General features: G+C 38.8%; 3 protein-coding genes and 1 long non-coding RNA gene across 5 annotated transcripts; 1 reads left to right on the forward strand and 3 right to left on the reverse strand.

Annotated features, from left to right (window-relative positions):
- Positions 1–20,018: 20,018 nt before the first annotated feature.
- On the reverse strand, positions 20,019–37,392 carry RBM46 (RNA binding motif protein 46). 2 transcript variants are annotated; one of them, XM_032686645.1, is made up of 6 exons: positions 37,147–37,392; positions 34,776–34,937; positions 30,701–31,168; positions 28,376–29,158; positions 21,638–21,697; positions 20,019–20,267 (listed from the first exon to the last, which is right to left on the reverse strand). In XM_032686645.1, exons 1-6 carry the CDS (start codon positions 37,175–37,177, stop codon positions 20,242–20,244), a joined length of 1,530 nt encoding a protein of 509 aa, XP_032542536.1. In that variant the 5' UTR covers positions 37,178–37,392; the 3' UTR covers positions 20,019–20,241. The 2 variants fall into 2 exon arrangements, with proteins under 2 accessions (XP_032542536.1, XP_032542538.1); XM_032686647.1 differs by lacking the exon at positions 21,638–21,697.
- A 204-nt stretch (positions 37,393–37,596) lies between these two features.
- On the forward strand, positions 37,597–44,293 carry LOC116786449. The gene is made up of 2 exons (XR_004356939.1): positions 37,597–37,671; positions 44,012–44,293. It is a non-coding gene; the product is annotated as an uncharacterized LOC116786449 (long non-coding RNA).
- Positions 44,294–50,333: 6,040 nt separating this feature from the next.
- Positions 50,334–52,895, reverse strand: LRAT (lecithin retinol acyltransferase). Its single transcript, XM_032686955.1, has 2 exons — positions 52,289–52,895; positions 50,334–51,830 (listed from the first exon to the last, which is right to left on the reverse strand). The coding sequence occupies exons 1-2, from the start codon at positions 52,832–52,834 to the stop codon at positions 51,678–51,680; spliced, it is 699 nt and encodes a 232-aa protein (XP_032542846.1). The 5' UTR covers positions 52,835–52,895; the 3' UTR covers positions 50,334–51,677.
- Positions 52,896–56,984: 4,089 nt separating this feature from the next.
- Positions 56,985–120,431, reverse strand: LOC116786236. Its single transcript, XM_032686679.1, has 20 exons — positions 120,266–120,431; positions 119,973–120,073; positions 119,542–119,611; positions 118,204–118,334; positions 116,462–116,550; positions 113,921–114,020; positions 112,552–112,595; positions 111,401–111,478; positions 100,985–101,181; positions 98,695–98,759; positions 98,360–98,466; positions 94,721–94,832; positions 90,030–90,129; positions 79,405–79,444; positions 78,359–78,410; positions 71,578–71,689; positions 66,712–66,795; positions 65,050–65,173; positions 59,967–60,057; positions 56,985–58,877 (listed from the first exon to the last, which is right to left on the reverse strand). Exons 1-20 carry the CDS (start codon positions 120,429–120,431, stop codon positions 58,803–58,805), a joined length of 1,938 nt encoding a protein of 645 aa, XP_032542570.1. The 3' UTR covers positions 56,985–58,802.
- Between the last annotated feature and the right edge of the window lie 7,645 nt (positions 120,432–128,076).

The following is a 128,076-nucleotide window of genomic DNA, read 5'->3' on the forward strand; positions in this document are numbered from 1 at the left end:
CCTTCAACAGTTCTACAGTGTTTTGGCTCAGGCATGCTTAAAATGAAATTATGCCCCTGGTGTTCATGCAGCTCTGGCCCAGCAGCCCTCTTGCACAAAGCCCTTTCAGGAACTTTGTGATAATCTCAGGAGTGTGCTACTTTTCCAAGAAAAAAAGCACCATGCCAGGTCTTCAGCACCAAAGAAATTTTACTTCCCTGAGGGTCCTACAGGACGAGTTACCCATTGCTGTCAGCTGGGGCTTGGGTAAGGATGTGGTAGGTCTAACACCTTACAGCTGAGTAAAAGGGTAGGCAGGATCCTGCACTGAGCTGTTGTGTTCCTCAAGGAAAAGAAGCCATAGAAGTGTATTTTCTATGGAAGTATTTTTGATGGATGAGTGCCTTTGAAAGCTCTGTCAGGTAAGGGAATACCATTTTTATATGACTTTTTTTGAGGTAGCTTTGACGATCCTTGTAGTATGCTAATACATTGTAAACATCCTCGATTCTTGTAATGACTGGGTTTTACTGGTGCTCTAGTTCCTATCTGTATCTCATACCAGCAAGTCAGTTCTCACAGCCATTGCCAGTGAAGAGCATTTTAACCAATATTCTGGTTCCTGATATGGTCACGCTGGTGGTTAAATTCTGGTTGCAGAAATTTTGTTGAGGAAGGTGATGGGGAAGGGGAGAAAAACTAGCTTGTTTGTAGCTGAGTGGTTTGAGCCCAAAGTACTGGTAGTTTACTTGCTATGCAAACTGAGAAATATGAATGTAAGTGAGAGAGATAGAATGACTATGCTCTGGTTTTTTTGTTTCATGATTTTACTTTTCAAGCTGTTTTCCCAAGCTACTCTGCTTGCACCTGAAAGGTTGTGCTCTGGTGTGGGAAGCAGCTATGTGGAGAAATAAGTGTGAAATGTTGTCCCAGAATACCCCCTTCTGTCAAAATCTAGGGGTTTTTTCAGTAGATGCAGAGAACTCTACTGATGGGAAGGAGAGAAGACAAGAAAATGGTCCACTCTAATTTTTTTGTCAAACTGGGGGAAACACTGAGGGGAAAGAAAGTGCCTGTGCAAAGTGGGTATGGGGTGAGGGGGGAAACAGAGAGTGAAACAATTCACATATTTACATTCTGAGATGAGGAAATGAATGATGTTCCCCAACACCCTAGTTGATAGTAACACAGTGGTAGCTGATTAGAAGAGGAAGCACTTATGTTAATGATCTTATTTTGTGATTCAATTTTCTTTCAGCTTCTACCATCTGCTTTAAAATACACATTTCTGTTAGGATGCTAATAAGTACATGCTGCATGCTAGTCACCAGTAGCTCTTGCTGATTTAAATGCAAATTGTGTTTTGCCTGAATCTGGTCTGCTAGATCTGGTCCCTGTTTGAATTACAGTTTCTGGGAAATGCTGGAGAGGGAAATGTTTATAGCAAGGTATGTTCACATGTCTCTTCTGCTTTATTTGGAAATGGTCTGTCAAACTGAGGCTCAACTTTGTGATGGATTGTGTTTTGGACCAGGGGACTCATTTATAGTAGGCCAATGTCTGGCTTTCTTCATTAGCTGCTGTACAGCAGTTTTTATGATTAAAGGTGGCACTGTTTGGGCATTTCTTTCAGTTTATAAGTGAAATTTATCTGGCCATAACTAAACACAAGTCTTACAAAGTGGGAAGTTAATTTGTTGGTGAATGTGAAGTTTCTTTACAAGCAAGGAAGAAAGTCAGTGGGTTTGACCAGTTTCATAATGCTTTTATCAAAGGGGTGATGGTAAATGCTTTGCATTCAGGTTCTGTATGGAACTTTTAATAAAGAAGACCTGCTATGGCACAAAACTAGTCCGACAGTGGAAGTTTTCAGTAACATCACACCCCTTCCCTCAAACCTGAGTGTTTAGGTTTTCATTTAAGACTTTTCTGCTTCTCAATAAAAGAGCTTGTGTGAATGTGTGTGTAAAGCATTTATTTATGCAGCTGTTCAAACTGATGGCATGGAACAGGCAGAGAAAAGGACAAAATGTGGGGTCCTCAGCTCTGCAACTCTATGAAGACTTCTGTTTTATTATTTTTTTGGTCACCATCGCTTTCCTCCAGAGCCCAAGAGAAGCAAAGAACACAGTCAAATGCTGAATTTGGCTGGTTCCTGGAAGTCTGTATGACTCACCTCTGCAAACTAAGCTAAGCTTAATTTGTAACTCATTGCTCAGTAAACACAATTTTAAAACCCTAAAAGACCAATCAGACACCAAGAGAGTGTGTTGATTTTGTTTTCTTGAAGGAAAGCTTGAAAATTAATATCACTTACTGGTATTTCTGATAATGTCACAAGATGAACTGTGGATGAGCAAGCTACAGTATTTTGTGTCTCTCTATGGCCTCACCTCAGCCTTGCTGCTACTGAGCAATGTGTGAGAAAATACAAACCCTAAATAAGAGGTTTTGCTGCAGGTTGAACTCCCACTAGACAGTATCTTTCTGTTTTATAGCAGATGCTGGCCAGTGTTAAAATGGGAATTAATGTTAACCTTGCCATTTAAGCTCTGTCTTAGTGACAGATATATTATAATCACTATTAGTTTAACAGAATTTAACAAACTTCAATAAATATATATTTTTAAAGCTAAGGTCTTTTAGTTGTTTCCATGTGCAGCCTTTCTTTCCTTGAAGATGACTGTTGAGATGATAGTTTTTTTCATCTCAAATGACAGCTGCACTAGCCAGGACAGTTATAACAGTTTTTGTGCTACTGAAAAATAGACACATCTTTTTCCTAAAAGAGTGACCCTTAACTGAAGTTTAACTTATTTGAATTCATAGTTGGCCACTAATACTAAGCAGCTGAAGAATTCCCCTGGATTTGCATTTTTATATCTTTTTAGTACAAAACAATTCATTGTGACTAAGTTCATTTTGAGTGTATTAATAAAACTTCGTCAGAAATAACTATCTTTAATTCTGAATGTGAGAAATCATATACAAGTTTTACATCTTAAAAAAAGTTATTTGCAAAGAGGATTAGTTGGGATCTTCTAATTCTCATTCCATTTCATCTGTGTTAGTAATTAACTATAAATACTCACTCGAATTATGTCACGCTCACCATGCCCCTGATCCCAAGAGATGCTGAGTATCTGGATCCATGAGGACGGCCATCAATGTCCTGCTCCAGCATGACTCCTGCTTTCTCTGCCACCTGCTTTAGCCAGAGCTGTTCTGTCCTCTGTTGTCCCGGCTTTGCTTACATGCAAGCAGTGTTTCTTCCTAGCAGGGCTCCAGCATATTGCAATCCTTTTGATGTCTGCACTGCAAAAGGATGGTGCAGCTGCAGCAGATTTCACAGGACATCAAGCCTGTGGAGGCATCCCTGTACTTAGGTTTCTACTTTGTGTATTCCACCAGGCCTTACATAAGCACAAGTAACCGTGTGGCTCAGGAGGCATTATATAACATGAAGTAAGATAAAAATTGCAGGTGTTTGTGTCTTGCTGTGGTTTACGCTGGCAGTCAGGGGTGGGGAGGGGGGAACACTTGCACGCACAGGAGAAGAATCTGGGATTTTAATACCAGTGTTAAGTGAGTCACGCAGTGTAACTACAGCTAAAACTGGTCCACTTGAGGTATCGTCAGCCCCTCTCATTTGATAATATGGAATGTTGGTGAAATTGGTAAGGATTCTGCTTTTGCATTTGTCATAGGGTTTTGCAAATCATTACTAAAAATTCTGCTATGAGGCATGACTTGAGATAGATGCGGGTGGGGAAACAGAGGAAGGGGACACTATATTGAGGGCACCTAGTGCAAATGAGACAGTGATGGCATGAAATTGCTACTGCTGCCTCTGTGATCCATTTGCGCAGTGAACAGGAGTACAGCCTGAAAAACATATTTCAGGTAACTCCATCCAAGTAGTTTTCCTTTTATTGCTTTTTACAGCACTACAGTGCAGCGCTGCACCAATAAATGAGATTGATAGCAGGTCTCCAGAAACAAAGGTGCCTCCGCAATTATCCAGGATAGCTTGCCAGTTTTCCTGGGCCCACCACAGGTGACAGCTTTGGAGCAGCAGTATACTCCAGACCCTGAGGGATTTCTGACTGTACAAAGACAGGAGCACATCCAGTTGTAGAGCAGGGAAACTGAGGAAGTCATGAAGGAAGAGAATGACTGGAAGCTGTTTGCACTGAAGAACAGCTAACCTGATACACCATGACCCTCAGTCTCCTCTCGAGGTTTTCCCTAAGAAAGTGGGAGCCACTGCTTGAGATGAGATGGACAGCATTGCTTAAGCAGGCCTGGTGGTGGCCAACGGCTCCTCCTTGGGAACAGACTGAAGGTAGTCATGGGCTTGGTAAGTCTGAAGCAGTGCCCTTGTTGAGCAAGGCAGGTCAAGCCTGGGAACTTCTCTGTGTTCATGTGAACCTGCTGCTGCATTTGACAGATGGCTCTGATCAGACAACTTGTAAAGGCAAACAGAGATGGTCTTAGAAAGGTGGGTGGAAAACTAAATGAATGAAAAATACCCAGCGAGTCCTGTGTTCATCAAATTTATGCAATTTATAACTTTTTAATAACCACCTGAAAGAGAACATTGACGCTTGCACTAACCCTCAAATAATGCACTTACTGCAATATTACAAACTCCTGAGATGACACCTCAAATCGCACTAATATACAGCATGCTTGATAAAAATTTATTATTTGTCTTCTGATTTTTGAGATGCCAGAGTTCCTCTGAGCCATATTTACAAGTTTCCTTTGTAACTAGTGTCAGTAGGAAAACATTGCTTAATTGGTTAGAGAGGGGCTTTTTTTTAGCTCCAGCAGTCAGAGCTCAAAGTAAACCCCATGAAAAAAAGTTTCAACAAATTGATGAAAGCAGGTGGTGCTGGAGTTTGAATCAGTGATGAAGGTATTAGAAAACAGAATGGGTACTTCTTTCTTTTAGTAAAGAGGAAGGGGCAAGATTACTTCTTGTGAATTTGAGTGAATAAACAGCTATGTTACTTGGTGAGTGGTCTCAGGAAGAGCACAGGAGTAAAACTGGCCGGGAGTAAACCTTGGTTGCAAAATGTGAGAAAGTCCTGACTCAGAAGCGCTAAGCTTTGGGATAAATGCTTATCACAGTAACTGGAGCAGTGGTGGTTGTCTTCTAAGAGGAAGGTGACTTGGGTCATGGAGGGAACACACTTCCTCCGTGAGCATCTTTAGAGGTTTCCTGGTCTTCCTAAAAAGAGAAATCTACTGTGGCAGCTCCCTGACACTGCTAAATCAAGTCCAATATGTTTTAACTGTCTCATTTTATCTCCACAGTAAGAGACTGAAATTTTCTTTGAGGTGCAAACCAATAATGATCTATACAATACTTAACTATGTATCTAATAAAAGACACAATTACATATGTTAGATTGAGTCTTTTCTTAGCATCTCTCAGATCATGCTGGGATGCTGGCCAGGCATGGTTTCAGGAGATGTAAGAAGGACCAAAGAAAAGTTATTCTAACTTGTTTAATTCTAGCTTGTGGCTCTGCTGTTGTTCTGTGTTTAAATCTTTTTTTAAATCATTAAGCATTTCAAAGTTTTCCTTCTTTTTTTGGTCATCTCAGACAAATATTATTGATACACCTTATGAAAGAAGAAACTGGATTTGAGTCATGCCCTCTAAATGAAGACTTGTACAATACTTTGCCTCAAATTATAGTGTAATAAAATGCAATTAATAGTGATGTGACTCAAAAGTGACCTCACAGGCTTGCTCTCAAAAATGTACTGCTCTGAAAAGCTGATATATGTGCTGTGCATAGTAAAATGAAAAATATGAGCTGATTTCTCCTCACCCCAAGTTGTCACCAAGCTATAACAAGTTATTACAAAAAAATGGTGCAGGTCTCCAGACCTTCAGGGTTGATGTGCACTGCTTGCTGCCATGTCAGCCTACTGCAAGGACACCCTTGCAGCTTTCTACATCATGTCCTTCACTGGAAAATTCCACACAGTCTTCCACACAAACACCAGCACTACCATGTTACCAACTCCTCACCCTGTGGAGCAGTTGTACTTTTTTGGATACATTAGGAGGAGCACACAGTTGTGATTTTGTATGGTGTCTTGATTTTAAACATTGTGAGACTCATTTTAATTCAAGCCAGACTAAGGTTAAAGCAAACAAAAATATTCTATTTATGGAATTCATACAGAGTTTACAGAGGTTTTTGAAGATGGAGGACAGAAAGGAAACTGCACGCAGTTGAGATGTGACATGAGACAATCTTTAAAGGCTTCTCTTCCCACAGCCCAGTGAGAAGCAGACTTGCCCCACATACATTTCCAGGACTTCTGCTATGCTGAACATCCTTTGTCCTTTAGAAGCAACCTCAGGAGGTATGCCTAAACAGGGGAAAGGGGATGCCTGATAGTTTCTCATGCCTCTGGTTCATGGCTTCATGGGAGAGAAGGATGCAAGGATGTCCTTCAATCTCCAGTCTTCCTGTTCTCACAAATGTTTTCTTTCCCAACTCAGTTACCTTCTGGAAATGCTGATGATATTGGGCATGGCCAGCCTTTGTCATCTTCCATCCAGGCAGCCAATGCACTTCATTTGGCTTATCCTGCATGCTTTCTAGTTTCGTGTCCTCATTCAAGTCGGATGGGGAGATCTCTAGCCCAACCCTTGCTTCAACATCTAAGTCAAATCAGGCACTTGGGATCTTGTCCAGGGCAGTCTTGAGTATCTGCAAGGATGGATTAGACATACTCTTCAGGTATCTTTTTGCAGTGCTAAACCATCTTCATTTGGACAGAGGGGAAAGAAAAGTTAATTGGAATTTCCCTTGTTCCTACCGATGACCATTTATTCTTGTGTTTTTACAGTGCATCTTTGAGGAGGAATTGTCTGTCTTCTGTCCAGACCTCTCCACCCTAGTTCCTAGTTCCCATCCAGCTCCTCCTGCAGCTCTTCGTGCCTTGTGTGCTCCTGCACTCAGCTGTCACAGTAACTCTCCACTGAGCTCCCTCTCCCCTGTGCTGGGGGAAACACAGCCAGACACTGTTCCAGGTGCAGCTTCCAGTGATATGTAGCAGGGGAAAAACACTTCCCTTGACCTGTTGGCCAATTCTTACCTAAGCCCATACGTAGCTAGCGTTCATCACCACTGATCTGTCTGCCTGCCTGTGCTCTTCTGCAGAGCTGGTCCCCAGAAAATCCTGTGCTGTGTGTGCAGCCAGCATGCTGCAGCTACTCAGCAGGACAGTCTGTCTTCCAGTTTACACATAATCCTCTTCTCCATATGCTGAATCCCATTTTGCATGAACCACATTTTCCTCAGTCACACACTACTGTGCTGTGTATGTTAGTGCCTCTGTGTACCTAAGCATGACACTTGACATGTGTCATGTAAATAAGTAAATAAGTACTTTGGAGTGATACTGGGTGATTTGGAATGACTGAGCTCTGCCATCCTCTTGTTGGCATCCTAAGTGTAAATTTGACTAAGCATTCTTGTATACACTGGCTTGATGATGTTCCCTCAGTAGATCAAAAGGCTGTGACTTAATTATTTTCCTAACGTAGCCAACATCTGACAAATTGTAGCTGCTGAAGCTGAGTACTGTTTAAAGTTTTACTCATTGTTTTACTACTTAGTTCTGAACTCATGGTGACTAATGAAAAATATAATACTGTATTTTAAAATACTCTCCAGTAGGTCTCTCCTAAAACATTTTTTTTTCATGAAGTAAGGAGGGAAGAAGTTTAAAACAGTCTCTTTCCTTTTTTGGGGGGAAAAAAACCCTACCAAAGACCATATTTCTAATCCAATGCCAGTAATAAAATTTCAGCACTGAAATCCAGCTCACTGAAGTCAATGCTAGCAATTTTGTTGCTGTACTTCTTTTACACTCTCTTATTCCGCTGAAAGAAGGTTGAATCAGTCAGAAATGTGTGTTGCCTATGGGGAAAGCAATTTAATTCAATGAAATTCTTCCCTGAGACAGAACAAGTCTCTGTCTTGCCTCCTGTTTTGGACCCATTTTTTAGTCTATTTTAGTTGCATAAATGATCTGAGACTATGCAAGTGTGATACCAGAGAAATGCCTCCATATTAGGATGTAGGATGCTTCCACCAGTAAACATGCCTCTCACCACTGGGTGACAATCCATCAGGTTGGGAGGATCTTTTCTAATTCCCTTAATGAATTAGGGGGGACTTGGGAGGGAGTAGAGAAGTACCACAGAATGGACACTGCCACAGAAAGCAGCCTTACTCCTTTTCCCTTGACTCTTGCATCTTACGAGTTAACTGCTCTGTGCTATGGCAGTGGCTGTCTTCTTCCACAACTAGACATACTTCAAGCCTGAGAACACTGGACTGAGAATTGGGGAAAGAAAAAGAAGCGGGGATAGGCTTTGTCCCTCAGAGTACAACAGCTTGGATAGGTCTTTGGTAATCCATTTACAGCAGACTAAAAATGTAGGAAGGGAGGTAAATTATTAAGGGCACTGTGCTAGGGCTTCCCAAGATTATCTACATGCAAAGCATGAATTTGCAGTATCTGTGCTAAAATGTATCAATCAAATCCTTCTGGCTTGTGCAAGTATTCCTGATAAAATCTGAGAGGGAAGAGATGCAGGAGACAATGCTGATGCTGTAGGACTGCCCCTTGGGAGTTGCTTCCTTCTGACTGGCACAAGCTGGCACTCTGAACACAAAGGTGCCCTGCAGCACCTTCACATGCCTGGTTTTTCACATTCCAGGCTACTGCAAAATTATAGTTCATCTGTCTGGGCCAGTTAAGTCAGATAATTAGAATGGCTTTTTTTTTTTTCTCAGTCCGATGAATCTCTTAGCTATAGCGTTAGAATTATTACTTTTTATATTAATCTTTTAAAAACTCATTTTCTGTGCCCGTGTGTTGAGACCATGGTTCAAAATAACAGCAGTGTAACAAGTTGTTCCTGCTGGAGAGAAGCAAGGGAGTTATTCAAAATGTAGTGAGAACTGATAGGATCTAGCTGCCTTAGTGCCTTGAAAGGCAGTTTTAATTTCTTTTAAAACTGGAAGTTAGCCAAATCCCTACCCTTAAAGCATGCTGAAATTCACTGTGTGGCTGGGAATTTTTGCATATTTACAGTCCTTTTTTGCCCCTGAGGTTCCCACTAAGGCAGGTATTTCTGTGGAACTGCCCTTGGCTGCCTTGGAGACCTGGCAATGGCAGCACGCCCAGTCCCTGCTTGGGAGAGCAGCACCCTTCTCTATGCCCTGGCTTTCAACTGCATAGGTTAGGATATTGCTGGCACTGTCCTGTCCCTCAGCTTTCTCCACTGAATTTGTCTTCAACAGCAGAAAAAAAAAAATTCAGCCAAGCACCACTTCTTTCCCCTCTGCCTGGATATTTCAGAGTATGGAAATATAAGCACATGTCTGAGGTTTATTAGGTGTGCACATCTTTCAAAATCAGCTGTCATTTTAAACATTTGATACTGAGTTTTGGCTCTGGAGGTGTTCTACTGAATGCAGGCTCTGGTCCATCACATATGAACAAAGCCAAGGCAGACTTGAGACTGATCTTGTCGTCCTTCTGTGATAGACATTCAGTTGTAAAAACTGATGAATTAGTTGCAGAACAGAAGTTTTGTTCAGTGAAAATCTATTCTGAAAATTTATCACAGTGAGTGTCTTTGATTATGATAGTATGAATAAGTACTTTGTAAAAAAAAAAAACCAAATATTAAATAAGCTCATAGTCTCATGAGAATCTGTTTCTTGAAAGCCTCTAAAATTCTTCTCTTAGTATCAGGTATTGCAAAGTTGGAGATAAAAGTAAGCAGCATTAAAAAAATCAGACTATCTTTCATTTCATAAAGCTGCAAGTTAATTGAATAATCAGAGCCTTCATTGTTTCTGTCATTTAAATTACCATTTGCCATCTTGTCATCATTGGCTGGTATTCCTAATGATGTTACACGTGGCACTCGGTCTGGTACCTTGCACGTACAAAGATGAATTATGATACCACGTTTCATATCTCACATAACTGCTGCTTTTAATGCTATTATTGGGCTCACCTCCCTTCAAAGTCTAACTTGAGCTACTGACTTTTTTCTCTTGATTTCCATCAGGATTTAGTTTGATAGGGATAGTGGAGTCATATCAGAAATTCAGTTTAACGGTAATAAGGTTTTGAAAGCTGTGCTGGTTGAAAAAAGTAGAAGATGGGCTTTTCCCTTGTCAGGCTTGCACTCACATTTTTCCCAACTGAGGTGTAACGTGCCTTTCCAGCACAAGTCAGCATGTGGTGTGAAACTTCTAGTTCCAAAAAAACCTAACAGAAATTTCTAGAAGAACCTAACATAGAAGTCACAAGCAAGCCTCTGCTTTTCTTTTTGTCCATGTTATAGTTTAACTGCTCAAGACTTTAATATTTAGTTCAGACAGAACTTGGTTAAGAAATGGCTTCAATGTTTCAGTGGTATATGTAAGAAATCAGTGTCTTCATTTTGCTTTCCAAAATCGTGATGTTTATCTCCTGGAAAATAAACTTTTCAGTGCTTTTTTTTTAAGAAAAAAAAAAAGGTCTGCTTCACCAATAACATTAATATTCTGTGAATTAAATAGTTGTAGATTTACCTCTTTATCCCTTTATTAAATTATTGCTTAGCCAAATATTCATGTTTAGCTTTCACAGTCTTTTCTCCAACACTTGTCCCTCTAAAATCACAATCCCTTAGACATTTTTCTGAACTCTATGCGAACGTCTTTGTTCTAGGTCATTTCTCCTCAGAGGTAATACTTTCATATTTTCAACCAAAACATCATTTTACTGTCTGCCCTGGAACTGTAAATTTTTCTCATTGACAGCTGGAGCATTTCCAGGTTGAGGACACTTTTTAGCCCTAATAATGCATGTATTTTCTCATATAGGTCAGGACTTTAGAAATGTGTGTTGGCAAATACATGTACCAAATACTCGCTTCTGGTTTGGGTTGGTGTTTGCTTTAAATGTTATTTGTTTACAGCCCTTCTTCCTCTCCACTGCTAACTTAGCAGAATAATTAGAGAGGCTGATCTACCTTGAGGGCTGGCAAGGGCTTTTCAGGTCCTCTGTTAATCTTATTCAGCAGGGGATCTGGAATTATCCCAACCCCTCAACACCCTGCCTTTCCTGCAGTCAGATATTTGAAACCTCTCTCTTCCTTTCTCTGAACTCTGTGGTGCATCAAAGACTGTGTTTACCCAGGTCTGGGTAGCCTAACGTAATGCCTTTGAACATGGGGGAGCATCAGGCATACCCAAAAAGACTGGAAACTAGAAGTGAATGAAAAAATAGAGGCAAAAAACCGCATATGTATTGACTTCCCAATTTGTACACTAAAACCAAAAATCCAGCTCTGACTAATTGGACATCACACAGGAAAATATGTGAAATAGCAAGAAGAGAGCGCTGCTGCTCTCCCCCAGGCTCAGCAAGAGACTGGCAGAAGCATTGACAATGTGGTGGGGACAGCTCAGGCAGATGAAGCGCTGCAGGATGGAAGGGAAATCTGCAGTGAAGGGAGATCACTATTACACTTCCTCTCTTCCATATCCAAGAGATCTTGCCCTACTGTCATAACTCTGCATCTACTTTTGAAAAACTTTAATGATTACCACTTACAGAGTGATTATACATTAAAAGGAGTTTACAATACTAAAACTAAATAGCCATTTCTTGCCATTACAAATTCTGTTATGATTGACAGTCCTTCATAAAATTAGTTCTCTGGAGAAGGGATTCCTGTTGCGCAGAGAGTGCTTTTTGATGAGTAGTTAACATGGACATTGTGGAAATTTGGGAGCATCCTGGGTTAGAGAATGCAGCCTGGGAGTGTTAGCAGTGAACTGGCCATGCACAGTCTGCATCTTTCTGCTCAAAATCTCACTTTAGAAAACTGTTCTTCATTTTGGGGATTTTTATCCCATATACTTCTGCCACCTGGAGACCAAATGAACTGCGAACTTTCATATACTTCCTCTGTACTTTGCTTCTAACTTCTTGCAATACTCCATTTTCAGTAGAGATTTTGGCTGCCTCAGCCTGAGTTTATTTTATACATCCTCCACTCCCTACATCTCCCAGAACTGATAAGATAATGAATGCTGAAAGTTCATTTGGTACTTAGTCAATGCTGTTTGCACACTCAAAATAATTCTACGAAGACACTGTACTACTACAATACCTGTTTATAACATAAACATCTATAAAATAGATGCAATGATCACATGGGACCATTTTTCCACTGAGTAGGTATCTTCTTGTCAAAGAATTAGAGAAGTGGTAGATTCATCAAATTCCCCCTTTGTAAAACCACATCTGTAAAAGATTACTCACAATGAAAAGAACTGAGATTACATTTGATACTTACCAGAAGTTTGTAATGTAAGCTTCCAACAGCACTCTGTCGCAGGCTTTGCTAAGGATATGAGAAAACATAACCAGTGACAGATGCAGCTGAGCTGGCAGGAGCCCACATGCTAGTGATGCTGAATTTATATTCAAAGGGATATTCTGGCACCTTATCTCAAAAGCACCCTTAAAGATGGACATAGTCAATTTGGAAATAGTCTGGAAACACGAGAGAATATTTTGATACAAAACAGTGTAACTAAGAGAAGTCAGCACTGGTTTAAGTAAAAGAATCAGAATAGATTTGGTTGAGCACTGTGTTAGGTTTGGGATTTCTTTTTAAAGAAAAAACAATGTGAGCTGACAAAGAAAAAACATTAAATAGTTTTCACTTAAATACAATAGTAGATTGAAGCCTATTGTGGAAGAATAATTGATGACCAAGGTCAGGCTGGATGGGGCACTGAGCAATCTCATCCAGTTGAAGAAGTCTCTGCTCAGTGTGAGGCAGGGTGGACTACATGATGTTTGAAAGGTCCCTTCCAAACCAAAATATTCAATATATCTATGACACAGGAAAACATGTGATGAGGGAGAAATGCCAAGCAAGTCCCACAAAATAATGAAGCAGCAATGAAGTGAGAATTTAGAGAAAGCTGATGAGAAAGGCAGTACAGTGTGAGATACAGCCTGCTGAACCATCATGGAAATTAGGCCAAAAAGAGCAAACATGCAATACAGTGAAAAAGCTGATCATAGTTCAATTTCAGTAGTAATATATCTGAGTCTTATCTACACTGACTTAGATTGTTTGGGTCGGATATTCTCATTTATAGTCAAACATCTGCTTATCCAAGCATTATGAATCCTAATAATCCAACAAGTTTTCAACAGTTATGAAACAGTTATGAAACAGTTGTCCATGTAATGCAATTAAAAATGCCTACTGGTACTCAGATCTTTATCCCTACTTTTCTCATATTCTCTGCAACTCCCTCCCATGCAATTAAATTGCCTTTTTTTTTTCTTTTAATGAACTGCTGAACTGCCAAGACTATAAGTAAATTTCATTTAAAGTGGAATTTTAAAAATGTTTCCATCACAAAGTTTCTAACAAGATATGACATGAAGTTTCCCTGACTTATGTTGGTTCTCCTCTTCAGGCTGCTAGTATGTACATTTTCCCTTAGTCAGATGCCTCTCTTATCTCTGCTGACTCCTGTTTAACAAACAGTACACTAGGATGTGAATACATAGAATAGGAATCTTTCTACTCTGACAAAGAAAAAAAAAGGCTTTTAAATTATTGCTGTTGCTTGTATTAATTAATAAGGATTTTAAAACCCTGGGAGGTGTCTGATCAGGTTGTCCTCTGCACTGAAGGCTATTTTTTGGCATCTTGGAAGTTCAACATGTATTCACTTCTTCCTGAAGCAGACAAGCTGTAGAACTAGCACAGAGTGACGAAGTGATGTGGAAGGCTTAGCACCAAAGTAATGCTCAAAATATACAATTTTTTTTTTTCAGTCTTCTTCCAATAATACAATATTCTCCCTATCTCAGTGGATTGCTGAAAATTTAAGGAAGAATAGCTTGGAAAAAGTGAAATCATATCTATACAGGAGAGTGGCTTCTTTCCATTATGAAATACTGGTATAGCATGCAATTGAAATGGATTTAACAAGCACAAATACAGAAAGATTTACTTTTCTGGCAAAGAATTCTAGAGTAGGACACCGAAAGTTCAGCAGACTCTACTACAGCAGGAATCTTCTGCTAACCTTTTGACCAACCCTAAAAGCAGCTATGTCTACTTGATTTTATCAGGCTTGGAAATATGGGGGAAGGAAACTGGAAGCTGAGCTTCCTGAAGACTGTAGAGTTAATCCATTAGCTAGCTCTGTACAGAAAAGCTAGGTCTGAGAGTTCACTAAATGCCTGCCCTAACTGCTACAGTATGCATCATATGTCCCTTACTCCTAGCATTAGAAGAGCCCAACTGAGAATTGTTTACACAAATGACAACATCTGATCCTCTTAAAGAATTCCTGTTCTACATTGGGATGAAAATACTTCAAGTCTTAGATTTTATACTACACATATTTGTCCAGATGATCCTTGAAAGACTTTCTCAGGCAGAAAGACATACTGTACTGGGAATCCTTGTATCCACATTTATCCCGAACTTTCCAGTGAGAGCACCTGGCTCCACTCTTCCTAGAAACTCGAGACCAGCAGCTCAGCCCCTGGGGCCTCGTAAATTGGAGGCCATGCCCCTCCCTCAGATCAGATAAACCAAAATCAGTGGAGCTCTGCTAACACCCAGCTCTCTCCAGTTCAGGTGTGGAACAGGACCAGCTAGTGAGCTCTGTTGTGCAAGTTCACCAGAGCTAAATAGAGTTGAACTCCACCTGCTTCACAGCTTGCTGGTGTCTCCCTATAGTGTTATTCACAGTTATTCACTAGTTACTCAAATATTAAGAAAAGTGTCACAAGGTGGTGAAGGAAAAGCAGCAAAATAAAGCTGATAGCTATTACCAGTATGCAGAGCTGGTAGGTAATTTGGTATATTAAGCTCAAAGCAAGAGTGGATATTAAGAGCTTAGGAAATACCTCCTTTATGTGGGAGAAATCAAGTATTTTTGCAACGAAGTACTGTGTCTGATTAAAGCTAGGACACCCTGATCCAATTTATGTTGCAAGATTTGGCTCCTTGCGGACTTTGATGCCTTTCTGGAAGATGTGCTTTTATCAGCTGTTATTGGGCTTGCTCCAGGGGCATATATGAAATTGGGTGATGTGATTGGAGTGCTGGACAACCTGGGTGATTTGACTGTTTTTCTCTGGCCTTAATGTACCACTTTCATAGCTTACCTCCTTGACTAGGGTGAATGGATAAAATAAATATGATTTCATGGTAGCTGAGAACTGCATGGGTTTATTTTTAAGGACAAATACGTAGTGAAAGTTTCATCAAAATACATGCTGTAGTGTTAGAAGTTCAGGTAGCTTTCTCTCATGACTGTTGCTTTAGTTAGTGAAGGTGAGGTTTGGGGGCATGGGAGGTTGTCTTTTTTACATTTTTGTCTAGTTTGAAGAAAAAAACCCAAATCCTCTAATCTGTCTTCCTGTGATCAGCTTTCACCCTAAGACTTCATGGGTGAAAGCTGCTCACCACCCATCCTTAGAAAGCTAGCGCTACAAACCAGCTGTTGACCATTTTCTGACACACCCTCACCCCTGGTTCAAAAATAATACATTAAAACCCAAACACCTCCTTGGATTCCATGAAGAATTTGACCTTTGGTTTTCTACAAGAAGAGAGAACTTAGATTTGGCACTTAGACCTTGTTGTATGGTCTTCCAAATCTGTGTCATCTTGTAGGCATCCTGTTTTGTTGGTTTTTTGCATGCACCCAAGCTCTTCTTCGCTACTGAAGTTTCTGAGGCTGAAGTTTCTCCTCAGTCAGACACGCTTCATTCCTCAAAGACTGATCATAGTAGCTTCCTGCGCTGAAACCAGATACACCTTCCCAATGGATGTTATTCTGCCTTAATTATGCTAAAGGTGCCAATATTAAATTATGTACCTACAGACAACACAACACGTTGTCACAGAAAAAAAAAAGAGAGTAGGGGAGAGTTAAAGGTCTCTTCCCTCATCAGTCTGAATCCAGCCTACTACTTTTGCCTTCCCTAGGAACGTGTTGCAAATACTAAATTCTGCCTGTGAAAAGGTACTGGGAAATGGGAAAAATTGTTCTTCCCCTCCCTTGCTGTTTAATCTGTAGAGCAGAGCAAGAGAGACATCCGGATTTGGGACAGAAGGGCCCTACTGCTGCAGGGACCAAATGTATTTGCATGGATTTGGTTTTCATACACTAGCAAATACTTCCCTCTGCAGGAAAATCTAAGTCAATAGCAGCCACAGCTTCTGTCAGCGTAGAAAAAATGTTCAAGGCCTGAAGTGGGATCCTTTGGAAGATATTTAAGTGTTCTTATACTTCTTGAAATTTCACCTTCACGCAGGACCTAAGATTTTTTCAATTCCCATGCGCAGCTATTTTCATTGTAGAATCCTAAAAATTCCACCTGGTTTGACAGCGTTTGCATTGTTAAATGCTTCTCATGGTAGTTTTGCAGTGTCTGTATCTTTGGAAAAGGCCTGCCTCTAGCTGAATCCCACACGCCTGGTGCCATTCCTGATACCAGGTGCCATCCTGGTGGCTTCAGTTGTCCTTTCATGACAGCACTGGCTCTGTCTCCTGAGAAGGTTAAGGGTGTAATTTTATTACTGATGCAGCCTGTGATGTAGTGAGCAGGGTAAACCATTTTACTCCGTCTCTTAAACTGAACAGTTTTAGACACAGACAAGGTGGAATGATTTCTAGTCATGGTGGCTCCTTGTTAGCATGGTGAACAACTATGACAGGTAGAAAGAGGAGCTCTGAATGACTGCTTTAAACCTTCCCTTTTCCTGGCTGTTTTGAGGCCTATTAGGGCTCTTTCTAATGTCAGGAATGTTATATTTAAGACTGCTGGATCATTACTTGTTTTCCTTCCTCTGGTTGTCCAACACTAAATAATGTGAAGAGATGCGGAACTGGTTGTTCATTGTTACTGCAACTGTGTTAAGAAATTCACTGAAGACTTGGAACAATTGACTTCTCAGGGATTACTTTTACCTCAAGAGTGTGCGTTAACCCAGCATCTCCCAGGCGACTTGCTCTTTAATGCTGTTTCCTATTTAAAAGAAATTTCCATTAATTTAGTAACTCTTATTCATATTATTATCTAGGATGCTAATTCCGGGTGAAAAGCAGCCTCGGTTCCCCCAGCCCACCTACTGTTTTTCCCTATGAAAAAAGTGGGGTTGGAAGATGGAGGCTGTTGACTCTAATATGCTTTCTCCACAGCACAGGTTTTCTTATCTATCACCAATCACATGGCAGTAATATTAAACAAAAAAAAAGGCAAGATGAAAAAGATAACTAAGAATAAGGACCTCCTTTTCTTATTTAGGGCAACTTTTTAATGTGGTGGGTTTAGCACAAAGTAACAAAATTTTGCTTCACTGAAGTTAGCGACCTCTACTTTCAGAGGGACTTCTAGTTTCTACACCAATTACAGAACAGGATGGTACACCAATTTACTTTTTATCAATTATGCAACAGTAATGTAAAAACTCTGCAACACCATGTCCTCTCTGCTAAAACCTTTATACAGGAAATACATGGTGGTTTATTTTTCAAAGGTTAATAAGCTCCAGTGAGATTTTTATAAATATGAAAAATATGCTTGCAATTTTGCACACTGATTAGAGATTTCTAATGATGTGTTCTAAATAAACTTCAAAAACCCTGAATTACACCGAGTGCTACTGCTGCTTCAGCTGCTTATTCCTTACACCTTTGCTCTTATCTGCAAAACAAAGGCAAGTTCTGCCTAAGGGTTTTAACTGCCTGACATGAACCCAGTACTCATTATGCTCAAACACTTCATAATGGTTTTGTACAGTCATGTGTGTTGGGAATACTGAAAATAATCGCCAAGATCCAGGCTAGTTGTTACTAATCACAGGAGCTGACAGTTTGTAGAAAACTGGTGGGTTTTTTTGCACCAGGCTACTTCAAAGAAGGGAGCACAGTTAGAAATCTGATCAAGAAGGACATTACACACCTGAAAAATACAATCCCATGGCTTTCTACAGTACTGGTCGGTGAGCACTGGGGGAACTTTTATTCACAGCTCTTATACTGGCTTTCATTTTATCGTTACGCAACTTCTGTGCACCTTGTCCCACAGCTCCCTTATGTAGCTAACAATACCAATCCTACCCAGGTAGAATTGGCCCAGATTTCCATTAGAAATTAAACAAAAAACTGAGTCTTAATCAAGATACTTGAAAAATAAAAATTAAGCTTATTTCAGCACTCTGTAGACTAGAATTCTCATCCTAACAGGTACAAATACTTCTAAACTATCATACCCATATCTTATCAGCATGATACTGTATTATTCTATCTCAAACACTGATTTTTGTCTTGGCCTTAGAAACCACTTAGTTTAAACATGGACTAAACAAGTCCTCTCTTCTTTCCTCCCCCTTCTTTCTTAGGAAATCCTAACAGTTAAACAACTTTCAAATATGACAGAAGCTACTAAGCAACTTGCTTTTTAAGAATTACTTTTCTTTTTTCAAGGCTTCACGAAGCCACTTAAATATACTTCCTCTTGTTCAGCAAAGCACTGGAGCACTGGAGCCTCTGGCCAAAGCTTGCTGCTAGACAAAGCGAAGTGAACCCTGCAAAGTGAGTCTTGAAGGTACCACGTGTAAAATAATAATTTATTTTTCATTTACACACACTGAATATGAACAGCATAAATTTAATATAAATGTTAATTCAAGTACAGAAGTCAAACACATTATTTCAACATTAAAAATTGCAACATTTAAAACAATTATTATTTAGCTAATATCAAATGCAAATAAAATGAAACTGCTATAACTGCACCTAAATTAACAGCAAGAAGGACAATTTAATATGGTGATGAAATAAACTTAACCAAAATATGTAGTGGACCACAATAGTTGATTGCTTTTCAGAAAAATTATTCAACTTTGAATCTTTCCATTGCATTGTTTTCTGTCTACATAATACTCCTTTTGGACAAACAATTTTCAGACACAACAGCTTACAAATATTGCTTGCATAGGTGAGGCCCTCAGACGCTTTAACTATGCCACTTGGCCCACTCCTCGACAAGGAACTGAAATTATATACAAAATTCCAAAAATAAGGATGGTCTACAGTATTTGTTTCAGATTTTTAAAAAGGAAAAAAAAGGTCGTTATTTTTTTTGTCATTTAATAAATAAAGCACTTGACTGAGAAATGCTAAATAGTCACAATAAAAAAAAAAGATGGCTCAAAGTGAATTACATATATCTGATTTTAAAAATCGAAAACTATTTTCGGTTTAATGCTAAACAATGCTTTTTAAGAAGAACATGGCCTGATTAGAAAGTGAGCAAGCTGCTGTTCACATGGCTGCCACAGGCAAGCACAAGTGCTGGTTTCAAGGGATATCCTGGATAAAAGTAAGGCCTCTGTGAATATGAAAGCACACATGTCCCAACAGAGAGGTGCTAACAACAGGAAATGCAACCTAGTGAGCTGTACTTAAAAATACATGTAATTTGTATGTGTCAGGATATTTACCTTTGTCTCAAAGAATAACTAAGGTATTGAACCTCAATGTTATGACTACAGCAATCTCATGTAGCCTGATGGTACCTAAAGTCCTTCAAAATACCACTCCTCCATTGATGTACTGCTATACCAGAAGCAAAAGATTTTATTGGACATGTTCTTCCAATAAAATTTTGCATCAAATTATGGAAACAAATTTGAGTGTGGTATTCATTTCATATTATGTACATTCATGTACGAAAAGGCAAGGTTGCCAGGACGCTGTGGTTTTGTTTTGTTGTTTTTTTTAATGTTTGCTTAAGATTCATTACTTACAACAGAAGCTGTAAAAATTCTGCGTGACACTTAAAATACAAGGAATTGTGGCAAATCATTTCAACTCTAAATATAAGTTATAGTGTATGTTACAGGTAATGAAAATCTTTTAAACAAATTATCTTTTAAAACCCAAATTTAATCAAACTAACCAAAACAATTTAACGTTCAATTTCACTAATCTTCATATTGAAATGCTTAATACACACATGCACTTTGAAGAATTATTCATTGTTAAACATGGAACGTGAATTTCCGGTAATTATATATCCGCGTGGTATTCTTTTTTCTTTCATGACAAGATCCAAAGCAATAAATTCCAAACTTTTCTTCTTCAGGGAAATTCAAGCCAAGTAGGGTGTACAGTTGGCTGTGGAAAAAGGGGTGGACGGGAGATGAAAGAGACTTGATTTCAGCAAACATACTGCATTACCCATTTCAAGACGAACTTAATAGTTAAGGAACTTAAGATAATGGTATAATGAAGGCATTCACAGTCTTATGCCAGTGCTGTGTCCTTCCCTCTCCTCTGCAGCACTACTTCAAATGATTAAGAAACTGTTTAGTCAACAGTTCAAGGTTGTTTTTTTCTCCTAAGAGCCTTATACTTTTAAAAACCCCCATTCTTTGGTACTAAACATAAGTATTTCCTCATCCTATATATATATAATTTTAACCAAAGTTTGTAATGACCCTTTGTTTCACCTTCACTAAACACAGAATATTAACACAACACAACAGTTATAGATATCATACGTATCATAGCAGTAGTCTTTCACATTGCATATTTAATACTTTAGATCAGTGTACTATCAGCTAAGTGCCAAGTTCTGCCTGATGTACACTGCATAAACAAAACCCAACTTCATTGTGATCATCAGTGGAGTAGAAAAAAGGGCACTAAATTCCATCCTGTTTTGAAGTGACTGACTCTACTGAAGGTAGTCAAGTTATTTCACAGATAAATATAGTCCAACATTGTTGTATCTTTCTTACTTATTTTCTCCAAGCTCTCCTACAGAGGACAAAATTTACAAATTTATGTTCCCTGTCCATAAGCAGCAGCATTAGAAAAATAACTGAATCTGCAGGAAAAATTCAGTGTGCCTCAAGAATAGAAGCTTCCAGCAGTAAAGTTAACACCGAGCACAGATTTAATGCTGTTTTCTAACTGCCCTTTAAGCTTTTAAAAACCATTCTCATGACACTCAAAAATGGTAATCCTAATTTTAAAAAAAATGAAAGAGGCCTCATTAGTGACAGATATACACACTTAAATTCATCCACAGTAGCATATTCGGAAAAAAACAAAGTCAGAGAAGGAAACATGAGTCTCTCTCTTTGCCATGAAAGTGACTACCCAAAGAAATAGTCCGAGTATCCAGAGGAGTAACTTGCACTCCTGAACATAAATGTAAACCCAACCTGGAAGAGCAAATAACTGAGAAATGACTGAAAAATTACTCAGAATCATTTTAGGAGTAAAAACTATAACCTTCTTTTGTGCTGCACAATCGACAAGAATATCAGATTGGGTGATCCAACAGCAGATCCACAGCAGTAGAGCTATTGTCTTTTTTGAAAAAAGCAACCAGACAGAAAATCTCTACAAGCTGTCTTAGAGCTGTGTATGTGGGGAAAAGAACAACTTCTGTAACAAACAGTGCAAACAATACAGCTAAGACAACGCCTTCGAGGGGGCAAAAACCTGCAATAAACAATCCTGGGAGGTTTACTCACCTTTACTATCCCACCATGCTGCATTCAGGGACAGCAAAGTTATATATGCTTGCTCGGGGGCTGTGATAAAAACCATTATGTGTAAGTCATCTGATAAATATTTAAGACTTCTAAATTCTACTGTTAAGAAACTTCTCATACTACATTCTGAGCCTTTCTAAAAATCACTAAAAACACCCAAACCCACTAAATCACCACTTATCATCTGTATTTGCTAAAAAAAGCCAGCAACTTCTGGGGGTTTCTTTGAAACATCTTGTACCAGGCTGTTGACTGTTCCAACAGCAACATAATTAATTTTGATAAAGCAAACCAAGGCAATGTTTAAATAAAGAAAATCCCTACAACAAAACATTAAAGTAAAAACACTTCATTTGAACTTTAAGTATAATGTCCAAAATCTAGGGCAGCAGCCTACAGATACATTTGTTCTGAGACACAGATGCTGAGTACAGACTTTTGAACTAGTTTATACAAGTTTTATCCTTGACTTGCAAATTGCTACTGCATGCAATATTTAAGATGTGAATTCATAGTAGTAAGATACAATGTTTGCTCCACCTATTTCACTACCATTTACTATATAAATTCTATATGACTAACTGGAATAAAACTTATTTATGTGTTGTAGTTAGTTATTAAAATGCTTTTTCTTGAGATTTATTAGAGATTTAGAGGTTTATCAGTATATTTTTCTTTTAATTGCTTTGTATAAAACACTTTTAAATACTCTCTCCTACCTAAAAATTAACTCCATAAATTGTGTCAAAGTGAGACATCACACAAAATAGCATGTGTGAAAGAACAAACAATACCCTCTAGTGGAATACCCATTTAAAGCCTGGCAGATCCCTGAAACCAAGGAAGCTTTACCAAAACTTCCTCCATTCTCCCCCATCACCCTTAAGTAAAACTCAGGAGGTAAGAGAACTTCTCAGAACTCAGCCTTTGCTTCAGAGGGTGTTATCTTAACCTATTTATTTCTAGCAGAAATAGGTTCTGACATGTTCCGGTATTTTCTTCAATCAGTGGAATTCCACCAGCAGCAATTAAAACATGCAAACAAACAAAACATAATTTTCTAATGACTGTTCTGCTTTTCCAGGGTTCAGATGCTTACTCTTACTAAAGAAAGGGAGGTGGAAGTTCTATAATTCAGAGCACATCTCCGGAACTTCAAGTTCTTTTCTGCCTGTTCTTCAAAGTCATATGGATGAGCCAGATTGATTCCATAAGCTACAAATCTACATTACTGATGCAAAGGACCTGAATGATAATTAACACTTCGTGTTTTGGGATTGACTCTGCACTAACGCTGCTGCTGAACCAGAGGTGGAATATACAGTGTATGCTAATTACACACCTATACAGTCTCCAAACTTGAGCTGCCTCAAATTTAGTCAGCCTCCAGGACAGGTAAGAATAGGAAGTCTTCCATGTTTTTCTAACTGGATGCCACATTTAACAGCCAAGCACCATTTTGCAAATGACACTAAGGAGTTGTGTAACTTCTAAAGGCACAGACTTATTTGTGTAGAAATGAGAACTGAATTAATGGAAGATGAATTAACTACTTCTATGGGGCATTCAGGGTTTTCTTCTATTCTGCTCCCCTCTTGCCCTACCCCACCTACATTCACCTTCTGGTACTTCAACATGTAACTCTGCTCTCCTTCTCACAAATGGACATGCAGACATGTAATTTCTGTACGTTTAAGCAAACCTGACTGTTTTCACTCCCTTGATCTGCTAATGATTTTATCTAGCAACATTAAAATACAGCTTATTCATCTTTCAGTGAAACCATAGGTTCCTGTATTTTCTAAGAAGCATCCTTTTCAAAATATTCAGGTGACACCAAGTGGTTAATTGTTGTACTGCTGTCTGCTCAAGACTGCTGTATAACAGTACTGTATGCGCTGTGTAAAAATCAAGTATTCTATTATGTGATAGGAAATACAGAAAGACACACCACAAAAACCAGAATGCCTTGAGATCGTTAATCATAGCAGTCCAATCTTAAAGTTCCATCAAAGCAGCCCTTTCTCATTTACTTACCTTAGTCTGCCTATATGCTTTAAAAAATAAATAAAATAAATTAAAAAAAAAAAAAACAGGAAAAAAAAAACCCCACCAACAAAACTAACCTGTACACATTAGCAAAAATTAAGTGGCCAAAAAATTAGGTTCCTGTAAAAGAAGTTACTTACCAGAAAGAATTACTCCCTATGTCATTTTTGTACACGCATGAAGAAGCACAGTCAGACTTTCCTCAAATCACTGCTACTTATCAAAAAAAACCAAACCAACCAACCAAATCTGCCAAAACCCAAAGAAAAACCACAACACATGGATTGGTGCAGCTTCAATCAACACATCAAAGCATGCAACAGACACTTCAGTGAGGAGGGATCCTCCGTCACATCTAGTAACTCTTCTTGAGCTGCAGATGTTTCTTTCAACATAGTGTGTATATATATATATATAAAGTTGGAACAAAAACAATTTCTGCAGATTAGATAAACAAAATAAGTTGTATTTTTAGACTCCTTAGGGCTATGTTTCAGTGCCAATATCAAAGAGGCCTTTTACCAACATGAAAGATGTGAATCTTTCAAAAGTCAGCCTTGTATGTTTGTTTCAAAACAGGGCTCTGTATGCTCTTTGCGAGGCCAAATCCTCACAAACAAGAATGCACAGAGGCCATAAAAAGAAGGAAAAAAAAAGTATAAAGATAACAAGAAAGCATTACTAGCACTGGGCCATTATGCAGACAGCTGTCAAAAACCAATCCTGGGATTTGGGAATTCTGCTAAATAACAATTCACATTAATTGTGATCGTATGGCACACTGAAGTGCTAAAAAGCTTTAAAATACTGATAATTTAAATCCACCTTAAAATCTTTTCCCTACAGCACTTCTAATTATAACTGAAGAGAGAAGAATCTCAACACATACTTTCTTCATTTGTTTAAACTTGTGATAAATTCAGGATTTGCCCACAACTGTGAATAATCATTCTTAATCTAACATTTTTAATTGTTCTGGTGATTCTTCCCCAGAGAAGTATAGGAGAGAAAACATTATCTTTAAACAACACTATCTGTAAGACACAAAATAGGCAGGCATGTATGGTCAAGCATAAAACCTGAAACTGTCTTCATTCCTCTTTTAAGGAAAGCCTCACACAACTATTTTGAGTTTAGCACCCTTATTATCTTTTGTATTCAGGATTATCTGGGTTATAAAAGTGTGGCCCCTAATAGCTAGAAAAATAGGGAAACAGACACTCAACCAGCAAAGTGCTGCTCACATTGTGTACAAAACCAGGCAGAGATACTTACTTTTTTATTATTAAAAATAATTTCATCACTTTGACCATCTGAAAGCACCACCTTCTACTAATGCAAACCAAAGACACCACTGCTGAAGTGGAGACAATGTATAAACTTTTGCCCTTTGGAGGTTCTTCTTCCTCCAAGACCCTTTGGGCATGCCAAATAAAAAATGAGGAGAAGCAAGGACTCAAGCAAAAAGAAAAAGCTTATTTACATTTTAGTCATGCATTAGGAAAAAAAAAAAAAAGGCATCATAGTTAAGGCTGCAATAAGTCTGCTACAAACTCATCCAAGGGAGAAATCTCACCACAGCCTACATATCAAGAGACTTCCAGAACAAGTTTAAGTAGCAGTATGAGGATGAGAAGGACAGCAACACTACTTTTAACAGTTTGCTATCAATAACAGTTTTTCCAATTAACCAAAACTACAACAGGTGAGGGAAAAAAACCAAACCAAAAAAACCCAAACCCAAAGAAATGGGGGGAAAGAAGGGGGAACAGAAGGGAACAGAGAAGTCTTTCTTAAACTACCTCTCAGGAACAGCAGTGAATCAGTCATCAATAGAACTGGACTTCATGTAACTTTTTAGTTACTATTTCTGCTTCCATTTCCCTGAAAATTTTGTTTCACTGGGCCAAAATTATGAATTAAATGTATTCTAATATACACTTCTTTATCTGTTCTCCTTTCTCCTCCTTGCATTCCTAAAGCAGACTCAAACTAAACTTGTGGATGCAGTCCTGAGCCCTGTATGCACGCACAGCTAATCAGAAAACCATTATTTCCTGTATTGTATGATTTCATTATGTTTCTATCCAGAGCTGCACTATACAGGATCACTAAGTCTGATGCTTCAGACACTGCCTGGCATAACAATAAATGGAAATAACAGTAATTGAAGTCAAACCTGTTTGTATTCCCTTGATATTACAAGAAACTCAAAAAAAAGTTGTCTACCACCACTGAAAAACTAAAACGCTTAAAATCCAAAAACTTTGGCATTGCTCCAATTCTGAAGTAAAATAATAGTAATAATAAAAAGAATCCAGTCAACTTCTAACACACACTTAGACATGAAACTGGTTTGTATTACCTGAACAAGCCTATCTTCTTCAACATAATTCTTCACTAAAAGAATTCCAAAGAAGAGATGGGAAAGGGGGACAGAGAAGATAGAGATGGTCTAAGACAAGTGGAGATGTGCAGAGGAGAATGAAGGGCAGAAGGGCGTAGAAGGGCAAAGGAAAAGGACAGAGAAGGTCAAAGAAGAAGGCCAGAGCAGGGCAGACAAAAGAAGAGATTCACAAAGATGGGCAGAGATAGGCAAAAAAGAAGGGCAGAGCAGAAGGAAAAAGAAGGGTGGTGGAGAAATAAAGGCAGAGAAGGGCAGAGAAGATGGGTGAAGGAGAAGGGTGAAGACAGATGGGCAATAGAGTGGAATGAGAAAGAGCAGACAAGGGCTGAAGGGGAAGATGGGCAAAGAAAGTCAAAGGGAAAGGGAGTCAGTAGAGCAGAAGGGTTGAGAAGGGCAGGAAAGGTCGAAGAAGGGCAGAAAAGGTTAAAAAATGGGCTGAGAAGATGGGACAAGAAGACAGGAAGATAAAGAAGTCAAAGTAGAAACACAAAGAGAGAAAGACATAAAGGGTAAAGAAAAGAAGTCTGAAGGACAGGAAGAGAAGACAGACAAGCAAGGTGAAAAGCAAGGCTAAAGTACAGTAGAGACCAGTGGAGAGTGGCAGAGAAGGGCAGAGACAAGCAGAAAGGAGCAGAGAGGCCAAACGAGAAGGGCAAATACTGACAGGGAGAGGCAGAGAAGGGCAAACACTGGTGGTTGGAGGGATGACCCCTATGAAGAAGGCGTGGAGAGGGGACAGAGAATGGCAGAGAAGAGCAGAAGAGCAATAAACATTGAAGAAGGGCAGAGAACTTGAGGGACAAGGTAAGACAGGCTAAGTATGTCTGACCAGGTCAAAGAAGGTGAAGAAGGGCAGAGAAAAAGGGCAAAAGGGAAAGGCAGAAAAGGCTGAAGAAAGGCAGAGACTGGCAACGTCAGGCGGAGAAGGTCGAAGAATAAGAAGGGGGGACAGGGAAGGGGGACAGAGAAGGGGCAAGAAAAGGGTGGACCAGGAAGGGGTAAATAAAGGGGGAAGGGAACAGGGAAAGACCAAAGAAGGGGGGATAGTGAAGGGGAGATAGGGAAAAGGCACAGAAGGAGGGACAGGAAAGGGCCAAAGGGCAAAGAAAAGGGTATAAGGAAGAGGGGATAGGGAAGGGGCAAAAAATGGGGAACAGGGGAAGGGCTATCAAGGAGGGGCAGGGCAAGGAAAACACTCCTCTGATTCTAGGATTCATTAGAAACCTCTTTTTGTAATTACAGAAAAATACCTTGTTGGAAAAAGACTAGTGAGCATTCATTTCATGATACAGCATTTACTGATGTAGACATGCTGTAAGAAACTATGCAACAAATGCACAAGAACATTACTCAGCAAATCAAAGAAATTACATGATGGTTCATAAAACTTGCAAAATTATAAAGATCAGTCCTATTTCATCTTCAAATATTAGAGAATGTAAAGGCCAGAAAAAGAACTAAGAAGAGAAACTATTCAAAATAACAAGTGGTATATACACAGCTGTGCCTGAGAGTATGATTTATCAAACCATTATGGTATGGCTCTGTAAAAGCCTTCAAATCCAAGTAACAGATATAAAATTCTGGTTTGAGCACAAAATTTAATCAGATGATGACTACAATTATTAATAAAACAATGTGGCTGTAGAAATTAGTTCTGCAATCTGAATGGATTTTTATGTGTGTTGCATGTTCTGAAAAATGGTAGGCAGGAACTATATAGCAAAACTTTTATCTTTTGTATTATTTATGTATTTTACTTTATAGAGCAACAGGGATAACACTGTCAGAACTGCAGTGATCTGTCTTCTTAGCTATGAAAAGAACAGATTTGAACATACCTTTTTATAAGCTAAAAACTTCCCTTTTCTAATAGTTGCATACTAATTTTAAAAAAGGCAATATACATAAATGAAGATGGTAAAACGCAGACAGACTTTCAAATAAATTTTCAGCACCATAATCATCACACAGATGACTTAAGTCACTTAAATGTCATCTAGTTTTTCCTTATACATCATTACAGTAGATAAATGTAAGCAAAAATGACCCTGGTACTGGACTGTTTAGACTTTTACACAGTGTTTCTTCAGTGCTCTCATCTGATGGTCCAGATTCAACTGATCCAAGAACCAATGCTTCTGCAGACTACCTTATACTTTACATGAAAATACACACACGTGCCAAGATATATACACAAAGAACAACTTCAAAGCAATAGCTTCACTTCTTCAGAACTAATCAAAACTGTTAATGCTTACCTAGATGTAAAAGTGTGAACTGTGCTGCCAACTCCTTTGCATCTTCTACCGTTGTACAGAGTTTTTCTGGCATGAAATAACTCTGGGAATCATCTGCAATACTAGAAATAAGCACCCTGTACACCAAGAGTATTTTCCCATCCTGACTTGTTGTTGAATACAAGCAGTACTCTGGCGGTGCCCAGCTATTTTTATGACAAAAATAATCCAGATGCATTACTGCAGAACTGAAGTGATTCAGCTTTAAAGAATACATGCTAATTGGAGTAAGCTTTATTCCTGGAAAAAAGGGGTATGTACTTCTTTCAGCTTCAGGGGAGCCTGGACTGTGCTGGCCATTAAGACGAACTGAAAGACTTGCTGGTTTCCCCAAGGATTTTTGAGTACCATCTTCTTTGTTAGGAAACCCTAAGAGATTTTCAGAACTGGGACTTATCTGACCATTAAAATGTTGCTTCCAAGAACTTTCTTTGTTAACTGGCTTTGCCAGTGTTACCTCAATACTGGCTCCATCAATGCACTTTCCATTCATTACAGACATAGCAGCAACTGCATCTTCTCGGTGGAAAAAATGAACAAAAGCATAGTCTCTCAACTTCTTTACACGTTCAACTACTCCTGGCTTGAACTTGTTGAATTCAGCTTTAATTTTGTCCTCTGTAGTAGATATCATTAAATTTCTTACATACAATACTTTAACTCTCTGCATAGTTTCTTCATCAACTACTTTCTCAGGATCTGCCCAGTCTACTTGAATAGTATGACCCCAGGGCTGGAACGTTCCTACAGCAAAGAAGCATTATGTAAATAAGAAACATGCAAAGGAAAACAATCATTCTTAACAACTACCTCTATCAAAAAGCAAACATGATGTATATACCACATGAAACTGGGTTTTGTTGCCTGCATCTGCTTAAGCAACTTGGAAATGTTAATGAGATTTTTCAAAAACGCTGCGTGTTCTATCTGTACCCTTAGGGCTCATTAAGCACCATAAGCTGTCAAAACAAAGACTTTGTGACCTGCATATTCACACATACATAAAGAGACCAAAAGTAGTGTATTTTACCAGCTAGTAAACACAACCTCTTCAATAATACTACCACTTTAAAAAGTACAGTCAACACCTGGAAAAAGTAATCTAAATATATATCACTAGCACAAGCCTTACTCCATCTTATAGCAGATGCCAGAACCTAAACTAAAAAAAAAAAATAAAAAAATAATCCAAAACCAAACCCACTTTGTTACTCATGTCAACCCATCATTTTGCATATCACACAACTAGTTTATTTTATATTCAGTGATCTGGAGGTATTTCTCCCACTACTTTGCATATATATATATATATATATATATATATGTGTGTATGTATGTATAAATAATTATATATGCATACACGTTCTACAAGTAATTCTGTGTGTTATATTATTATATTTTATTATTACCTATTGCATATATTACATATTATACATTGCATATTATACATTTGCATATATATAATATACATATTATATAATTCTTAGGTAACATGTCTTCCTAACACTGTCAGCAGTCAACACAAGACTTGCCCACATCTTGGCCTTAATAAATACAGGGAGTTTTGCCATTCATTTCAGTAAGGCCGATGCTGTATTATCTGTTTTCATGACTTTGCTTCTTCAACTCTATTGTTTTGTTTCATTTCCTGTCTATTTAATTTCTCTTCTAGAATTTTGCTTTTTAACTCTACCTTTACCTATTCCCTCCTTTTTCAGCACATTCAATTCCTTCTACTTTCCCTCCCTCAAAACGTATCAAATAAGGTACAAAGAAAAAGGTATCTTCTACTTGCTAAACTCTTAAAATTATTTTCTAGTAAAAGATTAAAGACCTTTCCAATATGCTTAAACAAAACACCAATAACACCACTTATGACACCCAAATAAGGGACACATGCAAAGCATTATAATTTTTAAGCTCAGTTTTAAGACAATTTGTGTGCAAGGCCTCGTGCATGTAAATGAAAACTGGATGTGTGCCCATGCAAATACATGTCAGTGTAAATTACAGTAGCTTGTGTTTATAAAATTGATGTCTATTTTTTGATAGTCAGAATTGTTTCAATTTCAGTTTCTTACAAAAAAAGTTAAAAAAAAAAACCAAACCACAAAACGTGAAAAAATAGTAATTAAAAAAAAATCCTCCTTAGCCAAAAGGCACTACTGCAGTTTTGTACTTCTGAAAACGTCTTAAAAATGGAAAAAAAAGGGATGATCCACCACCTCGCTCCCCACAATTTGGAGACTCCCCACAAAAACTCAGTTGAACTACAAACAGTTTTACCTGGGATTAGTCGTCTTCTAGCCATGGCAGCTGCTCTGTGAGATTCATATTCTACAAAAGCGAAGCCACGATTTTTAGTTTTGTCAGTGGCATTTGGATAAACAATGACATCCACCACTCCTTCTGTAACTTTCTTCATTTCATTCAGTATTTCTTCTTTCTTCTTATCTTTAGGAATTGCTCCAATAAATAGCCTGCAGTTGTCCAAGCTTACGCAGACACCAATAAACTTCCCTGGACGAATTTCATAATTATTAAGAATCTTGATGGCTAGCTGGGCTTCCTCTTTAGTGGTGTACATCACAAAAGCATAGCCTCGATTCTCACCACTGAATTCCATCATCAGTCTGAGCTCATAGATCTTCCCAGCTCTCTCAAAAACAGGAACTAATTCATCTTCATACATATCACGAGGAATCTTACCCACAAAAACTTCACATCCACGAGGTGGAGGAGGACCTTCCCAACCTTAAAATAAATTGTCCAACAGCAATCTTAGTACAAATGCCAGATAGGCACATTTCCCCCACACCCAATTTGAAGATGTGAGTTATGTTTAATCTCAACTGAAAACTAGCACATTTTCATCCATTCTTTCTTATTTTTATTATGTTTAAATAAAAAAATACCAGAAGCCCATGGATTGTATTTCTCTTAATTTCATCTTCTGGGGTTTTTTCCCAATGGAATCTGTGTGACAACACAGTGAACTAGGGTATTTTAAAATACTGAAAGGTTTACTAAGAGTCTACCTTTCAATCATTTTTTGTCCCTTATAATTTTATGTCAGTTATTAATGAAACTGACAGAGACAACTGAGAATGAACTTCAGTTGTATTTTCTACTGCAACATTTTAAAGTTGCACAAAGTTTCTCTGCATTTCTTGCCCATATTTTTAGACATTTTGGTAAGGGTCCCAAGTGCAGCACGTTTTTTCATCCTTGACATCATTCAGAAAGTCCAAACATTTTGCTTCCACCTTTTTCATTCATCCAATAAAATAGGACTCCCTAAGGAAGGCAGGATATGGAGCCATCCTTTCCTCAACAGCCAAAAAGATTGAACAGTTATACTCTAAAAACAGACCACAGTTTTCACAGGCTGGAGTGTAGGAAAAAAGGAAATAAATTAAAAAGAACCCACAGAACAAGTCAGTCTCATCTGAAAACAAGAACATCCATGCCTCTCTCCTTAAGCCAAGGACATTCACATATTCTTTTATGTCTCTGTCATATACGCTGAAGGATATGTTCAACAGATAATGTAAAAACGAATTCATGAATTTAAAAATATGGAGTCATGGTCTGCAAAATAACAGCACTCCATTTTCCCAAAATAATTAAAAAAAAAATCTTAAAAATTTTGTTTGGTTTTGTTTCTTTTTTTTTTTTTTTTTAAATTAGACAAACAAATCAGGTAGAAGGTTCAAAAAAAAAATAACACAAAACTCAGTAAGTACTAGTAAGTACTAGTAAGGAATCACAAAGCAAAGGGAAGCAAGGTGAAAAAATAATTACTGATGACAAGTTAAAACAAGAAGCTAATTAAATAAATTACTTTGGTTTGAAGTTCAGAATAAAATACATTTAGATGATTTTGTAATTAACACTTTTTCCTTAAGTATTGTCAAAGAGCCTGTAATTTACTTGTGAAAAAAAAATTAACAGAATTGAGAAAACTTTACCTTCTCACAGAACAATTTTTTATCTATAAACTGTACACTAACTGTACACCTGGTATACAGGGAAGCTACCAAGGCATCAGAACTGATATGCCTTTGGAGCCACACTGCCATGACTTACCTAGGAAAAAGCCTGTCTCTGTTCCACACAGCATTCAACATCTTTATCATTTTCAGCTTTATAAACCACTTCACCTGAGGTCTGAGCAGACATGACAACTAACAATATTTGCAGGCCAGTGCTGCCATCACTCACATCGTGCCAGTCGGTTCCCACATAAAAAGCATAAACCAATTGTACACCACTTAGGAGCTCCAAAGACAAAAGCAACTGCACACCTCAGTCAGGCAAAAAAGGGAGGAGGCTATGCTTGATTCTGTAGATGAGCCATGAAATTAAATAACAATCCTCATTCATTAACTACACAAATTTTAACATCATTCTCAGTCTACTAGCCCTGATTCTCAGCAAGTAAAAGCCATCTACCATACAAAAAGCTCCCTTTCTAATTTTAAAGCTGCATACTAACTTAGCATTGCAGCACATTACAGCCAACTGGAGCAAGCTGGGACTCTTGACGTAAAGAAAACTGGTCTGTGCCTCATTTGCCAAAGAGTGTCATGTACTTAGCAGAGCAAACATGGAAAATTATTCAAAAGCAATCCTCAAGTAGTTGACCAGAGAGTTTCCTTGACTGGGTATTTGATTCGTCACTGGATGACAGAAAATGAGACTCCTATTTTTGCAACAGTTCAAGTAATCAAACTTCAATCAACATTACAGTTATAATCCTCTCACTGTTAGTGAGATCCATGCCATCTTAAACTTCCATGTAATCTAATGATTTACACACCTAATGACATCATTATCTCTGCAGCCATCTAAGCAGTGGACCCAAACAAAACAATGAAAATTCAATTTTGTCTTTTTTTTTTTTTTAAACACTCTACAGGTACATTTTCCACAATCAGCATAAACTGAACAAGAAGTGTTCTGCTGCCAGGTGGAATAAAACCTGTAATTCTTTACAACAATTTTCAGGCAGATCTGCTGAAAACAGAGCTGACATTGAGTCTATCCCTTGGCAGCAATACAGGCTTTTAGAAACCACATCTTAAACAGGCAAAATTCATAGTGAAGCTCTTAATTTACAAGGTTATTGTAGTTACTTACAAGCTGTCTCAAAAATTCAAGTCTCATCTCGCCTAGAACCATTTATAGTAACTTAGGGCAATTTCCAACTTAAGCAAGTATGAAAATACATGAAGATTTTAAGGAGAGATATATAACTAATGTCAATGAGCAGATTTATGGAAGAGATACCTTGTCAAACACATCTACTTTCAGAAAAGATTAACAGATTAATAAAAGCTGCTTTGCTAAACAAATACACGTGATACTGTCTAATGTTCTAATTAAAAGTCATAATTATAATGTAAAAAATGTATAAATAATTTAAGAACAGGCTGAACCCTCGGGAAGTAGTTAGTGATGCCCTGCAGTTCTTTTCCCAGTGACAGTTTCACAAGGCTTCCTTTTGCTATTTTACATAGGCTAAGTAAAAGTATATACAAAATCTTAGGTGGAAAAAACTTTCAGAGAGAAATAATTTTGATGCAGCCATATCTTGAACTATAGCAATAAGTAATGCAGTTCATGCTTATAAGCATGACTTATAAAGACATGGGATCACAGGCCAAAAGTGAGAATGAACTGAAATAGCAGCACAAATAATTTGTCTGCGTTCTGTTTAAGTGCATAATCTGACTGAAAAAGAAGAGTTACTGTATTCCATTTCATACAACCAGGATTAATGGCAATAGCAAAATTCCCATACATTCCTTATGTCAACAAGGACACTGCAAAAATTATTTAAAATAAATGTTTTTTAGTCAACTCTGAAAACAAAATGAGTTAGATTATCTTCACTGGTGTTCTCTCAGAGCACAGGTTTAAAAAAAAAATGCTTTGGCCAATGGAAGTGGTAAGGGGTAAGACAAGAAATAAAGTAGGTTATGCTTCCATCACCAACTTGTTTTTCCCTTCTGTGCCACTGAACATTTTCAAGTGTATTGTCAATCATGCAGCACATACTCTGCATTTTCGGCTCCACATTTGTTCTGTTACCTCTCCACTTCAGCTGCTTTTAAAGCTGTGACTTCTTAAATCCACCAAAAGCAAACATTCAACGTAGTCTAGCTCAAGAGATCTTGAACTGCTCTAAACAGTAAAGCATATCAGGACCCTGCACATGTTGTGTTTCTTACACAGTTTCCTTAAGCCTCTACTACTGGTCAAGATATGCAACCTGAGGCTACACAAATTTTCAGTTTGATTTAGTACAGCTCTCCTTACAGAAAGTAAACTTCATAATCTCAAAAGAAATGCTTACCTGGTGGAGGACCACCAAATTTTCTTTGCCCATTTTGTTGAACCATGCTGTATCCAGTCTTCTCCATCAGGGCAAGTAAAGCAGCCCCATTCTGAGCACCACTTCGGATTTTGCCACATCCATTTGCTGCAGTTTTATTTTCTTCATGCATATCTGCAACAGCTTTAACAGAACATTGTAGACATTCCAATTCAGCTAATGCTAAATTGTTATATGCACACAGAAGCTACCAAAACACAGAAAAACAATTCAGGCTATACTGCTTATTTACTGTTACTTTGTTTAGCATAAGGTTTCAATCCTAAATCCAATCACTATAATCTTAGGTATCTGCTTTCAGACATTGTTCTGTAGCTGTGATAATCTTGAACTTTAACCAGCAATTATATATTCTATATTCCAATTCTCACAAGTAGTATCACAGCTATCACAACATAAGAATCATAGCTACTTTTTAAGAATGCTGCCCTTAAGTAGAATAATAAATTCTTCCATCAACCATGTTATCGCAGTTGTGTAAGAGATAAACTATTCAGAGTGACAAGTTCCATTTTCTTATTAATACATTCCATAAAAATATCAATTATTTCACAACTGTACTTTAGTACAAAAATATCAAAGAAACACATGCCTTATTAATTTAAAGAACTCAAAGAATTAATGAACAAAAGTAAATTAATTAATACCAATATGTAATAAAATTAGCAGAACTCTCTTGCAAAACTACGGGTTTGAAATAATCCCACCTCTAGAGTCCCTATGTTCATGGCTTTATCCATTTTCACAATTTCAAAAACTAAACAAGTTTATCAGTCTGACTGCTGCTGCTCTATCCATTATTCCTCTGGCATGCCAAGATCTCACACAAGAGCTTTAGTTTTCTATCATCCAGGTGATGGGAAACAATCACACCATTTGGTAATTACCAACTTTACTAGTCAAGCCCCTAAAAAATTAACTTTCAAGTTACTACTTTGAGCTCAGTTATCCAAATGAAAAAAATTATCTACACAGATTATTTATTTTACCTGATAAGTAACTATTTAACCCCTTACCACTAGCAGAAAGAAGACCTAGTAAAAATAAAGCCAAATAAACCAGTAAAAATAAGTATTAGTAGCTAATATACCAAATGTTATCACACCCATCCTTATATATAATACGTTGTCAGATGATTGCTGGTCACCCTAAGCAAGCTTTTGCCTCTACACACAAAACAGTAACCACACCTATGCTTACTACCGCTTTTATTCTTCACTTACACATTCCACTGAAAACTACCCCAGTATCTCAAATTAAAATGATTTTGCATAAGCTGAAGTTTTCAAAATATTATACGCCAGGTTTATGCAGCGATGAAGTGACTGTTCCCCTGCCGCATTTATGCACGTTATGCAACGTTACTGTCCAGAAGTGGCCTCCCCCCATCATGACCCAGCTTTGTCATTTCAAATGTGCTTTGAATCAAAGTAATAACTGTTCTTCAGTGCATTCTTTTCACGACAGCCTTCTTATGACATTACAACAGACTCCACAAACCTCTTCATCAGAATGGCAATAAAGAGAACTGTGATTTTTCCCATCCTAGGAAAAAAAAAAAACTTTTGGTGGGAATAGATCTACTTTGTCTTTTCTATAAAGCTGGTATTCATTTTGGGGCAGGAATCCGTGCAAACAACCACTCTGGAGAAGTTTATATGACATCTGTCACCGGACACTAAAAAAACCAAACCCCTAACAACTCCTGGCTACAGCAAAATGAGATTCCAGAAAAGAAGCAGGGAAGAGCACAAAAAATTCCCCAGCACGAAACAGCCGTAACAGCACGACTCCTTTCTGCTGCAGAAAATGTCCCATCTCCTTTCAGCAAGTGAATTAGACTTTTTTCACAGCTGCACGGAAGAGATACCTTGTCAAACATAATTCCATAATTAGGAAATCTTTTGGTAGCTTCAGGCCTAACAAGGTACGGAAATAACAACAGAGTTAGAGCAAGGGAGAGGCAAACTGCTTTTCCCTCTGTCTCGTTGAGTTCAAACACATGTGAAAGAACGCCGTTTTCAGTACGCACAGCAAGGGGACACCACATTGGAACGGAGGGAGCTGACGCCCACAGGGGTGAAGAAGCCCTGAAGAGCTACAGCAGGCCCGTGGAGGAATTGAGCCAACCTCGGGCGGGCCCGAGGGCACCAACGCCACGCCAGGAGGCACGGCAGCATGTGGGGCAGTGAGGGAAGAGAAGCCCAACATCCCCGGAATCACCCAGCGCTCCTCCCGCGACTCGCACATCAAGGTCCCTTCTCCAGTGAGCCTCGTCCCTCACCGCGCTACCTCCGCCTCTCCCCACGGCACGACAAGGACCCAAACCCACCGCTATCCCCAGGGAGACGAGGCCACGGCATGACTGCCCGCTGTCCCGTCGGGAGCCGTACACCACACAGCGCTGCCCGGGACGGCGGACACACCGCAGGAAACTCCGCGTCCCCTCCTCTTCCCCGGGCAGCGGCAGCAGCGGCCCCTCCACCCAGCGCCTCACGCGCCCGGACCGCAGACACAGCTTTCCCTCGCTCGGGCCCGCCCGGCCAATCCGCGGGCGCGGGGGGCGGGCACAGGTGCGATCGACAGGCAGCGTCAGCCAATCGCGACGAGGTAAACGTGCCCGGCACGCGAGCGCTTCTTAAAAGCGGCGACGGTTGGGCGAAGGGGTCCGACGGCCGCGTGCGCGGCGGCCGCTGTGGCGGTTGGGACGGCGCGCGCTGCCCCCGCCCGCCCTCGGGGCGCGCACGCGACGTTACCTCAGCACCTCCCATCCCGCTCCCCGTCCCCGGTCTTCCCCTCCATTCCAAAAGGAGTGTCAGCTGTTAAGGGCACCGTTCGCTCTTTCAGAATTTGGCTGGTAATTTCTTTGTGTCCTTTTGCTTATATCCGCTCTGAAAAGGTGTGTTTGGGCCTTTAGGATGTTGTCTGGTGCACATCTGTGCCCTAGGGAGCATTTAGTGTTGTGCAGGTCCGTGTTGACCAGTAATATCTAAGTGAAATATCACAGAATCAGTTATGTTGGAAAAGACCTCTCAGATCATTGAGTCCGACTTATGACCAAACACCACCTTGTCAACTATGTCCAGTCTTCCATTAAGCATCCCCTGGGACGGTGACTCCACCACCTCCCTGGGCAGCCCACTGCAGTGTCTAATCACATTTTCTGTGAAGAAATTCCTCCCGATGTCCAACTTAAACCTTCCCTGATGCAGCTTAGGGAATGGCCTGAAGTTGTGTCGGGGGGGATGCTATGAAAGGTTCTTCACCCAGAGGGTGACTGGGCACTGGAACAGGCTCCCCAGGGAAGTGGTCACAGCACCGAGCCTGACAGAGTTCAAGAAGCATTTGGCCAATGCTCTCAGGCACATGGCGTGATTCTTGGGGATGGTCCTGTGCAGGGCTGAGGGGTGGACTCAATCCTTGTGGATCCCTTCTAACTTGGTACATTCTATGATTGCATGTCCTCTTGTGCTATCACTGGTTGCCTGGGAGAAGATATGTCTGTTTTCAATCTCTGCTGGCTTAGTTAATACTTCAGTCTTTTGGAAATGAACCCTGTGAACTTCACAACAACTACGGACGCTTATAAAGCCAGTTGGGTGGGAGGCCCTGCAGTTCTGGCACTGCTCCTGAACTCCTATCACAACTCCTTAGGGCTCATGTGAGTAGGCACACTTCAAGCATACCAGGGCTAATATGGAGTGTGGGATTAGTTAGTGAGTACTTCGAGTTGTTTTTATCAAAATAAGATTAAATTTCACCACCTTTTCATTTCAGGTGCCTTCTTCTCCCCCACCTTCTCTTCCCCCCCTCCCCCCCCCCATCCAAATCAGCCACAAAGCCTTTCACAGGAATTAATTTTGGGTAGATTACATCAAATTAAGTTTGTGACATTTTGACTGCAGCTGTGTGTCCCTGTTACCTTGGAGACTGCTCACTCCCTGGCAGAAAACTCCAGTGTCTCAGTTGTTATTGCTGGTGGGAAATACTGGAAGAATGCAAGCAATCTCTTTTACATCAAAAAAGAAAAAACACCCAAACCCACAACTCCTCAGCATTTTCTTTGTATGTCATGTAAGGGACATCTTGCTGGATATGTTGCATGTACAGCCATTTCTGGAGTACAATGACTGTGTTGCTCTAGCAGACAGTCTTAAGGAAAACATACAGATTTGCAATCAGATTTTTCACTTCTTGGCATGAATAAAAGAGAATATCAAAATAACCAAAAAGTATTCAATGTTTATTATCTCTTATTAAGCATCAAAGACAGACATAGGAACTATAGAGACCAAACACATTTGGTTTTCTTGGTGACCCCTGCCTTTCTAGAAGAAATTAATGATCCATTTCTTCCTCTGCTCCCCATGTGGTAATTGGGTATTGGAGTTCTCAGTACACCCTTGCCCACAGGTGCTAGCTGCTTTTCTTCTCTGACAGTCTGTTCAGTATAATTAGGTTTTACTAAGAACAACTGTTTCCATCCTGTATTTTTCTTGGATTTTGCCATGACCCATAATAAAGTCTGAGCTGAATATTTGTATTTTTTTTCTGATAAGACAAGATTTACAGGAGGATGCAATATTTTTTATTAAATCAAGCAGCATAGTAGATAATTTTCATATTTTCAGAAGAGATTTTACACACATGAAAGCTTTAATTTACTTGTTTGTAATGAACTTTCGCTAAAGGATGGGAAAGAAGACCAGGCCTCAAACAATGTTTTGGTATTTATCACGGTATTTAGGTTTTTGTTGCTTTATTGAATTAGTACCTTAGTACATAGCTGTTCAGCTTTCAAACCTGATAAACAGAAACTTTTTTATGATTATTTTACGAGAATTACAGCATGATTTACCAAAAAGCATTTGGCACCAGTTCTGGTTAGAAAATTACTTAAAACCGCAAATAATATACTATTTGCCCTAAAGCTTTAAACTATTAACACTGAGTTAGTTTCCTCACTAATGTCTAGTTGAAACTCTCACAAATCTAATGGATGAGGAATGCGGGCAGAGTCTTGCCAAAATTATGCACGTATTCCTTTGGCTAGATTTGAAAATGTGAAAGAGGTCTTTTTCTTACACATTTTATTTTATAGCACTGCACCAGCCAGTGCTTTTCCTTCTAAGTTATTTTAGGTAGCTGTAACATAGAAGTCCTTGATGTTTAACTTCTGTTTTATTGGAATGCTAGCAAGCCCCAGCATATATATTCCTGGAGTGGGCTATTACTGCAGTTGTAATATACTTTAATAGAAGCATTAGTTTTTTTTTGTCAGTGTAAATTTTACTATGGCCTGGAGCAGGAAAAGAGAGCATGTAGTATTTCTCTGCACTCTGACAGGTTTGATATGTAGGTAGTAGAAATACTTTAAAAGGAAGCAGACATCCTTTGAAGTTTAGACAAAGGTCTCTGTAGAAAACCTAGACATAATATGATTGTAAATCTAATTATAGTAAGCTGTCTGGAAAGACTTCGTTTCAGTCAATCAGTCCATTTTATTTTGGATTTCATTTTATCAAATACTGCAATGCTTGTTTGTTAGGAGGATCCTAGCCTGTAGTGCCTAAAGGGTCTTTTTTCTTGAAAGGTGCAGTTTGCTCTTGTTCAGCTTTCTGCCTTAAAGAGTTGAAATCTTTTTTAAAGATCTTTTTTAAAATTACAAGCTCTGATATTGCTGGAATAAGCATTTGGGGGGAACAGAATATTACTTGTAGAGAAAACATCATACAGAATTCCATTATTTTGTAAACCACTTTGACACATGCCACATGATTTTAACACGCACATATGCAATGAATATGGAAAAATGGATCCTGAACCATGTTCTGTCTTCAGTTTGATGAGTATGAATAGCAACAATTGCACTGATGTAAATTGAATCAAATCAACTTTAAGCCAATATTGCCAAGTGCAAAATAATGTAAAATGTGCATTAAGAAAGTGCACATACCTTTTACGACAAAGCCATACCTTTTACCACTGAGTGAAATGCCAGTTTTCTGGAATACAGCTAACTCCCAAAGGGAAGGAGCAGGTGGAAGGTGCTGGAAAAAGTAACACCACCAAGGGTTGGTGGAAGAAGAGGTGGATGTCAGGAAACAGAAGTGATGAAAGGACAGGAAAGAGGGAAGGGTGAAGGAAGATTGAGAATCTTGTCCTACGGTGCTGCAGTCTTTTGATGCTCCACCATTACAGAATGCTTTCCAGTCTGCTTTTTAGGCAGATGTTTTAAATGCATTCTGAAACAGAGGTATATCCTCCTCACCTCTGTGCAGTAGGAATTAAAGAGGATTGGTGAGAAAATGGCTACTGCCCCAACAACCTTGAAACCAGAGTTTTCTTTACACAAGTATGTGAAGCACAAAAAACTACAGAGCAGGCTTCCTTTGTCACAGCACTAGTGTCTCAGTCCTCAACTGGGAGGTTTGGAAAGATCAGAGACAGTCTTCACTCAGTCACTGCTCAGTTTTTTATTTCTGTACAAATATTGCCAAAAAATATTTGAATTTGTGGTAGTTTCTGTGAAAGTCTTAGAGCATGTCTCAGCATTGGAACCAAACAGACATCAGATGTCAGACTGTAAAGTCTTTGGTTATACCTGATCTGACCTAGATATTAAATGGAAGTTTATCAGGGAGGCTAAATACTTTTATATCACATTAGCTTTTGAATATTTTATAATTCCGGAAATAAATTAAATTGAGTGCAACAGTAGAGAACAAGATTTCATTTTACTTTTCCTAGATTTAAATATCTAAATTACCTTTTGAACAGTTTGAAAAATGGAGAGAGTCCACTCTTTCTTTAGGTTGCTCATACTTGGCTTTGAATTCCTCCTGATTCTGAGAATCCCAAATGTATCAGGATCACATCCTCTTAATTTTTAATCCAGCTGCTGTAAGCTGCTAACTAGCTTTTAAATTAGGAAACTCTGGACTCTCAATGCCAATTATAGCTAAACAATTTACAATGCTTCAATGTAATTTTCTTTATATTTTTCCTGAGGCTTTAAGGATATAGTGATTTGCTTGCAGACACAATTAAGAAAGTCTGAAGCAATGTTACCTGTTGTTTTGTGTGTTTCATTTATACACATACACCCATATTTTTATATATTTGTGTCTTATACACACACAGAATCCCATGACTTCTCTTTGAGGTTTCTTATGGTGTTCATTACTACACCTAACAGAATGGTTTTTAAATGCTTTTCCGTATCTAGCTATTGTCTTTCCTACAAATCTAGTGACACAGCCAAAACTGCGGTGAAAAACTATACTACATTGTGGGCAACTATATATATATATATACAAAATCAGTGTTATGCAGCTTAACTATTCCTTCCTGATTTCTGGTTAGATGTTACAACAGTGAAACAGGAATTCAAAATCAACATTTCTAAACCTACTGAGCAGTTACACCGACTTTGTAAATATCTGGCTTGTTCTTTAAATGGGAGTTCCACAGTGAACTTCTCTATTTGCTGGAGATGGTGCGTTTCCCTGACTGTAAGAGAGCCACTAGGTGGGAGTATGTTATCTTAAAAGACGCTTGGTAAGCCCGGTAGTGGTTATTTTGAAGGAGCTCTGCAACTAAAAAAGGAGTACTACAAGTTCATGTAGGGTAAGAATATTAAACAAGATTAAATGAATGCAAGCTTTAAAGCTGGAAGTTTGTGAATTGTTGCTTACACAAACTTTTGAGAACATATCAATACTCCATCTGTACCTGTACCCTGTCCCAGAGTGCTCACTCTTGCTTGTTGGTGGAGAATGATACGGGGCTAAACTCCTCGGATATTGCCAAATTCATTACTGATTTCCTGTGATGGTGAAAAATTTGGCCCTCATCTATAAGCTCAGGGTGTTCAAAGGTAGTAAAGTTATTAACAGTGTCTGCTTGTCTTTCTGCAGCTCTGGACTGAGTGTCCAGTTTTCCTAAAGATTAATGGGAGTAGTTTTGTTCACAGAAAAGGTCTCAGAAGCCAGCTGAAGAGTGCATTGCCTAGACGAGCAAAAAGGTGGTAGAAACAAAAGTGGCAGCGCAAAAGCAACCATCTGTTGGCAGCTGCCTGAATAGATTTGAAAAACTACATTAAAAAAAAAAAATCTGCACAGTTTACGACCTGTAGGATTCTTCAGATCATAATTCTGTGTTCAGTCATCGGGGCCTCATTTCTGAACATCGTTATTAAATTTTCACAGGTACAAGTTTTTGGGGAGGTCAGGGATTTGGTGGGAATACTTCATACTTCCTCTTGCTCTCTATGAAGACAGAAACAAAGCTCCTGTTGATTTCAGCTGAAAGACACATAATCCAGTGATGCTGTTGTAATAAAGAAGCCTCTGTAGTACTACTTACTCAATGATAGATCAAATGGGATAAGTTTTTTTTTTTAAGTAACTTCTCTTACTATTTTTTTAAATTAGGATCAAATGTTTCTTGTATAAATAGACATTTTGCTCACTTCCCGTGTTCCCTTCCTACTCAATTATACAGTGAGCTCACAATTAATGTCACAAATCCACTGTCTTTCCCATAAGAACAGACTATTGTTGCAAGCACAATTTTGTATTTAATTGCAGGATTGAGTCCTGTCTGTCAGAGAGCTTTTAATGCAGAATGAAAAATGCAAACTAGAAATTTACTGAGGGAAAGTAACTTCTGTAACTGGTTTGGGTAGATATTTTCAGTTTGCTTGTAAAAATCTATTTGCAAGTCATAAAAGCCTCACTATAATTTTGAAAAATGTTTCATGACTATGCATCAGCTCTACTGCCTGTGCAATTCTCAATGCTTTAACAGTATTAGTTACTGGAATTGCTCAAAGACATCAGAAATAGAAAAGCTCCATTCCTACTGGAATTTCAGTTAATTGACCAAGCAGAATTACTGCTTTCTCCAGGCAAGGTTTTGAAAAAGACATTATTCTCAGCCTACACTCTGTCTGTCAATACATGATAAAATTGTCTTTCTAAAATAGTTACTTGTGGAGTGGTTACAATGGAGTGGTTCTTTCTTAACTACAGTGTGATCAAACATATTTGCTGTCAGAAATTGGGAGTAATAACTAAAAGAATACAGGAAACTGTCTTTACCATGCAGTCATCTGTGCTAAATGGATGAAGAAATGTTATTTTTACCTATTTGTTAAGGCCATGTCCTAGCTTATTACACATTTGGATTTCCAGAGGAGCTGAGGTTTGTGTACAACCTGAGCTTGATGAAAAATTAAGGAATGGGATGTGGTAACATGACTGTAGATATCACCAGCTATATTTTCATATATACTTCAGGATTTGCAGCCTTACACACTTGGCAGTCTGAGATGATTCTCAGCTCTAAATGAGACCTTCAGGCTCCTCTTCCAAAGTCTGGGAAGAGTCAGATACTGTGGAAGGGACTCCTGAGATACTGTCAGAGCTGGAACCTGTGAAAAGTGAACCATGAATAAAATGAAGCTTGGGATGGAATTTGAACAGTCTGGAGTGTATCTGCATGATTGAGATCTCTTGCTTCAGGTGATTTGGCGGGACTGCAATACAAGACAGGGTGATGAGGTTCAGTCTGTTCAGGCTCCAAAAGAGACAGAGCTGGGATAACACAATGCTGAACCAAACAGCTGCCTTCCCCTTGGGCTAAATGCTCTGCTACGTTTTTCACAGCTCTGCTGTTTCTGGTTCCAGAGGCAACCACATCATCCTTGGCTCTAGGCTGTAGTGCAAATGACATTAAAAGAAGTGTCATTTGAACATTCACTTGGAGCTACCTGTAATCTAGTCTGCACACAGAAGTAGCAAAAGTTACTCTATTTAATATCTAACTATAATCTTTCCAGTAGGAGTGGGGGAGAGCCCTCATTATGTTCATATTCACATTTCTTCACTTTTGATTAGAAGTAATCACTAACTTTTTACCTACTGTTCAGCAGTAGCAGACCTACCACTCCCTCTGTTTTCCTACAGTACTAAATGGAAACGTGCAGGTACTTTCTGCAAAACTGCAAGGAAAATGGATGCAAATCTGAGTTAGATCTCAGATTATGTAGAAGCAGAAGATAAGGTGGCTTGGCAAGATTAGGAAAGCATGACTCTTCATTTGCATGTATTCTTAACTATATAATATAGTATGCCTCCTTAGCCTCACAGAAAACTCTGGTTTCACAGGCAGAGAAGATGCCTTCTGGGGAGGAACCATGTATTTTATTTATTTGGTATGTGCAGTGCAAGAAACCCACAACCCTATGCAAATATTAACCAACTCTTGGAGCTGGCCAGAAATCAGAGAGATGATTATTGTTCTGATTATAGACAAGGGAAAGAATTAAAAAGGAGACGCTTCAGGCAATAGTTTGGAAGGTACATCAGGTATCTGCTATATCTAAGTGTTCTAATGAAAACAACAGTGCAGCAAAGCAGCAGACATTTGATCTAACCTGATAGTCTCTCCCTTATTTCTACCTGAAAGTTTTCTGAATGACTGCAGTTTGTGTTGTCTCAAAGTCAGAAATGGCCCAATCTTAGCAGTTCCTGACTACGTCTATGGATCTGGTTCCCATTCAGAACCTCACTGGGGCCCATAGGCCATGAGAAGTGACACCCTTCTTGGAGGGAGAAAATACACAGAGCCCAAACAAAGCCTGTTCTCTAAATGGCCAGAGAGCCATTTTCTTCTAACTCAAAGTCATGGGTGTTCCCAGACTTGATTAAAAAAAAATAAATTCAATAATCACTATCCTAACCATGAGATTAAAAACAGGAAAGGTGAAGGGTAGCCCACCTTACAGCCTTGTCCACCATCTAGTAAACTCCTGCAGGATGGACTGAGAAGGTCCTATGAAGAGGTCTCCCAAATCCCCAGAAATGCTCTAACCACCACATTTTTGCACTCTTTATAAAATGGCACTGCTGCTTCCATTTGAAGTGCTGCTTAGTCAGGAAGGGGCTCGAGGTTTTGGGTAACAAATGGGTACATCTACCTTAAAATTCTGACCATCCTAATCAGCTAAACAAGGTCCAGAATAGGTTTGAACATTTGTACATGTGCATCCATGTTTGCAGGGATGCTGTTTGCATGATGCCAGTTGCAGCCCCTGGTAACTAGTGCTCTCTTGGCACGTGCCTTGAGTCAAGGCAGGCCAAGGAGTGCTATTAATAACCACTAGAGGTAAAGCTCCCCTGCAGCAGTGAGGTAGTTCAGCTATACAGACATGAGTCACAGGGCACCACCACATAGTCAGAAGATGGACCACAGCCCATTCTATTTACTAGGTTAGATTACAGCCTGTGGCACACTTCTCAATTTATGAGAAGACAAGTTAATCCTTTTATGTCTGTGGTAACATGCAAGCCTCCTAAATCCAACTGGGGACAGGAGAGCAGACACATTCCTGTGCCCTGCATATCCAACTAAGTAGCATTTGGGTCTTCAGTCACTAACTGGTCCTTCACCACATGTACTGGGTTGACTCTGGCTGGACACCAGGTACCCACTAAAGCCACTCTCTCCCTCCCCTCTGCAACTGGACAGAGGAGAGCAAAAAAAGTGAAGGATTCATGAGTTAAGAGCTAGGAGAGGTCACTTACTGATCACCATCAAGGGTAAAACAGACTCAAAGTGGGGATATTAACTGAATTTATTACAAACAGGATCAGAGCAAAAGAGCAAGAAGTAAAATAATCTTAGAAACACCTTCCCCCCACCTCTCCTTCCTTCCAAACTCTACCTCCTCCCCCACAGCAGTGCAGGGAGACAGGGAACAGGGGTTATGGTCAGTCATTGTTTCTACCGCTGATCAGAGAGAGGAGTCCTTTCCCTGCTCCTGTGGAGTCCCTCCTGCATGAGTCCATCCCTTGGGCAGCAGCTCTTCCCAACTGCTGTCCCGTGGGTCACTCCTCCATGGGGTGCAGTCCTTCACAAATGAGCTGTACCGACATGGGTCCCCCACAGGGGCCACAAGTCTTACCTGGGAAAAACCTGCTCCAGAGTGGGCTTTCTTCTCCACAGGCTGCAGGTTCCCAGCAGGACCCTGCTCCATCCTGGACCTCCCATGGGGTCACAGCCTCTTTCAGATATCCACCTGCTCCAGCACGGGCTCCTCCATGGGCTGCAGGGGAGGTCTCTGCACCTCGATGGTCCCCCATGGGCTGCAGGGGCACAGCTGCTCCACCATGGTCTGCACCACAGGCTGCAGGGCCTCAGCTCTGGCACCTGGAGCACCTCCTGCCCCTCCTTCTGCACTGACCTTGGTGTCCAAATAGTTGTTCACTTATTCTCACTCCACTCTTTCCTGGCTGAAGTTTTCTCTGAGCAATAACTGTCTGTTCTTAAATATGTTATCACAGAGGCGTTACTATTACTCCTGATTGGCTCGGTCTTGGCCAGCAGCACGAAGTCCATCCTGGAGCCGGCTGGTATTGGCTCCACCAGGCAGGGGAAGCTTCTAAGCAGCTTCTAACAGAAGCCACCCCTATGGTCCCTCTGCTACCAAACCTAGCCACAGAAACCCAGTACACCACACTTAATATACCTTGCCCTTGCAAGTAAAATAAACCTATGCTGTCTGCCTCCCATACTTCCACTGCTTTGTTCAGACCAAGCATCTACTTGTAGTGTTGTGATGTAGTTGTAGGAGACTATGCGGCTGATTTGTTCCAAATCGCATGACCACAGAGCATCCAGCGACTGTTTTCCAGTTCACAGATACACTATACAGAAGAGGCAACTACTGAAACAAAGCCACAGGGCTAAATGAAGTTCCCTTGTAAATGGGGAAAGCTACAGAACATCTAAGGGAAGTTTTCTACCCTGTGAGACACGGAAACAGTAAACCTAAATCCCCAGTTTTGTGACAGACAGAACTGTGGTACTGCAATCTATGTAATTCTCATTTAAACTACCTAAAGATCTCACCACTTGCCCCCCTTCTCCCACAGTATCTGAGCACTCAGGGCCACATCCTAAATGTTCTCTTGACTTCAGAAGTGAAACTAAATCATAGAACATGTAAGAATAATTTTTTAGGAAATTATGCCAAAATAGCCTCAAATCCTTTTAATGATCTATTTCTATAGCAGAGGAGATTGTTTATTCTACTAGCACAGTGCTCTGAAAGATTTCTGTAAGGCTGACAGAAGACTGCCATGCACTACAGCAAAGAGCCCCAAAACTACTTAGCTTTTACATCTTCACTTCCCATCAGTAAGCCCATTCACGGCAGTTAAGTACTCAGATGAATCAGGTCCAAAGCTATTACAAAGCATAGTGAGCAAATGGCTCCTAGAGTCACCCGAGGTGACTAAAAAACTTTTTTTTTTATTTCTGTGGATAAAGGAGATGCCAACTAATGACTGTCTAACACAGTTCTGTATCATTCAGTGATGTGTGACGCTTTATTTAATGTGAGAACATGCAATAAATAATACAGCACCATATCATTTCTAGAGATCACAGTTACGATGTTCCTTGTTGCTGCAGTTTGCTTTCTAAAACCTGTCTGGATGATGTCAAGTCACACAGCAGTTTAATTCCCTGTTCCCCACCCCCTCAGACTTTAACAAGTATTGCTATGATTTTGTTTTCATTAAAAGCCTCAATGGCATTTATATGTAGCATTCCCCTTCAGCACAGGAGGACGCAAAGGTGAAATCAAGCAGTAGATGATTGTTCACCAAAATATGAGTAATCATTTATGTTCCAAGCTAAAATAAATGCAAATAGAAAAAGAGAAAGCACACTGTTCTAATGCCTTCATTTAGCAACTTACTTTTTTTTTTTCTTTTAAAAACAAGTTTTGTAAAAACATTTTGAGCCTTGTGAATGCTCACTTTGTTTTTGTTTTCTTTGGAAAGCCTGAAGTGAGACATCTATCCTTTAAACTGCCTGTCTTCTCTACTTGCCTTTCCCAGTGGCACAAGGGTGATGGTTATACTCCTCCATTACGTGTTCTGGTTTAACCACACAGCTTGTCAAAACAGCCCCACCACTAAAATGAGCTGCAGCTCTAGATTTACACTCCCCATCGTCATCACTTACAGTTACCAATGAACAATTTCACGTCTAATCACACACATTTCCCCAACAGCTGAACTACTTCACAGTTTTCTGTGTTTTTATTATAACTGGCTCCTTCATTTCAATTGCATCACAGTTGAGCTCAAGTCTGAAATGCAATGCTCCAGCTAGGGCAAGTGCTTATTTTTACTCAAGTAATTACAGAAAAAAGTTGATACTGACATTTACCAAAATATTTCAGAGCACAACCACCACCCACTGAGCTGGACAGGACAATTCATGCCTGCTAGTCTTGTTTTTCCCCTCAGAATATGACTGATTTGACTCATGCCTGACTTGAACAAAATTTCCAGATCTTTGCTAGAATTATAGTTGGTAGGAAAAATGCCTAAACATGCAGCTGAATTTCTGTTCCTATGCCCACATTATTATTTGTCTTTGATGAAAGGATACCGTGAGACTACTTCATAGCATTTCATAAGTTTAAAACTTTACATGTTGAAGGAACATTCTCTATTATACAGCTGTAAGCCTGCAAGGAACTGCTTTCATTTATTTCATAGACACAGACACCTATGAAAATCCCAATTTAGTCACTCTGGATGATTTTTGCTCAACAGCATTAGCAGTGGAGGAGCACTGGTCCTTTGATACTGAAGCTAGAGCAGGAACACTTCTCTGCCTTCCAACAGTGCCAGTTGTAGTTTGGTTACTGGTCATGACCCCGTTGTTTATTGTATATGTAAATCGTAAGAATTACTGGAATTTTTATAAATCCCAATTAAATAAAGGGTAAAGAAAAGCCCACCTGTAATCAGACACCATGTAACTGCATGTTAATGGCCTGTTCAGTGCCCTACTGGGATATCTTACAGTAATGCTATAGCCCTATACTAAATATCAAGAGGCTAGTAGACTTTGTAACTGAATAAAATCTATTTATATAATTACAGTAATGACTACAGTTCATACCTTATGCACAGCAAGTAAAAAAACCCAACAAACTAGAGTTTATGTAAATATCACTAATGCACACTATGAAAAAGTAATTCCTGTTAATTAAAAAACACCTTAATTTCAAAAGTTTACCAGAAACAGTTACACTGAGCACTGTAATCTTTGAAAGCAGAACAGAAGTTGTTTACAAGGATCCAGCAGTAATTGATATCCCGCTGCTTGGAGCTGGGCTGCAGATTGAATGTGTACTGAAAGCTGGGCTGAAATCCCCTCTCACTTGATGGCAGCAGCAATGCTGCTGTTTCCTATGAGCTGGAATTTCACCCCAGTCTTTACATTCTTTGTTGCTTATAGTGAAGTAGCCAGAAGACAATGATTAGAGAGTAGCCAAGTAGACTCATAGTTCAAAAATATAATCTTCAAGCATCTGTAAGGTCTAGGGAAGGAGGAGGGGGTTTACAGCACAGTTAAAATGAGTCTCTGTAAAAATTTGGGAAGTGGCCATTTCAGTAACAGAGCTGATAACAGGACACTGCACACCACTTAGACAAAAAAGTACATCTGAAGTTCAGTCCTTGGTCAAGACACTGTCGTACTGGCTCTTGACTAGAAAGGAAGGCAAGCACAATGTGTGAACAAGTAAGTGCATGTATGCACACAAGACATTCCAGGAGCTGAACGATTTCTCTACATACATAAAAGACCTTGCTAAGAAAAAAAATAGCAAAGGCTTTTAGCATTTAAACAATTGGCTACATGAACTTGATTTCAAATCCAACTTCACACATTCTTGATAAACCAAAAGGCCACAACATTGAAGATGAAACATTTTTAGCACCATCTGTTGGCTTGCAAGTGAATACTTACTTACAAGAAATGAGTATAGAAAGACACTTTATCTTTTACTGAGAAGCATCTTGTTTTAAGGCAATATACAAAATCACAATATAGCCACCACAGAAACTGCTCCGATAATCCCTGATACTTCATGGCACTCACACAGGTTCCACTGCTGAGGGAAGGCAGGAATTATATTGGTGTCTGTCCTCCTCCTCACTGCCATGTTTTCTGGAACACTGGAAATGTCCAACATCTGTAGGTCACTAGCTGTCATATAGCAAGACAGTTTCTTCCTGTATCTCCTAAATCCCTCTGTTGCCATTTATATTAGCCGTACTAGCCACTATCACTAGCAAGGAAACTGGCAAGGAGTTGCCATCTTTCCTTACCACTAACACAATTAAAAAGTTGTTCAATACTGTAGCAAGCATTTACACAATTAATACAATTGACAGATTTGTGAACATTTCTCAGAAGGGAAATTACTTTAGCCAGTCTAGCCAGATGTGCTCCTGCAGCACAGGGGTTGGTTTTCCTTCTTTGCTATCAAAAAGAGTCAGTTTACTTACTTACATTTCCACTAAAGAGTATTTTAAGAATGGACACAGTAATTTCTGAATATATACTATACTTATAAAAGAAAGAGGTAAGCAGCTTGTTTCCCATCTCCATCACTTTGTGGAACTCCATCATCCATTTTTGTTAATAGTTATGGCACCCGGGTATGCAGCTAAGAAATTGAAGAATCTGAAGGATGTAGTCAGAATCACTTATGGCTAAAGACAAGGAACAGAACTGCATTGCAAACCTACTTTTTTTCATGATTTAAAGGTGTGTTAAAAATATACCAAGATTTTCAGGAAATCTGTTACTTGGCTTACACAGTAAGCTATGCCTTGTGCACTGTGTTCTAGACAGAGTTGTATTTTAAAATGGTGCACAAGGTTAAGAAACTTTACACGACATCGATGAGTAATCTGTGCTTTCATAAATACAGTAGTATACATCCTATATACAGATGTCAGTTGCACGCCTCCAGGAAGGCTGTCAGCCAGCCATCCATAGGAAGAAGGGAATAAAGATAGTGGGGAGCGTGGTGGAGGGTGCCAAACCTAGGCAGACTATTGACGCTAGTCCCACAAGCACTGACGCGAGCACGCTCCTCTGGTCCCGAATAATCATCTTCACAGTCTCACAGAACTGGAAAAAAAAAAAAAAAAAAAAAAAAAGGGCAAAAGATGAGAGTTGAAGAGGAAAGCTTTGGCTGGAGAGCTGGCGATGCCCACTCCCTCGGGACAGACCAGCGGCTGCTCTCCCAAGTCTCACACGGGCTCTCCGGAGCCCAGCACAAGGGCTGGCACCGCATCACCCCCAGCATCAGCCCCAGTGCTGCCTGCGGCTTGGGCTGAAGCCAGTAGTTTCGGAGCATTTTAGAAGAGCACTAATCGAACTACGAATTCAGCTTCGCTCTCCTCGCCGCTCGAAGGCGGCAGGGGCCCGGCTCCGCACCGTCCCGGGCAGCTCCGCGCCGGCGGCACTGCCGGCTACGGGCACAGCGGCGTCAGCTCCGGGCGGGGAACCCCCGCCCCGGGGCCGCGGCTGACCCAGTTTCGGGGAACGGCAGGAAGGGCAGCGCCGCCCCCCGGGCCAGGCCGTACCTTGTCGGTCTGAAAGCTGACCGGGGCTCCGTATCGGCAGTAGGTGACGAAGTGCTCGCAGTTGTTCCAGAGCAGGCTGTAGGCCGTAGTGCCCATCAGCTTCTCCGCCCGGCGCGCCGCCTCCTCGCTGCCCAGCACCTGGTCCTCGAAGAGCCGGTCCATGTGGTTGACCAGGATGCTGCCGCCGTAGGCGAAGTTCTCCACCGTGTCCACGCGGACGCTGGCCGTCCTGGCGATGACGCCCAGGATAAGCCGCTTGTTGGTCACCACCTGCTGGATCTGCCGGAGGTCGTCGGTGAAGGAGGGCAGGATGTCGGGCATCAAGTGGGCGACGCGGTTCTCGCCCAGGTAGATGCCGAAGTGAATAAAGAGGGTGCGGGGCACCTCCAGAAGGTCGCCCCGCTTGAAGCAGCTGGTGTCGTAGTCGCCGGGGGGCGGTGGCGTTGTCTCCCCGCCGGAGCCCGCGAGCAAGGGCCGGACGTGGACGAGGAGCATCATAAGCTTCTCCAGCAGCAGCGAGGCTGCCTGCTGCACCGGGTTCTTCATGGTCGGCTGGCAAAGCCCTCGGCCCCCGGCTCCGCTTTTCTAGGCTCCCGGTGGGGCGGGGCAGGCACCGGGGCCGGCCCACCGGGTGAGCGGCGTGCGGGGACCGCCTGCCCCGGACCGGCTGGGCTTTATTGGGGAGCGCGGCGGGCCCCCGAGCTGACCCGCTGTCCCCCGGCCTGTCCGCGGCGACGCCGCAGTGCCCACAGCCCGCACTCCGAGGCCGGGAGCCACCCTCAGCTCCCGCCCCGCCTTCCCTCGGCGCTGCCCAGGTAGAAGTGCAAGGAAAAGTGCGTGCGAAGCTCTTCTCCCGCCCTAGGGAGAGCAGGGAACAGAGAGCCGCGCCCGGGGCCGCAGTTGCTTCGTTCACCTTCCCACTCCCGTGGGACCCCAGGGGCTCCGGGGGCCGCCCCGGCAGCCGCGGGGTCCAAGCGGCAGCCGGGTGGGATCGGGGCGGGCGGGCTGGCACGGTGCTCACAGGGGGGCGGGAGAGGGGAGCGGAGCGTCTTTCTTCCTGGAAAGAAAACAGGTCTCCGAGGGAGAGCGGGAAGTCGCATGAATAAATTAACTTGCCCGAAGGGTCCGCCAGCTAAGAAAGAGTGTGAATCGCCGGAGCGGCATTCCCGTCCGCTCAGTTTCATGCTAATCCGTTATGCAAATGGCCAAATCCTGGCAACGGAGCCCACAAAAGAGCAGCCCTGTCAGGTCAACAATGCCGCCCCGGACGAGGCTCGGAACTTTCAGTAGCCAGCAGGTTCCCGCCCCCTCGGGGACGGCGGGATGATGGATGGGACAGGCATTCATCTTACCTGGAAGATGACAGGGCCCGGAGAGTGGCAGAGGAGGGGGCCGCCCCCCCCCCGCCGCCGTGGTTGCAGCCTTTCCCTGAGTCCCCGCCGCTGGGACCTTTGTTCGTGTCGCAGCCGCTCCTGCCCCGCTCCTGCCGCTCCGGCTGCAGGGGGGAGCTTTCGCCTCCGTGAGAAACGCGGAGCGGGCGCAGGAGCGAGGGGATATACGTGTGAGAATGCTAGAAAAGTTTGTTGGAGCATCTTCCCTTAAACTCAGGAAAACATCGCAAACACGAGATGCCAAGTAGGAAGCAGGGAAGCGAGATCTGCTGGCGTGCAACAGCTTGGCGGCTCTCCACAGGAAAACTGCCTTTGAACAGTAGGTTGTTTTTCTCTCCTCAGTCACTTTAAATCCGAGAGCCTGTGGATCACTAATGAGATCCCTAGACCACCCTCGAGCTGTAGAACCCCTCTGGTCAAACCACAAAAAAAAAAAAAAATAAAAAATTCACCATTCCTTTTTCTTTCCATTAGCAAATGGCTCTGGTATGACTAGGAAGGCAAAGGGGATGCAAAGTACTCATCAGGCAAGAGCCTTCTACCACCACAGATACTGAACCAAGGTTCAGGATCTTATGCCCAGGAAAGCTGAAGCTTATCAGTGACCCAACCCAAGTTTTTCACTTCCTTGGAGAAGAAAATATTTCAGGGGAGTGGGTTACCTCACTGCTTGTCAACAAAAATGATGGCTGGTGCCTTCCAGTTTCCTCCTGCTTGAAGCAGAGAGCAGCTTCCTGGGAAACTGAATATAATCCTCACCTTGCTTCATCTGCAAAGAGGGAGGCCCACCATAACCTCTTGTTCCATTGCTGATTACAGGCCAGAGCCCCAGCACTACTTAAGAGTGATCAGGCATTTGGGATTTTGTCTGGAGAGTCTCAGCCAAATTTTTACGCAACGGAGGCTTACCCTTCTCAAGCCCCCGACTTCACTTACAAAAGAGAAAATACCTTATAGATGTGGCTTATGATGCTGGCAGGAACCCTGTGGATTAGCCACAAGCCACACACAATTATATAAATTAAAACAGTGTACTTGCAAATTCAGATGTTTGAATATATTTGGAAGGTTTGCTACTAGTAAGTAAAAACAGGAGGGGAAAACTACTCATTTTTAACTAGTGCATTATTTTTAAGGGACAGGGGAAAAGAAAAAATGCCTCATCCTGATGAAGGGTCTCACCTGTTGGTGATAGTCACAGCAGCTGGTCCAGAGCTGGAGCAGCGTGCCACAGAAGGCTGTCAAACATTCCACAGAATGTCTGGGCACAGAAAGGTTCCTGTCTCCCTCCTGGGAGGATGTGCACTATTCCTGCCCTGGGCTGCCATCTCAAGATTCCCCCTCTCCCCTTCCCCAAAGCTGTCTAGGGAGTGTCTGGATGGTCTTTGTTGAAACAGGCGCTAGAGATGCTTCAGTCTCACAGTTCAGAATTCTTTCCCCTGCCCAAAGAAGGTAGAGAAATTCAACTAAACTCCCTGGCAGATACAGACATTTCCCAATGGGATCTTTCTCTTGGAGGCATCCTTTGTTTGCTTTCTTCACGCTAGTTAGCTTTAATCCCCAAATCACCAGGGTCCATTTCAGGTAAATCCGTAAAGGAAACCAGGATGAAATCGAAGAAGAGGAATTGCCACAAGAAGACTCAAAGTCTTCCTGCATGGGAGGGTTTCAAAGTTTTAAGGTGAAAGGTGTTACATTTATGCAGTGTAATTTCCCAGTACCTAAGGCACTAACGAGTCTCCTCTCTCCCTCCCCCCCCCAACCCCTCGCTCAGTCCCAAGCCTGGAAACCCCAATGAACAAGCCCAAAGGCATTACAGAGCAGACAGGTCTGTGGAATGGGTTGCAGCAAGTGAAATCCATCCACACAACACTTTGCCACTACCTTGCAACTGTTGTGAGCGTTACTATGTGCAAAGCATTTAATACAATACAAAGTAATTTCTGAATTAAACCAGATTCTTGCAAAGCAACTTGCAATCCAGCATTTTCTCCTTTCAAACCCAAGGGGCTACACTCCTATTACTGCCAAATTTCCATGATGTGAACTGAAATATAAAAGGTATACTTACCATTATTTTTCATCTGCTCTGAAGTAGGAAAAAACCATTTATTTTAGTGGAAAAATGGCTCAATGGGAGATGGCAAAACTAAAAACATACATTGTGCATCAAACACTAGCACATCCTCTTGGGTGACCTTTGAATAATAGCTTTTGTACCTATAAACCACAAATTTAAGTGAAAAACACATTTTGGAATATTAAATATAAATCAGCAAACACTGAGAAAGTATTTGTTTGTACTGTTAACTGCTATGGAACAATTTAATGATAAAACCCATGCTTTAGTTTCAACAGTTAGGGTGAGATGCAGTAAGAAAACTGCAAGAGGTAAGAGAATGCAGCCTTTGTTCAGTAGTGCAGATGAGCCACAGCACAAAAACTTCTTAGGTAAGAAGTGTGAGCCAGTTTCCATTACACTGAAACTCCTGCATTACAAGGAACCTTATTTTATGCACTCGGCATTACTATTTCCATCGTGCCCTCACAGCTAACACAGTAGGGAAAAAGCAGGAAAGGCAGGCAATTGGAAAGGTTAAGTTCTTGCTTATATGAGGAACAGACCTGGTTTAACAAGCAGGCAAAATGAATTTTTTAGCTGACTTAAGTTAAACCAATGCTGGTTGCAAACATGCTCACCATTTGACATTTTACCAAACATTTCTCCATTACTCAAGTTTTACTGCAGATTAAGAAACAAATGCAGCTTTCATGTCTTTTGGGACAGCTGAAACAAGTATAGTTTCATGAATTCAAAACACGTTAAAGTGTTCAAGGAGAATAAAATCTTTGGATAGAGATTTTTGGAGGATATAATTTGCAAGAAAATTATCTGAAAAGCAATGCCACTTGGTTTAAGCTGATGTACTGAAAGAAGGAATGGACAGAAAACATGTTTGTGAAGGATGGTTTCACAGCATCCAAAAGGGCTATTCCAGAGATAAAAAATAACGCCTTTGTATTCCCATATCCAATCCATTTGAACACTGTACCATTCTTTTCAGCAAATTACAGCTTCCATTGTAGAGTTATAAGTAACCAGGTCTCTAGAAAACAGTATCATTTACCTTTCTAGTTTTTGTATTTAACAAAGACTAGGGACATAACAGACAAAATCTGAACAAAGAAGGAAACCGGCAAGACAATGCATGAAATTGCAGGCAAGTGAAACAATCCCAAACAAAGAACCTTTGAGCTAAGTATCACTCTCTTCCTGTTGAAGATAAATGACTAAAACAAATTTATACTTTATAAATATTCACTTTTATTCAGAAACTTATTGCATACACATTTCCACAGTCACTTAAGCAGCATATTGAGTGAATAATTACTGTAGCGTTTTTATCCTTGTAGGTTTGTTACTGAGGCCTATCACTTTTGTTTTAATTTCCTCTTAATAGGCTTCCAAATTATTAACAGGAGTTTTCTAACAAACAGTGACTGTAAACATAATAAAACCTGCATGCCATTTTCCCTTTGAAGTTATTAACTTGGATATTTTTCTGCAATGAAGTAATGACTCATTTTTTACAACCTGACTGAATCACGCTGTAAACATGGATAGTACTTATGACTCGCTCAGAGGATAATGTGTTTAGATGAATAAAGCATTCACTTAAGATACCTTCAACTCAAATGAACAAAACTACAGAAAAGGTGGGAATGACCCATTGCCTAGTCCTCCTTAGCAAGCAGGAGGCTAGGAAATCAGTAACAGTAATAGCACAGATGGAGCTTTAGGAACAACTAACAGATAGTTTAGGTGACAATTAAGAAAATACTTACTTTTATAGTTTTGTCTGGTATTAGTTGTTACCACTAAACAATACAATTTCCCCCCAAAAAGCAGAAAGATTAATTTCTGATTATAAAATGGCCGAACATGCAGAGTAATGTTTTTATGGCTTCAGCAGAGAAAATACAGTTATCAGAACTTCCACCTTGATATTGTCCCAGAAGTATATAACAGATTTTTGAGTCTCTTCTAAATCAGGTGAAGAAGTTTAGAAGTATCCTAATTTGAATATGCTAGTCGTATTGTGCAGGAAGATGGGAAGGTGATAACTGGGAGTCAGAAGAGAGACAGAGTACACTGCATTGAATATGGTATTCCTTTCACAGCAGAATATAGACTTTTCTGTGTGAAGGGCAACGCAAACAACAGTCAAGTGAACTTAATCCAGGCATGACTGCTGCACAAAAGGAGGACTTAACAGCCCTGAAACAAAACCAGGTATCCCTCCACCCCCTGTCCCCCCCTTCCACCCTGTCAGGACTGCACCATCCAGCCCCCCTTGCTCCCTACCAGGACTGCACCATCCCAAGGAGGAGCGAGCAGGCAGACTCCCCTTTCCTCACGTTCAAATTTATTACCACGCCAAGATCTGTGATTTCAAAGTCAGTGCTTTCAACCGAGGGACTGATTAGTAAGAGATATTGGAAAATGTAATAATGAAGTCTGTCATTAATCAGACAAAGTGCTGGAACTTTGGTGGATCACCTCCAAAGGTCAGCATTTACAACCAGTCACTGTATAACAGTACCAATTATTACTTTTCTTTATTGCCTAATAGAGAAAGTTGTTCTCCAGTACCAGACAGTGCTGAGTTCACAGCAATGCACAGTAGGTTACCCAGCCTCACTCTATGCACAGGACAAACACAGCTGACAGGACAGTAGTCCATTCAATTTTCAAATGAAGACTGAGAAAAGGAAAAGAGAGATGGACTGAGCAGGACGTAATTTTCATCCTGGGATAAAGATTATCTTGTCTTATAATTAAATGTTATGTTGCAATTTGATTAATTCTGTTTTTCAGGAAATAAATTAATTCTTCATCCAATGTATTCTAGATAGGAAATGTTATCAGTCACAGACAAAGCTATTAGTCTGGTATTACTCAAAACATATGCTAATCTGTGCCATATAGCTAAGCCTCTGAGAGATAACTGTCACAAATTTTTACTCTTTGACTTTAAAAAAAAATCTCACTCAAGAAGCCAGTTCTTGTTTATAATGTTTTTATACCACTCAGTGTTAAAAGCATATATATTAAACACCTGTTACTCTATCAGTGATTTTAAATCAGGAACATTTTTAATCTGGAAATCCAACAGCATCTGTCCAAGTGCTTTACCCTGTAAGAAAAAGAACCAAACCAACATGTCATTTTACTATCTAAATATACCACCTTTCTAAATTAAGTTTTTTAGAAGTGGTTCAATACAGTATTTTTCCTGTAATCAGTGAAAATTCAGTACATTTTGCAAGTTTTTTTTTAGTATTTCTTTCTACACACACATATATATATGTATTTAATTTTGGGTGAGTTTTATCAAGCCTAAGAATGTACGTTATCCCAAGCTGTATTTACCTTTTCCATTTATTTGGCTTTCTCACTTGTGAATCTGTACAATTAAGTAAGGAAAACTATACAGTTGAGTTTTCAAGCATCTAAACATGAACAGATGGAACAGTTTCTTCAGTTTATTTGGTACCTAGTGCTAAAATACTTATCCGGGGTTCAGTTCTACTATCCAATTCATATATAGCATCACCTTATTTTTTGAGCAGTCTTCTTGACTATGCTGAGATTATTTGTACACATAAGCATTTCTGAGCCTATGGTAGCTGTGCTGTAGCCATAGCACTGCTACATTAAAGAATCTCATCTTCAGGATTAGAGGTTTCAGATATTTAATACTTAAACTGTACTCTTAGAAAGTGTTACTTTCACGTTCACATAATGTCGTCAACACAAAAGAACTTCTATCTGTCTGTTTTTCATATCTATATTATTTATCAGTATTTTAACTACAGAAGGCATGGGATAAGTTAGGAGTTGTCGTACAGTGCATGGTTCCTGTATAAATACTAAGAAATAATCTAGTTGTCTAGTAAATCTGCATTTTTCAAAACATGACAGCCTTTTTGACAAACTGATTTTGCTGGTGCATCTAAAAACTCAGGTAGCACATCTTAGAATAAATGATTTGAAAACTATTTCAATAGTTTCTCGTACACATTTTTTTACCACATATTCTAAATCAACTTTCGACTTCCCTATGTTGTTTTCAAACCTTAAAAAAAAAAATAGGTAATGTCTCTTAACAGGAAATTAAAGGGAACTAGAGTCAGCCCCCAAAGCTTACAGTTCCACCCCAAAAACTAGTTATAGAGAGACTTATAAAACATAACTACATTAAAATCATTGCTTTGATACATGCCTGTGGGTCACTTCTTAGGGATGCTATACCACCACCACCAAGGGAATTCTTCAGAACAAAATTTAATCCATGGATTCCTGGCAACTCATATCTGTAAAATAAAAACTGCACATTATTTCTCAAGAGACTTTGTAAGGAACATTTGTATAGAACATCAAGCAAAGCCAGCATGCAAAAATTTCACGCTTCTGATTGCATCCCACTGCCAAGTCAAACCAAAAAGTTAAGATTAACACAAGGCCTTCCCTGCCTTCATGTTCTTCCCCTTACTCCAAATCAAGAGGCCCCATAGTTTGAAAGTAGAACCATAAAGTAATCATTCTCCTCTATTCAACTCCAAAACTCATGCATTTCTAATAAGGCCATTTCTAGATTTCTTTTTTCTATGAGTTAAAGCCCATACAGAAAGCTCTGTAGGCCAGAGGTTCAAGATCCGATATCAATTCAGACAACACAGCAGGCAAAAGGAAGTATTTTTATTAGTTCCTAGTTCTGATACCAAAAATTACAATCACTTAATTCCTGGCACTCACTTTTGCTAACAAATGCACCAGCCAATTGGAAAGGCATCCTCTTTATTACTGAGAAATAACTATGAGTCACTACACTGAACACTTACGACCAAGAAACAATTCTGTAGCAAATTAAAAGTAGAGCTACATTTCAATGCTTTCTTGGAGCCATGTATTTTGTTCAGGTAAAATTTTATTTTAGTGTGACAGACCTATTTTCCTGTTCCATTGCCACTGTAATAATTTTTCCATTCTTGATTTTGATTAGTATGGTTCCAATTTGGAAACTTCTGTAGCAGTTTGGCAAATGGCTCTGTGGTTTCCTATTGTTCCAAAATCCATAAATAGGTCTACAGTGTATTTCCATTTGCCTCTTCTTGCACAGTTTTTCAGTGTTTTGTCATCTTCCTTCTATTCTTGTTTTTCTTTGGTTTTGCTTTCCTCCAATATTTTCTTCATCTAAGGACGAGACAGTTTTCCTTTAACTCCATAAGAAAGTATTTAATCAAAGCATCATCAAGCCATGAGGAATAAGAGGGAAAAATTATATCTAATTCTCACTGTCTCCAGATGTTTGACTGCTGCACTTTAACTCACACTTCTTCCAACACCATTTATTTTTCTTGAGTCACCTATCTGGTCTTCATCTGTTTGGGACAGATTCTTCCAGTCTTTCTCTTGATACAGCTGGAATTTCTTGCAGTGCACTTACACTGCTTATTTTGTCATTCTAAGGTTCAGTTCCTTTTGAGCATTGTGAAAATTATGGCTGTTGCTGATATTCACAGCCCTGTATGCCCTTGTATCTTGGGCATACGATGCAAACCTTTCATGGAAGGAGAGGATTCTCCTGAGCCATCTGGCAATTGCTTCAGTTCTTGTTCTTGCAAGCATTAGCCATGGAGTGTCTGTGTCTGTCTCCCAGACAAAAAGTTTTCACTGTTCCTTCTACTTTTTCGTTACCACACTCTACTTTAGTAGAGTTGTATTAGTATAGTTGTATTATACAACAATGTATAGTTGTATTTAGTAGAGTTTAGTATTAGCTGTCATTATGAAAAAAAATTGGTGTCAACATTCTGCTGCCCTTCCTTAAAAACCAGTTGGCAGGCAACATTATCATGCTTAAATGCAAATCCATTGGGAAGGCAGGAAAGCAGAATAATCCACCAGTGCTCTACTAGACAACAAGAATATGACAAATAAAGCAACTTCTACAACATCTACATTATTTACTAAATAGCATAATCAGCTACACAGCACAACCAGAGGACCCCATAAAATTTTCAACTAACAAGCTCAATACAAATTACCAATCACCACATACCATGAGAGCTAGGCACTACACTACAAATTTCACTCTGAAAAACTGGCAAAGATTTCCAGGCAGCACACAATTTCACTACTGGTAGATCTCTCCACAAGAACTAGACTGATGGAATATATATTTCAGAAGCTAATACCTCTTTTCTCAAAAGAAGTTTCATGAAAATCAATCAGGAAAAACAAACCAGGCGAGAAACTGAAGAGCATACAAAAGCAGAAGCAAATGACAAAATGAGTGGAAGAATTTCATTTTACTTTCTGCAGTAATTCTGGCAGAGGAATTATGTAATACAAGCAACAGATCTTAATTTGGAACATTTTAAAATTACACATTCATTTTAAGTACTTTGAGGAAATACTTACACTGATATACTCTAGCTAAAACTAGGACTACAAAATAATATACAAAGGTCAGGATCTTCAATATTTTAAGGCCTGTTTGAAGCATCTGAGCACTCAAAATATTTCCACACAGAAAATAAACTCCCACAATAAAAGAAAAAAACCCCACTATAATCACTGTAATAGTCTTAAGTGGCAACAATACATTAACCAAAATGTTGGCAGGCGCTCAGCATAATTAAACAATTTAAGTTTAATTAACTGAGATCTAAAGGAAAAAAATATTATCTAATTGTACAGTTCAATCAGAAGTTTTAAGAGCTGCTTTTAAAAAACACAGAAAACAAATAAACCCTTCAAAGAATCATAAGTCTGTGACAGAAACCAGTAAAACAAGGAAAATTCACTGTTCTAGCTGAACTCCTATGCTTATGCACAATGGGGTGCCTGCTTAACTACTTCCTTTAAAGTGCTGTCTATATATATTGAAAGAAATCAGGTTTCCCTCTGAATTTCCTGTTAAAATGCATAGAAATAATAATGATACAAAATTATTTACTGCATTTAAATCCAAGAAAAGATAGGATTCTTTTCATCAGAGGAAAGCAGGAAACAAGTCCATAGGCTCAAAGAGATGTTTGCATGTAGAGAAATATTTATTTTTCCCCTCTAATAGAGATATGTACAAAAAAAAAAAAAAAAAAGGCAATCTAGGAGCATCAGTAACCACATTTCTGCTCTTGGTGAAAAATACCCCACAGGAAAAAAAATCAGCTGTCATTTTTTTTATTTCTGAGCATTGGAATGTTCTCAAAACATTCCACATATAATATTTCAGAAGACAAAACCAACTATCACAGGATAGTTTTACTATCCTTCTTAAATGGCTGACCTAATACCACTACAAAAAAAGTTTCTTATTCCCTATCTTAAGATAATCTGATCTGTTAAGAATGTACTCTAGCACTTTATTATGGAAAACAATCACTTAAGTTTGGCATCTCAGGGCATGGGGAAGTTGAGAGACCATCTTTTGTTATTATTTTACCTGGAAATTCTGGAAGTTTGAGTTTTCAGTGTTTTCTATCACAATAATCCCACCTTTTCTCTGTTTAGTACACATATTTAATGCCTTTACTGAAAAAGCATGAAAGGCAACTGGTTAACAGACTCCATTCTGTAGTGAGGTAGAGCCATGATTGGTGTGTTTTAAGTAACAAAACTAGAACATATTTTTAACCACTCACCATTTAAATAAAGAAAATGAAGGAAAATTAAACAGTAAGATAGCTCTTTTTTATCATAGTTAAAACTAAAAAGTAAACAATTTGAAAAGAAACTACACAATCTGAAGCACATGAGCATAATCCTTATAATCCTAAATATTTCCACAAAAGGTTTTATTCTTTTTCCCCAGTAGCTTTCCAATTCACTTACAGAGCTCCATTATCCCATAATTAAAGGAAGCCAAACTCAGGAACAGATAATCTAATTAATCAAAATAATTTGGCTTCATCCAGACACAGCAAAATTCAACTTCTATTTATGAACATAAACAGCATTAAAGAACACCAATGAATCAATTTCTAGAAGTATCATTAGGTGTGACTTTTTTGATTTCTTCCCTTCTCTGCTCTGTTTCAGAGGAAATTCAATTACATTTCTTAGAATCACAATTTATTAGATACATAGATTTGTTAGCACTTACAAAACAGTGAGTGAGATCTGCACCAAGCTGCTTATGAAGACAAAAATCAGCACTTACAAAAGACCAGGGATGAAAATAACTCCAAGCTCTCTGAGCTTTGAGCTGTACCATTCTGATTAAAGCTCTTTGAACAAGTGAAAAGACACCTAACAATTTGTCTACTACCCATGGAAATATGTAATGATTTTGGCAGAATCTTCATATTTGCAAATAACTGACTTTGTATCAAAATACATTTTAGAAGAGTGAATAGTTTAAGCTTTTATGTGTTTGAAAAGCGAGAAAAAGGTTTAAAATCTGTTGACTGTTTTATGGACATCCTTAGGGGAAGAAATCCTAATACCTCATGCTACAAGAACAGCATACGTCTCATTTGCTAGTCCCCAGGAAGGACCCTGAGCATCAGCCATAGCATGAAAACAAAAATATTACATATACTGTCTGCTGGAAGAGGATATTCTTTTCTAGATGAGTGTCAGGTAAAAGTGTCCTGTTTGGGATGTACTCTCTTTCAGAGTATAAGAAGGGAAATCAGCTATGTTTTTTCTTTAAATTCTGGCTTCATGTATGTGGCACAAAAGTGAGTCATACTGGGGTATTTGAAGGAATACTTCCTCTGAAGTGAGTGAGCTTCATAAATATTAAAAATGTTTTGCAGAAACAGGGATAGTATGAGGCATGTTTCTGACAGATGATCAGGTAAGTTTGGGCTCCAGACTACAGCGGCTGTGTGAAAGTCTTTCAGGTGGTGTTCTACAGATTTCGAACTCTCACTTCAGCAGGGGCTCAAACGCTTCAGAAGCTTCAGCTACTAAGGCTCCTACAGTTTCCAAATGGTTCAAAACCAACGGAGAGAGAAATTTCTCAAAGGACATTATTTCTTGTTGGTAAAGACATTCTGTACTGGAACAAAACAAAAACAGCCCCAACACTGCTATGCTAATGCTGGGAATTTAAATGCCTTCACTAAACGGATTCACGGCCTTTGTCCAGCTTCAAGAGAGGTCCAAGTTCAAGTTCTTTTCTCAGTGATTACACCTCAGTTGTTATTAAAAAAGGCAAAAGAAGATACATAAAAATATACCAAAGACAATACACACAGCTTTGCAATATCTATGTTAACATACTTTAAGATAACTTCTGATACCATCATGTATCTACCATACAACTGTAGACTGAGCAGCAAGCTACTCACCTTGTTACCAGTTGTTGTTCTGGTTTTTCACGCTCTAAAAGGTGTTGAAAGTAATTCTCCAGGGCTTGAGCTGTTAAAGTTTTCTTTAGGTATGGATAGTAGAGGGGATGCCGTGCTATCACACCTGTTAAGTATTAACTGGCATTAGTTGAAATAGGAGCTGTTAAAACCAATTTGTATTTATCCTTTCAAAACTGATTTGAGATCCTCTGTTTAACTGAAACTGTACATATGGATCCTCTTTAATGAGCTCCTGAATAAAAAACACAATAGTATGACAGCTCTCCCTCTGTCAGTAGAGATGTAGGGTGGAGTATGACGAGAGAATGCTAAGTGACCACAAAGTGATTATTGGACCTTTTCTGGCTGCAAACATTCCCTGCCACTGACAGACACCTAAGGAACAACAACATCTCAACAAACAACCTACAGGCAGTTATCTTCCCCTAAGTGGTTTGCAAGACTTCAATAAGTAATCACAATTAATCATAACAAGGCATGATCAGTGACTGAAGGTTTGGTCCTTGCCCCACCTCTTAAATGAGATTCTGACATAAGTGTGAGAAATGACAGTCACATTTGTATTGCTGTAAATACGCTTTCATAAGCTTCAGTTAATTTTATGCTGAAGCTGAAGTTCCAGAGCAGGATCAGGAAGGCAGATTTGTGTCACAGGGACCTTTTTATCTGTGGACTTCATAGACTAATTTATCTTAGAGGTGAAGTTTGTCGTTGTTATTGTTGTTCCTTAATAAAGCAGTAGTGTCTTTTATAGCTGAAGAAGTCTATTATGTATGCATCATTCATGATCTGGCAATGCTACACTGCAACAGTGGTCAACCATAGGGAAAAGAAAATTAGAAAAAAGACAAAAAAAAAAAAAAAATCAATATTTTTTCATTCTTCAACCCAAAAAAAGAGTTGCACAAACAAGGACAAGAAAACTATATTCCTAAATACAAATGAACAAAATTTCAGTTTTAGCATGACAGCTAATAGCAAATCAAATCCCAAACGCACCTTTAATTCATACTGAGCTTTGAACACCACACGCTCTCATCTTCCAACAAGTAAGAGAGCCAATTGTTGCATGCAGAAGTAAGGAACAGAAGGAATTATTAAACAATGCAAAGAAGCAGCACAATCAATGTAAAGAGACTGCACACTGAAATACAGCATTTGGATTAGCAATATAATAAAAACATTCTCTTACATACAAGAACAAATTTTGCTATTTCCTAACACTGTCAATGTTTTAGCCATATACATGTTACAAAATTCATGTATGAAAATACTACACATGGTCAGACAACCAAGAAACTATAATACATATATATGAAGGAGTAGCAACTGTAAGAAGAACCTCAGAAAGGCATTTCTTAACTTTTGAGAGCTCGACTTTCAAACCCTAAACAAAAATCTTTCTTTGTAGTATGACATGCTAGGATTTTTTTTAGTGCCTCAAATTACAGCATCTGCTAATCAGGAAACTAATGATATTTTTTTATCAAAATCCTTGTTCTAGACGTATTTTTTTGTTTCAGCACAATTAAAAAAAAAAAAATCAAGTGATATGAGAGATTTCAAGAAATTAAGAATAGCATTTGATATGTAACTCTTATGTGAAAATCTTACTTCAGAAAACAAGAAAACTAAAAATACCTATGTTTGCAGAATTGCCTTTGTCTCCACTTCTCGTATAGGCAAGATCTTCTAAGCGATAAGTATGTGGACCACTTGGCAGATCTATACAATATAAAAATGAATACATTTTAATGATGCTACAAATAATAGCATAATTTGAAGATGTAACTGTCATTTTAAATGTATGCTTTCTGCATTGCTTGTAGTAACTCTGAAAACATTTCCAATTTTTCTTCCCACAGGAGCACCTAGAGAAAGAGAGGTGAGACTGGGTCCCAAAATGACAAAGTGGTTCCCTCCTGCTCCATCTCCCAAATCCCTTTCCTTTTTTTACAGCCAAGTGCTGTACCAGGCATCCCTTCTTCCACCACCCTTGAATGTGAATATTCATCTTGATCTTAGCAATGCAGTATCTTTGAAGGAGGCATAGCAGATACCTGTCAGTTCTTGCCTAGCTGACAACTTTTATCCCACTTAAAACACAGATCTCTCTGCTTCCAGTGCAGGTAGAAAATACATGTGGATGCTATTGTCCTGATAATTCTATGTGTGTTTATTCTGATAACATCTGTAGAAAAGTCACAATTTAAAATTCCTTTTCAGTACAACACGACTCTCACTTGCATTTGCACTGTTGTAACACTTACTTATCCAGCTGCATAGAAGAAATCTAAGACTTCTAATTACTGGGGTTTTTTAAATATCTTAGCATTATATAAGAAAATGCATGCTCTATAGGAAGCCAATCTCAATTATTTTATCCATCTACATATCAAAAAGCAAACCCACTCCTGTCCAAATCCAGAAATTCCATATCATGGGATTCACACAATATACACCTGAGGTTTGATGGCTAAGTAGCACAGCACAGACCTCTTGCAGCTGTTGATGACTAAGAGCAGTTGGTTGTCACCATCTAGTTTCTGTCCTTCAAAGCCAGAGATGAAGCACTCACTTTGCTACTGAGTTATTCACTGGCCAGAGCATAACACAGACTTGAAGCATAGGCTATATCCAAGTTTTTAGGCAGTGAGAATCTAGTAATTTTCCGCCAGTTCTGCTCCTGATCCAACTTGCCTACAGCCATGTCAGCTCTCCCAGCATCTTTGGCTTTTCAGTCCCATCATCTCTAACAGATAGACCTACACTCCTGACTCAGAGCAGACTTCTCACCCCTCAGTTCCTCTCTCCTCTATCCCCTTCCTGTTGCTTTTCATCCTTCTGCACACAAGTGGCAGCTCTCCCCTTCTCTCTGCTCCTTGAACACCGGTAGGGGGTGACTATGCAGAGCAGGGAAAGCGACAACCTTCCTGCTTTCTGTCACAGCTTCTGGTACAACTGCTGCAGGTGGCAGCCACAAGAAGGAACTGACAAATGTCCCAAAATTATCTATTTCTTTTTAAGGCACCAAGCAATTCAGCCCTGGGCACATGCCTGTCACAGGAAATTTCAGTCTTATGAGTTAAAAACTGCCACATTTAAAGGAATTGAAGTCAGGCTCCTGTAAATCAACTATGTTGGACAAACTTCACGCTGCCAGATACAATGCAATTTGAAAACATAGCAGTCTGTCATTTCTGTACTATTATTGCTTCTGCTTAAGATACCAAACTACTTTGGGCTTTTTTTTTTTTTTTGCCTTTTTTTTTTTGCTTTCTTTTAATTTTAGGGAGTAAGAGACCCAACACTAAAGATGTTATGCTCTAAATGCTGGCCAGAGGCAGTGTATAGAGCGCAGCGCACCTAATACGAAAGCATGAGTAGATATGCACTCCATGAACTGCATCAGGTGATGAGGTAAATACAGCCCTAACCAAATCATCATTACCTTTAACTTCTTCCTGCTCACAGGGAGTTGCTGACTCATCAGACAGGAGCCAGGCTGACCTGGGTAAGAAAGACACTGTGTCCAAATCCTACTGGCTGCAGTTTTCACTGACCCTATCAGAAAGGGAGGCTGCAAGTCTGGCAGTAGCAGCTGGACAGATCCCAAAAGTTCATTTGGGTATGGGGTGGGTGATACAGAGCGTAACAAAAATGCCTTAGTATGACATAACACAGAATTTGTATAGTATATCTTAGTTCATGGGACTTAATTGGTTGAAGCAGATCAGGCAACACAAGAATAGCTTTGCTGGCACATGTGAGTGGCAATAACAAGGAAAGCAATAACAAAGAGCTAGGGGCTCACCACAGCAACCTCTTCTACTGGCACACCTGGATCAGAAAATCTACCCACAACCTACCCAAACACCAACCTACCAGCATTTAACTGCCTTAATTAAGACCTAAGGTTTTATAATATATATTGGGTCACTGTCAAAGATGATCTGAAGGAGTGATTATAGTTTAGTCTGGCACAATGGCCCCTCACTGGGTAAGTAAGTCACAGTAGCATGAAATTTGAAATAGTGAAAGCATACAACGAAAGAGATGTTTGTTTTGAACTTGCTCACAATCTTGTCCATGTTCACTTAAAAGCTGAAATGTGCCATGAAACTTGGCAGAAGGTATTTAAGAGTGTATTTATTTAACTGGGGAATCTTATTTTTGATTAAACGTCTCTATTAAGAGAGAATCTGAAAAAGTCCAACTAAAGCTCATTTTGGACAAGACTACTACACTTCATTCACTACAGAAATCACATGAATTTTCATAATGTCATTCGATACACAATTCAAGAAAAAAAAATGAAGTGCTTCTTCAGAGGCTGAAGTTTGACAATGTCTGAACTGTATAAGCTGTAGAAGTCTCTTCTCCATCAGACATTTTACAGTCAGTCTTTGACAATCTCCCTTTAAACAAAACCAGTTCAAGACCATGTTCTGGTATTCTCATTTATTATTATCCTCGTTAATTTATTTTTTGTGATCCATTTATCAGGAAATTGTTTTCATTTAATAAACATCTGTGAAAACTAAGAAAAATGGTAAATTCAAATTCCACCCCCCTCCCAGAATCACATCTAGCAGCTTATTTGAAATCCATTTTCACATATTTCTCTTATCTATTCAAAGACAACTAACAGTCCCACACACTTGAGATAACCATGAAACTGAGAAAAATACTTCCATTCTTTCTAAATACTGACAAAAAATGCTTTACCAGAAGCTATTCCTTTTACAGTCTAACCCATTTGTCTTTCTCATCCATGCTGTCCTGCATTAAGCCACGGAAGTAGGTAAGTATTTAGTCACAGACAGAAAACATTTATATTTACAACAAAGGGCAAAAGTTTAGAGATCCTTCTCAGGGGAAACAACCAGAGGAGCTCTGCTGTCTCTCAAAAATGGGGGTTTGCCTGATAAAGGCCTGAAGAATTCAGTACTTAAAATTCTGCTGTCAGGCACCTCAAAGTTTTCTCAAATGATAAAAAGGCAATAGGGAGTCCAACAGCTTTTTGCTTCTTTAATATTTAGCATTGTGGTCACCTTGAAAAAAGAAACCAAAAAAATTAGGACCTTTGCTAAGCCCTTTATTAAACAGAACAATGACTTCCTATTTCTTAACTTGCCCAGTTTGATGGTGTAAATACACCACTGCCCTCCTGAAAACTCCCAGGGATCAGAGAGATTCTGGTGTGACATCAGATTTCCAACAGACATAAGAGCTGAAGACATACTTAAAGAGTTTAACTTGTTTCTGACTGACACATAAATCATCATATTGAAGAGATGTTTGAACAGATGGGGGAAATGAACACATGCATGGCAATCAGGCATCCACCATCAGTGGCTTTCAAATGGTAACAAACACATAGTCCTATGTGTATTTCAAAATTTCTCTATGTGATACACAACATTCCCTACTAATTCATAATTAGTTGTTATACTATTCTATTACCAGTTTTGAGAAATACTACTCATGTATATCTGAAATCCAGAATAAATCTTAACACACAGGTGCCTTTACAGCATTAATTTTTCAAGCATACAGACTTAAATACCTGAATTACTCTTTCAAGATCAGTATTATTTTTAGAAATTTTTCAAACAAGAAATCTTTAGGTACAGTCACCTGATTTAGATTTGCAAATACCTATCCACAGCTTTAAATTAATTCTCTCAGTTCTGTGGTATGCAGAAATAAGGCAATGAAGACCAAAAGGGAATTATGAAGCTTTCTATACATTAAGAAATACTATATATCATTCTGCCATTAAAAAGAACAAAAAACTTGAAGTGTCCAGCACCTTCAATAATCAGTTGTATGAGCAACTCTGATTTAACACTTCCTTTTCATTGTGGACATCCTGACCTGTTCCATTCAGCTCAATGGCTTGCCCTTCTCAAGGTTCTTCTTTCTCAGAGAATTTGGTTAGACAAGTCCAGCAGGAACACAGGAATTATCATGCTGGATCATTAACTAGTGTGATTTCTTTAAAAGTCACCAGTTCTAGGTTGATCTCATTCTTGTTAATTTTGTGAAGGCTGCCATATAGAACAGGAGCAAATATTAATCTTCTAAATTTTAATAATCTAAGTGCTGTAAGTCTCTAAGTCATTCTGTATGTCCATCCTCTATTCTGAACATCACCAGTGTGATGTAGGGTAAACCCAACTATTTCCAGGATTCACAAAAAGATTATAATATACTTTGAAACCATGTTTCAATTTCAAGCAATCTTAGCAACATCTTCAAGTGTGTCTTAAGGCCTGTTTTTTTTGAACAACAATTTACTTATGTACTTGTTATAGTTTCAAATACATTTTATACTGCATGATGCTAACCACCTTCCTTCCAAGAAAAGTAGTTAAAGAGTTTTGCAATGGCCGTAAAAATATATCATACAGAGGTAGAATGTATTTCACAGACAAATCTAACATGATTTTCCAGGACAAAGATAAAAAAAAAAAAATCATACAGTCACAAAGATGAACATACCTTTCAATTCACTGCTAATCTTCGGTGGATCAAATGGAACCACTTCATCTGATGTGAATGTGAGATCCTCCTCAAATATCTCAACATGCTGCCCATTTAAAAAAAGGTCGATCTGCACAAAAAACAGATTTTCAAACTGTCAAATTAGAAATCCATTGCAATGTGAATAAACAAAGCACGTTTTTAATTAATTACTGATGTCATATATTTTCAGTTACAGCTTTATAGATAAGGTTCTGTTGCTCCCTTTTAAAAAGTCATAATACAATAATAATTAATTATAAACCTAAAAGAAATCTTTGTGTAGAGGAAAAATGGTATGAAACACTCAAAGAAGTGCTCTATCCAGTTTGGTATGTTTTAAAGAAAGACAAATATCTCTTTCCACCTCCCTCTATATACTGCAACACAACATGGAATTTCATGTCACAACTCTCGACAGTTAAATCCCAAAACTTGAACATTTCCAGCTGTTCCATCGTGTAACCCCCTTTTCTTCTTAACGTCACTGTCCATACTAAAGACAACCTCCTTGTTGGATCCTGTATTCATCTTCAAATATATTCTGTGAAAGCCACCAATAAAAATAAATCAATACTGGAATTTTGGGTTTATGGTGAGATAAAATACAAAATAAAAAATGCTATGTTGTTCATTTTGCACGATGAGCTCTCCCTCCCACCCCACCCCCTCAAAAATCTGTAAAATGCATAGTCAAGTGTGCTATTTTATTAGCTGATTGGGCTATTTACTGTCCTCATTTAAACTGGCATAGAGCTCATTTTCTTCCTAGAAGCTGGCCAGTGCTGTGTTTTTTTGGATTTAGTATGACAATAAGATGGATAAACACACTGATGATTTAGTTGTTGCTCAGTAGTGCTTACTCTCTAAGTCAAGGACTTTTCAGTTTCCCATGCTCTACCAGTGAGAAGGTGGACAAGCTGGGGAGGGAGCACAGCCAGGACAGCTGACCTGAACTGGCCAAAGGCATATTCCCTACCACAGAGAGTCATGCCAGTATATAAACTGGAAAGAGTTGGCTGGGAGCTGCTGATCACTGCTGGGGAATGGGCTGGGCATCAGTCAGTGGGTGGTGAGACACTGTACTGTGCATCACTTGTCTTTCTTGGGTTTTATTCCCCTCTTTCTTCTTTGTTACCTCCCTTTTAATAATAACAACAACTACTACTACTTTGTTTCAATTATTAAACTGTTCTTATCTCAACTCATAGTTTTAACCTTTTACCTTTTTTCTAATTTTTCTCCCCATCACACTGGGCCAGGAGGGAGGTGAGAGAGTGGCTGTGTGGCACTTAGTTGCCAGCTGCGATTAAACCATGATAGTCCTTTTTCACACCCAGCATGGGGCTTAATGGGTTCAGATAACAGCAAATCTGACTAGATCATGTTAGAACACATTTGTTACAAGCATTCACTGTGTTAGTTTACTATTCACTGGTCACAATGATTTACTTTCTCTCAAAGTTGATGTGTTTGTTCCTCAAGTTCCATTATGTAACAACTTACTTGCAGCATGTGTTCCCTGTTATGATGTTTATCACCCATGGAAACCGGGTTGAGGTTATCAAATTGTTGTACTTTGTAACATTGGCTTATGATACGATATAATTGCTGGTTGTGAAACTAATCTGGTATTTGCGCTCAGCACTGCTGTCATCTCTGTACTTGGGAGTCATCTATCAGAAACTATTAATAATTATACCTTTTACCTTTTCTCCTCAAAGACCCAATCCACAGGGGGGACACACTTCTTTTTATCTTCCCCTTCTTCAGGCTAATCACAATAGCTACTGAGAATTTTTAACATCCTTGGGATGTTCAAACTAGAATGTTCCTACTGCTATGTCTTCACAGAACCACAGAATCAATTAGGCTGGAAAAGACCTCTGAGATCATCCAATTCAGTCTATGGCCCAACACCACCACGTCAGCTAGACCACGGCACTAAGTGCCACATCCAGTCTTTCCTTAAACACGCTGAGAGACAGTGACCCCACTATCTCCCTGGGCAGCTCACTCCAATGCCTAATCACCCTGGCACAGTTTTAAGACTATGTCCTCTTGTCCTATCACTGGTTGACTGGGAGAAGAGAACGACCCCCACCTCACCACAACCTCCTTTCAGGCAACTGAGGAGAGCAATAAGGTCACCCGGAGTCTCCTTTTCTTCAGGCTAAACACTCCCAGCTCCCTCCACCGTTCCTCGTGAGACCTGTGCTCCAGTCCCTTCACCAGCTCTGCTGCCCTTCTCTGTACATGATCCACACCTCAGCATCCTCTCTCAATTGAGGAGCCCAGAACTGGACACAGTACTCCAGGTGTGGCCTCACCAGCACTGAGTACAGAGGGACAATCACTATCCTGGTCCTGCTGGCCACACTATTCCTGATACAGGCCAGGATGCCATTGGCCTTCTTTGCCACCTGGGCACACTGCTGGTCCATGTCTACTGAATGTGTTCCAGGTCTTTTTTAAGGTTAAACAACTATTTAAGAATACTACCCAGAGATCCACGCCACAGAGAGAGACTTGGGGGTGGTGTTTGATGAAAAACTCAACATGAGCTGGTAGTGTGCACTCACAGACGAGAAAGCTAATTGAATCCTGGGTTGCATCAAAAGGAGCATGGCCAGCAGGTCGAAGGAGGTGATTCTCCCCTTCTACTCTGCTCTTGTGAGACTCCCTCTGGAGTACTGTGCACAGTTCTGGTGTCCCCAACATAAAAAGGATAGGGAACTATTTGAGCAAGTCCTGAGGAGGCACAGAGCTGAAGAGAGGACTGGAGCATCTCCCCTACAAAGACAGGCTGAGAAAGTTGGGGCTGTTCAGCCCGGAGAAGGATATTTTGGAGGCCTCATAGCAACCTTCCAGTATCTGAAGGGAGGCTACAGGGAAGTCAGAGAGAGACTCTTCACAGGAACTGTAGTGACAGGACAAGGAGTAAAGTGTACAAACTGAGAGAGAGGAAATTTAGGTTAGATACTGGAAAAAAATTTTCACTGTGAGAGTGGTGAGACACTGCAACAGGTTGCCCAGGGAGGCTGTGGATGCCCCAACCCTGGCAGTGTGTTCAAAGCCAGGTTGGATAAGGCAACCTCGTCTAGTGGAAGGTGTCCCTGCCCATGGCAGTGGGGGTTGGGACTAGATGACCTTTAAGGTCCATTCCAACCCCTTAAAATTCTCTGATACTATGATCTGCTCTGAGGCTGGATAGTTAAGAGTGGCAGGGTGCATGGGATAGTATGGGCAAGTGCCTAGGTGTGTGGGCAGCTCCAGTGTTTTGGAACTTTACCCCGAACAAATGCAGAATCCAGAAAAACTAGTAAAATATTTGGAAGAAGTATGCCGTCACCTTGGCAATGCCAGAGAGACATAAATCACTGCAATGTGCTGGCCCAGACCTACCGAGCTCTGTTTACCACTACTTAGTACTTTCAAGGGGAGAAGGAGGTCTCTGGATCTGACAAAAAACCAAGAAGCCCTGCAGCTACTCCAACCCTGGCAACAGGCACTGCAGCTGAGTGAGAGGACCAACACCTCCTAGTTACCAGTCACTCCTATACATAAGAAATGAACACAAAACTCAGCTGATTTTGTAAAGGAGGATGAAGCAGGGTCATCACAAAAATAGGAGAAAGAGGCAGAACAAGACCTCCATCCTTGAGTGAGCAGTGGGATATGTGAAAATATTTCAGCTGTCTTCCAGATCAGCTCCGAAGCTGGGATAATGGAGCTAGTAGCCTGTAACTAGAGGGTAAAGAAGTCAAGAAGCTACAATCACTTTCTAAGGAAGGGGACACTGACAACTGGATTTGAGAAAGGGACCACATCCTCAGCCTCTGGAGGTGACTCATGTTAAGTCTGAAGGAAACATATGCCTTCAAGGAAAATGTTTTATGTCACCCAGGTAAGTGGACCACAAGGAGGAGAGTTATCCAGTACTTGAGAGAATTAGCCATGCTAGAGATGATTTATTATGACCTGAACAATGCACAGCTACCCACAGATCCAGATGGAGCCCAAAGCTCATGACCCACATGGCAGCAATTTGTACAGAGCGCATCATCATCGTATGCCAACTAATTGGCAGGCATGAGACCCGGAGAGATGAAGAGGCACCGACAGTGGATCAAGTGGCTCACCAACACAAACAATATGAAGAAAATCCCTCTTCCTCCCTACGGAGCTGTGTCTTGGCTCTGGAAAAACTGTATAAAGGGAAAACCTGTCCTGGGAGTTTCAGCAATTCAAAGTGAATACTTCTTGCTCCTCATCTATACAGACCAGTATCTCGGCTATTAACAGTAAGCATTCTTTTGCTCAAGAGAAAGGATATAGAAAGTACACATGGCAGGGTACCCTGCAGTTTTTCCTGTCACTGACAGGACACAATGAAGTGGGATGGAAGCAACTGACATCCATTTTATCTGTGTTGGAAGACGCCCAGTACTAAAGATTCGGACATACGATCGGGTTACACTACCACAACAAAACAATATAAACTAGCTTTGCTGCAGCAGTTATCAGTGCTCAGTCATCAGCAAAGGCAAGATAACTCTATTCAGCACTCTTTCTTAAGATTGCCCTTCGAGAATAACTAATAGTGACTTTCCTTCAGTAGGTTTGTTGCCATTTTTCTCCCTACAGCAAAATTTTAGGTTACCTTTGAAGTACACATGGAGAGTAACTACTATTTGAACTGTAAAACCATTGGTGATCTATGATAAACTCAGGACAACTGCATAAAAGCAGTGGAAACAACAAATGAGATACTGAATCCTGACACCCAGAAAGGTGTTAACAAACACAGAACAAAAGAACCCACTGTAGCAATATTAATATAACTGAAAATCTGCTTATGGAGTTTTTTTGGTTTTAGGTCAAATGCTGAACTAGAGCAACCAGACTTTTTATAACTGAACTTCCAATTTAGAAAAATCAGTTAATTCACACTTTACTTACTCTGAAATCTCTTGCTAGACCATGGTTGTTACTACATGGCTAGAATTTTGAATCAAGGACTTGAAGCACTTACACCCCTCTTTTACTGCAGGACAACGCACTGCACTTTGCTAATGGTGTATCAGTACATTCATCAGATTAGTTACAAGGAGCAAGGACTTTGGTTTTCTGTATTGAAAAGAATAAATGAGACTCTGCTTTCCTTCCTTGTTAAATTGGGTTACTATTTAACCTCAACAGCATTTTACCAAGTCTGGAACACAGTGCTAATTACCAAGTTTATATTTAATTTGATGAGCAGTACAGTGGGGCAGGCTAAACTTCCATAGATAGTACTTTCATATTAAACTTCACAAAGACAAGCCATTTGTATAAAGTAAAATATAAGTGATGATAAAAACAAGTACTTGAAATTCTTTTTAATGCTTTTCCACTAAGCACAGTTTACAAATAATATGATTGTAGTAACTAAATAGCATCTCCTCTCTAAAGTTGTGAAACTAAAATATTTTCCATTAATGCAGAATACTATTTAAAAGAATGGGGCTTGTTTGTGCTAAACACTGTATCAGGGTTAGAAAGTGAAAAGTCCCTTAGAATACTTAAGCTGTTGTGTTTGTTCTCCCTTGCCAACCTTATCACTTGCTGCCTGTGCTCTCAAAGCTTCCCTTCACCACCCTAAGCAGAAGCCAGTCACAACATCTGTGGTCTAACACAGACCAACATTCTGGCCTTTGGCCACTTTCTTGACAGTGGATGAGTGAGAAAACTCATACTGAGTATGAGGATGCCTTGGCATGAGAGGCATGCAATAGTTACAAGTCACTTAAAGGCCCTGGAAAAAGAAGAGCATGTACATGATTTTGTCTGCAGTCTCCAAAGGATCAATTAAGTATCTGATGGCATTCAAAAGAGCAGAGATCAACATTCATAAATCCAAACATTTTATGGTTTCAGCAAAACCAAATTCTTTAAATTTATCTTGAAGACTTCAATCTAGACAGGGGTACGTGTGTAACAGAAAAGAAGTAGGGTTCTAAATGAACATGTCATGCACTGTAATTTCTCAACCAGGGCTGCCTAGTCATCTGAACTGTAAGTTCCTGGACTAAAAGAAATGATTGCTATGAACTGAATAGGGCCACAGAGAGACATCATTCACAGGCTCCTCTATGATACTCAGCACAATAGTTGCACAGGCTTTCGTAATTTTATGGTTTTAGTAATATAGGCAAGAGCAGAAATTACTACTTCCATTTTTATAGACAGGGTATATGGAAGGAAAAGGCCCAACTCTCTGTTAAGGTAAAACATCTATGAATCAGAGGAAATTCACTAGTTTTAATACTTATTCCCAGTAGTATATACAAAATGTAGACTCCCCAAAAAATCAGAAGATGTGTCCAGGTTCACAAGATTAATATTCTCCTTTCTGAACACCTAACTGCCTACTTTTTAAAGAGGTCCCATTACCTTTCAAAAAAGTATAAATTTTCTTAAGCACTCCCTGCAAACACAGTAAAAATAACTCAAACCTACAATTCTAGGAAGTTCAGTTCATGAAAAGAGAAGTTTCAGTTTTGGTGTAAGATATTTCAAAATTTGCAGCAATTAAAACAGAAGGTTGGCAAGTTCAACTGTTGCAAAACATTCTGTGTGAATAACATTAGTCTCTAAGGAAATATGTTTTAATCAAAGTTACCAGAATACTTTGCAGTTTTTGAACTCAAAGTCACTGAAAAATGCCAGTCAGCTGAATTTTTCAAACTACTTCAAAGAAAACTGAGCACAGGCTTACCTGAACATTTGTTTTGGGATAATAGAAGAAAAATGGCTTCAAAACTGGAGACCTAGAAACGCAAGACAACAGGCATAAATGCATTTAACTAGAAATTAATGCATGAGAATTAAGAGGAAATTAAGGCTGTTCAACCATAACTAACAATAGTTTTCCAAACAACTTTGGAAAGCCTAAGAAGTGTAAAAATTTCTTAAATTCCATTATTAAGAACGTAAGACTTTGTTAAAAAAAATCCAAGAAAATTTTTCTGGGGGAAGATAGTCAAAATACCAAAAATATTTTCTTGAGAAAGGATGCACTTCATGACACTGAAGTCTGTTGCACTGTCAGTAGCCCACATTAATACCTAGGCTAGTTACACAGGGCTACTGGAAATACAGCTACAGGTCCTCCTCCCACCTTCGTATGCAGTACTTGCTTAATGACAGGAAAGTTTTAAATGCTCTCATGAATAAGCATGAAAAGGTTGAGAATACAAATCACCAGCAGACCTTACTCTTATCTAGAAAAACACTGAGTCAAACCAGGATTTTTTTTTTATATCCTTAACACTATTCTGTTCAGCTCGCTCATGTAATGGTTTCATGGTAATATTTTTTTGGGATGTTCTGGGACATTTGACCTCGCATTTCTAGGTGAAGTGAGCTGGTACAGATGTAAATTTGGTGTGCCTGTATTCCAAACTAACAGCTACAAGAGAAAACTGGTCCAGAAATCTGCATGTATAACACATGGTTGAGCAACTGCCTTGCCACGAAGTCACATTTGAAGTTCTCCCTACAGTTCATTAAGAAGACATTGCTATGAGCTGATCAGACTTACATAATTTATATTCAGTAATTCAGTAAAGAATTTTACTACTTGCATATATATCCTATAGCACCCACTATTACCTTGTTACCAGTTATTAAACATAGTGTGCAAAAGAAAGATTTAGTTGCCTCTTGTGGTTGCTGTTTTAAGCTGAGGAAGCTTGTGATGGTGAGTGGTAGGAACACTATCATCACATATTACAAAAAGCTAATCATCAGGAGTTAACTTACACTTTGGGGCGCCCTCCAACAATTCCAGTGAGGCCAGGTGCTAGAAATGGAAATTAAATTAACAAAAGAATAGTTAAAGCCATCTTCAAAACATCAGAAGAACATTTAGAACAAAGAGTGGAAGAATTAGAACATTATCATAGCTTGAATTTTTCCTTTAATACATATTTAATAAATACAGGGAAGCATCTATAATCTCAAAGTAATAAAATAACATTTTATACAACACTCAAAAAGGCAAAACATGCAACTATGACTATTAACAAAAAATATTTTAAAATGTGCACAGCATAAACTACGTCTTTAGATTCTCCTTCCAAATATTTTGTATGCCAGTGAGGCGATACATTTGATAAAGAACTTCACTTTAATTTTTTTGTTGCTGTTTTTTTATTTACTTTTAATGAGAGCAGACAAACAATTCTGATCTGGACCATGCTTTGTTTTAATATTTGTTTAATATGACTTTGCTTGTTAGATTAACTGTTTCAGATTAATTTGCACCATTCTCTCTAGCACTTTCAGTAGCTAACTTAGCTTTCTTAAGGTGCTGGGTACTGCAGATCCCATTCTCTCTCCTTGATACATAGGGGCTTAAGGCACTAGCATGATCCCAGATTTGCAGTAAGTCAGCACTGTGATTAGGTTCCTATTTATTCTCAGTATCAGGTTGTACAGCTTTACTACCATTAAACCCATCTGGCTGGCTCAGTACTTCTGAAAGGAACAGTTCTGCTCTCCCCTTCCTGAGCATAGCTTCTCACCCTTCTTTCTGGCATGGACAGCACACATACATGAAGCATCAGAGCTCCACAGAGTATTGCAGGGGGAAGAAACAGTAAAGTGCACACTTCGGTATGCACTTCATTAAATCAGTCTAGGAATTAATTAGCAAGTGTGTTAAGCAGTCTCCTAAAAACAAGTGCTGTGGAAAGCTGCCCACATGCTGTATTTGGTCAAATTAATTCTGGCTAAAATGGACTTCCTGCTTTCTCCAATTCCCTCTGTTTGTGCTCTAAACAGACTAAAAGCCATATAACTGTGCCGTTGTGGTACTAAGCTCACAGTGATAATCCCTACTTCTCAGCTGGCTGTTCTAGCTTGGATTCAGTGCCTCGGTAATGTGAACACATATCAGTAGCAGCATAGATTACAGTCCTGCCATATTCATGCTCACTGGAAGTGACTTCCCCCCCCCCAAAAAAAAGCCTATGTTTTACAGTAAAGGAAAAAAATGCCTTCATAAAAAAAGCACCATGAATAAACACCTCTCTACCCACTAAGTTCTGCTGAAAAAAATGTGGTAGTGGATACATTACAAAAAAATCCCTTACACCAGTGTTTACACAATTTTAAATGATCCAGTGAGATTTCAGCACTGTACATCTCACTCATTCAGGCAGAGCAGCCATCCAACAACAAAACCAACTACAGTTATTTTACTGAACTAAGCGCCTAGTTTGTTTATTTAGGTTGTTGGAGGAAGAGGCTGGATATGGAAAGGTCATGTTGAAAATATAGGTTCATGAAGCTAGTTAAGTTATCTGTGGATTGTCACATGGGTCACTTCCTGCTAGGCAGCTGAATTGCTCATTAAGGATACCAGATTTTGCTCCAACATCAGTTTCAATTTCCTGAAAGCTCTCAAAGAAAATTCTTCACTTGCTGGCTCTCACACAGTGGATCTTGGCTCCTACAACAAAGCAGTTCTCTAAACACTGACCAGAAAACAATCCACCTAAGAGCAACCACTGCTCACACCTCGAGGTTACAACTACCTTCTACTGCTGCTTGCTACTGCTGCTCTTTGAAAGTTCTCCACCACAAGCTACTGTAACAGATCTGTCTCTGGAGATACTACACCCACCCCTGCACATAAATGCAATTGCAGAGCAAAGCTGCACCAATATCCCAGTTGGAATGTTATAAAGTTCTATCTTATGATTATCCAATGCATTGCTTATGTGAACATAAATAAGATGGAAGCACTTTTAAGTCCAATTTAATTTTATCTACATCCAATTCCCGCTTAGGATTCACGCAGAGAAGATGAAGCCAATTTTAAACTGATTGTGGCTTACAATCAGTGATTTGTTTTTTGTGTAAAACAGCACTGGAGCACTACACCTCACCTCAACCCATGGCTCAGATCCCCGTTACATTTCTCCAGTCAACCAAAAGGAAGCAGCAGAAGGTGATGTACAACCAGGTAACAGTGGGCTTGTCACTCTGGCCAGACCTACTTCTGTTAAGTAAATTGTGATCTCCTTGGATCAACCGCTGCTCCAAGACAATACCTTCGAGAAGATTTCCTCATGCAGAACTTTATGTTTACTTTGCATTGCTTGCTTAAGTATCTGTGCAGACACTCTCCCTCCCTCCTTTCAGGAAGATTTATCTTTATCTACCCTGACATGAACAATTTGTCATACTTGCAAAGAGTATCTATCAGGCTGCAGTCTCAAGTCACTGTAATTCTCAGCTAAAGTGAAGCTGTTGTTCTCCTTTCCCAGAAACTTCACGACCACATTTTGTTATCAGAGCTCCATTCGTTAGTTACTCAAGGCAGATAAAAGTATCATCTCATCTGCCACCAGTAAACCTCCTGAACAAGTCACTTCAAGCTGAAGAACAACTCACCACCACTGTCTGCCAAATTCCATGCCTCAGAATGGCATAGAACTGATGCATTGCAAAACCAGCTGAATACCTTGGGGTTGGAGACCTTCCTTTCAATGCACTTATATACTGATCCAGTTCACCTGTAGGTACAGCATTTGTCTGGTGTAATCAAACTGCGTATTATGATACTTATTGTGATTCAAGTGTTTGATCCAAAAGCCTGCCGTTTCCAAGAACATTTTCCCTCACGTTGTCTGAGGACCTAGCCTGATAACTAAAAATTCTCCAGGTGGCTGGACATTTGAAACCAATGCGTCAGTACTGGGGATTATACCACTGGAATTCCACTGCTTTCCTTAACATCCAAAAATATGGCATGGTCAGAAAAACATCAGGCACTAAGTCAATTAAATCTACTTCTTTCTAGGTGACTAAGCACTGGTATAGGACCATTCCTTTGGACTCTGTCCTTAAAGGTTTGAATTTATACTGAATCTAAAAAATAAGGAATCAATTATTAGTTAGCAAGTGCTTCTCTTCGGTTAATCTGCACGATTCTTCATGAAGTCTTATTCTGTCTTTTCATTTTATGACTCCTTCCTCTAGCCTAATTTAACTCTTACTCATTTGCAGCCCAAGTACCTTAGGAAAAACAAATCATCAACCTCTGACTGTACATGGATGTGTAATTTCTCACATTTTTTCCTTCGTGTCCATGATTCTTCCAGCATAGCTGCAAAACCCCAAATTTTAGGTCCAATAGCAAACTTGATCATTTATGATATGCTGGAAAAGACAGTAAATTTTTGATAAATTTCATGAACAGAGGTAGCAGGCAAACAGAAGAGTACTGGGAAAACCAACATTGCTCTCAGTTGGGACAATTCAGGGAATGGATCCACTGAAAATCAGCTCTGGCAAAAAGATGTATAAAACTGGCCCAAACAAGCACCATTTCAATATGCAGAACTACCATGTTTTAATACATTATAATCTATGCCATAAGTATCACACCCTGTAAAATGCCCCACAGCAGAAGAAGCTCTGGTTGGAACCTGGACCTATGAGATGCAAATTTCCAGCAAAGCAAGCTTCATTCCTTTCAGCTCTGGTAATTCTCCGCTCGATTTCAGATGGTGGAAGAGCCTTATGTTTTGCCCAATTTTGGATTATTACTATTTATTCTTTATTCTACTTCTGTCAAAATATAATACTTCTGTACAACTCTGTACACTTTTCAACAGAATAGACCATTATGCAATACATGTAAGATGCTAGACTGCTTGAAGCATTTTTTAAAGTGTTTTGGAGTAAAAAAGTATGAAAATGTTCCAACTATTGGCAATCCAAAAAGCTTTAAGCGCTTTAAATTTAATAGGTGACACTTTCTTTGAAGCTTCACAGAATTCCAAAATACAGTGATGTCTCTTGCTCACCAGCTTTCAGCTTTTGACCCTAAATCGTTTTGTTCCTCATATTTCCAGTGATTGAATTAGTTCAACCAAAAGGTTATTAATGTATTTACTGCATATTCTAAGGAATTATACATATATTTATATATAAAAACCAGATATCAAAACAGTCTACTTGTCAAGCATTATTTTTCAAGTGATCAAACTAGGCAAATCTGAAATCTCAGGTTTTATACTCCACAGTTCTTACATTATGGTTGAGCACTAGTACAAAATGCATACATTTTTTACAGGAGTCAATTACATGTTCTTAATTATTCTATCTGTCCTCTGAAAACAGCAGATAGTTTATCTTCTGCAATATTAGTCTCAAAAAATGGTGACTGCAGTAAACTGCTAGAACAAGGACATTTCTGAAGTATCTTCCAACACACTTAGGAGATCAGTCATAATATTTACATATACTCAAGCACTTTAAAATCTCAAGTTGTATTAACCAGCTGTCATCTTAGTGTCAAACTCCGGTCATTTTAATGTGAAATAAGGGTCAGCGCATGATTTCAGCTATTAGAAAAACATTTCTTAGCTACTGAACCCCCATTAAACTATAAATGCCAGTTTCCCACAGTAAGGCTCTTCTTGAGCCTCTTCTACACTGCACTTCATTCAGAATTAAATATCTGAATTAAAGAAGACAAAATGAATACACCAAATCAACACAAATTATTTAAATTCTAACCACTTGGCTGACTCTACTGTATATAATGAAAACATTTTCACCAAGTAATACAAGCCTGGTCTGTGTTTGCTAACTTTTATGAGGTGAGGGTAAACTTCTATGGACAGGACAATGCCAAATTGCACTGAACTCCCATAGGTTATTACAGATTTAAAAATCTGAGTCTATGTGTCTAGATTCTTCAATGCCAAGTTTAGGAAAGGTCACTTTATTTAACAGGAGAAAAACTGTGAAGACCCCACTATTGGGACTAAACAGTTCACATTTAAAGTTTTGGTTGTTTTGGTTTTTTGTTTGTTTGTTTGTTTTGTGGGGTTTTTTTGTTTGGTTGGCTGGTTGGGTTTTTTTGTAGGGTTTTTTTTGTTTTGTTTTGTTTTGGGGGTTTTTTTTGTTTTTTTTTGGTTTTGTTTTGTTTTGTTTTCAGGAGACCATACATGCTTAAAAACAAACAAACTTACTGGATGCTCTTAAAAAAAACCCTGGCTATTATCAACTTTCAGACTACTGAGGACTAAACAGAAAGCATGATTTTATCAACTGAAAGTTTAACAAACTCAACTGCTAATTGTAAAAAAAAAAAAAATGGGATTAGGTGTGTTTGGCCTTTTTTTTTAAAATAATTTGTATCCCTTTAAGTTCATCAGAAGAGCATAATCCAAATGTAAAATGATTAAGTGTTTGAACTGGTAAACTAAATACCATACTCAACTGAAGTTTACAGTAAATGTCTTCCATTCCAAACAGAAAATAAACAACAAATTGCTCTCTAAGGTATGGCATGTCTACATACAGTAGCTTCAAATTCTTCTCTGAGCTTAAGAATCTCATCTGCAGTTTCAATAAAAATTGAAAACAATTTCTGTGGAAGTACACTCATGTGTCCCACTGGTCTTCAACAAAAACGATGGAAATTTAAAAAGCATTAGAAAAAAATGTTAGGGAATATCTATGAAATCTCAGTCTTTCACTCTTGATTATGGAAGCCTCTTATTAAGAGATGCAATATCTCAAAATTCTCTCTTGCAGGTCTAACTCCTTGTCTCTATTGCAGAGCACAAACACACAGGCTTCAGCCCATTCCAACATATAAATGGCATTCCTTCTTTTTACACAGAGGATAAGATTCCATAAGAAATTGAGAATGCCAGATCGGCACAATGCCTTGAAGATGGTTGTCTTCCTACTGATTACCAGAAGTAAAGATCTACCATAACTGGAGGAAGAAGGGGGGGAGAAGGAAGAATCAGCACTCTTAAACTGACTAGAAGCTATAGAAGCTATGCAGTACTTTCCTTTTATGAGGTCTAAGTTTTATTATCCTTGTGTATATATGAATGCACACAAAAAAAAATGTATCCTATCCAAAAATCATGTTGCAAAGTAAGTCAGAAGTTAATAAATACTAACATTAAGACTTTAAATTCACTAAAAAGCACATCTCTGACACTCAAGACCTAACACCCAAAGTTCTAAGTCTCTAAAGTGAAGCATTATGAAGATCACTCCTCAACAAAATTATTGCGCTTTTTAATCACAGGAAGAAAAAGAATTTCTTTTTGTCTTACTGTTCTTCTCTGCAAAGTCTGAAAAGATGTAATTGAAAACTCCCTCAAAAACTTTCAGGCAAATAGCTAAAACATTTTATCTCAAGTGTTTTAAATTTAGTCTAAGTGAAAATAACCAAAACTAGTCTTTTAGTACTGACTTTAAAAGAAATGAATACCTATTTTACCTACAATTTATAATTTTCATATTATGGTACTACCAAAATAAAACTACCTACCAACTCTAGCTCAGGGCTTCACAAGTAGTAACTAAATCTGTCTGATGAAACACTAAGAGTGACAGATCTCCTGGATTTCATCTCAAAAGATGCAGCAGGATCTCTTGCGACTCCCCACCCTTATTCTGAGCCATCAAATATCCTTTCTCAGTCACTCTTCTCTTCTACTCCTCATTCCTAAATTTTAGACTGGTCCCCTTAGCTTGGTCCCCTTAAAGAGTTGCTCCCCTTGGTGGAGTTGCTCTTCAGCATTTCTTACAGGGAAAGCAGAACCAAGGACTCTGATTCCCATTCTTTTGTCATTATACTTTCTTCCACTATCTCAGGAAACCATCTGTAAAGCAGATAAATACTTTCCAATGTTACTAGAAAATAGAAAGCTTAGCTGACTGTCTTTACACAGCTTTCCAAAGGTTCTTGGATGAAAGGTGCTATGTATGAAAATTATCATCTGTACAACTGTCCACACATCACTCAGAGTAACAAACACCAAACTGCTACTGAGGTGAAAGAAGAATAGAGTTAAAAACGATACTTTGCAATCACTAAGTACAGGTCAAGCAGACGGGCAAATCTTTTTTTTTTTCTTTTTTTTTCCTTTTTGTCTGGTACAGATCTAGCAAATGTACTCTGTTTTTTAAAGGTCACTCTTAAATGTCCAAAAAATAACATAATGCAAGTGTTTCAGATCAAGTGACATAACCCTGCAAGTCAACAACTCCTTTCTCCCTGCTGTCCATTATGAAGGATCTATAATTTCTTCCTGCTTTTTCTCAGTTCTTCATTAAAATAATAAGCAAAATAAGAAGAAAAGAGTTGTTTGCCGTGACTCTCAGTCACTATCTCACCTCTTGGAAGTGAACTAATGCAGGAGAGCTGGGAGGGGCATTACCAAGCTGGCAATCCTTGAAACACAAGACTTCATTGTTTAAAGGATTTTCATCAGGAAAAGCCACATGCTTAAAATCTCACTTGGTGTGCACCCCCACAACTGCCACCATTTTGGCAGAACAAAGCCACACAAGGTTACATCACAAAGATCCACATGGGAAGCACAAAACCACACCTGATAGGTATGCTCCATCCATATAAGATAATTCACCTAGGACAACAACAATCTCAACAATCTTGGGTCTGGCTTCTGTTCCCAAGATCATTTACCTATCTATTCAAGTCTTGTCTATGGAATTGCCTGTTTTAAGACAACTAAGCATCAGGAATTCCTTGTTCTGCTCTTCCCAGCAAGTCCTGAAAATCTACACTACTGTCAGAAACCAAGCATTGTTAAGCTGATTCAGTTATTAGTACACCACTAATTACTGTTTGGCAGTGTTTCACAATTCTAAATCTCACTGAAGGAAGAAAAGACTCTTCATAATCACTGCTTTAAGCATATTCCACATCAACAAGTAGCCTACTAAGCATTTATATCCCAAATCTGACCCTTCTCTGCATACAGAAGAGTTTATTCGGTGCAGGTAATGCAGAAATTCATCACACAACAGCAACTGAAAGAAGTGACCATATATCTTCAGTCAATATATCTTCAACAAATTAAAAAGAATGACTATGTGGTTGTTCAAGCACTCAGAAGCATGTCAGCAAACAGCAGTAAACAGCTCTGATACCCTCTGACACTAGTTATTTATATCATGGAGGCCAAAAACCTTGTTGCAGTCCTGTACCTGGCAAGCAAAAGTGTTGTTTATCACCAGATGCCCCAGATGATGCCAGAAATATCCTCTTTCCCGTTGCTGCTCATTAGCAGCACTTCTATAACTGAAATAGATTTCAATTTTTTTTGAGAATATCTGCTACAGGATGTTCTAAAAAGCTTAAGCTATTCCCTTAGGAAACAAAACTAGCATCCCTACCAGATCCACATAGACTGCCTAACCCCATTCAACACAGGAATGCATTGTTTCATCAAAAAAGCCCTGATAATATGAACTGAAAGTCTGCCAGCCACCTTAAGGCACAGATGTTCACATACTATGGTAACGAAATTTCCATACTGTATATACTCCACCCAATCCATGTAGTGCAGATTTTCCACTTTTTTCATTCTGCAAAGATCAGTAGTAAAAGGAAAAAACTGAACCCTTAGTAAACCTAACGCTTTCAGACTTCATAGGTGGTTTCTATATGTAGCAGTTGCTTTATAAAAGAAGCAGCAAAGATAGAGAGACAAGTACAGATCCATTAGCTTTGGATCTGACAAATAAGCAATTATTTTAAAATCCACCCAGCTTTACTTCATTCAAAAAGATGTTTTCTAGGGAATTGTCCACGCATATGTAGAATAAATAGTAAGAATAGATTTTTACTTTCATAGTAATTTTTTCTTTACTGATTCAGTAAAGAAAAAACTACTTCAGTTACGAATCCCTAACTAATTATAGAAATGACAGTTTGGTCCAATGCTGAAAATATCATTTTTCATTCATTAGCTAAAACCCAAGTCTTTAGAAGCAACATATATCTATGCTACATGCTCACCCGCTAATCAGCCTTCAGAATTGCAAAATTTTAAAATATTACCTCAATGAATATTTGCAATTAGTTTTATATGACCATACTCTATATTGTAGGGATAAAAAAACAAAAAAAGATGATCATACACTGACCTGGTCACTATAAACACAACTTTTAAAAAAACAAACAAACCATCCTTCATTACCTGTTCTCTGCTACTGCTGTAAAGACTAAAACACAGAATGTACACACTTCTAAGTAATTTTTAATCCACTGAAAAAAAAAAGACTAGATCCTTAACTGCAAGGCAACACCTAACCACTCCTTCATTAATCAGGATTCTAGATTTGCTATGGAAGTTCAGAGTTGCAGGTTAAGCTCATGGAATTTAGTTTTGAAGATCTATATAAATCCTAGGTATAGTTTTCATCAAGATATGCAGAAACCTTTGCAAAATATCTGAGCTCTAGTACTCAAAATAAGGAAATTTAAATTCATTTTAAATGGACAATAAAAGCCAGATTAGCATCCACAACGTAAGCACCAAATCACAACATATGAATGAGCTACTCAGAACTTAGATGGATACAGTGGTGACACCTAAGGGACTCATGAAGAGAACAGAAAAAAAAAAGTTTGCTCAAAATAATCAAACAGTAAGTACCCCCAGAAAATTTAGAGAATCCAATTACATTTACAAAGAACAAACATGAATTTTTTTGGAACAAACATTAGGTAAGCAGTAGAAGTACAGATCACTTCACATTAGGTGACTTATGCAAATACTTTAAAATATACCCTCAAGACTAAGATGGACTTAATTAAATCCCAGTATTTTAACTAATATGTCAATTAAAAAATAAATCTTTTAATCATTGCAATACATCACAAATTCATACAAAATCAAACACCGAAGACAGAATAATTTGAGGTGAGACAATACTGCAGGATGGTAATTTAAGTTGGGTAGTTAATATGCACTATGAATAAGAATTAGATGCAGCACTTATACAAGTAGCTACACATTAAACAGGCTAGAAGTACAGTAGCATCAATAAAAATCCTTCGCAGTAACATCAGATAATAAAGTACTGAAGAGAACCTTCAAAACCCTCCAACTCCACATATTCATAAACTACAATGTTATAGCTGGACACTGTGGTAAATTTTTGCCAGTTGAGTAACACTCAGTGTTTATTGCCAGTGAAGTCTAATAACATCACTAACTTACAGTAACATGGTAGAAGACAGTAAAACACTCAGTACAACCACATGTAGGAAAACAAAGACAAATAAGGAAAAGGAAAAATCCAGGAAGGAACAGTGGCAGCAATGGAAGGATAGAGTCTTGGAGGAACGCAAAGGAAAACTCTCAGGACTTTCATTTTATCATTTTGCTAATGTCTGTGGGTCCCATCTCTACACCAAACATAAGCACCCTTTAAAAAATTATTTCATTATGCATAATATAGTGAAGCTGAACACAGCTTCTAAGTTGAACACAGCTGAACTAAGTCTTTGGGTCCTAGTCATGTTCAGAGAATTAAATAAAAAAGTAACTTTAAAATTCTTAGAAGACAATATGAGTACTTACCCATGCCAGTTCCAGCTGGTGCAATCTCTCTAGAGAAGATTTCTACAGCTTCTTTTTGTTTATGGTGTACAGCAAGCCAAATAACAGCTTCCCGAGGACCCTGCTTCAAGAAGGTTGAAATTAGATTAGCTTAGATGTAGAATATTGGTTAAATTTACCAAACTGAAAAATAACTGTAGCTCAGCATTCAAGTTAAACCATTCAGTGACTTTTCATCCATCATCATTATAATTTGCTAATAATATTTCATTATCTTTATTTTGCTACCACAGAATCAACTATTGGGTATTTCAGACTGCTAGGACACTGTGCCCCTTCTCCAGCATTCTCCAAGAATTAAGTACTGTAACTAACAATAACAAATACTTGGCTTCACTCTCAGTGGAACTGGCAAACAAACTTTACTCTTATTCTAAGTGCACTGAGAGTACTTTGGGGCCAAATTAGAGAGCCAGATGCGCTTCTCTCAGCATCAAGAAGGAAGCAGATCTGTCCACAGAAAAGAATTCAAACCTAATCTTTGGGACGTACATGTGAGAACACAACGTGTAAAACCCACCAGGATTTCAGAGAAAAGAGGAGATAGATGGTCCCTCTAAAGGGAGGGTCTAAAGGGACCATCAAACCAGTACTGTGCTCCCAACTCTACAGCCAACTAAAACACCGGGCCTTGCAGACAAATAAGCACTGTCTCTTGCTTAAGATTTTACTTCTCTAAAAATCTACTATCAGCCACTGAAGGATCCACTGTTGGAACCAATATACTGGCAAAAGCCTTAGACTGAACATTAGGTCTCATTGAGGGCAAAGACTATTTATTCAAGAATTTGCAATCACCAGCAGGAACCATCTTTGGTTCACCTTTAAATCTATGAAACCTGCCCACATTAGAAGTCTGTTTCTGAATGTCTCTTACTTGCCTTAAAGCACAAGTGCAAGTACACATGAAATGGGATTGCACAAGATGTCAAAATCTGCTGGTCAGGAGTTTCTCACAGCACTACTCAGTACAGAGTTCTGCAGCAGAGTATTTCTTCTCTCTTGAAGTCATCCCTTGTTTTGTTTATGAATACGAAGTTTCTAAATGTTCTTTGGTAACCTTACGTGAAATTCTTGGTTTACTTAAATCAATATAAAAATCAAAAAAGGATAAGTGACTACAAGACACTAGGAGATTTCTTCCGGTGTTTATGTCCTTCCTCATGTCAACAGGAAAGGATGTATTTCATAAAAGCATGAAAAAAACCACGAAAGTTTGTGCGGAGTTATTTTCTCTTGTTATTCTACAGAGCTTAGAGCACTTCATAACTCTTTAAATGCCCTGTCTAACTAATTTCTTTCTATTTGTTAGCTTTTGATATCCCAAACAGATCATTATGTTAACAGACTACTAAACCTATTCCAACTGAAATACATGACAAAAATCCCTCAACAAAGAGGATCGCTTATGTCAGGTTATACGAAGGGAGGAAAACTTCCTACTTTATAGCTTGTGATCAGCTAAAATTCGATAATGAAGGGCCTTCTTGTTTTAGTATGTTTAAACCAATGTCTTAAGTACTCATGAAGCTGAAAGAGTATTTTTCTCTACTCCCAATTCTAGTGGCACATCCACACAGAGGTACTCTGAGGTAATGAAAAACGTAATTGCTTCCTTTTTTCTTAAGTACTCTTAAATAGACATACTCATAGGACACACACAGTTCATTTCTCAGCCTCCAAGCTCTCAGCCTGGAAAATACCTGCTATAATACTTCCCATTGTAAATCCTGCAAACTTGATTCACATTTCTATCAGATGACTTCAATACTTGTGTAGGCAAACCCTAAAATAAAAGTTTAGTAGAGCCGAGGTAGAAAAGGTTATATTATTTCTGATCATATAGATCAGGCATCACTCAAAGAATAAAAATTTCCTTCTATAAATATAGGAAGAGATGTCCTGATCAAGATAACAGAGATAAGAAATATCTCTAGAAAAAAAAAATAAATTCCAGTTTAAGAAAATTTCACTAAGCTGCTGTAAAAAAAGTTGCTACACAAAAAATATGCAGCCATGCAATGAACCAAACAAATGAGTAATTTTAACATTTACTGTTCCCAAAGCTATCACATGATTCATTAAATTACTACAGATAATAATGAAAAGGAAATGCCCTTGTACAAAACGCACTCATGCATTCACATGCTTCTATTTCATTTCAAGTTCTAGGTTTACTTCCTTGCTCACAGTTGCAACATACAATGGTCCATTAAAATAAGATGAATCCTGTTTTCAGTGGTTGAATCCAGTATTAAAACTAGATATATGAACTATTTTAAAGTCATTAATCCTCCAGTATCAGAATTAAAATAAAAAATAAGAAAACAAAGTCTTAACAATGTGTTGTACATCAGTTAACAAAGGGTTAGCAGAAAACTAACAAAGTACATACAGTTTTTATGTAGCAAACTCTAATGCTCGATGTACTATTAATAGATATCTTTTACATGAAACACATCTAGTATTTCTAAACAACTCACTGACACTTCGTCACTGTCTGAACTCCTTCCCCCAGCAAAAAATGACAGAACAGGAGATATTAAAAAAAAAATTCAAACACTACTATGGTGTCAATTCAGGTCTCTTTCTTGCTCATGCTGGACTACTGCTGACAAAGCAAGCTACCAGAGTGAAAGGCAGCAACCACATAAACAGGCAGAGAAGTCTGAGAAAGGAAAGGGGGCAAGCACTCCTTTATTTCTCAAGGATACTTCATGCTGTCAGGAAGAGTCAATGCTCCACACAGCAGCTCAGACTACAGTATACAGGCCTATATAAGTCTGGCATTTACAGTGACTTCACAGCTGCAAAGGTAAATCTCTGCACTAGTTTGAGAGATGGGCATGAGAATTAGTCCAGTCAAACCAGCTGTCTACACAGAGCTCTAAATGTTGTTCAACTTACCCTCTCTTGGTATTCACTTATATATTTGCTTCTCTTCAAATTTATATGGTAGAATCTTCAAGGCAGGAACTGTTTTCCTTTTGTATTAATATTCTGCTTAGCATAATATGGCTCTGGTTTAGACCACTGTGATTTGTAACCCAAATAACCATGTCTAATTTTGCGTGGAAAGACATGGTAGGAAAGAGTGTTTAAGGAACCACATTATTCCTACCTGAAGCCCCAATGGGCAAATATTTTCCTTAGGATTCTATGACTTTATATTTCAAACAGAAAAGCAAATCCCAATCCCCAACCCTTTTTCTCAAGCTACCACGTCTGCTTTCCAGATGAAAACTCCTCTGGCTAGTTTCTTCTAAAAAGCTGGAGGAACAGTGAAGCAGGAAGGCAATAGAGCGATTTCCTGCATTTCAGCCTTAGCTCTCACATCCTGTTTAAGGCATGTATGAGAAGCACATACAAAGGCAGTAACACTGTGTTTACTTTTAATATGAGACCTGGGAGCTGAGGCTGGAAATACAGAAAATACTACAAATACTCAATTTCATTTGAAAAAATTCTTCAATTTTCTGCAAGCAAGGTAAACTCAACAATGAGGAAGGAGAAATTGCTCTTCAACTCATTATTCACTCTATACAATGACAGAAAACCTCCAATGTAACAATTTAATTAAAGAATATATTACAACGCATAATCATAAGAAGCTGGTACGAACAAAACACAGACAAGTTGAACATCTGGGACATCTGTTCCCATGTTTCAAAATTTTGATGCTGCAATCTCAGTAACACACTTACAGTTGCAGGCTTTATGATCCTAAAATGAAAAAGACCACATTATAAAGCTCAGTCCTCAGGAAGCAACTCCTGTTGCTGTGCAGAAGGAAACTGAAACTCAAGCACTGAAACGAATAGCTGCAGATACAACTTGAGCAATTACTAAGAACACTTAATTTTAGTAAGAAGTTCACTGTCCTTCTCCAGATCACATTCTTTTTTCCCATACAACACCAATTGTCAGCTATTAAGTGTCAGCACTCCTAAGAACAAACTTAGAGCTTTGCCACGTGCACCTTAAGAGTTTTCCAAGACTGCCACTGACAAAGAAGAATTAAATGCTACTGTTTTGGAACAAATTAAGCTGTCTAAATATTTAAAGTGCATGTAAGTGAGGGCAAGATTTACATTTTTCCTTTAAAAAGGACTTTCATACTCTCAGATTAGGAAAATAGACCATGGATATCACAGCTGCGGTGGCTATAGCCATCATTCATATTCCTACATATGCATTTATTCAGTCACAAAATACAATGCAGAATTAGGTATGTGAAGATTATTTCACAAGTAGTACTCACAGGCAGTTTTAAAGTTGTGCAGGCAATAATGCTGATCCTTCCTGACTCTGCAATATTTATAATGTGGTCTTTTGGCATTACATCTAACGCAATTTAAGTCCATGCGATAAAAACTTGACTATAAGACATTTCTTTAGATGAACAACGTTAGAATGGACTACAACAACACTTTTGTAAGATTTTATATCAGCGCCTCTGGAAGACCCAATACTGCAAAGACCTTGCCAGTGTTAATTTTGTACACTAAGTAGTGACACTGAATTCTTTGCAACATGAAGGGGTGAAATTCCCAAGATGATAGAGACTTCCTTTAAAGTTGTGGAAAAGATAACAATGTGGAAAGATTAAAAGAGGTCAGTAAAAGTTTAAGAACACTCCACTGAATACTTACGCCATCTATACTCCTTCTAGCATGAGGTCCATATGTATCTTCAGACCCTAAAACCTGTATGTTAACTGCACTGTAATCTTCATAACCGAGCTGACTGAAAATAAGACGAGTCCTGCAACAAATGATTTTTTTTTTCATTAGTAAACTGCCTCAAAACAATTATCTGAAGTAGCCCTGTGTGGTCCACAGAAGTTAGCTCTGTCACGTAAACTGGACCATGAATACTTTACACTAAACAAATATATCTGAAAACTACAAATCAAGTGATTACTGACAAGGAAGTCATGGCTATGAATTTATCCCTGGGTTTCAAACTGAGCCTTTTGTTTATTCAAATTATTTGAAAGATGATAAGCAAAGACAAATAAATGTATTTCAGTTCTTACTGCTATCTTTGAAACAAAGAGAGCTTCAAATGTCATTAGAGTATATACAATCTTCCTGGGTTTCAAACTGCTAATTCAGTTTGTAACTGTTTCTACTATAAGGCATTATGAACTACCAATAAATACAAGAAACAGTCTTGTTACATCACAGGCACTGATGAAGGGGGGGGGGAATCAAATGAAGGAGAATCACTTATTCAAGCCTAAAAGATGTTTACTTGGAATTAATGAACATACAACTCAAATGCCAAAAAGCAGATAATGTTTTTAAAGAGTATGTTTTTTCATCACTTGTGCCTGTCCAGTGTGACACTGCAATCTCTCAAATTCTTTTTATAAAATTGATATTCCCACTACAAAGCACATTGTGTTGAGTGCCTAGTCTGTCCAATCACAATAAAGAGTATGAACGTTACCTTTTTATACAGCACGAAAACAAACACTGCTTTAAGAGAGACAGGAATTAATACTGGGGTTTGACAAATACTAAATTTGGAATAAATAGACTGCTTGCAACAACTCAGAACAAACAGCCCAACTGTCAAGTACTAAAACCAAAAATGACTACAGTTTACCAAAAAAAAAAAAATCATATGAAGACCAAAAGAAAAAAAAAAAAAAAAAGACAAACCACAACACAAAAAGCCCACAGTAAAAAAAAGTTAGAAAAAAGTTGTCATAAATATTAGCATGGCACCTGAAAAAATGAAGTAATATACAGGAGTTAAATACTAAATATAATTTTCTAATTGCTGTAAAGAGATGAAGGTGGTTCATGCACCACAAATGAGGTCACCTTTAATTTTGATGAGGAAAAAGGAAAAGAGACAGATACCTCATTTAAGGTAACTAATTTGCAAACTGTGTCTGTAGTAAGTTACTTTAAATTATTTATCTACAAACATTACAGTCAGAGATATAACAGTTCAAAATACATTCTGTGGGTAATTTTTAGCTCTTTCATTTGTGTTGGTAACACAACAGAGAATCATCAAAAATAAAAGGACACCAGAGACTACTCCAAAAAGACTTCTTCACACACGTATTGCCAAATCTCTCCTGCTTTCAATAATGAATAAATAAATAAAGGAGAAGCACGCAAAACAGAAATGAAATAAGGTGTATTACAAGCTGCCAAAGCTGCTTAATGTCTTAGGTTGACAATTAATTTGACCTGTATAAATGAAGCACATTAAATTTGTGTGCATCTTCTGTACTTATTGCCATTAGACTACTGGGCAGAATTTAACCTAGAACAGACTGAAAGCTGACTACAATATTCTCTTGAAACAGAGAGACCTGGACAGACTATAAATGGGCTAAGGACAACTGCATGATGCCCATTCAGTGAAGTGCCGGGTCGTGCACTCAGGTTGCAGCAACCCCACACAGTGCTACAGGCTGGGGGGAAAATGGTTGGAGAGCTGTTCAGCTGAAAGGGACTTGGGGGTGTTGGCTGACTGTCAGTTGAACATGAGCCAGCATGTGCCCAGGTGGCCAAGGCGGCCAATGGCATCCTGGGCTTGGACCTAGATGTGTAGGAAGCAGGACTAGGGAAGTGATCATCCCCCTATACTTGGCATGGTGAGGCTGCACCTCAAGTACTGTGTTGAGTTCTGGGCCCCTCGCTTTTAAAAATGACGTTGAAGTGCTGGAGAGTGTCCAGAGAAGGGCAACAAGGCTCATAGTAGGTCTAGAAAATATGAGGAACAGCTGAGGGAGCTGAGTTCATTTAGCCTGGAGAAGAGGAGGCTCAGGGGGGACCTCAGTACTCTCTACAACTACCCAAAAGGATGTTGTAGTGAGGTGTGGGTCAGTCACTTCTACTGCGACTGCAGTGAAAGGACAAGAGGAAATGGCCTAAAGCTGAGACAGGGAGATTCAGATTAGATATTAGAAAAAAAATTTTCACTATCAGAGTGATCAGGCATTCAAATAGGTTGCCCAGGGAGGTGGTGGAGTCACCATCCCTCAAGGTGTTTAAGAGGTGTCTGGATCTGGCACTGAGCAATGTGGTTTACTGGTTTAGGGGTTACAGCGATCATCCTGGGTTGATGGTTGGACTTGATGATCTTAAAGGTCTCTTCCAACCTTGATGATTCTATGAACAGGAATTGGTGAAAAGACTGAAGTCAACATTTCCTAAAGAGATATCACTGCTGGTAGAGCATTCTTTTGAGAGGGATCCAAACAGCGTAACTCTTATTCTCTGTCTGGGCTGACATACACAAATCTTTTGAACATGCCACATAAACAACTCCACAAATTAAGCTGTTTAAGACTGCATTTGAGGTGGAGAATATATTTTTGTGTATTGTGATTTTTAACACACAGAACATGCCTACAGGCATGCCTCATGGGCTACAGGCTACTTATCAAATCAGTTAACCAGCCTTCAACTACCTCACATCAGCTTTCTTCTGAGGATTACTCAGGAGACCACAGTAAACAGGCTGAATTAATTTTCTAGAGGTCGGAGAGGCAGCAGCACCACAAGCTGTTTCGATCAGGCAAAAGATTCACGTAGTCCAGTCTGAAATAATGTGCAAGAGCAAATATGAAAGGGAAAATACACCAATCTATTTTTTTTTCTAAAATAATGACCTAGCTTCCAGAAAGGTTGCTTTTCAGAGGTTCTGGGTCCCTGAGTCTTTGTATCTAACACCTCCTGGAGGTTTTTTTCCATCATTTGATTGTCTCAGCAGCTCTTGGACACATACTCTTTTAGCATTTGCACAGTTTACACACCCCCTATCAGTCTGCTCTCAACTGTCATGTCTCTTGAGGGAAGTCAGTCGATGACTCCTTCACCATAATGCTGCACACAGGTACATGAGCAGTCACTTTAAGTTCACAGTAAACCCTTATTTCTGACTATTCCAGTGGAGTTGCTGCATGGGTCTATAACAGGATGGTAGGAAGTTTTATATAAAAGGAAATTGATCTCATAACCAGAAAGACTGGGGCTATTGGAATAAATGCTCAGAGACTCTTGAGAGCATATGGAATTATATTTAAGAGGAATCCCTCCTTGCCCAAATATACTGACATGAGTGCAGTTATATGTTGAAAGCAGGTTTCCTGAACAGGCTACTTAAGTCTTGAAATGTCGTCCAAATAGGAAGATTATAATCTTCAAGGGTTCTTAAAAGGTTAGAACTGTGACATATGATAGCAACATTATTTTTTTCATTATCTCTGAAAAAACAAAACAACTAAAAACCAGATCCCCTTCCAAGACTCAAATACTAACCTTTGCAGAATACCTTCTGCAGTGCGTTTTCCTTTTTGTACTGCCTTTGGACCTCCCACTGGACAGACAGCAGTAGCTCTGAAGCCATCAAGATAAGTGGCATTTACCTAACAATAAAGGGATTATGAAATTACATGGCATTCAGTACTGATATGCTATAAATGCTCTCAAGCAATTATTATCTACACAAATACGCACTTATTAACATTATACAAATTAACAAGTTTTTATATATCAAATAAGGTTTGTCTTTTTTAACTTTTCTCCTCTTTTTTTTTTTACTCGTGGGGCAGAGAAGATGAGGATATCTCACACTCCACTGTACGAGGTAATACCTTATAAAATGTTGACGGAGGCGATCCTTTTGCTCCACAAACTTTCACTGCTCCACCATCAAAACCTATAGCGGGTAAAAATCAGTATTTAAGCTTCTTCAATATAACTTCAAAGACATTCTTTTGTGATACATATTAATCAAGTGCTCTTAATTAAAAAGGAAATCGTTGATAGCTGTACTGCCACAGATGAGAGAACCTCTCACAAAACAGTCCTTCCTGCCTTAGAAAGAACAGTGAACTGGTGACTAAATTTATGACTTCCGTGAGCCTTTTAAAAGGGTGACTGAAATGTTTATTCACACACTTAAAAATACTTAACACAGAAAGCAGCCTTAGGACTTCAGACTCAATAGTTATTTCCTACTAATAGCCAGTTATTGCACACACACACACACACAGAACATACAATTTACTGTAGCTGGCTGGAGTGGACTACAGTCTCTCACTTGGTAAAGAAACAAAACAAGGTGAGAAACCATGAGAGTTTATTTGCTGATAGCTTAGTAAATGAAGGGATAACTTAACTTTAGCTTTCTTGTCAATAACAGAAACTGAACAGTCTGAATATATGTTCCAGGGAAACTACCATGTTCAGTATTAGGAGTATTAGTGTAAGAAAAAAAAAAAAAAAGAAGAAAATTGCTGTTTTGGCATCAGGTCAAGCTTGAACTAGAGAAAATCAATAGGTGCAACTCCTTTAAAATCAGCAGTGCAGGATCAGCACCTCATGCCAGAGAATTATACTACAGTTCATCTGTACCTAACCTGTGCTAGCAAACATTTAAGAAGCAGTTCAAAGCTTTATACAAATACTCTGAAAAGACTAGATCAAAATATACTCAAAATGTGACTAGTACAAATTTTACACATCACTCAAAATCATCACTCTGCAAGACTGACATGAGGTTAATTTAACTGTCTGAATACAGTCAGGGTGAAGATCTGGAAGAGTTTCATGTTTCAGGTAAAGGAGTAAAACAATGAAAAAAAATCCCACAAAACAAATGCATAGCGTCCATTGACAAAAAAAACCACAAAGGCACCTCTCAGTTCAAACACTGCAAGTAATGCAGCAGCATAATAAAACTGGCAATGTAAACAGCAAAAGTAGATAGCTTGCCTGTTTTTACTGGTGTACGTGTCAAAGCACTTCAAACTGAAATATTTAAGAAATCTGCCCATTTTCCATCTGTTATATTTCTAAGAGAGCTAACTGAAAGTTCATGTGAAAGTTCATTTTAAGTTCAAACATGTCATATCAGGTCATTTGCAAGCTAAAAGTTCATACGAAGGTTAGAGTTTCTTTTAAAAAAAAAAAAAAAAAAGACTGTGGGTTTAGAGTAGCAAGCTGGCCTTATCAGACTGCCATTTGGTTACACTGCAGGAGCAGAAGGTTCAGTGTATTGTTTTACGGAATTTTTATTATTAAAATATTTTTTATGTTACAGCATTTTCAGTTTTATCACAGTAAGTTTTTAATTTGAGATTTCAATTGTTCTAAGCTTTATAAAGACACTCGGCATACTGTCACAGAGAGGTTCCATTAGAATGAAAAAGGATATAACATAGATGCAGTAAAAAACAAACTTTAAGTGACAGTCTTGCTCAAACTACAGATCTTCAAATCTGTTAAGGCTGGGAGTTTTTTGTTTGTTTTGCTTTTGAAGCTAAATCCTGAACATATATTATATCCACCTTTAGTCTACTGCTGTTAAGTGTTTCCAGAATAGCAAATGGACTTTCAAACACTGATTTTCTGGTGGCAATCCTGTGCCTAAGCATGCTTCTACCACTTAAGATGATCCACCTAAACGTCTAAGAAAAACACCATTACAAAGTAGTAACAATGGAAAGTCTTTCAAAGCACTAACACTTAAAATGTCCTAAGTTAAAACATGTACACGACCTTCTTTTTTTTTTTCTTTGAGAAAATAAATTGAGCTGCAGTTTAAAAAATACTGAAATCATAGTGGAGCTGCGTCAGTGTTGTTCATGCTGCATACACAGTTTAAGGACTTGGCAGGTGCAGGGCATGCATTAAAAAGTAAAACAAAAGGAGTAGCGATCAAAGATATAAATTAGTCAGCAAGATAAATAAGAGTATGCTTAAAATTTCTAAAGGAATTTCTAGAAGAAGTCTTTGAAAAAAATCAGTTTAATACAGTATCACACTCTAAGGAACTGATTTAACAAAAAAACATGCTGAGACAACATGGAAATTAAAGTAGCTGCTTCAGTTCGATAACACAATTCATCAACAGATCTCTTTACAAGTAAGAGGACTAACCTGGAATTTCAGTGATTGAAACTTGGGAAAAGTCACATGTAACATCTGGTAAAAGATAGCGCTGAGGATTTCCCAATTCATACACCAACTGTTCAGCTACAGTGCCAAAAGAGATTAGTCCCCCTGTGTCTGGTGGTTTGGAAAGAATAAAGTCTCCTTCAGAGGAACATTCTACAACGGGAAAGCCTATGTTGTGCCTAGAACATGAAAAACATTAAGAAAATAACCCTATAAATACAAAGGAAAAGTGAAAAATTATTAACACCACACCAGAATTTTATAGTAATGACCAATTAAAGAAAACCTATCAAGAATTAACAGATCTGGTTGTTTCTACAGAAACATACCTAAGAAAAAGCACTGGACAAACTACTCGACTAAAATATTGAGAAGATGCAGTTTATTGCCTGGCAAAGAAATGCAGACATAAAAGCAGATACCAACAGCAAACATGGAAATGAGGAGGGAAATGGAGAAGGACACTAACAGAAATGGTTTGAGTAAAAAGAAGCTGAAAGAATTAGAGGACTATAATTAAAGACGTAAATTCAGAAGAAAAACAATGATTGCTAATTGTAGCCCTGTTTGGTTACTGCAGCACACATAACATGAAAGGGAAGACATGTAAATACATCCTGCACTCTGGATTTGTAAAAAGGTGGTAAAAGCAGGAAGAACAACCTGTACTGGAAGCCTCAGAGATGAAGGGAAGTAGAAAACAGGAATAATCACACATATTAAGGACAATTTCACATCAATGGTACACAGAAAAGTTTTAATCATAGGCATAGCAAAAACAAAAGAAGTTATAGACATGTTCATAAATTAAAATATTCTTCCCCCTGACATTCTCACAAGCGTTAATATACAGAAAGTAATTGAGTAACTCCTAATAAGAGGCACATGTTGGTCATTACAGCAGCAGGGCAGAATTTTCGGGATTATACGGATGAGATGCAGACATCTGCTTTTCTAGGTAAAAGGTTTTTATTTTATTTACAGAGAATTTGAGCAAAATTAAGGACTTAAAACTTTTCAGAAGTACCTGAGAATTAAAATAAGTGCTAATATTCTTCTAAAAAGGCTACCTGGCTAACCCTCTCACAGAAGTCTGAAATTTGTACATGTGTCCCAGAAACACAAAATGAACACAAAAAGAGAAGGAGATATAGACCCTCACCAAAGTTAAACTGTTCTAAAAAGGTCCTAATAATGAAAGGTGGTGAAGTTCACCACACTCATTGAAGTCAGTGACCTTCAGGTCTCTGACACAAACTTAAAATCAGTCTATCCCTGAATTTAATTATTTGCTGGTGGTAACAATGTGCTGAACATACAACCAAATTCGTTATCAGCAAAGGTTACATGAACATAGTTTGTTTAACATAAATCCACAAAGTTTGGAAGAAAGTAAGCAAAGAAACCAGTGAACTCTTAAGGGACATTTGTAAAAGTTCATGGGAGTTTGAGCAGATTCCTTATCATTGGGAATATTCAAACATAACCCCACTATTTAAAAAAAGGATTAAGATACAAGATCTGTTACCAGAGATCAGCAACTTTAACGCTTATAGCGTACAAAACTTTAAAAGTATGGTAGCTGGTAAACACCTAGAAAAGCTCACATCAAATCAGTAAAGATTATACTTCAATTGACTGGTCTTTGAAACTAGTTAAACCACCAAACAGATGTAGGGAAACAAAAAAAAGCCTACTCTGGTGAATGCAAAGAATTGAAAGGAATCAACAATTTTTTTATACACGTTATTTTAGTGGGGTTTTTCTAGGGGAAGAGGAGGGAGAAAAGATGGTGGCAACAAGTATAACATATCACATTTTAAAGTGTAACAGAGAAAACCAACACCCCAAAAATCTCTCAATTCCTGATCTTGAACATTAATGTAGGGTAATAGACTAACGTATGTAATTATCCCAATTTTGTAAGTAAGGAGACACATATAGGAAACATTGTGATTTGTCCAGGGTAACAAAGCAGGATCAGTGACTGAACAAGGCTAGAATTAAGATGCTTTTACCCTCTTGGTGCCATCCTTGTGTGTTTTGACCCTACCATCTATCTGTCCTGTTTTAAGTCAACAGCACCAAGTGTCCTGTGAGTAGGCTCCAAGCAGCTTATTCAAGTCACCTATCCAAAAGATATCCCTTCCCTCAAGACAGATCACCCAGTGCAGTCTCACTGCACTGACAACCAGCATCCTTGTTGCAGCCCACTTTGATTTCAGTCATCAGCACATGGAACTCTTATGACACATTCCTGCACTTATTCCTGAGTGATCTTTGTTTGGAAGGAAGAACTAGACTGTAGACACTCAGCTTCCTACTCTTGAACCACTGACTCTACTGACACTGAGTGAACTGCATTTTGCCCAAGTTCCACTCTCAAAAGAACCAAGCTGTTAAAAAACAAAACCCAAATACGCTGTAGTGACGGTAAAGGGAGAAATTTCACCCCCTGAAACGGTTAAAATCTGGCAAATACTTAAGCCATTAAAAAAGACCAAACATGGATGACAGCAGATAAACAGTATCAGTATAAACAACACTATTATTCAGGTCTCTCAGCATGCAAAAGGACAGACTCAGATTTTATTGTTATCTTAGGACCACAAAAGACAGGATCTTTATGGTGGAGTTTTTTATACTGCCACAGTAGCTAGAAGGAGCTCATATAGGTACTTTCTCAAACAGCTTCTAAATAGCCTCTGACATTGAGATGTATTTGCTATATGAAAACAGACACTCAATTCTTAGGACTTGCAGCAAAGTGTTGATACAAAGCTTGTAAGAAAATTGTCTGGAGAAGACATTTTAACACACAAAAAAGCCCCCAGACAAAAAACAAATACCACCCTCAAAAAATCCAAACCAAAACAAAAAAAAACCCACAAACAAACAAAAAAAGCAAACACCAAACCCAAACCAAAGGGAAAAAATAAAAGTCTTAAAGTCTTCCTAGGAGAAGCATGATGACACAGGATACTAGCATGTCCTAGTATGATTAGAATTTTTAGCTATATTTAAATCATTCTGAAATTTATGACCCAGAAAGGTCAGTGAAAAAAACACTACAATCAGTGACTTATTTGGTCATCTCTTTCACTGTTACTCTATTTCACAATGAAAGTATCAGGGAAGACTTTTTGCCTTTGTCAAAGATAAACATGAGGGATGTTTCCTCCTTGGGGTACAACACTACCCAGTGAACTTTCCTGAATGCTGTTAGTTGCAGAAGATGTGTGTTCTCCTAGGTCATGTCAGGTCTGAAATTTTTAAGAATTCACAACACAGAGATGCAATGACTTGAGCAAGAAGTCCCTGGATTCCATCTGTATTTTAACTGGATGACTGGAAAAATACATATATATCCAGTACTATCTCGTAGCAGATGACAGTAATAATCCACATTAACATATGTATGCTTAAGAGAAAAGCATATTTTGTGAATTGCTAAAAGACATTACTTAAAATTAATTTTCAGCATGGAAACAAACTGGTCTGTCACTCCTATGGCATGATTCGGTCAAGTGATATCTACTTAAACCTGGCATTAAGAGCTCTCTAGCAGCAGTAGCTGCCTGAACTAGGTATTCTAGCACATAGCACACCATCACATGATCACACCATCACCTTGACCAGCAGTTCCAGTGAAAGCAGTAACTCTTTGCCTGTTTGACTAGTAGGTTTTGTTGAATGACTACACACCATATAATATCTGCTCTGAAGGGAACGTGCCAACTTTAGGCTGCCCATAACCCACAGCCAAGCTTTAATTTTGTAGTGTAGCAGGGGAGTTAAATCACAGAACTATGAACTTCAGCAGCAACTACAGTCATGGCATCCAAAGCAGTACAGTGTCTAAGTGGTACCTTTCAATAACAAAAGAATTGTATCAGTTTAATGACAAAATTCCTATGCAGGACGAGGCAAGATCAAGCAGTGTAAACAATTCTGAAAGGGAACTACTAAAATGAATTCTAATTAAATTATGTGATTGTGTAATTAATAAAACGTAACACTAGAGATAAATATCAAGTAGTACTTTTAGAATATTTTGAGCAGTTCTTTCAACACAGAGTTAAAATACAGAAGTACTATACATCAGTTTGTGAAAACTATCGTTCTTTAATCCAAAAGGTCCACTTCAGGTTGCATGTTTGATAATTATCAATTAAATAAATTACACACATTAGTCAGTTACAGCACTGAATGAAACTAAGCTAAGATTAAACCTCAGCAAACCCCTTCAAACTGGGGCTAGGTGGGCATTAACAGTTAAATGAGGTTCTCACTGACTACAGCACAGGGGTACCTAAGCCTCAAAACCGGTTTTACTACTGCAGAAACCTCATCAACCACCTACAGCTGCTGTCCTATTCTTACAGCAATCAAGACTCTGAAATCGAGTCTCCTGTCAGTTCCCTGCCTGTCAATGACTTTGATTTTTTTCCATGTAAAATGCTAGGGTTTTTTCAGTTTTGTCTCTCAGAAATGTTACAGTGTATGGGCATGTATGAGGTGATAACTTGAATTGCCTAAGCAGAGATCCCCCCTCTCTCTACTCTGGGACAATTCACTATTCAACTCCATGGAGCCATGAAGACAGCCTTCCTTCTTATTTTGCCATGCATCTTACACCATTTGCATTACAACAAAAGGAAAATCCATGATCAGTACTTTGGGGAAAGACCTTGTTTGAGACAGGTCATAAAGTGTCAAATCCCTCAAGTATCTCATTCTAGCCACTACTGCTAGACTGAGAAGATTAATGGCAACAGAAGATGGGACTGTTGGTGTAATACATTTACTTGCACGGGAAGTTACTGCAAGAAAACAAAAAAGCCACAGCAATGTATGTGACATGGGAGAGAACCAGAATCCAAGTAAGCTGTGGTATGAACTTCTAGCTTTACAACTGATGCAGTTTCCTGGGACGTGACTCAATGAGTGTCATGCTGAAGAGAGCTCTAAGCCAAGCTTCTCAACTGCCTGGGTATGCATTTTAACCACAATGCTATTAGGCAAAAAGGAGAAGCTCCTACCACTTACAGCAGTGTTTTGACAAGAAGTTCAAAACTGGTAAAGTGTCAGGCAAGATCAGCACAAGCTTATGGGTAAAGGTATAAGCATCTCTTTACACGTAGGTACCAAAATGTTTCCTAGCATGCAATTCTGCTTTAGGTAAAACTTACTGATTGCATCACTTACCTATGCTGACTAGGGCATTTCAGACTATGTATTGTATTTAAATACTTAATGGCCAGACAATTTCAGCCTAATCAGACCAGCTGCCTGTGTTTTCAGCTGTCTGGAATACGTGGTGGTACAGAGAAAAAAAAGCATTCCACATTGCTGATTGGGACTCGCATGCTGGATTTTGTTCTAGTCCCAAATTAAAAAATCTGGATCCAGCCCTTAAGAGACTACAGCTATTGACTTACCCTTTTGGTCATTCCAGGCCAGAAGATTATGCAGTCTCAACCATTGTACACTCTTGGCTTAGGACAAAATGTCAGTGTTTATCATCTCCTCAAAATGATTACTCTACTGATCAGCATTAGTTTATTCTCTCCTGCATTTCAAAACAAAACAAAACAATGTACTAATCACCCATTGGCACTAAATAATAGTGAGAGGCATCAATGTCTGGGGATAAATGAAACTAAACAAAGCTGTGCATTATCAATATCGTTTTGGCAATACAGTTCATTTTGACACATTGCATGAATTCCCCATTGGGATCACAGAATCACAGAATATGCTGAGTTGGAAGGGACCCACAAGCATCTTCATTACTCTCCTCTGGATGCTCTCTAATAGCTTAATATCCTTCTTATATTGCAGTGACCAAAACTGCACACAGAACTCAAGGTGAGGCTGCACTAGCGCAGGACAATCCCCTCCCTCAACTGGCTCGTGATGCTTTGCCTGATGGCCCCCAGGACATGGTTGGCCCTCCTGGCTGCCAGGGTACTGCTGACTCATGTTGAACTTGTCATCAACCAGGATCCCCAACTTCCTTTCCATGGCACTGCTTTCCGGAATCTCATTTCCCCTGTCTGTCCATACAATCAGGGTTGCCCTGTCCCAGGTGTAGAATCCGATACTTTCCCTTGCTGAACTTCATATGGTTGGTGACTGCCCAGTCCTCTCATTTGTCAAGGTCTCTCTGCAGGGCCTCCCTGCCTTCGAGGGGGTCAACAGCTCTTCCCAGTTTTGTCCTGCATCCACGTCATTTATGAAGATGTTGAAGAGTACAAGGCCTAAGACGGAGCCCTGTGGAATCCCACTAGTGACAGGTCACCAGTCTAATGTTCCCCCATTCACTATTACCCTCTGTGCTTGACCTGTGAGCCAACTGCTCACCCACGACATGATGGTGGGTGCATCCAGAAGGATGCAGTGAGAGACTGTATTGAAAGCTTTACTGAAATTCAAAAAGATTACATCAACTGGTTTCCCTTGATCAGCTAGGTGGGTTATCTTGTCATAAAAGGAAATCAGGTTTGATAAGTGGGACTTTTCTCTTATGAAACCATGCTGGTTGTGATTGATGACAGCATTGTCTTTCAGGTATTTTTCAACACCTCTCAGGATAATCTTCTCCATAACTTTATCAGGCACTGAAGTGAGACTGACAGGCCTGCAGTTACGCGCTAGACATTAAATAGGGAGCGGTGACGCATTTTCACTTCTGCTGACCATCTGCTGACATAAATTACTATACAAATAACAAGAAAGGAATAAGTGTCTTTTTTGATAACACTTAAAATCAGCATTTAAGAATGCACATTAGACTTCTGTAGACTGTAAACTAATGGTTTCTTGCACTGTCTCTGCTCATAGTTCTCTGTCATCAGAGAATGCACACAAGAGGCAAGTCAAGCAGCCACCTTCTCACTGGGAAAGTAATCATCACCTATCCCCTCTACCTGTCTGTCTGTTTTCATGAAAACTGGATAAAACCTTACAGCTTCAAGATTCCTGCCTTTAAGTCAAATGCATCAAGGAGAAACACACAGCAAAATTAAAGAAAGTGCCTTAGGTCAATAGAGAGAAATCAAGGAAATTTGGCTTCTATCAACTAAAGTAACTTGGAGAGTCATGAGTTGGAACATGCACTTCACTTGTTTTATGTTAAAAACTTACTTTACTGACACAACAAAGAAAATGAAATAGTAGCTTAGGTTTTAATAACTAACTATTAAATAGCCACAATATACACACATGAATATTCCTTAAGGCACCCTTTTGCAGTGGAATTGAGTTCCCAGAAGTATCTGCATCAAACATTTCAAGAAAATTAAAAATAAACAAACAAAACACCCACAGAAAACACTAAAATCCCCACCAACTAAAAAACTATGTTGTATGAATGAAGTGGGCCCAATCCAGTACCTCAATACACATCAAGACATGATAGCATACACACAGAATATAAGATCTAACTTGCTTGCCTTTATTTAGATTAAAGTGCTCTTGTTTATTTGTTAATTATTTTGCATATGCATAAACAACACACAGATAAGGTTTTTAAGACTGAAACATGATAAATTCTTTGATTTTTTGTTTACAAGTTAGGAAAAAATCATGCCCATCAGTCCTTCTTAGCAGTACACTTAAGCCCTCTTCAGCAGTTAAAGACAGAAGAGCCACATGGATTACTATTCTTGGGGAGGAAAAAAAAACAAACAAGGACAGTCAAAGAAATGACCCAAGCCCACCCTCTGCAGTAGGGGTGAGGAGGAGAGAGGCTGCCCTCCAGTGTTCAGTCATCAGAGAACAGTATGTGCACGGGACAGGTTTTCTGAAGCTCCAGTAAAGGTCCGGGACATGTTTGCAAGACCTGAATGGTGAATGGTCTTGGTTGCAGGAACATGTTTATGGCAGTGGGAAATCTGTATGTGAAAGGTACATTAACGACAAACACACAGATTTAATTTGGCTTCTTCCCCCTCCCATTTGCTAACTTTGTTGGGCTGGTTTGGATTTAACATTATGTATCAAAGACACTATAATTTATTGAGATCTCAATTATGCACACTGACTTTCAGGAGACTGCTAAAAATGTTGTTTTTCATGAATGAGGAAGAAATCATTAACAGACATAGTCAAGTAATTTCTGTAAACTGTCAGAGCTCTGCCGACTTACTGGCAAAATAATTAGTGTTGGTGGCAGCAAGTATGACATGTTTTAGTCATTACTAAGACTATGAGTTACCATATTATTGTATATTATGAATGAATTATGTGCATGCATTGAAAACAGATTCAGATTGCTTAAATAACAAAAATCCCAAGTCACCAAGTTTTTTTAACTTAAGGGGTCAACAGGTTACTACTAAACTATCAAATGGAAACTCCATTTTTCTGCAGCCCAAAAGCTTTCATAATATCTCCCCTTCATGCATTTGGGTCTAAATACAGTAAGCACTTATTTATTAGGAAACAAATTATTCAAACAACTGATTTCCTCCCCTCCTTCCTTCCTCCCATATCCTAAATGGAAGTGCTGGATCACAAGTCCACTTCAGTCAGTGAAGTGGATCTCCACTCTGCATCTCCAAACGTAAAAACAAAGCTCACATGTTATTTTGGTTTTGCCTAGTTTTAGGAGTTTATCATATAGACTGATGTGTCGCATGGTCTTAGTTCAAGAATTTCATCAATTAAATATCTACGACTCTGAACTTGCAAACAAAACCATTAGTTTTAAGGCACCATGATTAAATTTTTACCAGATTTAAACTGAAGGTAAATAACTAACTGTTATATTAGCACAAATAAAATCAGGTACGGTTCCAAAGTATTCACGCAGCTTGATGGGGACAAGGTAACAGAGCAGTATCAGGTGCTAAACTTCTATATTAATAGAGCACCAGTCAGCTCTAAGCCACAAGTCTACTACGGTTTTAGACACAGTTCTATGATTCTTACAGACATAAAAGTATTAGCTATGCATATCCATGTATTATACTCATCTGTAAAATTACCTACTCACATTCCAGTAGCTCACAGCTTAATATACTCAAACTTCCTTTTTTTTTTTAAACCAGACTGATATTCCTCACAGAAAAATCCTTAACGACCTATCAAATATTTTAATAAGAAAATTAGTATTCTGGGTTTTTTACTTTCATTCTTTATAAAGCAAGGTCTTCTGGAGTCACAGGAGATTTTAAAAATTTTCATGAGACATCATCATAAAATCATTGGGAGATACATCAAGAGTAAGATTAGCAGTTATAAATTTCCAAATCAAATAGAGCATCTTGTTACTACAAACTGTCTCATTTGACTTCCCGTAAAACACAACAGTGAAAAGCGAGTGCAGTTTGTTCAGGGCTAGTATACTTCTAACAGGTGAGAAGAAATGTCTGACTCCGCTTCTTTCAATGCCATACATGCCTTTACCTTTAAATCAGCAGTGTTCAGGAACTCAGAAAAGCAGAACACATCTTTCAGGATCACACTGAAGCAGTCACTACAAGAAGAAGAAAAAAGCCTGGCAACCCTAGGGCTCCTCAGATCGCAGGGCACTGCTGCTTCACCCACCTGGACCACAGTCAACTGGGGAACAGGAACACGCTGTATTAAAGTCACCCTTCTCTCCTGCATCTCCCCACTGCTCTTCAACCCTGTCCTCCATTACATAAAGAAGCACTGCCTCTCTCATGATACAGCACAGGACAAGATTCCTCCCTCTCATCCCAAGAAATACAGGAATGAACTGGAACCAGAACCACTTGTCCTATGCAAAAATGTATTTCCCAACTACTTTTAAGCACAGGCTGGTCAAAAGCAGGTTCCATCAGCAGGCAGAAGGACACACCTACATGAAACTAATTCAATAGGTCTGAAGACAAGATACACAAGTTTTTGAAAGAACTGACCATTCAACACATTTGAATGGTGGTGATCAGGTTATACAGGACAGGACTATGGCATATATTCATCCCTACCATAGCAAATTATATAAAACTTGTCACTGACCAGTAGGCAACTCTGACCTAACTAAAGACTAATATAACAGCATCCAAAATATCAATATTGTCTTTTTCATTACAATCACACCTGACAGTCAACAATATATCTTGTCAGAAAGCAGATGACAACAAAGGAAATAGTCTGAAATAGGAAAAAAATAATCAAAGGGCTAATTTTTTTTTTTTCCAAATTTGCTGAAGTTAACAAAAGAAAGACCCCTGTTGACCGAAAAGGAAAACTGCACTAGGAAGAACAGACCTTGTAGAAAAGTTGAGGCAGCAAAATATCAAGAGGCCCATATTGCCTCCCCCAAAAGAGCAAGGTAGAAACAGTTCTCACAGCACAGGTATAAGTAGGAAACCTCATCTTTGGTCCACTACAAACATGGATACTGATGTCAAGATTACCTACCAGTCGGGTACTGTGTGCCAATCAGTGAATATTCCACCTGTACACTGAGCACCACATTCAATGAGATGACCTGCAAGACTGGGATAATGGCATTCAAATAACTAAATGTTCTGTAAAATCAAGTTTTACAAATCCAGCTTTAAAATATAATGGCACAAAGGAAATAAAGCTAAATAACAGAACATGCTACTTTTCCCTCCATAAGCATCTAATGCAATCATAAATTACACATTAAACATAATAAGGGATTTTGAAAGATGAATATAAGTAGTTGAAAGGACTAACCTTTACATGAAGAATTTTCCTGCAAAAAATAACCTAAAAGATTATCTAACACCTAAAAACAAGTTTCCCTGGTCATTTCAAGAAGTCTTGATCTATATTCAGTATCTTAAGTAGTACGTGTGTACGTAAATATGCAAAGCTCATTTTTATATCAAGAAATAAAAGATCTCACTTCTAATGTGAAGCACAGAATGTATTATGATTATGTATTACTATTTTCAAATTTTGATTGCGACATAAATACTCAACAGAATTATGGGGAAAAGCTTAATCTCTCTGTGGAGCCAGAGTTTCTCTCCACATTTATTATTCTCAAGGAGGTTCTAGTACACTGGTATTCTCAGGTTATCTAGGTAGTTATTTTTTTACGGACTTCAACTCAGATAGATGATGAATAATGTTATATTAGATGACAGAATTTTATCCTGTGCTTTCTGCATCACATTCCTTACCCTAGGACTACAACTAGGGTTTGTAAATAGGAGTACTGACATTGAGCTTCTGCAAAACCATACAGGGACCTGCTACCATCCCAACTATCAGCAGTGATTGCCCACCAGAAAAAGCTGGGAATCACTGGTCTGTACTATAAGATTTCATCTCTTGACACCAAATGAACAGGAAGATAAGCTGTTAAATAAAACCATTCAACCCTTTCCTCCTTTTGTTATTTTAAGCTGGTTCCAGAATGACGTTTCTATAATTTCAATTCCAAGCAAGAATACTTAAAAAAGAACCCAAAACCTAACAAAAACATTAAATTAATCCAATGATAATACAAAACATCACTAAGTGCTGAAAAAGTTGGTATCTTGACATTGTGATGTGAAATACAAATTTATCCAATTTCTTTTTATATCATTTACCTTCCTGCAGCTAGCAAGTCGTATTCATCCCTATTCCAGCCAAACTAGAAGAAAAATAGAAGTATTTTAAATATATGAAAGTTTCATAGAGTACAGAAAACTGCACATAGCCCATTCGCTGCTTTCAGTAATAATGTACTGGATATATTTTTACTTAACTGTAGAAATCTAAATAATAATTGGCAGGTGTTGTACATGGATTTGAGTTCCTATACAGCATATTATCAAAAACGTCTGTTTTATTTCCTCTTACTGATACACACAAGAAAATATGAACTCTTAAAAGTCATACCCTCTTAAAAAAATTGGAAGTGCAACATCTATATTATTCAAAACCTGCACAACTCAGAGGTTTAAAGATTTAGTACTTACCTTGTGTCACAGAAACAAACCCCTATGTTCTTTTCAATTTTTTAAAATTGTCAGTTCCTGGAGTACTACTAGTCATCCTTAAAAACTAGAAGTATGCTTTCTGTTTAACTAGAAATTTTAACTAGAATGTTTTCCCAAACTTCAACCCAGTGCAAGCAATAGAGTAAGTTTCTTATTTAGCTCTTTGTAGAAATCTCCCTAAAATCTTTCAATAAATTAGATGAGGTCTCTCTGGAGTAGATAATACACATTGACAATTGTTATTTTCAGAATGTAAACAGCTAGGAATAAAATAACAAGTCATAATGGCAATAATAAATAGGAGAATTTAACTCTACATTAGGCAAGGTTTGACATGCATGAAGAGTATGATGTTTTAGAAAGCATATTTGTAACTAGACACTAACACATAGCCTCATATTTTTTTTTAAATATGCACCAAAAGAAAGTTTCCATATTTCAATGTGTGATCATTTAGAAAAATTCATGAAAATCTATTCAAAATACTTCAAAAAACTACACATCTCGCTGGTATAATTTGTCGAATTTCGAGGAGCTCGAGAAATGCTGCATTGAACTTGACTACTTAAAACAAAACCGGTGTTTTAGAACTCTCATGTGCTCTCCCCTCCAACCCAAAATGAACTCTACTATCGACACCTTGTGGTAAAGAAAAATATACTTGTTTCTTAATCTTGAACACCAAATGTTAAAGAAGCAGGAGGGGAAAAGAGTGAAATACTGTTGAAACAGAGTAAGACTCCCTTAACCGAAATGTTTTCCAGCTTTACGGTGTACAAGTTAAAAATATCCCTGCTATATTTTTAGGAGAAGTGAAAGCTAGCATCTTTTCATGCACCTAAGAAAAAAAATACAGACACTCATTACTTTTAATTTAGTATCTACATTTTCATAAGGAACAAAAATTGACTAACAATGACTGCTGAATATTGATTCACCTATATTAATTATCATATGGAAATTAACTTGTACTTACAGAATGAATGAGTGGTCCTAATACAATCCCACTGTCAACACATCTACCCGTCACAACAATATCAGCTCCAAGGTCTAGAGCCCTGCTGATTGGTCTTGCACTAAAGATGATAAAACACAACAGTAAGTACTCTGACATTTTAAAGCATTTCCCGCCACACACAGGTTAAAAATCACTTAAAAATCCCCTAGGAAGTCAATAAAATCAACTTTAACAACTACTTTGTCACTGTGTATATACAACAAGACTATTTTAAAGAGCAGTCATGAGAACACTATCAAATTCAGGTACCCAAATAACATAACTGAAACACTTGTCTTGATGCTTATAAAAAATGTCTTAAAGAAAGTGCATAGAGGGACACTTCTGTTATCAATTACAGAAAATAGCGTTTTTTAGAGATTCGTTACTCATTTCATTTGTAGATGAGCGTAAAAAGATGAATATTCTTTACAGAGAAAGCTTGGTAACTTTGCCCTCCAATTTTAAACCTTTCAGATCAATTTAGCTAAGTGCTTCTAGAACTTGCAATATCGAACGACTTCAAGAGCACTGTGCTGTCATTATTTTTGAAGAAATTCTGGTAACAGATTTTCCAGATTGATCAGGTAAGAGTCGTCCCACTCAAAATTAGTCAGGCTTAAAAATATTCACCCAGGTGAACCACTCAAGTTTATACACCTCAGTGAGCAAGCCTTGACCAGACTGCACAGGTCCTGGCTTCTGAACCCATGCTATCTGCTGGATCCTTCTATTCTTCATGAAATAGGCACCTTAAAAAAATAAAACAATCCACGTGTGCCTTGAAGAACAAAGCCAAGGGATTTTTTTTTCCTACAGTTTCTATAGATTTAGCCCCGATTTTGTCAAGGCATAGAGATAAGTTAGAAGACACCAAAGTTCTCTAAGTGATGTAAACATAAAATGTGCTAAGTATGTACTTCCCCTCCCCCCCAATGCTACATAAACCAAAGGATACTAGCTAGAATGACAAGCAAATATAAAGCATACAGGAACAATTCACATCTTTGGTCACAGTGTTAACTAACAGGTAAAACAGAAAAATTGGGTTTCTGTACACATACAGGACACTGATAGACAAACTGCATAACTGCGGTTAAAAAGCAGTAAAAGCCATTTGGCTTATACTGTCAAAAATATAACTCAGTTCACAGAATTCCTAATAGTCCAAATGAAAAGGGACAGAAGAAACACTTCAGAACCAATAAGCAAATGAAAATTTTTCTGATGGAGTTTACACACTTGAAACAAGAATCAAAGTGTAAACATCATCAAATTTAGAGAATTAACAGTGCACCATCTACAGAAATTACAGATTTCACCCAATGCACCCTCATGTTCACTTGTTTTAAAGGCATATATAAACTTATTATTTGCTTTATGAATAAACATCCACTGCTGATGGTGTCAAAGAAAAATGTAATTTAGGAAACCACTAATTTAGGAGGCTTTACGTTGCAATGCAACTGAGATTAAGTCCTCCATAAAGAAACATCACTTTTATTAGAAAACCAAAGCGAGAGTCTGCTGTTCTGTTAAGGAAGCAGAGACAGAGGTAACAGCTTTTTTAAATCCAGCAACAACAGAAAACATAAAAGATTAATTTAAAAAGACTAATTGTTAAAAGGTTCTTATTTTACAGAGGAAAAACACGTTAGGCACAGCCATACACTGCTATCTGTCAATGATGCATTCTAGAAAGTGCAATGATAATGACAAAAGAGACAGTACACCAGTTTTTACATAAAGATTAATACCAAAGAGGGGAGACTGTGCACAGTTTAGAAAAACACCAAGCATGAATACAGAAGGGATGATATTTATGATTAACATGGAGGACAGAAAAGCAAAAACAGGACCACAGGGTTCATCAGCTGTAAGAGATGCACTTGACCATTGTCCCACTTCTCAGTCTTTTCCCTTTGATGGATCTGATTGATTCATCTGAAGTTGATGGCGACAATAAACGTGCAACTGTTCACAAACAGGTAGCCAGAACACTTGCTTTTAGAGATACACAGAAAGCCTCTAATATCATGAAGGAGGCAAGGGAGATCTTTCAAAACAGTGATCATCCTGAAAAGCCAGTTTCCAAAACTTCAACAGCACAAAGCCTGACACATGCTAATGGAACCTCCTACAGCACTCTGAGTACGTCCCAGTACTTGAAATCCTCAGTTGCACTTCTCTAGTGATAACATCGTAAAATACTCCATGCTGCAACAGAATACACAGCACATGAAAAAGCATTTTTGTGATTGCTGTAATTCAACTAAAACTGTTTTGGCTTGAACTAAAACCTGAGCATTCACAGATGATGTAATGCTAAAGAGTTGTAACTTGCAAGGCTGTAAATTAAAATTTATTTACAAGTTACAATTTTTTATTCTGGTTGCTTGAATAATTCAAAGGTGAACCTCATACACTAGTTAGTTCTAATTGCAAAGTAAAACAAATTCATGTACTCAATTAGTTAAAATTGTTTGTCCATAATAAATAAAACCTGCTAAAATAACTCACCCAAGATATACATTCATGCTGTGAATATTCTCTGGAAATGGTTTGCCACTCTCTAAATCAGTGATACCAGCTCCTTTTAAGTTCTCTTTCTGTTAGAAAAAAAAAAACCAGAACACCAAATCTATGAGGATTTTGAAGTTTCTACTGTAAGCCTTTTGTTAGTATCAAACAACAGATCCACTCCACAGCAACTCCAAGCAAAGTATAATTATTCAAATTACCAACAATACAAATCAGTTGAATGGTTAAAAGCCTTAGACACACTTTTAACCATAACTTTTCCAGCATGCAGAAAACTAAGTCAGTCTTCGAAGTATGCTAGTTCATTCACAGACGATCAACTACAATGAACTGGCACGTTCTCTAGTCTTTTAAACTGTCTTTAATTGCTGTAGGATTTAACAAATCAACTCCTGCAAGCAGAAATGTGTCTGCCACACCTGGAATGTGTCATAGCCAGAGAACAAGGCTGATCCTGCAGCTTCCAGTGATACTTCGAATAGGTTGTGTTTTCAGAAAATTAGGGGGGGGGGGTGTTTTTGACCATGCATTATTAGGCAGCTTGGCAGTCCAGTGGATGGAGGGAACAATGACTGCATAAACACAACGTCTAATACTAGTTTACAGGTGGGATCTGCAATGTCAAAAAAAAACAACCTTCTACTCTGAATTAATTTGGTGTTCTATGTTAATGACTTAAACCCTCCAAACCACAAATAATATATCCTAGTATAGTTTAGCATATTTGGTATCAACAGTAAAAGTTGTCTGTAGTCAGTAAAAGCTGTCTCTTTTTTGTTCCTGTAAGCTATGTGCTGACAACAGCATAGAAAATAATGCATTTCAGATCAGACATGTTCATAACAAGCTCAAATAATGACCACTTCACTGTTGTACCAGTAATGAAATTCTGAAGAGTAGACAGTAATTTTAGTAGGGCAGAAGTTTCTTAAAAGAAAGTCCAAGCACCGCACATAATTTGCAAATAAGGAACCTTACTTGACCGTCTTCCACATTCAATAGCATGCAAGGAGTAACAGATCCTAAGCAGATAAATAATTTTCCAAGTTACAGGCAGAGATTTAACCATAGTGCAAACCTCTCCACTCTTAACCACTATCAAGGTATAAACCGTTTTCCCAGTACCTTTTCAGGTAAGATCAACATTTTTTTGGAGACTTCATAAATAAAGTGTAACTCTTTAAGTCAAAAAATCCCATATGTTTCATCTTTCAATTTTATTTTTTAAAAAATATTTAAATTTCAATCGTCCCACTTAATATTACCCTAATGGCTGTAAACTTATTATTTAAAAACAGAAAACCAGCTACCTGTAAACAAAGGAACATCAGGAAATCCATGTAAATTACTAAAAAGAAGCTAAAAGGGATATATTTGAATGCATGGTAACAACACCATATTTAGAAGATTTAACACGCAGAATTAGTTAGTTTAGATAGAAGCAATAAGTAACAGTACATACTAGCTTCTCCTGAAGATCAGGCAGACCTTATATCATATTCACAGTTTGCTTCAAAAATCTAAATAGCAGATCCACAAGCTGACCCATCCCCATCCCATACCGAACATAAGATGCGCCAAGAATTGTTTTCACGCATTAAGAAAATTAAGGAACAACTTCCAGATACTTTTAATAGTAGACTACTGCAATAAAGATACACAAAATAAGTTCCCATGCTATACAGACTAATGGTACTAAGGCTTAAGACAAAGCAGAATACCTCACTCATTAGATCATCTCCAGCAACAACAGCTATTTTCAAATCAACATCTGCTTTCTTTGCCACATCCTGAAGGGCAGCTGCACAAGCAAGTGGATTAATTCCACCAGCATTACTGATGACACGAACACCTTATATTAAAAAAAAAAAAAGAAGGTAAATTCCAAAGGCAACACCAACAATCACCTATATTTTAAAAACCTTCAGTGTGCTGAAACATAAGCAAGGTATCATCTTGTACGGTGGTAGATATCTAATCAAGTAAAATACTAAAATCATATTAAAATATGAACCCCATTTAACCTGTCAAAGGATCACTAAAAGCCAGTACAAAATTGTTTACAGAAAAATAATTATTATAGATATTTCTCATCTTTCCTTTATGCATGGAAGGAGAAAAATGACCAAAAAGACACATACTGAAGCAGAGAGACAGTATAAAAAAAAATCTCCTATAGGAACAGTATTGGACACCAGTCATTCAAACATCCATGCTCCGCAAACAACTGCATTTTAGTAGAAATGTGCATCTAACTAAAAATTCTGTACTGTTTGCAAGGCATTAGGTTCTCAGAAGTAATTCCCTTTCTCCCCTCAAACTCAGAAAGCTGTGAAGCTGTACTAATGTAAACAAGCAAAAAAGTGATCAGAAAGTGGTACTGTAAAATTACACTGAAAACGTCTAGATCTCATGCTTTAACAAAGATCTGTAAAGCAATCTTCAATTTACAAACTAAAGCCAGAGTAAGAAATTCATGGAAATATATGTATATATTTATAATGATAGCAAACATTTTAAATTAGCCCAATTTAAACTTCATTATCAGACCTGTAACTCAAATCTATTACCATGTGATTTTTCATAGTTATCTTAGAATGGTTTGGGTTGGAAGAGACCTTAAAGATCATATAGTTTAAGCTCCCCTGCCATTGGCAGGGACACCTTCCACTAGACCAGGTTGCTCAGAGCCCCGGACGCCTTCCACTAGACCAGGTTGCTCAGAGCCCCATCCAACACTTCCAGGGATAGGGCATCCACAACTTCTCTGGGCAACCTGTTCCAGTGCCTCTCCACACAGTAAAGAATTTCTTCTTAATACAGAATCTAAATCTACTCTTCCTTCAGCTTAAGGACATCCCTCCTTGTTCTATCACTACATGGTCTCGTATAAACTCCCTCTCCAACTCTCCTGTGGTACCCTTTAGGCACTGGAAGGTCGCTATAATGTATTCCCAGAGCCTTCTCTTCTCCAGGCTGAACAGCCCCAACTGTCTCAGCCTGTCTTCATAAGCAGGTGAAGTTAATTAACATACAAACTCATACAAACAATAGCATACCTTTCCTGTGAATATCTTTTATATACGGAGCCATGGCAGTGGTGACAAAATCCGGAGTGTAACCTAAAACCTGAAATAATTAAGAGCTATAACCATCTCTTAGGGGTAGGTCAACCCAATCCCTTCCCTTGCTTAACAGGGAAAATAGGGAAGAACCACCACCTCTCAAAATGCTCGGACAATACGAGCATTAAGCCATGTCCTACAATGCCATAAAATGACATGACTTTTACTATATGAAACCGAGTAGATGAAAATAAATACATACACACAAGTAAGAAGAATATGAAAGAAATCGTATCACCGTAACCAGACATGTCTTAAGCAGACTGCGGGTGCGAGTTGGGCTGAAGAGAGAGGTCGGGAAATACCGGAGCGCGCCCGCCCCAGCCAAGCCCGGCACGCTGCAGCTGGGCACCGACTCTACTTACGGGAGACCGGGCCCTGGCGGCCGTCAGCAGCGACATGGTGATCTCGGACAGGTAATCGAAGACGAGGAAATCCAGCTTCCCTCCGTACAGCAGCTGCGGCACTGTCGGGCAAGGCAGAGCGGGCCGTCAGCACCGCGGCACCCCCGGCGCGCCCCGCCCGCCCCGGCCCGGCGCTTACGCAACGGGGCTGTTTGTGCCGCCCGGGGCCAGCGCCGCCCGCCCGCCCCGCCAGCCCCCGACCCCGGCCGCAGCCCCCCGGGTAGCCGCTGCCGCCGGTGGCCCCGCCGCCACACCTGCGGCCGCCGTGTCGCCCCAGAAGCCCGAGGCGCAGCCGATGCGCACGGCGGCGCCCGCCGGGGGCTCGCAGCCCGCGCTGCGCCGGCGGCTCCAGCGGGGCGGGTGGGCGGCGGCCCCCAGGAGCCGCGGCCCCCGCAGCCCCAGCAGCGCGGCGCAGCTCATCGTGGCGGTGGGCAACAGCGCGGGCACCGCCCCGGGCACCGCCCCGGCCGCGGCCGACCAACAGAGCGCCGGGGAGGGGCTAGGGAGGGGCCGGAGGCTGCGCAAGCGACTGGGGAAAGGGGCGGGAGAAAGTCTATAAATCCTGGGCGTGCCGGGCAAAGTGATTGGAGCTGTGGGAATGCAGCTGGGCTTGGGTAGCGTGGGTGAAAGCTGGCTGGCGGTGGCGGGGCGAGCGTAGGGCGTGCACAGTCGGGCCTTCGGCTTTGGTTTGGGTTGTATCCTGGCCTAGGCCAGACACTGATCGATGGCGGGAGGGTGCCGGGCTGTCGCATCCCCGAGGTGCTGCCCCGAGGGCACCCGTGTCACTACCGAAGCAACACGCGATGTGTAGGGGGATAACCTTAAAAGCGGAAACGCCTTTCAGGTTGTGATAACTTCCAGAGCATGTTAGTCTGATTATGAAATTTTTATGTAACCCTCTCCTAAATACGAAATGGTTTATTAAAAAGTGAGGCTTTCTGTGGGAGTGCATGTCTCAGTTCTGACAGGAAAGGTTTCTCAGGTTCTGGATTGAATTTCTAGTCTGTGGGCATGAGATAAGTGTCACCAACCTAGCAATTTGTGCCGTATATGAGGAGGAACGGTTTCGCGATCAGTAGTCGGAACTGGAGGGCTGAGTCCGAGCATCTCCACGGGAGCCTAATCACGTATAGGTACTTCAGAGCTACTCCCTGTCTGACATGAAGTCACATGAAGGACTATATCTGAATCAGTCTTACATACTAATTCGCTGCAATAATAGCCAGGCCTCCCTTAACACATACATTTATATTTCATGAATTATCTCTTGCAAATGATACAATAATAAAATCTGATGTCTTTGCAGGAGTGCTGAAAAATACAACGTTTGGTGCAACATTGACAATGCTATGTATGTGATGACGAGAGGGGGTTTAGTGATGTAAGAAGTAACCATGTTGAAAACAAATAAATAAGTACTTTTGAAAATTGTTGATAAAACTTCGGTTAGGCTAAATTCAAATTGCCATTATAAATAATGCAGTTGAGAGAAGATAGAAAATAGTCATGCTGGGATTTTAGAATTTAGTTCTCTATTTAGTGAGGTACAATGTTTTCCTATTGCAAAAAAAGGCTATAAAGGATCGTCTTCTAGCGTTCTTAGTGCCGCTAAGAATGCTAGAAGCGATGAACAATTTCTGTCCTAAGTTATTAAAGAGGCAGAACCAAAGAGGTCACAGAGAAAGAAAATTTGGTTCCCTACACATAGCAAGGACCTAACTTTTGATTATTAAATTATTAAATACTTAATTATTATGTTGAAATTTTGCAGGGTTTGAGTCCTTATGAACTAGTAAACATCCAAATAATCATGGGGGGCGAGGGGGGAACATGTTGTGTACGCATAGTTTACTCCAGCTTTGTCCTAAATAGATGTAATAAATAGATGTAATAAATATATGTGTTATTACTTTAGCTTTATACTAAATATATATTTACTGTAGCTTCTTAAAGTAAACTTTGAAGCAAGAACCTGAAGAGAGAACTGTCTGGTATAAAATATTCAGCTATCAGTATAGACATAAAGATAGATACTTTCTGTAGTTAAATTTTAAAGTGTCTTTCATGTGTGTTTCTATATGGAATACTTTGCAGTAAGATTCCAACATATTGCAGTAAAGCAAGAAACATGGCTAATCCTCAGCAAATCATGCAATGGTCTCAAATCCTGTGGTGAAATTCAAATGCAGTTTACCTTGGCTGAGATACCGTAACCAACGTGCTGCAGTCCTCACGTCTGTGCTTTAAATACTGATGCCTTAAGCCCCTAATGGTTTTTTATTTTTCTAATATTGATAAGCCTTATAAGTTTTATAAGTAGATTCTAAAAGCAGCAACCCTCCCTCCTTTGTCCCTTGTCCCTTATCCTTTTCCCTCTAGCACCCTTGTTTACACATTCCTTAACCCTCTTACCCCATTCTATGCTCCCCATATCAATCCTATTTCTGAATGCAGCAGAAATGTTTAGTCTTTTGTCAAGGCAAGGCCTAGGCAGTTGACAGAACAGCATATCAAGGCCTAAACCACAGAATACGGTCAAGAATTAGGTAACTATGTACCCTTTGTGCTCTGATGATGGTGAAGATGGGATGAATGGGGGATCCCGAAATACACCCCAGACCCATTTTCAGGGGGTGGACCCTGGGGCGGTCCAGAGTAAAGGCCACAGGGTGGACACATCTGGGATTGGATGGATGGTATTATAAAATGTAACCTCTCAGGCACGGCCTGCACGCGTCCTGGAACATCTTAGCCTTGGCAAATAAACCCTTTCTTATCTCGCCCCTAATTAACTGCTCTGGAGATTTTTTTCAGCACCTAAATCCCACGGCAACAATACACATTAAAAAGAAATGCCAATCGCTGACAAACAGAATCATTTATAACCTATGAGTGTAAGTAAAACTTCCACTGAAATGGGTTGGGCCAAGATTTCATGCTGCACAACTGAATTTCTGGACGTTGGAAGACCTGGCTGCTCGCAGCAAGTGCCCCAGAGGCCGGTAGATGGCTGTGTTTCACCTCTGTCGGCAGCCGCCTCCCCTGCAAAACAAACTCTGGCCGCAGAAGGTGCCGTCGGCTCCCACCAGCATCCTCTGTGCTGCGCTAGGCAGAGAGGCAAATGTGTGCGTTTCACCCCATTTGGACCAACAGGACATTTTATCTATATTAAGATATAAATATTCACATGCACATGTGTACATTGGTAGAACAGTCTTGTAATATAGAGGGGTGCTTTATTCTTTTCATTTCTTTCAAGTATTGTCATAACATGGATTTTGAAAGCGACTGCTCATGGTTCTGTGAAGGACTGGATCTTGCTTTGTCAGAAACCATTTCAATGCCCTTATGGAACCTTAAATACAGTTTTAGCAAATTTGCATATGGATGTTGATGTGTGTGAGAAAGAATTAATATCCAGTGTGTATAAAATACTAAGACACACCTATTAGTTGATCTGCCAAAAACATGAGGAAAGGATTTAGGATTGTTTCTATTATTTGCAATGGTGCACTGATGAAGGGATCAAAGCCTGTATTCTATTGGTTCCCCCAGCAGTTTTGTTTCTTGCACAGTTTAGACTTGTCCGAAAGGAACTAAGTAGGCTATTTTATAAGCTTGTTGAGATTCCAATAAAATAATCTATTTTTCATAATAGTAGTTTATTCGCTACCTCTATTCTCCCAGCTTGATTATTCAAATTATTTTTTAAAGACTGAGTTTTCATTATCATCATCATTCCATCATGAGCAGTAATGATTAGCTCAGAGCCTATAATTTCATACATGATGTTAGGATTGTTTTGATGAAAACAGAGGCAAATTATTTAGAGATTGTTTTCCAGATAGGCTTGGGAGGCAATGTTCTGTCATGGTCAAGTCTTAATTTTAAGATTTTGGGCTTTATATGATTTTACAGATTTTAGGAACAGTTTATTGCTCTTTGAGGACATCAGATGGCACTGTGTGGTTGTCAGTGAAGCCCAAAAGAAACTACAGTCAGTAACAAGCCTATGTGAAATTCATACACAGAGTTGCTAGTGAAAAACGTGACTGTATTTGTGGTCTATATAGGGGATATGGGTCCACAATAATAGCTCCCATAACTCAGTCACGTGATAGGAATCCATTGCTTAATGTACAGCTTTTAAGAGTAAGCCAGATTCTGAATTCCTCCTATAAGTTGTGAGAAGAAAGGGGGGGGGTTGAATCTTCTGGCTTTAATTTTTATGCTGGAGAAAGAAAAAGGCTACAAAGTAAAAAAAAAAAAAAAAATTAAAGAGGATAATTTTTTCCTGTTGATGGTTCAAATGTAGATCAGCCTGAGACTGGATTTCCTTCAGTGACCCTAAATACTTGTATTTACTTTTGATAGGCGAGTGCCATTAATGTTTCATACATAGGCCTGTGCTTCTCTCCCTGTAAACAGATTTGTGCACCATCATGGAGCACAGATGTAGTGTAAAATAAATGTGAAATTCATTTTTCTGCTTCAATCATCCAGAATTAGTATCACTCAGGCCTAATTTTGGAAGTCACAGAAGACAGCACAGAGTACATTTTTCCAAAGCAAATACACTTCCCATTATATTTCTAGGATTTTTCTGACAGTCAGGCTTCCTCTGATTGCTTAAAAAAGTACAAGCTGGGGGTTTATTGTGAAATATATTACATTTTTGCTATGTTTCCTTTAATGTCATTGTAAATAGGTTCCTGTTCAAACAATAGTTTCAGCATATATTTTAGTTTATTGAAGTAGGCTTTAGTTTATTGAGGCTCTGTCCTCTCAACTAATTACAAAATATTCAGCAAATATTTGAATTTACTACTTATCTCATTCCCCCAAATTGGTGCGTTTCTTTGTTTAACAAATGGAGTTCACTGTTCTTGCCCTCAAGGTAAAGTATACACTGCAATCTCTCCTCTGCAGACAGTCTGAATACCAGCCTTTCCTAAGTGAATCAATAGTTGAAAATGATCTCTGTAAATCAGTAAAGGGAGAGAATTTGCCATGTTGCATGTAATACCCCTATTTAAGGCACAAACAACTCAAAGCTCAATAATGATATTTCACTGAACCCAAAACATGGTTTAGGGTTTTGTAGTAATTTAGTAGATTTTTATCACTTTGAGGTATAACATCCTATGCTCTGGGACTCAAAAAACCTGTCAACAACCTGCCTTGTTGACAAAACAACAAAATGAGTTATCTTCTGAACTATATTGACCGCATTCCTTTATATCACATTCCTGGGTTTTTTAGATATATGTCCTCTCCTAATACTTTAAGTTTTGAATGAAGTTTAAATAAGATCTTAGATGTATGAAATTAAGTAAATGCTAAGGAGAAATTTTATAAATTTATAAATAAATTTATAAAATTTATATTTATATTTATTTATAAATAAATACTATAAATTTTTTCAAAAATAAGATAATAGCTCTTTCAAAGCATCAAACATCTGGCTTATGGATATGAGGTATTTTAAGGAGTACTATGAAGTGCCTTGATTTTTGGCCTTTTAAATTGTTAAATATTTTTTAAAATTTGTCTGCAATAATATTTGAAGACAAAATAAGAACTATGTGTTAAAGCAATAATTCTTGATTATTCTGTGTGGAAATCAAAAGATCTTTTAGGTTGTTATATTATCTACAAAAAGTGCTGACTTTTAGCAGTCACAAATCAATGTAACCTCCATGTTTTGATTTCAGAAAATGCATTATCCCATAATTATTAAAGAATGCACTCTAAAATGAGTGAAAGTACCTCTTCTGTATTCACAGTGTGCATGCAGCAAAATGCCCCATAAATTCTTTCAAAATGGAAAGCTCTGGCTGACATGAAATACATACATTTCTTACTTTTCCTCTCTCACTTTTCAAAGAAATAACTATTTCCAGCCAGTATTTGAGCTGTAGCATAGTGAGTACCTGTACTGGTGTCACAGGTGAAAAGAAATTAAAGTCTCTTCCATGAAGAGCCATTGATTTTTGTTGACTCAGTTCAGGAAGGGTGGGGAAGAAGTGTGTTGCACAGTGGACTATCCAATTGGCAAAAATGTTGTGATTTACCTTTTGCCCAAGTTTTGAGTATTGAAAGAGAAAGATCAGCTACAAAACCTTTTTGTTTTTCATTTTCACTTTCGTACTGTTGGCTTTTTAGCACACCATCAGCATAACTTCAATACTAGACAACTTGTTAGCTGTTTATTTCTCATCCTAATTGTCACTCACTCATTGATTGACCTAGCAAAGGGGATTTTGCCCACTAATCTGTTTAAGTTAGTAGTAGTACAAGCAGGATGATGCATATTGATGATGGATTGCAAAGCAGAGGAGGATTTTTTTTCAATATTTATTATTTGGTATTTTTCTATATTTATTTTTGATATTTGTTTTTAAATGGGAAAATTAACTGTGGGAGCATCTAAGAAAAATGCAAATTCAAGTCAAGTCCACTGAACACTTTAGGTTAAACAGTAATAAAACCCCATTGAAAATGTTAAAATGTGTCACTACAGAATTTCTGAAATATTGTAGACTGATTTTTCAGATCAGATTCTTAAGGCATGGAAGTATGAGTTTAAAAAACAGCTGTTTTTCCAAGACAGCCATAAGGATATAATGATATTCAGAAACTAATTTACAAACAAAAGCATATTTCTTTTGATTCATTTTTCTGAGGAAAGGTTTTCTATGAATACTGGGAAGGTGTTGGATAGAGTCCCAGTGGCTTTATGACAAAAATACTAATCAATATTGAGTTGAAAAAAGCTCTTTTAAACAAATAATGATTTACCTTTACTATCTCCTCAAAAATATATTGCAAGAAAAAAGTAAACTGAGTTTGAGAACTCTTACTTCCACCTGTGCTACACAAATTGTTCCTCATGTGCTAACAAAGCAGCAAATAGACTTACTGGAAATAAAACACTGGCCAGAAAATCAGCATGGTTCAATTATGTTGGACACGTCTCAGGGTACAACTAGGTCTCTAGCACATTTGTTTGGTAAATGGGTCAGCTGTTTTGCAGCCAGAACACATCAAGACAAAATAGCATGTAAGAGAGGAAAAATACTACATAGTCATTCTTCTAAGAAAACATGTTGTTGCCAACTTAATGAAAAGCAGGAATAAGATATTTCTAAATAATGAATGGTGAAACCAGAGAAGAAAAGGAAGCAAATATATGAAAGGATTAATTATTCAAAGCTAAATCATGACCATGTAATTAGTAAAGCAAGCACAAATTTCTTGAGGTTCAAGTATCTACATCTTTTGCTAAGTAGTACCAGTGTTTGCAACCATAAATACAGCTAAGTAGAACTTACAAATGCAATGTGCAGATATTTGGTAATCATTAAGGCAATGTTGAAAATTGATTCCTTCATGAATATAAATATATACAGAGATAATTTTGTGCAACACAAGCACACAATTGAAAATTTGGGTTTTCTATTCCTCACTCATTTTTAGGGATAATGGTCCTTTTGCTTTGTCTGCCCAATTAGCCAACTATCTTGAACACTGAAACTTTATTTATACATTGATATTATTTCATTACAACCATTCTCATGGTTTAATTCAAAAACTCAGGCTTTTTATCTCAAGATCAACTAGGCTATTACTGCCAGAGTTGACTGTTGTCATCTTTTCTGCCTCTTGAAGTTGTTGCCCAGAAACACAAGACAAATTTTTTCATTTTCTGTAACCAAATATTCTTCTGAGAGAATTTCTCAAGCCTATATGTACTGTTATTAGTGACAAAAGGGAAAGGGGTGTTCTTTAGTCTGTTAAAGGCTGAGGGATACCTGAATTGTGTTATGTCGTTCACCTGATTGTGTCACAGACAGCACGTGCCCATCTGCACTCTTCAGTGTACGTCTGCGGTTAAAGCTGGGCCAGTTATCTTACAAAGTTCGTACCAGCCAGCTACTCATTCTATATTGTCATATCTAAGGGAATCCTGCTGGTGCACAGCCTCTGACATTGTACCTCCAGGACCCTGTGGACCCATGTGTCATGACCTGCAAAGAAGCAGCAAAGCAAGCTCAATGTATGA

The sequence above is a fragment of the Chiroxiphia lanceolata genome, chromosome 4 (genome assembly GCF_009829145.1).
Source record: "Chiroxiphia lanceolata isolate bChiLan1 chromosome 4, bChiLan1.pri, whole genome shotgun sequence".
Classification (NCBI taxonomy): domain Eukaryota; kingdom Metazoa; phylum Chordata; class Aves; order Passeriformes; family Pipridae; genus Chiroxiphia; species Chiroxiphia lanceolata.

What these genes read in the sequence shown, in the direction of transcription:
- RBM46 (XM_032686645.1), bottom strand. Translation starts at nt 37,177, where the DNA reads ATGCCGTGGCCTCGTCTCCCTGGGGATAGCG. An exon ending in GTTCACACTTTTACATCTAG is followed by an intron (nt 21,698 to 28,375) that starts GTAAGCATTAAC and finishes TTTTTATCACAG; the next exon opens with CCCCCGAGCAAGCATATATA. An exon ending in AGCATGGTGGGATAGTAAAG is followed by an intron (nt 20,268 to 21,637) that starts GTGAGTAAACCT and finishes CTTTTTCCACAG; the next exon opens with CCAACTGTACACCCTACTTG.
- LRAT (XM_032686955.1), bottom strand. Translation starts at nt 52,834, where the DNA reads ATGAAGAACCCGGTGCAGCAGGCAGCCTCGCTGCTGCTGGAGAAGCTT. An exon ending in TCAGCTTTCAGACCGACAAG is followed by an intron (nt 51,831 to 52,288) that starts GTACGGCCTGGC and finishes TTTTTTTTCCAG; the next exon opens with TTCTGTGAGACTGTGAAGAT.
- LOC116786236 (XM_032686679.1), bottom strand. Translation starts at nt 120,431, where the DNA reads ATGAGCTGCGCCGCGCTGCTGGGGCTGCGGGGGCCGCGGCTCCTGGGG. An exon ending in AGCATGAATGTATATCTTGG is followed by an intron (nt 114,021 to 116,461) that starts GTGAGTTATTTT and finishes TATCATCTTTAG; the next exon opens with TGCAAGACCAATCAGCAGGG. An exon ending in GACTTGCTAGCTGCAGGAAG is followed by an intron (nt 111,479 to 112,551) that starts GTAAATGATATA and finishes CCATTATCCCAG; the next exon opens with TCTTGCAGGTCATCTCATTG.